This window comes from Muscardinus avellanarius, assembly GCF_963383645.1.
Source record: "Muscardinus avellanarius genome assembly, chromosome: 4".
In the NCBI taxonomy this organism is placed as follows: domain Eukaryota; kingdom Metazoa; phylum Chordata; class Mammalia; order Rodentia; family Gliridae; genus Muscardinus; species Muscardinus avellanarius.
Genome location: NC_137789.1, coordinates 45,475,470 through 45,619,648, shown reverse-complemented (window position 1 = coordinate 45,619,648; position 144,179 = coordinate 45,475,470). Strand labels below are relative to the sequence as shown.

The window sequence follows — 144,179 nt, the reverse complement described above, 5'->3', positions numbered from 1 at the left end:
GTATTTTGGATTTTTGTTTTGTGTTTTGTTTTTGGAGAGTGCAGACAGGGTCTCTGGGCTGAGGAGGAAAATCAGGCAGAAATAAATCAAACCTGACAGCAAAACCAGTTGGTCAAGACTAAGAAATCAAGGATGATTAAAGTGGGGTCTCAAGCGCATCTGTGTAAGCAGAAATACAAATGTCACAAGTAGCAGCAGCAACACATGCACCTCAGAGGTTTATGGATGTCTCCCATGATAATGGTAGCTGACATTTACAGAGCATTGGTTAAGGGCCAGGCACTGCGCTGAGGGGTTCATAGGTGTTCGTTCACTTAATCCTCCCCACAACTCTATAGGGTTAACACTGTTCTAATTCCCACCTCATAGGTGCAAAATCAGAGGCTTAGAGTGATTTGCCTAAAGTCACGTAGCTGGTGGGTGTTAGGGATAAAATTTAGATCCTGGTAGTCTGGCTATAGAGGTAGGAACTATGCTGAGGGTAGGGATAAACCCTACCCTTACATTAACTACTACGTTTTTCTAAAAAACAGGCAATTGCAAACTGAGGTAAGAAGGTTGCAGAGGAGAACTTCAGGTTATAACTAAGATACTTGAACTATACTGCAGGGTTAGGTAAGACTTTCCCATTATTGGAAACTGAACCAAGACCCAGATACCAGGTTATTCAGAGAAAAAGATGGAAGGAGATGAGTCAGGAAAACCAGAGATAGAGGGATTCACAGGTGCAGAAGTCCCGTGGCAGAAGAGAGGATGCTGGGTTTGAGGAAAAATAACCTAGCAAGGGCTGGCTGCTTTGGGGGAGAGTATAAAGTAGTGACCAAACCATTTGGAGGGTTATGGAGATGGACTGAAACTTGGAAATTGCCTTGCATCTGGGATCCTATCAGCTTCTAGCCCTGTGCTTGCCCATGGACTGGCACACATTCGTTTTGTTCTTCCTCTTCCAGACCCTCCTTCTTCCCTTCTGCTGCATCTTTGGCTCTGTGGCACAACCAGAGTGAGCAGCAATGCCCACGTTGCGCCAAGAACTAGGTGCTATGGCCCCTGTTCCTCTGTAGTCATTATAAAAGGCCTCTCTCCCACTACCTCCAGGCCTAGAGGGACCGCCATAATGGAGAGGCAGACAGCTGACGTGCATTTGGCCAAGGCCAGTGGCACATTGTGTCGCAGGCTTGTTGGCTTTCCCTACCCTGGGCTCTCAAAAGCAATTCAAATAAGAGATAAACCAGGTGCCAGGGCCCATTGATCTGCGTCTGTTAGAATGGAGGTGGATGTCAGCTGTGTCCCCATTTGGCAGTACCCTTCTGCACTCTGCCAGAGAGGCGCTGGAGAATTCCTGCTACGTGGTGATGGAAAGCTGGCCCTCTGGCTCGCTCTCACTTTGTTTATTTGGGTCTCTGCACCGTGGCAAGGCCTCCATCCACCACAGACTTGCCAAGCTCCATCTGTCCAGCTTTGGAATTTCAACTTGCTTCTCAGTTCTATAAGGTTATTCGTTTAATAATCAGAGGGCAGTTAGTTATTCAGGAGTGTTCTGGAGTGAGCATCACAGGGATTAGTCTTTGACCCTCAGAAAGAAAGGCGACAAATAATCAGAATGTTATAAATCCAACTTAGGAACCGCGGCAAAAAGAAGAGGAGGTTGGTAGCATTTTTGGCCAGACCTACTAGAAGCCCCTCCAAACTGACTGGATGTTTACTTGGATTACAGCAGAGCTTTCCTTACCTGTGTTGAATCTCAAGCACTGAAAAATACTGAATAGAACTTACTGATCACGCGACATGGCCCTCCCTGCTGTACTTTCTGGGGTCCCAGAAGAGGAGCATGCCATTCCTGCCCTGGAGGGGCTTCCGACGGGATGGGAATGTTGGCCATCACTTACTTTGTGGTACTTTGTGGGTACCTCCAAAGCCTAGTGCAAATCTGTACAAGGCATGATGGGAGCAGAGCAGACATGTATTTCTGAGAGGTCAGAAAAAGCCTTCTGGGGCCAGCTGGTCTTCACATGCCTATTTGAAAGGGCCTTGCCCAAGTTTCCCACTAGGAAGATAATTTGTTTGCAAAGCTTCATGGTTTCAGGTCCCCTTACAGCTGTCACCTTCCTGTGTGCCCTTTCCAAAGAAAGTCTTCTGGTTGAGGTCCTAGCTTAGTAGGAATAGCTGTTATTGCTTGAGTTCTTACCAGGAGCCAATCACTGTCCTGAGTAAATGCCATCTCTTGCTGTCTGAGAACAACACCACAAAACAACCATTATTCATACCCTACTTTATAGATGAGTTATCTCAAACTTGGATGGATTAGTGATTCATCCAAAATCCCACAGAGCCAGGGCCAGGGTAATAAAATAGGCAGTCTGGTTGTGGAAGTGTTATTCTAAACCAAGGATCAGCAAACTATGGCCCACAGGCAAATCTGGCCCACTGTTTGTTTTTGTAAATAAAGTTTTATTGGCACATAGATTTTCCCATTTTTTTTTTTTTGCTCTTGTCTATGGCAGCTGTCATGCTACAAAAACAGCTAAGCAGTTGTGATATGGCCTACAAAGCTTACAATATTTAGCCTTTTCTGAAAAGTTTACCAGCCTCTGCTTTTGATCATGACACTAAATAGCCTCCCTTCCAATAAAATCAGAGGCTCCCAGAGGGCATGGGCGACCTCATTCATTCCTGCCACCCCTTCAGCCTCTAATCGGGAAGGTTCCAGAGTTGGTAGTTACACTTCAATAGACCTCAAAATACTTACTCAGTTAAATGGGCTTAATCTATGTTTAAACAACCCTAAAACTCCTTCTAAAAATGTAAAAATCCAAGCCAAAATCATGTTTGCAGCAACCTTCATTAAGCCAGACAAACCCAAGAGGTCAAGATTGATGGTTCTAACAGTTAACAAGGACAGCTCTAAATTAAAGTGCATGCAACAGCTGTAGCATCTCTCTTTAAAAAGTGTTATTTCTGAGAGCCGCTCTGCAGTAAGCTGTCTGGTGGGGGGAGGGGACTCAATCTATCTTCCTCTGCTTTGGAAACTGGAAAGCCCCACATAAGCAAAACCTCAAGGAGACAAGAATAAATAAGAAAAGTCTACACGAAGTCCCTGGCGTCTTGCAGGCAGCCTTGGATGGAGAAAGCAAAGGATGAGGGATGAGGCGGTTCCCTTCCCCTCCCCGCCCTTCCTGGCAGCAGGGGGTGGGGTGTTGTGTGGCCTTCCGACCAGCTCTCATCCAGGAAGGCACCTCAGAACCAAGTAAGAGCACACCTGCAGCCCCACCCAGACTTTCCCAATTGAGTTTGCCCAATAGGGGGCCACACAGGCTTCAGAATCACGGGAGGAAGAACACACACTGGTATGGGAGATGAGTCAATTTCCTGTGACTTCCTGGCTGCACTACCTGGCCCAGAGCAACCGAGAGCATCAGTGAATGGTCTGAGCATCGTGGGATGAACACACGTGCTAATCCCGATCTGCCTTTACTAGCTCCAGTGTCTGTGCAAGTCATTTATAAATTTGGCTAAGAACTCTTTGAAGGCAGGTGCTGGGTCTTCTTCATCCTCGCATTCCAGTAACTAGGAAACAATAGGTGCTCAGTATTGAATGAATGAATGAATCTCTCTGAACCTTAGAAAATGAATGTCAAGCCCAAGCATTTAGCAAGTGCTCCGTGGGTATGAATAAAGATGACACCGAGATCAATGTTGGTGAAGTAAAATTGGCTTTTTTGTGCCTCAGTTTCCAGTAAAATGTGATCATAATTGCTCCACAGATCATACATTTATAAGAAATTAAGGATAGAATGAATTGTACAAAAGCATGCCCCCTCACAGAGGATCTTACCTGTCTTTCTTACAGTATTTGTTACGCAGCATCATAATTACCTGATTCCAGTTGTTCTACCACTCAGTAGAGTAGCTGGAAAACAGCAAGTGCTCAATAAATGTACGCCAGGTTAATACTCTGCAATACATAGAGAGTAGCATAAAGAAAATGACGCTATACAAACAGGACTTTCCATTTCGAACATCGCGAACATTCAAGTAATGCTACAAAGAGTCTTTTTAAGCAGAAAGCCAGCAATTTGAAAATTATGTATTTTATGCCAATGAATACATTTATGAATATTCCCCTGCCCTTGCCGATTTCTGGGGGGTTTCCCATCTAGAGAGTCAGCATTTCAGATCAGTGTGCCTTCCAGATTTGAGTTTATTTCTTTTCTGCAGTAGAAAATAATTTTTTTTCCTTTTGCCCAGGATGTTTACATTTTTCATGTCTGTTGAAACATTTTATCTATGTCACTACATTTGTAAACTTGCTTGATTTTGCAAATTTCATCAGTGTGCTGATTTTCCAGGTCACAACAAAAAGATGTTTCCCTCCCTGGACAGCTAGCTACTAAGCACCTCGGGGCAGGTGAGACATTGTCACCCAGTGCCTTCTGTTACCTCCAACTAGTCCTCAAACCTGCACCACATTTTTAGATGAGCCAGTTTGAGGTGCTAACATCTCAAGGATCTTTATGGAATTAAAGATGCAACTAATTTAATTTGCTGTATGTATAGATTTTGCTGGGTGTAGCTCAGTAGTAGAGCACTTACCTGCCAAGTGTGAGGTCCTGGGCTCCATCCCTAGCACAGCAAAAGAAAACAATTATAAATTTTACCAAAAAAAAAAAAAAAACACAGATTAAGGAACTCTCAGCTACTAAAATGTGGACAGCATGAGGAATAAAATGCATACCCTGCCTAGTAAGAAATGAGGACAGGGCACAGGTATTGATTAGCAGAGCCAGGGGCCATCGAGGCCACACTTCTTGCCTTGTTGTTGGCAGATGGTGGCAATTGATCCAGACTAAAATTCTTAATCTTCTTTTTCCTGTGTGACTTCACACAGGAAAACTTCTCTGCAGCATCGGGCAAGCACACACAGCTGTGCCTCCCCTGTATTTCAGTCCTTCCCACCCAGCCGGAAGCACTTCCCAGGGCAAGAGAGATGGAATAGCCATTTGATTGGGAGAACCTGAAAGACACTTAATTTGTAAGTTAACCATTGGCCAAATAGCATCCACTCGTTACCAGATGATAGTAATGAGTTACTCAGAACCCATCTTGCACTTGGTTGTAGCACATTAATGTGTGATAACCAGAGGAATCTTCAAGAAAAGTTGAGATCATTGATATAACAGATAGGCACTGCTATGGGCTGGATATTTGTGTGGAAATTCTCACCCCCAAAGTGATGGTGATTAGGAGGTGGGGCCTTTGGGGGTGATTAGGGCACATCAGCCTGGAGCCCACCTGAATGAGATTAATGCCTTTATCAAAGGGGCTCCAGAGAGCTCTTTTCTCTGCTTCTGCCAAGGAAGGCACAGCAAGAAGGCGCGTGTAGGAGCCACTCCAGGAGCCCTCCCGCACACTGGGTCTACTGGTGCCTTTCGTCTCGGACCTCCCCATCTCCAGAACTGTAAGAGACAATTTTCTGTTGTTTATAAGCTATCGATTTATGGCATTTTGTTATAGCTGTCCAGACAGACTCAGACAGGCATATGGGGTGTTTAGCCTGAGGCTGGAGAGTGACTATTCACTTCCCCTAGTAAATTTAACTGTTTTGTCCCAGTATAGCTTAAATTAACAATCTTAAGAATCTATTTGCTGTGCGTGTTGTTATACAATCCAACCCCCTAGCTGATTTAGTTGGCACACGTGTTGTTGGGCCCTTAGGATCGTTATAACAAGCGAAAGAGTCACAAATTTAACATGCTGTATACCATGGGTTTATGGGGGGCATAATTCTAAAATCCAGCTATTGCTGTGTAACAGACCAACCCAAGTCTAATGGATTCAACAAAACCTTTCATTTCTTCTCAAACATTTGTAATGGGTTGAGAGGTACTTCTGGGTTGGGCTTGCCTGGTAGGAGTTGGTGGTCTAAGGTCACGTTGCCTGGGTGTCTTGGGATTTAAGCTGGCAAAGGAGCCTGTTGAAGATAAAGTTGGACTTCAGAGGCAATGAAAACAGATTTTACTCAATAGCTACTGCAGTCAGAAAAAGAGCTGAGCTCCATTCCAATGTGCAGAGGGGAGACTGGACAGTTTAAAGAGAATGACAGCTGGGCACACGCAGCATCAGAGAAGTGAAAAAGTACGAAAAGCCTGTGAGAGAGGTGGTCAGTGTCCATGGAACTGGGCCACGTGGGCCCGCTAGCTGGGCATATCAGGGTCAGGCTTCTGCCTCCCACAGAGACCGGGAGGCAAGGGCCGTGTCCTTCCTGATGGTCACTTTCAAAGAAATAGCCTTCAGGTCCTGGGGAAAGACACTCTGGGTTGTAGGAGATGCATGCTGAGATCTCAAAGAGACACAGGAAGGATTCATAATTATAAGTGATATTGTTGTTTTGTTTTGTTTTGGTGGTACTGGGGTTCCTGGAAGCCCTTCTACCTCCGGGCTACACTCCCAGACCTATTTTATATTTTTGAAACAGGGTCTCTTACGCCAGCGCGGCTGGCTTCGAACCTGCGTGATCCTCCTGTCTCCGCCTCCCAAGCGCAGGGATTACAAGCGTGCGCCACCACGCCCAGCTTGTTTTTGTTTTTAATAACTAAGAAAGTAAGGTCAAAGACCTGTCTTCAGGCATTGGCTGGAACACTGCAAATTCTTCTGGTAGCCTTGGTTTTGTCCAGAGAAGAACTCCAGGGGGTAGTGGGGACTGTTAGAAGCCAGGCTAGAGTTCAGTCAAGTCTCTCCCTGCCGAGATTTGTATAGAAATGCTCCTGTTGGGAGTTTTTGCAGTTCTCGGGCCTCTCTGCCTCCACCGCCTGCAGGAGCATATTTTTAAGGCTCTGCTTGGTTTTCGTGTACTGATATTTAATTGGCCAAAGAAAGTAAGATGACCTAGCCCAGATTCAGGGGTCAGAAAAACAAACTCCTTCATAGGATGAGAGGAGCAGCAGAGGACTGTGAAGACAGATGGGAGGAGGAATCAGTACAACTGTCTTTGCAAACAGTCTGACTTTTCATGTAAGGATATTCTCCAATCAAAAGAGTAAAAATAAAATTTAATCCTATGGCCATCTCCACTTAAAGCTTAGTTTATTCTTATCTGTTGAAGACTCCACTTAAGTAGATGGAATCTCCGTGGAATAAAAATGCCGAATCTCCACTCTTCCTAATTCATTAAGATGGTGCCTGGGGGTAGGGATGTGGCAGAGAGGAGTCTGGCCTGGCTGCAGTGGATGGTTGGTCCACTTGTGTCTTAAATTGGCTGTAGTGAGGTACTGGTGGGGCCTTTGTCCTATCCCTGGATGCTGAGCCATGAGCTGGCTGCAGTTATATCAGCAGGTGAAGGGGCTCCTCCTTCCATCCATCAGCCCAGATGGGGAATACCTTTTGTCTTATTCAAGTGTGTGCAAAGACCTCCTCTGTTCAACACCTTCTTCTTATTCAAGAGTGTTTACAGCCAGGCATGGTGGCACATGCTTGTAATCCCTGCACTTGGGAGGCAGAGACAGGAGGATCGCGAAGGTTCGAAGCCAGCCTCTCTGGCTTAAGAGACCCTGTTTCCAGATAAAAATATAAAAATAGATCTGGGAGTATAACTCGGAGGTAGAAGGGTTTCCAGGAACACTAGTACCACCCCCCCCCAAAAAAAAGAGTGTTTACAGCTTCCTCTGGTCTCCTGGGTGTTCCTTGGTGAGCTAGTGACATCCTGCCCTCCCAGCCCTTGCAGTGGGAGCCTGTGGCTAGACACACCTAGTCTTGGTTGGCCTCCTTGCTAGGATCCAGTGGCACTTGCTGGCAGCCTCCCTTACCTTCTGCAGCACTAGAGACCTCTTTGAGAGCACCCCGTGAGGCCCAGCCAGGGCCTTCTTGTGGGTCTGCTCATTGGTATTCTCTGAACAGATAACTCTACTATAATGTCCATACGTTCAGATAGTTCCAGATCATAAATAATAGTCATCCATTAAATATTACTGTGTTACTTTCAGGTTATGCTGTGATTCCTTAGACTGTTCAGACCCCAGCAGGAAGGGTTTTTCCAGAGTTCCATAAACACAAGTATTCCCTGCTTTGAGAGCTCATCTCAATGTATCCTGTACCCTAACCTGTAGCTCAGAAAAAGGGAATCAAAAACACATGGTTCTCTTCTTTCCAGTCTTCTTCCTGCAAATCCTAAGTCTGGGAAAAGGTAAGGCTTCCTCTATATTGCATTCTCCTCACTCTCTAATTCCATCTAAATCTTAATGGTGGGAAGGACATTTTCATCTGTCCTATAGAGAGGCATATCAAAGTGCTTGTAAGATTACTATGTTGGTGCATAATTGTACTTGCATTTCAGAAGTTGACTGTTACCTTTGGAGCAAATACTAATCTCCATCGCTTCTCAGAGACAAGTGAGGGCTAGCAGGATTGATGGTCTGAGGTCCAGGGATAGCAGCATCAGCATCACCCAGAGTCTAGAAATGCACATGCTCAGGCCCCACCTCGGACCTTACAAGTGGGGCCCAGGAATCTGTTTTAACAATTCCCCTAGGATATTGTGTTGCTCATTAAAGTTTGAGAGCACTGGACTTGGGGCTTATACTCTACGTAAACACACATTTTAAAGCTTTCATGATTTCCCATGGGAGACCCTGGATCATTTGCGATGAGGTCAGTATAGTTAGTAATCTGTCCCCATAATAAATGTACCATTTCCCAATAATTGGTCCCAAGCATCTAATGCAATAAACCCAGGATCTTCCTCTCTCTTCTGTGTCATGATCCTCCTCAGGACAAAAGCAGGAGTAGAAAGAAGACGTCAGAGGTAAGACAGTGGATTTGTGATTCAGAGATTATGCTTCATGATGACTCATTCGTGAACCTACCATTTCTTTCTTTTCCTTTCTGAGATAAGGTCTTGCTGTGTTGCCCAGGCTGTCTGGAAGAGGCTTAAGTGACCCTCCTGCCTCTGCCCCCTGATACCTGTTTATCTCATATCTCATATAAGCAAAAGCACATATTGAAAAGGGACACACGGTTACGGGGTAATGAAGCCTTACTCAGAGTGCTGAGAGCACTGGTGTGGGAAGGCCTGAAGCTGAGCAGAAAGCAGCTAAGCCAGCACAGGGGCCTGAATCTTCCTCCAGTCTTTAGCAGGAAGTACAGCTCCAAGCTAATTCTATATTCAGGTGCCGCAGTGCGGCTTTGAATGGCTAGAGGGCAGCAGAGGGTCAGGTGTCTATGCAAGGAGGAGGAGGAGGAGGAGGAGAGGGGGAGGGGGGGAGGAAGAGGAAGAGAGGGGAAGGAGGGGGGGAGGAGGAGGAGGGGGAGGGGAGGGGGAGGAGGAGGAGGACGTCACTCAGGAGGGCTTGCAGCCAAGAGGGACAGGCCAAGGTCAGAAGAGGTGGCAGCGACAGAGACAAGTGTGACACAGTTGAAACACAAGCAAGAGTCAAGGACCGTTGCTGAAGTATTGCTGAACTTGGGCAATGTTAGGGTCAAAGCAAGAAAGCTGGAGCCAAGGATGAAGTTTAGAAATGGAAGAAAGGATGAGTCCCACCAGCCAAAGTGAAGGCCCGGCCAGGGGCAGCAGGTACCTCCCGTTCCTGCCCTGGTCGAGGCTCAGGTGTCTGGAGAGTGTAGCTCTGAGAACACGCCCAGCCCCTCACACAGCATCATTACAAGCTTGCGTTTGTATTCTCTTCGAAAATAGGTTCTGCTCCCACTGCAGACTCATCTGTTTCCCTACAAGATGTCCAGAGACTTAGATACAAAGCTGTTTAGCAGATCTGAAGTGGGGGCTGCTCCATGCTGCCTCAGAGGCCAGGCTGAGGGCTGGGTGCCAACCCAGGCCAAGGTTGACTTGTCTTTGGGGTCAAGGTCAGGGAAAACTGTGGCTCTGTTTTAGAGGTCCTCTCCAGAAATGTGCAGACTGGAGCAACAGGGAGATGGAAACCCCCTGCCCGCCTGTGGGAGAGAGGAGGGGCCCGCAAGCTTCATCCCCGGGTGTTGTACTGCTGCGCCACAGGGCTGCTGTTGTCTGCTCAGGGCGGCCTGGGGCAGCACTGCCATGATGTCTCATTCAAGGACAGATGATAATCCTTGTGCCAAAGGTGTCAATAGCTCTATAAAATTCCTGCTGTTTCCTCTCCTCCTCCCCTTGGAATATTGCGATGAGCGAAAGACCGTTGTCTTACACATTAAAATATAGAAGGCAAAGCAAGAAAGGTACAGCCTCTAAGTATCATGGCCAGGAAATCTCCTTGCCGATGACAAAGAGTCCTTTTAGTGGCAAGACAGTCAGTCTGCTCAAGGAGAAAGCATCCTCATTTTTCAGGCTGTGCTCCTATAACTGTCTAGAGACGCCACGTGACAGATGGGCTGGTAAACAAGGCAAAGCTCCGACTCCACATCAGATGTTCATCTCTGATCTTTGTGTAGCTTTTCAGGGACTTCTAGGCTCTATACACAGAACCTCAGAGCTACTGAGCAGTTAATGCAGTAAGAGAAAAGGCGTTGGTCTCAGGAGGAAAAGTAATCAAACCATTTTTTTTTTAATTTTGCAAAGACATAGATGGGGGTTTATTTAGAAAAGCAATAAATGCACATTTAAGGGAGAATATGGGCCTGATAAAGAGAAGAGAAATGCTTGGGGTTTCATGGCTCTTTTATCTTTAAGCTTTTGTGGGTACAGTATAATTATGCCTCGTGGTGAGAGTCAAAGTGATACGAATGTATATGCACGCATCACTTGATGTATTTTACCAAACTAATTCTTTGATGTTTCATTAGGGAAACAACTATTTTTTTTTAAGTGTTCAAATTCTTCCAATCACTTGTTTCAAAGATTGTTTCAGTGTGAAGTTCTCAGAACACATGACTCACCAAATCCACCTGTACTCATATGTAAAAATGGCTGTACTCACACTGTGTGATCTTGTGCAGCTGTTTAGAGAGATAGTCGTGTATTTGTGGATATGGAAACCCTCACTTGAATATTATTAAATTAAAAAACAAGTCACTAACTAAAAAGTTAATTTGCATTGTAAAACTCCATTTTGGAGAGAGACAGAAAAAGGTTATAAATGAGTATGTTCATTAGACATTTGGGATTGTGTGTGTTTCTTGTTTTCTTCCTTTTGTTTTTAAGTTTTGTGAAATAAGCATGTATCTTTTTTGCAAAGCTAAGAAAATAATAATTTCTTACTAGTCATAGAAGGCATCAGGGAAAAGAGCCTCTGCAGTAGAATTTTCCAGAGTCATGACACAGCCCAGGATTGCTTCACAAACCAAGGTTCAACAATTAGTGGGCATTTAGATAGGCAAAAATTATTTCTTGAATAGTAAAAATGCTTCTTGTAATTGGCAAAAGCTCCAGGACCTCTGAGAAGCATTTGAGAAAGAGAGATCCTGTGTTGAGAGGACTCAGACATGAAGTGTTCATTCTAAGAAATGTCAACAAGGTGACACAGGAGGACGCCTGGCAGCCACCGCGTGGGCCTGCTTCCTGTCACCGTCCAGAGCCAACAGCCACTGGGCCCTGGATCTGTCCTTAGAAAGTACATTCATCTTCTTGGTCTGTCTCTGCTTCAGCTTCACCGTGGCAGCTCCATCTCATTGTGTTTGCTTTTTCTACAAACCCAGTGCAGCAGATGAGAGGAAGGAGTGGGACAGGAGAGTGTGCAAACAGGACAGGCGCTAAACGGGTCACCTGAGAGTCCACCAGGCTGGGCCAAGCTCCTCTCCTCAGTATGTCCCTGGGTTCACCCTGGGTGGCTTTTGCCTCTCATTCTATATTTAAGTCCATAAAGGTGAAAATTTAAAAATTTTAATTAATTTTAAAAACTTGTCAAGTGCTGAATGGAAATGCCTAGTACTCGCCTGGATATGATAGGAATACTTGCCTTAGAGGGATGTGAGGATTAAATATTTGGTATAAAGCATTTAGCACAGTGCCCAATATGTAAAGTCAATATAAATGCTAGCTGCTGGTAACTTATAATTTTTCTTCTTTTTTTTTGTAGTACTGGGGTTCCTGGAAGCCCTTCCACCTCCGGGCTACACTCCCAGACCTATTTTTTTTATATTTTTTATTTGGAAACAGGATCTCTTAAGTCAGCGCGGCTGGCTTCGAACCTGTGCGATCCTCCTGTCTCCGCCTCCCAAGTGCGCCACCACGCCCGGCTTCTTTTTAATATAATATAAACTTGCCTATATTCTAATTCCTGGTTATTTTGAGTAGTTAAAAAGTTAGTCTGAATAATTCTTGTGCTATGGAGAGCAAGAGGAAGAGCTCTCAATCATCAAATAATGCTTAATTTTATTTGTGTAGAATCTTTTTTTTTTTTTTTTTTTGAGTGGTACTGGGGTTCCTGGAAGCCCTTCTACCTCCGGGCTACACTCCCAGACCTATTTTTATATCTTTTATTTGGAAACAGGGTCTCTTAAGCCAGCGCGGCTGACTTCGAACCTGCGCGATCCTCCTGTCTCGGCCTCCCAAGCGCGGGGATTACAAGCGTGCGCCACCATGCCCGGCCTTGTAGATTCTTTTTTGTTTTCTCACTTATTGCTATTGTTGATTTCACTACTTAATAGTTCCAAAGAAAATCCAGTGTAAGGCTGTGCTTACCCTGCCTGAGCACCATCATTGTGACGAGGGTGGTAAAGAACCCAGGACCACTCAGGTCACAAGATGCCTGGACCACGAGAATAAAGAAGGAAGAGGGATATTTTCCCCAAGCGACCTTGGCAGACAAAAAACATATGCATCACTTGAAGTGGGTTGTCACTTCTGGTAATTGTTCATCTCTTTTTTAATAGCCTCGAGGAATTGGGATAGTCCTTGCAATGCTGCCTTGCTCTGCTGATCTTGAAATGGGTCTTTTGTGTGCTGGGAAGCCACAAAGTTCAATCTAGATGTTTTTATCCCTGGAAGTTTCCACTAGCATCTGCATTCCTATTAAGATGCAGTTGTTGCATCCAACTGGATATTGGATGGGGTTATCCCAGAGAAGTTCGTTCCAGAAAAAGATGATGATCTACTTTCTTCTGACTGCTGAATGGTATATTAGAATGAAACTTCTAAAGGCAACCAGGAGAGGCTATACAAAAGAGATGAGCAATTATCAGCAGTGGCAACCTGCTCTGAGTGATGCATATGTGTTTTGTTTTGCTTTTTGTTTTGTTGACTGCCAAGGTCTCTTGGAAGAAACATCCCTCCTTCATCTCTCTGCTCCAGTTATCATGGGACCTGAGTGGTCCAGGTACACTGATGGTGCTCAAGCAAGGTAAACCAGAGCCTCACGCTGGATTTTTTCTGGAACTATTAAGAATCACTCTTGCCAGGCCTGGTGATTCACACTTGTAATCCCAGCATCCAGGAGGCTGAGACTGGAGGATCGCAGTTTGTGGACAGCCTCAGCTATTTAGGCCCTCCACAACTTAATGACACCCTGTTTCAAAATAGAGAATAAAAATAGGACTGGGGATATAGCTTGGCGGTAGAATGCCCCTCGGTTCTATCCCCGGTACCGCAAAAAAAACAAAACAAACAAAAAAAAACACTTCTTTCATTTTAATTGTTAACTATGAGGATTACATAAACCAAGATCTGCTAATGCCTGTCTTTACAAGGTGTGGTGAGGAACATTTTCCTAATAATAAAGTGAAAATGGAACTAAGAAATGAAAAGACAGTTACCCAAGAGCTCCTCATGAGCTCCGGAACCTATCCCTGCCAGCAGTAGGCTGCGTCCTGCTCTTGCAGTTATAGGAACTGATAAAAGTCTGAGTTGGTCTCTGTCACTTGACAACCAAAAGAGACGCAGGTACTGCAGTTCATGGAGCGGTATTTTATCAGCTTCCATCTTTGCACTAGGCACAGTGCTATGTGCTATCCCGAGAGATTTTCACTCTTTGAGGCAAATGAAACCAGGTCTTCACAAGTAGTGAATGGCTCCTGAGGGTCGGTAGAATCCAGAAACCTCATTTGTCCTAATATTGAATGTTCCACATATCTTGAAATCTCAAAGATGTTCTTCTCATCAGCACCATCAAATTATTTAGCTTATCCAAGAGAGACTATCACACCCACAGCACACCACAGAGGGCTTTCCAGAGCTCTTAGCTGACCGTGTGTCATCTCCTTGTATGTGGGGTTCTCCACAAAGCCATCTCTAGTAATTTTCTATGGTTACTGCGACAAATTATCATAAACTGGGTGACTTAAGTCAGTAAAAGTGTAATCTCTTACAGTTCTGGAGACTAAAAGTCTAAATCGAGGTGGCAGCAGGACCAATGTTCTGAAGGCTCTTAGGAAGCATCCTCCTTTGCCTCTGCCTCTCCTGAGCTGCTGGTGGCTCCTAGGACTCCTCAGAGCTGCTTCACTTGCAGCTATGTGGCCCTGTTCACTGCATCTTCACAAGCCCTCTTTCTCCCGTATGTATCTTTGTCTTCACATGGCCCTGTATCAGGGCACTGCCCTGGGATACAAGGCCCGCCTCAGTCCAGGGTGACCTTCTCTTAACTTGGCTAATCACAGCTGCAAAGGCTGACTCCAGTAGTCTCCATTTATCCACAGTGAATGTGTTCCAAGACCCCTGGTGGGTGCCTGGAATCTTGGACTGGTTGAGCTGGGCCTTAAAAGAATGAAAGAAATATAATAGGCAAAGAGAAAGTGAAGACAAGTAAAACAGTACCAAGAGCAAACAAGACCAGGGAAACAGGAAGGAATATAGTGTGGTAGAGGAGAGGCCCTGCTGCGGGGAGTTGTTCTATCCTGCTGTTCTCCTTGGCCCCCAGCTGGGAACATGAAGAATGTGTCCTTTTAAACATAGGCATCTGAGCCACATGGTCTTATAAAAAATAACACATTCTATACTTTGGAATGTTCTAATGTGGAAACCAATAACCAAGAATGGACTATGAAAAACAGTATCTTTGCTATTTTTAAAAGCGACCACCCTCTCTGAGTAAAAAAAAAAAAAAAAAAAAACCTAACACCCAGACTTATGATCTAAGGACTAAAGGCAAATGAAAACCATATCAGATTAATTTTTTTATAATATTAGCCCCGTTGCACTTTTAGTGGTGCTAAAAATAACTCCACCGAAAAAGGACATTGAAGTATATAAGCACATGGTTTCATTTCCTGGAAAAAGTTAGCAAATAAAGATTGCCTTGAAGGGTGGTGATGAGGACAGAGAGCTGCAGCTATAGAATAACATCTGAGAATGTGTGCCAGGTCCTCCCCTCCCCCAATATAGCCATCAGAGCAGGAGGCCCCCGGGGATGAGGGGAGGACAGCTGTGAGCAGTGTAGATCCCAGGGAAAGTTCTGTATATTTTTTTTTTAAAACATATTTTTATGGGTGCATTGAAGTCTCAATAATAATGTAGTTTGGAGTGATAAGGATGTACACACATAGCATTTGGTGACTTCGCCCCAGCTCCCTCCCTAATGCCTCCCCTTCCCTGTACATGATATTGAGATTGGCATTCATAATTTCATATATGTACATCATGTTAATGGAAGGGTTTTCTTAATTAATTCTCCCTCCACACCCACCACCCTCCCTGAGGCCCCCTCTACCATGCCATTAGAGTTTCTCCTCCTTTATCCAAGGTCCTTCTTGTATCCCAGTTACTCCCTAGTTTCCACGTATAGGAGAAAACACAAGACCTTTCAGTTTCTGTGAGTGGCTAATCTCAGTTAACTCAGTGTTCTCCAGGTCCGTCCATTTTCCTGCAAATGATGTTGTTTTGTTCTTCTTTATTGCTGAATAGAATTCCATTGTGTGTATATCCCATAACTTTGTAATCCATTCATCTGTTAATGGATACCTAGGTTGGTTCCATGATTTGGCTATTGTGAATTTGAAGGAGGTTTTTGGTCCCCCTTCCTTAAAATTCTTGCCCCACAGTTCTTCTTGATACAAGAATTGCCTCCTTTGGGGAATATCCTGTGATCACATTATTTGAGTCTTAAGGTAGCTGGAGTCAGCATAGATAGAATTTGATGAGAAGGATAAAATAGAACGATGATACTACTACACACCACTGTTAAGCACTCACTGTCTTGTTTCCTTTATCCCTCACATCACCCTGATGGAGCACTGGCAGAGGAAACTCCTGGGTGCCTGCCCAGCATCCATTTTACCATTCTTCTATTAAAAGAAAACTTTCGACCAATAAATCTGAACAAAGTTTTTGGGCAGAGAATGACTCAGCACCCAGAACCAGAGGAGACGGGGAGAACTCTACCCAGCATCACAAGCAAGGAGCCTTTATAGGCTGAACGCAGGAGCACAGCAGAGCACCCAATTGGTTATAGCTAGGTGTTTGCCTTCTTTGGCCATGGTCTGACCAGTTGGCTGTTAGCGATTGCCCGAAGTTTAGCTGTTTGTTATAAAATGGATTCCTAAATTAGGTTGTGGTGTGTGCATGTCCTAAGTTAGGTTGTGTTTGGTTATGTAGGAACTCCAGGTATGGAGTTAATTCACACCAATAGCCTCCTGCTTATGTAATTTAACACTTCTGACTGAATCCTCCAGAGGCATTTAACCTCCAAGCTACACCCCCTGCCCAATTTTTTATTCTTTATTTTGAAACAGGGTCTCACTGAGTTGCGAAGGCTGTCCTCACTAAGTAGCTGAGGCTGTCCGTGAACCGCGATCCTCCGGTCTCAGCCTCCCAAATGCTGGGATTACAAGCTTGCGCCACCACGCCCAGCTTGAATCCTAGTTTTCTTCTTTCCCAGAATAGCTATAGCCAAGCCAAATGCATCCATGCCTCAAGCGTGGGCTCCATTCACCTGGGGGGTAATCCTGTCACCTTCCCCATGGCTGGTTTGGGAATGAGCATGTGCAACTCTCATTTGGGAAGTACAGTGAGAGGAGACTGCTCCTGGGGAATGTCCCAGAGATGTTTCCTTAATCTCTGATGCCTGGAATGGCTGCAGCCACGTGGCTAATCACTTAGAGCTAGACAGAGTGTGAGAGCCAGAGGGAAGAACTTCCTCCAGGGAATCACCAAGTCAGCAGCCTTGAACCTTAAGCTCTAGATGTTCTGTGACATAAGATAACCAGGGTTCTTACTGCTCGAGCCAGCGTGGGTTGAATTGTTATCTTACTTGCAGCCCAAAGCATCCTAACTGCTATGATTTCTCCCACCTGGAAATCAAGAGTTGGAGAAGCTGGAGTTTCAGGCAGCTCAGTAAGCTGTTCAAAACTTCCACCATGGGAGTGAGAGGAGAGATCAGAGCAAGGTCTCTCTGACTCTAATGCAACCCCTCACCTGCTAATGATGTGAGGATGGACCATCATCTCAGGGAGGAGAGCAAGGGACCACTGATCCAGACATTCATGTCTTCCGTCTAGGCTGCCTTGCTCAAAAACCCACAGCGAGCAAGTGGCAGAAGAGACCTTGATTCTGAGAGGGTCAGTTCAGCTTCTGTAGCAGGCACACGCTCCACGCCCCTGACCAACCCACAGTGAGAGTAACATGAGCAGGATGTCATGGTGGTCCTGGCCATCAGCTCTGCATACCTATTATGGTAGTGCTTGGGGGTCAGGTTGACCAGAGGCCTGGTCTTCCATGAGCTTCCAGGCTAAAGGAAGACACATGTTATAGAAGAAACTTCTAGTTGAAATCCAAAATTCATTTTCTCCTTCTTCTAAAGTGATAGAATTTTTAACTGGTTACACGATTTACAAGCTAAACTTTGTACTTTCCAGAATCCTTTGTACCCATAGTAACCCTATAGCAGAGTTCTAGAGAATTGATGTAAGAGAAAGTGATCTGTGTGACATATTATGCAATGTTGCTGGGTGCTGTGGTGCACACCTATAATTCCAGCAACTCAAGAGGCTGAGGCAGGAGGATCCCAAGTTTGAGGCCAGCCTGAGCAAGTTAATAAGCACTGTCTCAAAGGGGGGGTGCAGTTCTATAGTGAAATGCCCTCGGGTTCAATTCCTGGTGTGCAGGGAGGTGGAATGTCTCTACCCTTCCCCCTTCCTTTCCTTCCGGTTGCTTGGAATGCAGCATGATAGCAGGAGCTTGAGGTATCATCTGGAGCCATTAGGTGGGGACAGCAGAGCACTAAGACAGACAGAACCTGGGTCCTGATGATTATGGAGCTGCCCTCGCAGCCCTGGACCACATCCCCGGACTGTCACCTGAGAGTGCAGTCAACTTTTCATTTATATCACTCTTACTTAGGCCTTTTTGTTAAAGTCAACTTTACATCCCAAGGAATGTAAATAACTGTAAATCAAGGCATAGTAACCAGATAACTCCATCTGTGCAATGGTAGGGCCTAGGAAAAGCAACCCCACTTATTCCCGGGAGCCCCGGCAGGTGCTTCACGAGTGCCTTCAGCCAGGTCAGTAGGATGCAGTGGGGGGCGCATTTGCTTCGGTCATCCTTTTCTGCTCTCTGTCATCTATGCTACCTTCAAAGTGACAAGCTTCTCCCCAGTCTCTGCCGATCACAAGAAGCTTCCGGTCTTGTGGTCCCAGATATGATGGAAGAACATTTCCCACGTGAAGATTATTATCTAACCTGGGCACAGGTCTCACATCGACACACACAATTGCAGAGGGGAGGGAGTCACGTGTCATTGGGAAGAATCGGGGCTGGGGCGCTGGGGCTCCTGGAGGAAGCACTTTTTCCATGAGAGGAAGAATTTCAGGAAGGGGAAGGAGGGGCAAAAGCACCAAAGGCTACTCCACTGCTGGAGGGAAAACCAGGGAAAGGATATTGACTCTGACAAATAGGAGATCACAGGCCACTAAGGAGAGGGGCCTCTGGAAGGCAGCAGCTCTGAGATGTGGCGACAGTCGGTGTCGCTGCAGGAAGTAACAGAAGAAGAAAGTTATGAAAAGCAACTGGCTGTATGAAGAGAGCTGGGGTCTGTGACATTGAGGAAAAGGGGGCACAGGAAGGGGAGAGATGCAGATGCTGAAAGGACTAGGAGTGGCAGAATTGAGGAGGAAAAAGGTGATGGAGCCCAGGGTAGGAATAACCTTTAGTTGAAGGAGGGAGGCCTCTGGGAAGGAAGGAGTTCACTCTCCAAAGATATTACAGATCACAAGACCGCCCTGAAGGTCCCATTTCTAAAAACAGCAGAGTGGAAATCTGTGCTTGATCATTGTTAAAAAGAAAAAAATGCAACCTCTAAAAGTATTTCCATGGAAGTTCATCTAAAGAATAAATCTTTCTGACTGCAGGAAACATCTTTGAGAAAACGGGAACTCGGTGAAAAGTTTTCAACAGGGTTGGCAGCAATACAAGTAAAGATGCATAAAATCCTGCTTGGCGAAAGAGGAAATCAATAGTGGGATTAGTGTTAAGTGTATTTGGGGTAATGGAAAAAGATGTTCCAAGAACACATATTCGTAGAATGGGCTTATCTGTAAGGCAGAAAGACGGCCACCAAATCTCTAGTTATGAAAGGGAAAAAATAAGAGGATCAGACCACCTTAGATTATTCTAGGAAGATCTGGGAGAGGGCTGTTGTGGCACTACCCCTCACGGTGCGTCATAGCTCCTGCCAGGGTGAGAACTCCTGCTCCTCTGCTGAGCCTGACTATAGCTCTGTTTACACTGGCTCTGTATCTGGCATATGCTGGCTCTTTCTCCCCAGTTAGCTCATAGGAAGAACCTATTATTGCATTCTCCTGGTGTGTTATTATCCCACTAAATTTGTTCAAAACAGAAAATAAAGTTCAGTGCTTTAATCTGTGCCATTGACCTCCAGGAGACTCCTGGAATTGTTCCTAAGGTGATGACAGATAGCAATAATGAGCGTCTCTTACGACCTATCCCTACTATGTGCTAGGCACGGCCTCATTCAGTCCTGACAAGCACCTCTATGGGACCACTGCCCCACACCAGCCTTCAGAATTGCTCCCACCCTTTCCTCCATTTCTTTACTTTAAGATGCAATGCTGCTGTTGATGATGATGAGGAAGGCTCCATCAGGGAGTTGTACAATTATGATGTGAATGCATCTATGGCGATTAAAATGGTATTCTGTATTCAGTAAGTGCTCAATAAATGTTTATTCCCATTATTATTAGCAAGAGGCCATTGTTATCTTCATTTTACACATGAGGAAATTGCATGTCTGAATGACTCCCCTCACGTTGATACAGCCAGCTAGACAGTGGTGGCTCAGGGTGATAATAGAGCCTTTTTTTATGCAAGAAATAAGAACAATGAGCTGACAGGCTGTGCACTTCAGGATAGGAAGGCCAGGCCCCGTGGAGGTGTGGGCTCCGGCCCCTTGGCACCCCTTTCCAGGTGCAGGGAGTGACTGACTATGTCTCACTCCTGTTTAATGACATGTTCTGCTATGTTTTTCTGGTCCCTCCTAGGTGTAAGCTGTCTTGTGAGGTTCTGTGAGCATCCTTAAGCCATTTATGGGCAAAAATCTTCATTCGAAAACCTTAATCACAAATATTGGCTCAACAGGGAGTTTTCTCAGAGCTTTAGTTTATCATGTGGAAAGAAACATGGGTCATGAGATTTGCAAAATAAATCACAAAGATTCTCTCATATGAAACGCTGTCCCAGGCTTCTGTTGGAAAAACACGGACTATGCCTAATTTACTTTTTCTGATCGTCTTAGGAGTTGGCTCCAACTCACCATGTGTGTCTCTAAAACATCTCAAGACTTTTTATATGCATGAGAAAACTAGTGTTTAACAAAATTCCACTGTGCTACTCAGAGATTCACAGCCTTGATTTAAACACTCTGAGATGGGAGGACTTTCCATGTTGGCACGCTGTCTTGACAGTGGCCAAAAGACGTGCTGAAGTTTCAGCTTTGCTCGGTCGCTCAGCTCCAGTTTCACCAGAGAGCTGGTTATTGTTATCATCTTCATTCTGTGTTGATTTTGATGTCAAGACTCTGGTTCACTGACGCAAAGGGGTGGCACGGAGAAAAGCTAAGTTGATGTTTTATTTTTTTTTCCTTGGTGGGTTTTCTGTTCTGGGGGCATATAAATATGTTATAGTCTTCTATCGAGATTATATATGGTTGCAAGTAAATGAAAATTCAACTTGAAAGTGTTTAAAGAAATAGTTTTTTTTCCAATAACACCAACAGCAAATCTGGAGGGTGGCTGGCATTGATTCAACAGCTCAGTGCCATGACCACTCACCCATGTTCTCATTTGCAAGATGGCTACTGAACACTTGACCTCTCTTCCCTCTTTTGGTATTAGGAGCTAAACCCAGGAGCATTCACCCTCAAAGTTATACTCCCAGTCCCATTTTATTTAGTTATTTAGTTATTTTGGTGGTACTGGGGTTCCTGGAAGCCCTTCTACCTCCGGGTTACACTCCCAGACCTATTTTATACTTTTTTATCTTTGGAAACAGAGTCTCTTAAGCCAGTGCGGCTGGCTTCGAACCTGCACGAGCCTCCTGTCTCCGCCTCCCAAGCACAGGGATTACAAGTGTGCGCCACCACACCCGGCCTCCATTTTATTTATTTTTTGAAACAAGATCTTGCTAAGTTGATGAAGGTCTCACTAAGTTGATGAGGCTGTCCTGAATGTGGGATCCTCCTGTCTCAGCCTCCAAAGTACTGAGATTACAGGCAGGCACCAGCCATTTGTCCTCTTTTATGAAGGTATTTTCCCCACCCTTTATAGACATCTGCTTATACTTTTATCAGAGTGGTGGTGAATGGCTACCCTTATCTAGCCATAAGGGAGGCTAAAACTAAAAGTAAGAAAGGATAAAAGAAATTGGGAATAGGTATTGGGTAGGCTAACTTACAGTGTTCTTTACTTATTAATCTTTTTTTTTTTTGCGGGTCTGGGGATGGAACCCAGGGGAATTCAACCTCCTGCCCTATTTTGTTTTTTTATTCTTTATTTTGAAACCGTACTTATTCACTTATTCATCTTGAAGGCTATGTTTATATAATTCCCTAACTGTTGACTCAAGTGTTTTGTTGTTGTTGTTGTTTTGTTTTGCTTTTTGGAGGGAGGGGTACTTGGGATTGAACCCAGGGATGTTTTGCCTCTGAGCCGCACCCCCCAGTCCTTTTTTTTAAATTTTGAAACAGAGTCTAAGTTGCTGAGGCTGGCCTCAAACCTACAACCCTCTTGTCTCAGCTTCCTCAGTACTAGGATTACAGGCGTACATCACCATGCCCAGCTCTGACTCAAGTTTTTTAGTCAAGACTGAAAAACAGATGTTTGGAGATTTTTTTGGCAATGTAGTCATCAACTATAATTGTTTTTTTTTTTAATCATTCCATAGGTGGTTTGTCTTTATTTGGATGGACTAATGATGCTCAAATTTTCTATGATTGGGTTCACTAAAATGATTTGATAAAAGTCACAACCAAACAATGGTTTTCAATGGCATTTAGTGGCTCAGTGCTCAGTTGGGTGCATATGAATCAACTAACTATTCCTGAGTTAATTTTGATCATTTGAGTCTTTCAAGGGATTTGTCTATTTATCTAATTTAAATTTATTGTCATAAAGTTACCATGATATTCTCTTATCATTTTAATGTCTAAAGATCTTTAATAATGTCTTTTCATTTGCTTCTGATAGTGTTACTTAGTGTCCCCTTTTCCTCTTTCTCAATTTCTCTCTTGATCAGTCTAGCTAAAAGTTTTGGCCTTTACAAAGAACTAGCTATTACAATAATTGGGTTTTATGTATTGTTTTTCCATTCTCTAACTTGTTACTTTCTTCTCTTTACTATTTCCTTCCTTCCACTTATTTTGCACTTAACTTACTGGTTTTTGTTGTTTGTTTGTTAAGGTTAAAGCTGAGATCACTTATTTTTTTAGGCCCTTGTCTTTTCAGTAAGCATGTATAGTAATAAAATCCCCTTAAAACAGCCTAATTTATATTCCATTTCTATTTTCTCATTCTGTAGGCTCTCTCTTCAGACTTTTGATGGTTTCCTTTGCTGTGCAAAAGGTTTTCAATTTGATGCCATCTCATTTATTGATTATCAGTTTTATTTCATGAGCTTTGGAAAGGGAGGTCTTATTGAAAAATTTTCTGTCAAGGCCTATATGTTAGATAGTTATTCATATACCTTCTTCTGGTAATTACAAAGTTCTAGTCTAATTTCTAGATCTTTGATCCATCTTGAGCTGACTCTTGTACAGGATGAAAGATCAAAGTCTAGCTTTAGTCTTCTCTATAGAGATATCCAGTTTTCCCAGCACCACTAGTTTAAAAAGCTGTCTTTTCTCCAGCGTGTTTTTGGCTCCTTTGTTGAAAATCAGCTGGCCATACTTTGGAAGATTTGTTTCTATACCTTCTGTTCCATTGGTCTGTGTGTCTATTTTTGTGCCAATACCATGTTGTTTTTATTTCTATACCTCTGTAGTATAATTTTAAATCGGGCATTGTGATGCCTTTAGCATAGTTCTTATTACAACTGCTTTGGCTATTCTGGGTCTTTTGTTTTTCCATATGAATTTTAGGATTGTTTTTTCTAGCTCTATGAAGAATTACATTGGTATTTTATAGATACCATATATTTGGGTATTACATTTTAAGCAATTCTGACAATATTTTAATTGTACTGTTGAGACTATTTTAATGATCAATGTACTTGGGTTTAAATCTATCATCTGATTAAATGTTTTCTATTTGTCCATCTACACTTTGTTTTTTCCTCTTTCCTTCTTTGGGTTGAGTACAGTCATGTGCTGCTTCATAACAAGGATGCTTTCTGAGAAGTGTATGATTAGGCAATTTCATCATTGCATGAGCACCAGAGAGTATATTTACATGAATGCAGATGGCATGAGCCAATTACTCCAACCTCTCTGCACTACACCCAGCCCTTTTTATTTTGAAACAGAGTCTCCTAAGTTGCTGAGGGTCTTGCTAAGTTTCTAAGGCTGACTTGAAAACCTTTGATCTTTCTATCTTAGCCTCCCAAGTACTGACATTACTGATATAAGCCACCATGCCCGACTTGGTGTAATTTCTTGATGTAAGCAAAAACTACAATATATTATGGAATGCATGTAGCTGTTGCCAATGTAGCATGGTTCTGTTTTATAGTAGACATTTTTAGATGTAGGAGGAATATATTCTAAAATAATTAAAAATTATAATACAGTAAAGATATGTCAGTAACATAGCCATTTAATCAATTACGCACTATGCTTGACTATATGCACGGTTTTTATACAACTAGCAGTGCAGTAGATTTATTTACATCAGAATCACCACCAAAACATAAGTAATGTGTTGTAGTATGACCTTACAGTGGTTACCATGTCAAGTTTAAGGTTTAGAATATGTATTGGTTTTTTATTGGTACACTGTAGTCATACATCTTAATGGGGTACAAGATGGTAGAGGAAAACATGTACACATCACTCATTTAGCCCTTCCCCAATTCCCACTCCAGTTCTCCTCCCTTCCCTCCTCCTTATGTTTGGTTTAGTTAGGATATGCATTTTCAACTTATAGCCTATCTTCAAATTAGATGATACTACTTTGTGCATAATGTAGATCCTCTTACCAGTATACTTTCACTTCTTGGTATTCTCTCATACTATTTTGTCATACATTTTATTGCTATAGTTAAGGCTTGTAATCCCCACGCTTGGGAGGCAGAGACAGGAGGATCGCGCTGGTTCAAAACCAGCTTCGCTGGCTTAAGAAACCCTGTTTCCAAATAAAAAATATAAAATAGGTCTGGGAGTGTAGCCCGGAGGTAGAAGGGTTTCCAGGAAGCCCAGTACCACACACACACACACACACACACACACACACACACACACACACAAAAAAACCCTACAAAATACATTATTTTATGTCAAAAAGCCAATTATGTTTTAGGAAAAAATTTTCACTCTCTAATATTTATTTAATGTTTATTATATCTAGCATTTGTCATTATTTTTGTCACATTAGTCTTCTGTGTAGAAACAGAACCAATCACATACAGAAATATAGGTTGACTGATAGATTTATAGAAAGATTTATTATGATGGATAGGGTCTTATGATTAGAGGCTGAAAAGTCCTGTGACTTATATCTGGAAGCTGGATGTCATGGAAAACTGGTGGTACCTCAGTCCAAACCCAAGATCTGTGATCCAAAGGAGGCACTGGTAGAAGTCCAAGTCTGGCTGGGCGTGGTGGCGCATGCTTGTAATCCCCACGCTTGGGAGGCAGAGACAGGAGGATGGCGCAGGTTCGAAGCCAGCCTCGCTGGCTTAAGAGACCCTGTTTCCAAATAAAAATATTAGAGAAATAGGTCTGGGAGTGTAGCCCGGAGGTAGAAGGGCTTCCAGGAACCCCAGTACCACCAAAAAAATAAAAAGAAGTCCAAGTCTGAAGGCCCAAGTAGTTAGTAGGATCATTGATGTCTGAGGGCAAGAGAAGATGGAAGGTCTAGCTCAAGCAAATTCATGCTTCTCTGCCTTTTTGCCTGCCTCCCTTCCTCTCTCTCTCTCTCTCTCTCTCGTGTTACTGGGAAAGGAACCTAGGGTCTTCTACCTCCAGGCTACATCCCCAAGGCTATTTCATATTTTTCTTGGAAACAGAGTCTCACTAAGTTGCTAGAGCCTCGCTAAGTTGTTGAGGCTGGCTGTGAACCTGTGATCCTCCTGTCCTAGCCTCCCGAGTACTGGGATTACAAGTATGTGCCACTATGCCCGGCCTTTTTGTTGCATTTATACCCTCAATGAGTTGGGTTATACCTACCTTCATTGGCAATGTCAATAGTCTGTACTGAGTCAACAGAGTGATTGATTGATTGATTGGTTGGTTTTTGCAGTATTAGGGATGGAACCTAGGGGCATTCTATCTCCAAGCTATACCCCCAGCCCTATTTTTTATTATTTATTTTGAACAGGGTCTCACTACGTTTCAGAGGGCCTCACTAAGTAGCTGAGGCTGGCTGCAAACCCGAGATCCTCCTGTCTTATACTCCAAGAGTATGCTACCATACCTGGCTGAGTCATCAGATTTAAATGCTAATATCATCCAGAAACAGCCTCAGATAATTAACTAGACATAATTTTTTTGATCAGAGATTTCAGCATTCCCTTGCCCAGTCAAATTGACACATAAAATTAACACATGTATGTAAATCCAATTTCTAGCCAGTATTTTTCCTCCCTTCCCCAATCTTAGCATCCTGATAGAGCAGGTCCACCAATGATAGATTCCCTTGGCATTTGTTTGTCCAAAAAAGTTTTATTTTATCTTCATTTTTGAAGGCACTTTTGATGGATCGAGAATTCTAGATTTATAGGTTTTATTTCAACATTAATAAAAAGTCATTCTATTGCCCTCTGGCCAGTATAGTTTCTGATGCAAAGTCTGTGTCTATGTTTCTCTATACTTGATGTACAAGCCCCTCTGGCTGCTTTTAGGATTTAGTTTTGTCACTGAATTTGTAGGATTTTTATTATAGTATGCCTTGATATACTTGGGGTAAGGGGAGTCAAACAAATTTAAATATCTATTAATTAGAAAATTAACAACCACTATTTGTCCAAACACTTGTTCTCTCTCTTACCTCTTTTTCAAGGACTCCATCACATATTAGAGTGTTTGAGATTGTCCCATGGGTCATTGTGGCTCTGTTCATTTAAAAAATAAAGACTACTTTTTCAGAAGAGTTTTACATTCATAGCAAAACTGAGCAGAAAAAAAAAGTTACCATGTCCCTCCAGCCCCACTCATACAGTCTCCCCCACTATCAACATCCTGTATCATAATGGTTCCTTTATTACAATTGATGAACCTACATTGATTCATCTCCCTAAATCCACAGTTGAGGGTTCATTCTTGATATTACACATTCTATGGATTTTGACAAGTGGTTACAGCATGTATTCATCACTATAGTATCATGCATAATAGTCTCACTGTCCTAAAAACTCTGTCTGCTTTTCTGTTCTTTCTGCCTCTGTCACTCTTAGCCCCTCATCATTTTATTGTTATCATAGTTCTGCCCTTTCCAATAAGTGGGAGTTATACAGTATTCTAAGATTAAAATCTTTCACTGAGAACTATGAATTTAAAGTTCTTCATGTCTTTTCATGGTTTTGTAGCTTTTTTTGGCTCTGAGTATTATTCCATTATCTGGAGGAAGAGATGTCTGTCATCTATTCACTGAGAACATCTTGGTTGCTTTCAAATTTGGGCAATTATGAATAAAGATGCTATATACATCTTTATATATAGATGTTTGTGGATGTAATTTTTAGCTCATTTGGTTAAATACGTTTTTAGCTCTTTGGTTTTATCACACGGCCATACTATCTTCTACAATAGCTGTATCAGATTTTTACTCTCACCAGCAATGAATGTGAATTCCTGTTGTTCCACATCCTCACCAGCATCCAGTGTTGGTGTTTTGGATTTGAACTGTTCTGATAGGTGTATACTGGTATCTTGTTGTCCTAACTGGCCACAACCTAATGACATATGATAGTGAGCATCTTTTCATGTACTCATTTGCTATCTGTACGTCTGTGAGTTATCTGTTCAGATCTTTTGTCCATTTTAAATAGGGTTGTTTGCTTTTATTGTTACATTTTCAAAGTTCCTTGTATATTTTAATTACACTCTTTGTAATTTTTTACAAATATTTTTCACAAATATATTCTCCCAACTCGTGGTTTGGCTTCTCTCGTACATGAACTGCATAATTTTAAAATACTTTTTTCTCTGCGCTTCAGTTTGGATGATTCTATTGCTGTCTTCAAGTTTATAGTACTTTTTATTATTGGCTAATTGTCTATTAATACCACTCGGTGAACTTTACATTTTTATATATTGTGTTTCTCATTTACAATTTATATTAGATTCTTATTTATATAGTCTATTGCTCTCCTTGCTATGTTTTTTCCTTTAACTACTTGATTATAGTTATGATAGCTATTTAACATCCTTGCCCACTAGTTTTTCTGAGTCTGATATTTTCAGGTCTGTTCCTATCAACTCTTCATGCAACAAATTTTTCTCCTTAGCAATTTATAATTAGATGTTGGGCACTGTGAATGTTACCTTGTTAATTGTAGACCTTTAAAGAATGTTGGGCTTTATTTTGCAAATGGTCATATGCTAATTGACCTAATTCCCTTGACACTGGTTTTTAAGCTTTTCTGGGGCAGGTCTACAGTATTGATAACTACAAGAATAACATTTAATTCACTAAATGTAGTAGGTGGTCAAAAAGAACTCTTTATTGGTCAGAGTTCAAAATTCTCCCCTCCCCATATGAATTCTGGGAATTTTTTAGTTTACAACTCTGGTCATTCTGTACCAGTACAAGTGTATTCCACATTTCATACACATGCTACATAAGTATTTAGCCAAGACTCAAGAGGACTCTATATACATTTTTTCTTTTCCCCCTAGAACCACTTCTGGGTATCTACCCAAAAGAATGGAAACCAAAATACCAAACTAATGCATGCATATCCATGTTCATAGCCCCACAATTCACAATTGCCAAACTATGGAACCAACCAAAATGTCCATCAACAGATGAATAGATTACAAAACTATGGGATATGCACACAATGGAATTTTACTTAATCATAAAGGAGAATAAAATTATATCATTTGCAGGGAAATGGATGGAACTAGAGAACATTATACTATGTGAGATTAGTCTGTCACAAAAAGTAAAAAATCAGATACTCTCCCTAATATGTGGAAGCTAGGGAGAAAAAGAGTCATAGGAAGAACTCTAGATGAAGAAGGAAAAACTATATATGAGCAAATTAGATGCCCTAACTGAGGCAAATCGGAGGGGGAAAGAGGGAAATTCCCTTAACGTACATGATGTACATTCACAAACAGAGCAAAGTCAGTCACTAAGCCAAACACGAGAAGGAGGGAACTGGGGAAGTGTTAAATGAATGATGTGTGTATGTATGCCTCTACCACCTTGTACCCCATTAAGATGTATGACTACAATGTGCCAATAAATAAATAAATAAATAAATAAATAAATAAATAAATATTAAAAAAATCACACTTTGAAGAATATTTGGTTTTGACTATTGGCCACCTATTTTGTTTCTTTAGTCAAATTAGATCCAAATTTTCTAAACAGACCTTGAAGTACAGTTATGAATTAGGAGCCCAAAGAGTAAGTCTGAGAAGTGAGTCTGAGAAGACACCCATCTTCTCAGCCCAGACATTTAGGTGAAGATGTCTGCTGTGCCCTTCTGTTAGTCCATAGGGCCACACTCAATGCTGTCAGGTGAGGAAATGGCCACACTGTGCTCTCCAAAACCATCAGGGCAATACTTAAGATAAAGGAGAGAAATCCATGTTGACTAATGCATGTCCCCAACATAGTAAATGATTGCAAGAATGAACTTGGATACTCATGCCTATTGGCAAGCCTCGGGTCCTTCCTGGCTCTTGACCAAAAATGTCAAGCTTTTACTTTGTTTTGTTTGCCAATGTGAGCCTTTCCTTAGCATAATTGATGACATGGCAGCTGGCATCTTCCAGAACAAGCAAATAGAAGAGAGCAAGAGAGGGAAGCCCAAGACAGAGGCTATAATGTTTTCGCTTACTAACATAAACAATGACATCCTATCACTTCTACTAGATTCTGTTGACTAGGATTACATCACTGAATCCAGACTATGCTCATGACAGGACACTGTAAAAGAGCACAGATGCCAGGAGTTGGGAGCAATTGTAGAGGCTTCCTTCTGAATTAATCTCATAGGCAAATTGCTGGTAATGCAGTCACTTCACACCTATCAGTTCTGTAGTCAAGCCCCCTTGCTGCAGTGTACCTCATAACCACTAATTCCTTCTTAAAATTTTTTTATTGGCTACCACTTCAGTCTACACATTTTTGTCTTACTCTTTTGGACATTGTTTCTTTTCTTTTTCTTTTTTTTACATTATCTTTTTTTTAAAAATTTATTTTTGCATTATATTCATACATCATATTGAGGTAAAAAACTTGTGTGTGGACATACATGTACACATCACCTATTTAGTCCCTACCCAGTTACCACCCCATTTCCTCCCCATCTCTGCTTCCAATGCTTGGCTTAGTGGTTGAATTTGATATGTTTAAGTAGTTTTGTTTTTTAGAGAATTTCCTTCTTTCTCCCTCCCGTCCCCTCATTTAGGTTGTCTGTTTGCTCTTCTATAGGATTTCCTTTTTCATCTAGAGTTCCTCCTATGACCCATTTCTCCTTAGCTTTCACATATTAAGGAAAGCATCCAATTTCTTATTTTTTGTGACTGACTAATCTCGCTTAACATAATGTCCTCCAGTTCCATCCATTTCCCTGAAAATGATGTAATTGAGTTTTTTTAATGGCTGAATAAAATTCCATTGTGTTCATATCCCACAGTTTTGTAATCCATTCCTCTGTTGATGGACTTCTTGGCTGGTTCCATAGTTTGGCTATGTTGAATTGTGCAGCTATGAACATAGATACACATGCATTAGTTTGGTAGTTTGGTTTCCTTTCTTTTGGGTAGATACCCAGAAGTGGTATTGCTGGATCAAATGGTAGACTTGTTCCCATTTTTCTGAGGATTCTCCACACTGTTTTCCAAAGTGGTTGCACTAATTTGCAGTTCCACCAACAATGTTTTAGAGTTCCCACTTCTCCACATCCTCGCCAGCATCTGTTGTTGTTTGTGTTTTGAATGATTGCCATTCTAGTTGGAGTTAGGTGAAATCTCAGGGTAGTTTTGATTTGCATCTCTCTGATTTCCAAGGATGTTGTACATTTGTTCATGAATTTATTGGCCATTTGAATTTCTTCTTTCATGAAGTGTCTATTTAGTTCGCTTGTCCATTTTTTTTATTGGATTGTTTTTCTAGTGTTGAGTTTCTTGAGTTCTCTGTATATTCTAGATAATTGTCCTCTATCAGAGGGCTAGGTGGCAAAAATCTCCCATTCTGTTGGCTCTCAGTTGAGGTTCTTGATAGTTTCCTTTGCTGACCAGAAGCTCTTCAGTTTCATGCAATCCCATGTATTGATTTACCTTTTAATTTGTTGTGCCTTTGGGGTATTGTTGATAAAGAGTTTATCTGGGTCTATGTGTTGCAGTGTTGGACCTATGCTCTCTTCAAGGAGCTACAAGGTCTCTGGTTTAATTTCCAAGTCTTTGATCCATCTTGAATTGACTCTTGTGCAGGGTGAGAAAGTGGGATTAATTTCCAATTTTCTGCATATGGTTAACCAGTTTTGCCAACACCATTTATTGAAGAGGCTATCTTTTTCCAGTGTATGTTTTTGGCCCCTTTGTCAAAAATCAATTGGCTGAAAGTGTGTGGACTTGTTTCTGGGTCTTTTATTCTGCTCCATTGGTCTATGTATCTTTCTTTCTTTCTTTCTTTTTTTTTTTTTTTTTTTTTTTTTTTTTTTTTTTTTTTTTGCCAGTACCATGCTGGTTTTATTACAGTGGCTTTGTAGTATAGATTAAAGTCAGGTATTTTGATGCCTCCAGCCTGGTTTTTGTTGCTGAGAACTACCTTGGCTATTCTTGGCTTTTTGTTATTCCAAATAAATTTAAGGACTGATTTTTCTACGTCTGTGAGAAATGATCTTGGTAGTTTAATGGGCGTTGCGTTAAATCTGTAGATCACTTTTGGAAGGATGGCCATTTTAATGATATTTATTCTGGCAATCCATGAACATGGAAGATCTTTCCATCTTCTAAGATCTTCAATTTCTTTTTTCAATGTTTTGAAATTTTCTTGTAGAGATCTTTTACTTCCTTGGTTAAATTTATTCCTAAGTATTTTATTTTTTTGTTGGAGATCCTGAGTGGAAGTGTTTTCTGAATTTCATTTTTAGTGGATTTATGGTTGGTGTACAGGAAAGCTTCTGATTTTTTAAGATTGATTTTGTATCCAGACAATTTGTTGAATTTGTTGATCAGTTCTATAAGCCTTTTGGTTGAGTTTGTTGGGTTTTCTAAATAGAGTATCATGTCATCTGCAAATAGTGAAAGTTTGAGTTCTTCTTTTCCTATTTGTACTCTTTTGATTTCCTTTTTTTTGCCTTATTGTTCTGGCTAGAATCTTTAGTACTATATTGAAGAGAAGTGGTGATAATGGACATCCTTGTCTCGTTCCTGTTTTAGGGGGGAATTCTTGAAGATTTTCCCCATTTAATATGATGTTGGCGGTGGGCTTATTGTAGATTGCCTTTATGATGTTGAGATATGTTCCTTCTATTCCAATTCTGTGCAGTGTTTTTTATCATAAATGGATGTTGGATTTTATCAAATGCTTTTTCAGCATCTATTGAAATGATCATGTGATTTTTGTCTTTGATTCTGTTTATATGATGAATTACATGGATTGATTTTCATATGTTGAACCAGCCTTGCATCCCTGGGATGAACCCTACCTGGTCATGGTGTATGATTTTCTTGATGTGGTTTTGAATGTGTGTTGCTAGTATTTTGTTTAATAGTTTTGCATCCAAGTTCATCAGAGATATAGGCCTGTAGTTTTCCTTCCTTGAACTATCTTTATTCTGTTTGGGTATTAGTGTGATGTTGGCTTCATAGAATATATTTGGGAGAGTCCCACTTTTTTCTATTTCATGAAATAGTTTTAGGAATATTGGGTTAGCTCTTCTATAAAGGTTTTATAGAATTCACTTGGAAAACCATCTGGTCCTGGGTTTTTCTTTGATGTTAAGCTCTTTATTGCTGTTTCAATCTTTTTTATTTTTATTGGTTGGTTTAAGTGTTCTTTATCTTCTTGACTCAGTTTAGGAAGGTTGTATTTATCTAGAAAGTTGTCAATTTCCTCCAGATTTTCCATTTAGTTGGAGTATAGTTTTTCAAAATAGTTTCTGATAATCCTCTGGATTTCTACACTGTCAGTAGTAATATCTCCTTTTTCATCTCTTATCTTCATAATTTGGGTTAATTCTCTCTTTTTTTAGTTAGATTGGCTTGTGGTTTATCTATCTTGTTAATTTTTTCAATAAACCAGCTTTTGGGTTTGTTGATTTTCTGCATTGTTTTTTTATTCTCTACTTCACTAATTTCTGCTCTTATTTTAATAATTTTCTGTCTTCTACTGGCTTTGGGGTTAGATTGTTCCTGTTTTTCAAGGGTTTTGAGGTGTGTCATTAGGTTATTTATTTGAAGATTTTCTGTTTATCTTATGTGAGCACTCAGTGCTATAAATTTCCTCTTAATACTGCCTTCAAATTGTCCCAGAGGTTTTGATATGTTGTATATGTATTTTCATTTGTTTCTAGAAATTTCTTTATTTCACCTCTTACATCTTCTATGACACAATCTTCATTAAGAAGTGTGGTGTTCAGTCTCCACGTGTTTATGTTGTTTCTCTGGGTCTTCTTATAGTTGATTTCTAGTTCTATTATGGTCTGAAATGACATAGGGAAGTATGTAACATTTTTTGAATTTGCTAGTGCTCCTTTTGTGTCCCAGAATGTGATTTATTTTGGAGAAGGTTCTGTGAGCAGCTGAGAAAAATGTAAACTCCACTGTAGTTGGATGAAATATTCTATATGTGTCCAACAGGTCCATTTGATTAATGGTGTTCTTTAGTTCTGAGGCATCTTTACTGACCTTTTGTCTGGAAGATTGGTCTAATGTTGTGAGAGGTGTGTTGAAGTCTCCCAGTATTATTATATTGGGATTTATGTGTGACTTCATGTCACAAAGAGTATGTTTTATGATTGTAGCTGAACCTATGTTAGGGGCATAGATGTTGATTATTGTTATTTCCTCTTGCTGTATTATTCCTTTTACCAGTAAAATATGACTGTATTTGTCTCTTCTAATAAGTTTGGGTTTGAAGTCTAACTTGTCTGATATCATAGTTGCTACTCTTGCTTGCCTTTGAGTTCTGTTAGCATGGATTACCTTGCTCCAGCCCTTTACCTTGAGTTTGTTCCTATCTTTACTTATAAGGTGTGTTTCTTGTAAGCAGCAGATGGATGGATTCTGGTTTTTAATTCATTTTACCACTTTATGTCTTTTTATTGGGTAATTGAGGCCATTTATATTCAGCGTGATTGTTGAGAGATAATTTTTTGTTGTTGTTGTGGTACTGGGGTTCCTGGAAGCCCTTCTACCTCTGGCTACACTCCCATGGGCTACACTCCCAGACCTATTTTTATACTTTTTTATGTGGAAACAGGGTCTCTTAAGCCAGCGCGGCTGGCTTCAAACCTGTGCAATCCTCCTGTTTCTGCCTCCCAAGCGCAGGGATTACAAGTGTGTACCACCACGCCCGGCGAAAGATAATTTTTAATTCCTAACATGTTAAGATTTTCTGTTTGAAATACTGTTTATTCTTCTTTGCTTACATGTCTGCTGGATTGAGGATCTTGTTTCTCTGGTTCTGGTGTGTATTACCCATTTCTTCTTTGTAGTTAATCTCTGAGTATTTTCTCTAGCTCTGGCTTTGAAGACATAAATTCCTTCAGTTTCTGTTTGTCATGGAAGCTTCTTATTTCCCCATCTAATTTGATAGTTTTGCTGGGTAGGAAATTTTTGGCTGGAACTTGTTTTCTTTCAGAGTTTGGAATCTGTTACTCCAAGCCCTTCTGGCTTTCATGACTTGGTTTGGGAAGTCTGGAGTAATTCTAATAGGTTTGCCTCTGAATGTCACTTGGCCTTTTGTTTTTGTTGCCTTTAATATTCTCTGCTTGGCTTCTACATTGGTCATTTTGACAATTATGTAGCATGGTGAACCTTTTCTCTGATCCTGTCTAAAGGGAGTTTTATAAGTTTCCTGGACCTGTGTATCAACCTCTTGCTCTATGTTTGATTTATTTTCTGCTGTTACTTCTTTGAAGAGATTATTGATCCCTTTGGTTTCACCTTCTTTTCCCTCCTCTATTCTGATTATTCTTAGGTTAGCTCTCTTAAAATGGGCCCATATTTCTTCAATGTCAAATTCCTGCTGTTTGTTTTTTTTCTAAGTTATAAATTATGCATTCATTTTTGGAGTGATCATCTTCTAGGAGCGAGATTCTATTCTCCATGTGGTCTAATCGATTGTTTATAGTTTGAATTGATGCCTTTACTTCAATGATTACATCCTTTATTCCTTTTAGGCATTCTCTAAATGCTTTTTGAAGGTCCTGTATTATTTCTACAGTTATATTCCTGATTTGATCTTCTGGAGATCTCTGAATTTCTGTGTTATCAGGTTCTGATATTGTGGGGTTGTGAGTGCACATTGCTCCATTATTGTTCCTCTTTCCCATGATTTTAGAAGTTTGTGCCTTCTCTGGGTTCTTCCCCGGGTCACCGTGACTTCACCTAGGGTGTTCTGGATCTCAAGTTTGTGGTAATCTCAGCTGCCACTACTCCTTTACTGGGTTGTAACCCAAAGTCTCAGACCCAGGGAGTTAATTGAGGCTGCATGAGACCATAGGGGTGCCGGGCTGGGCATTTTCCCATGGGAAGCTGCGACTAGGGTGTGGTATCCTTGCCACCACTACTCCTTCACTGAATTGGACTGCAAAATCTCAGACCCAGGGAGATTTTCAAAGCTGCACAAGTCCCTGGGGGTGCAGTGTTGGTATTTCTCCTGTAGGGGCCACAATTTCACTTACGGTTGTTTTGTGTGCTGCTCTGGAGCTGTCTCGGGTGTGGCAAACTCTCCACCACTGCTGGCAATATGGCGCTGCTGCCATGCCCTCAGCCGAGAGGCTGGTGTATTTCTTCTCTGGCTTTGAGCTCTGCTCTGAGTTCCTGGAGGGTGTGATGAGCTTGGTCACTTGGAGCTTTAGATGCTCTTTGCGCTGAAAGTACTGCTGAATAATACCCGAATGATCCTCAGCTGCTCGCCTCAGCTCCCAGTTTACCTTTCCTCCTGGAGCCTGGTGTTGTGATCTGTTGTTTTTCATAGGGCCATTTTACCTTGACAAACTTTCAGAGTTTCCACAAAAGACTTCATTCTTCACCTTATTCTCTTCATCAGATGTCATGTATTCACATATTATTGTATGGATTAAATGAGCATTTACTGAGCATCTAACATGTATTAGGCATCCTGACATCAACCACTTTAGTTGTGAGAATCATTCAAAAGTTAAGCTCCTTTGAATCCATGTTCTAGTATTTCTGTATATTCACATTATTGGCTGTGGGCTCAGATGTACTAGAGACATTGTTTGATTCTACTCTGCTTCTACAAAATTTGGGATCACCTGCATTAACAGGTGGGGTAAGAACAGCTTTATTGTTTTCCATTTTGCTTCTGGAACATCTGATGCAGTTTTACAAGTTGGTAATGTTTGTCCTGAATTTGCTCATCTGAAAGTGATTTAAGTTGAGCAATTTAATGATTGGAACATTTCGATGCTTTTTCCAGGGCACCAAAACTCTTAATAAGGTTTATGAATTCTCTAGCGCTCTCCTGACTGTTCCCAGCTGTTGGGGAGCGCATACCCAGTCTCACTGCATCTCCACAGGCGTGGCCTCATGGAGATGTGTTTTCATACCTTTCATTTCCTTAAAATACTTTCCTGTCAATCTTAGGATCAGGCTCTGACTGTGGTAAAATGCCAGAGAGAAAGAATGGCCCAAGATGGGCAAATATTACAACAAACACTCACTAATCATTTTGTAGAAGAGTTTTTGACCTGGAGGTCTGGGAACAGCCAAAATTCCTTCCAATGACCTGATAGTGCTCTGTTAAGCTAGAAGATAGATAGGAAGAACACTGCAAAAACAAAAGTTGTAGCAGTTGTTACAATACTTTCAGATTGGTTCTTAGGGAAAACAAAGTAATAAATAGCAATTTGAATAAGTGATGAGTCTGAAAAAGGTGATCCTTAGTTAAATTCCATCCTCACTCAGAGAGCGAAGAGCACATGGGCCATTTTAATAACTTGTTGGGGGCAACTCTCGCTGACAGCGTGAACATTTCCATACACCGGCCAGAGGAGCATTCACTTGCTCTCAGAAAATGCCTGCTTGTTTGCTTTTTTCTCTCCTTTCCCTCACCCTGAGCATTTTTCCAGGCTTTTCTTTTATATTCTTGAAATGACTTTATTTTTTAAAAAAGGCTCTGAGCATTTCTAACACTAAGCTGTATTAAAGAGCTGGACAGATGTCAAAAGAAAACCATTCAGGGCAGGGTTCCAGAAAACACATACACAAATGACTTCATCCCTAGCTCTGTCGCACAGTGTTGTCCTTGGCCAAAATGTGATGATTAATTCCCTTCAACCTCTGAGATAGCTAGAAGCTTCTTAAAGTGTTGGGATTTATGTCAAAGGGTTTTGTTTAGATTATAAAAATGTTCTACTATAGCATAAAGTTATTTTTAGTCCATACTTCTTTATTCTTGTTCAGTCCTGTCTGATTTGGCCTAGGGAGAAGCTTCTCAAATTAAGTTGCAGATCAGTTGAGGCTAAAAGGAGATTTATGCTCTTTAATAGTCTTTGACAAGGAAGATACATTTGGGCTTATATGGTGTTTTAGTCAGATTTCTGTGGTGGTAACAACATACCTGAGAAAATCAGCTTAAATCAGGGAAAGGTTTATTTTGGCGCATGGTTTCAGAGGTTCCACCTATGGTCTATCAGCTCCACAGTTTGGGGCCTACAGTGAAGCGGTACCTCCTGGCAGGGAGTAGTGGGTGGTGAGACAAGACTGCTCATGTCCTGGCAATCAAGAGATAGAGAAAGAGAAAAAGGGGCCCAGGTCTCAATATTTCCTTCAAAAGCATGCCCCCAGTGACTTTTTTCTATTAATCCCCACCTTCTAAAGTTTCCATACCTCCAACAGTGCCACAAACTGGGGACTAAACTTCAACACATGGGCCTTTGGGGGACACATTCGACCCAAACTATAGTGTATGGTCAACAAACAACAACTTTGGGTTTAAGGGAATCAAGGCAATTTGCACTAAACAGAGCAAAAAACCTGAACTTCTGTAAGGTGTTGGGACTCTTCAATTTTAATCACTATTTGCCAGCAGCTATCTCATTAAAGATTCTTCTGCAGATTCTGTTGAAGAGTAGCAGTGACAATAAGTCATGGTCTCCTTCCCCCAGCGAAGCTTAATGGGGTGAGGCGGGGGTACACATGTGAACGAATAATAGCAAAAATGACTGGAGACTCCATAAAGAAAAGTCTCAATTACTAAGTAATTGCCTACTGAACATCTACCAGGACATGTGTGAAATGGTAACAAGCCTTGGCCTTCTAACTATATGGTATAGAAATCCATGAAATTCAAAATTGTTAAGCTGGACATGGTGTTGCATGTCTGTAATGCCAGTACTTGGGAGGCTGAGACAGGAGGATCCTAGGTTCAAGGCCAGCAATTTAGTAAGGCCCTCAGCAACTTAGTGAGACCCTGTCTTCAAATAAAAAATAAAATAAGGTTGGGGGTGTAGCTCAGAGGTAAAACACCTTGGGTTCAATCCCCAGTACCCCCCCCCACACACACACTACTTATAGAAGTACATAATCCAGTGAATGAATCAAATGATATGTCTGTATGGGGAAAAATTTAAAGAAATAGCTAACAGAACACAGTGTAATTGGTGAGGTCTGTCTCTACTTCTAAAAACCTTGAAGGCATTCCAAACTATAGCCATCAGAGAGCCTTTTAGGACACTTTGTCCCTGATAGAAAAGAAGTGAAAACAGTATACATAATAGCTTCTCCAAAATATCCTTGCTTCTATGCTGAGGATGTGTATGTGAGGCTGGTCCCCAAGAGAGCCTGCCAGACAACCTGTCATTGCTGTCTTAGCCCCTGTTCCAGTAAGTAGCAGGAGGGGCTCAGTAGGTAAGAGAAACTGGAGTGATTCTAGATACTGGAAATGAAGGTGTTTCTGCCCTACAAAAAACAAAAAACCTCCCGCTGATTTTCCCTTCCTAACTGAATTCTTCAGCTCTTGACAATCGCAGCACACATCCATCTCCCCGTTTTTTGGAGCCATTCAGCACTTATTTTTTTGTCAAATGTCCATCTTAACTATGTGATCTGATTCTACACTTGGCTATGGGTTCGCTCATAACTAGAGTTCCTCCTATTACAATGGGCAAAAAGTGCTCATGGCTGGGGGGAGGCCCCCGGCAGCAAGGCCTCTACCCTCATGAAGGACACAATTATACACTGTGAAAGGTCCTAGGAAGGAAACTGATAAGGTGCTATAATGGAAAATAACTGGAAGAACATCTCAGAGGAGGCAATCTTTACCCTAAGATCTAAAACCAAAGAAAAGGCCAGACACACAAATAGATAGGGAAACCATCTAGGCAAGGAAAGGTGTGGAAGGAGATGGACCTCCTGAGGTACATGGCTAATGGCTCCAGTGACTGGAGCTGGTGAGCAGTGGAGCGGAGTCAGGGGATGAGGTCTGAGAGGGAGGGACAGAGGGACGAATCAGGCGGGCCTGGGAAGGGACCCAGTGTTGTACTCCATTCAAAACCTGGGGCCCAGCACACATAGACCTTTGTTCAGAGTGAACTTTCAGCAAATACTGGGTAGCTGAAGTGACTCAGAAGTCCCCATCAGGTGCCAATACCTCCAGAGCCTCCCTGCCCATCGGTCATCCTGGGCCAGCTTCAGCCTGAGCGGAGGCTCCCAGAGGTCTCCCCCAGGCCTGTGTTTGCCAGGGCAGTTTTGATTTGCATTCCCCTGATTGCTAATGATGTCAAACATGTTTTCATAATTTTTTGGCCCTTTGTATTTCTTCTTTTGAGTAGTATCTGTTCATTTCAATAGTCTATTTCTTAACTGGTTCATTTGGTGGGGTTTGGGGTTTTTTCTTTCTGTGTGTGTGTGTGTGTGTGTGTGTGTGTGAGAGAGAGAGAGAGAGAGAGAGAGAGAGAGAGAGAGAGAGAGAGAGAGAGAGAGTTTTTTGAGTTCTTTGTATATTACCTATCTATTTATTTATCTATTTTATATATAGTCCTCTATCCAAGGACTACCTGGCAAGGACTTTCTTTCAATCTGTAGACTCTCTCTTCAGACTCTTGATTATATATCCTTTGCTACACAGAAGTTTTTACATTTGGTGGCATCCTATTTATTGATTCTCAGTTTTATTTCCTGATCTTTGGGGATCTTGTTGAGAAAGTTTCTGCCAGTGCCTATACATTGGAGAGTTGACCCTGTACCCTTGTCTAGTCATTGCAAACTTCTGGTTTAATTCCTATGTCTTTGATCCATCTTGAGCTGACTTTTGTTCAGGGTGAGAGATGGGTATGGGGGCATAGTGTGGTACTGGGAATTGAACCCAGGGCATTCTACCCCCAAGCTACACCCCCAGCCCTATTTTATTTTATTTTACTTTATTTTATTTTACATCTTGAAACAGGGTCTTACTAGGTTCTTGAGTCTTGCTACTTGCTGAGACTGTCCTTGAACCTGCAACCCTCCTGTCTCAGCCTCTCAAATACTAGGATTACAAGTGTGTGCCACCATGCATGGCTTATTTTCATGTTCTATATATAGCTGTCCAGTTTCCTAAAAATTACTTGTTGAAAGGCTGTCTTTTCTCCAGTGTATGTCTTTTACTCCTTTGTCAAAATCACCTGGCTATAAGCGTAACGCTTGTCTCTGTATCTTCTATTCTATTCCTTTGGTCTGTGTGTCTGTGTCTGGGTCAATACCATGTGGTTGTGGTTACTACAGCTCTGTAGTATAATTTGAAATTAGTATTGCGATGCCTTCATCATAGTTTTTATTGCTCAGGACTGCCTGCCTTGGCTGTCCAGAATTTTTTGTTGTTGTTGTTGTTCTTGGCCAAGCCCTGCCCCCACTCAGACTTCTCCTAGGAGATGGAGAATTCAGTGAACCAAAAAGACTTCGGTGAACACATCTTGTCACTAACTCACTTCTGAGAGGGGCCAGCAGTGTGGGTGACAGCTGTGGCACGAGAGCCATGCTGCTGGAGCTCCTTCTTCTGGATCCATTATCTACTAACTGTGCATTGTGGGGTAAATCAGTTAGCTGCCTGCGCCTCAGGTTCCCCTCCTATAAAATGGATTTTTTAGGGTTTCTGTAAGGGCTCAATGGGATGATACATGCCTGGCACATAGTAAACATTAAGCTATTAGCTATTTCTAGCTGCTGTTTTAGTATTATTAGCACTCGTATTATCAACCATGGACCCTAGGAAATGTAAAATTTCCAAATTGTACCCTTTCCCTCTCTATTGGGAGAAATCCTAGGCTCAAATGGGTGCCATTTCCCCTGTGAAGGATTCCCCTGTGAGGGATTCACCTCAGACAGAGGTGACGGTTTCCTCCTTTCTGCCATAAAGTGATTCATATGTTTCAGTGACACTGGTATTTACTAAAGCATGAGATTTAACGTGGCCTACCAGCCATCTCCCAGAACGCATACTTGTACTTACCTGGACCCAAGCAGCATTTTCTCAGCTTCTTGCCTGGACAAGTGTGGTCCTGCCAGAGGAGAAGCTGGACTGAGAGGAGGGAGGAACCGCCAGGAGGAGTTTAAACCACATGGAAGCCTTCCCCAAGGGCCAACGTTCAGCACAAACTATGCCAGGCCTTTAGCAAGTATCCAGCAGGCCATGTTTACGTGGAAATCCATGACCTCTCCTCTCATGAGCCCCAGAAAGGCTGCCTGAGACTCCACTGCACAAGGCAGAACCTCAGCCAGGGCCTTCCCCCTCTGGCCTCACAGCTGACCTGGTCACTTCAGTACCCTTTCCCTAGTTCTTTGTGTCCCATGAACCAAGGGCATCGCTGACTCTGATTATGCCTGAGTAGAACCCCAGGAAATTCTGCCTCTGAGATTTGTTCTTGGCCAGAAGCCAAAGAAACCCAGTTTTGTCTTCTGCTACCAAAATTATATTGTGTTTCCTCTCCGTCATATGCTTAACTCAAAAGAGTAACTAAAACACGCTGGGTAAAAACATGCGCTATTTTTATTCCCACCTCTCATGTGCACACCCTCCTTCTCATCCAAATGTAGCCTTCAGCTCTAGGAGTCACATCTCAGCCCAGCTGTTGCAATGGAAAAAATGAAAATCCCCAATCAGATGAAGGATTGCTCCAGTAGACTCTCCTCTCGACCTCTTGCCTTACTGTCCTCTCAGCCAGCTTGCCTGGGGTGGGCTTTGGTTTCTGTCCAAAGAAACCAATGACCATTTGGAGACATAACAAGTCGAGGCCTCAAGTACAACTTGTGCTTTAGCCATCCATTTTACTGTCCCTGGATTCCAGGACAGCCCCTTATCCTCCAGAATTACCTACTGTCTCAGGAGGCCATCCTCCTTAAGGGACCAGATGACTTATAAATGACTAACGCAGAGCAGATACTCAGAAAATCATTTCAAAATGTTGGATGGAGTTCACACCATGCTAGTATATAAAAATAGAAACATGGAAAATCAATAAAATGGGAAGTAATGGTATTATAAAACTACTTATTGTTCTTCACATGGTCAATGATACTCATTTAAATAGCCATCTCTCTGAGCCCATACACAAGAGGGTCACTTTTGAGAGCTGTGTGTAGTGAAAAGAGACATTGCTACGCATTGCTTAGCTCTGGGCTATGGAGGGGGGAATATTTGCCTCCCTATACCTGAGAAGAAAAATAAAGGCTCTTTCCCCTTGGCTTCTTGGTGAGGGGTTCCCAGATTCCAACATGGTGGCGGAATGACCCAGGCTGCTCTTCAGTTTTTTGAATTATTAGTTCATTGCAGTTGTGCAACATAGTGAAGTTCAGTGTGATATAAAGATACATGCTCATCATTCTTGGTGTATTTCCCTTCACATTCCACCCCAAACCCCTTTTCTACTATGAACATGGAGTGCATGTACTACTATAGTATTTTAACTTTAACTCCTGGCTGGATCATACAGTGGTTCTCCTCTTAGTTTTTTGAGGACCCTCCACACTTATCTCTCTAGTGACTATACTAATTTTCTATCCCAACAGTGTATAAGATTTCCTATTTCTCCACATCCTCACCAGCATTTTTGTATTTATATTCTTGATTATTGCTATTCTAATTGGAGTTACATGGAATTTCAGTGTAGTTTTGGTTTGCATCTCTCTAAATGTAGACTTTTTTCATAGATTTATTGGCCAATTGTATTTTCTTTGGGAAGTGTCTGTTCAGTTCAATTCCCCATTTTTTTGGGGGGAGTGTTAATTTTTTAGTTCTTTTTATGTGGGTATGTGGTGCTGGGGATTGAACCCAGGGACATTCTACCTACAAACTACACCCCCAGCCTGATTTTTTATTGTTTAGTTTGAAGCAGGGTCTCACTAAATTGCGGAAGGCCTCACTAAGTAGCTGAGTGGTGACACAAGCCTGGGTCCTCCTGTCTCAGCCTCCCAAGTACTGGGATTCTAAGTGTGCACCACCACACCCAGCTCTTGAGTTCTTTATATGTTGTAAATATTAATCCTTTCTCAGATGAGTAGCTGGCAAAGATTATTTTTCTCATTTTCTTTTTTTTTTATTGGTGCACTGTAACATACATCATAGTAGGATACATACTTTTGTAGACATACTTGCACACTTTTCCCAGTCAGCCCCCACCCAATCCCCACCCCATTCTCTCCCTATCCCTCCCTCCCATGCTTGGCTTAGTAGTTGACATCTAGTATTATGGCAATTTATCTAAAATTAAAAATGGTAATCTCACATAACAGTTTCATTTGTCTGATACCAAGCTTTTGATGACTTAAAGATGACATTTCAATATTTCTTTTTGCTTTCTTTCTTACCAGAGAATATTTTTTTTCTATTTTTTAGGTGAAACTATCATATATTTATATATTTATTTTTCAGAAAAAAATCTATCCTAATATGGAATATGGACTCTAGGTACCCAAAACGATCTTGAAAAAGAACAAAGCTAGAAGATATATATTTTCTGATTTCAAACCATATAAAGCTACAATAATTGAAACAGTGTAGTACTATTCTAAAGGCAGATATATAAACCATTGGAGTTAAATAAAAGCCTAGAGCTAAATTCTTCCCTATATTGTCAAGTTATTTTTGACAAGGTTTCCACGAACATTTGGTGGTGGAAATATTAATCTTTTAACTAAATATTGTTAAAAAATAATAATTACATGGAAAAGAATAAAATTGGACCCTTACCTAATCCCATATACAAATATTAACTCAAAATAGATAAAAGACCTAAATATAAATCTTAAGACTATAAACTTTTAGGAGAAAATCTGGGTCATTAAACCTCGCAACATTGAAATTGGCAGTGATTTCTTGGTTATGATTTCAATGGCACAGGCAACAGAAGCATATACAAACTCCCTAAAAAATAAAAAAAATATTGTATATCCAAAGACAATGTAAACAGAGTTAACAGTTACTAATAGAATGGGATAAAATATTTCCAAATGCTATATCTGAAGGTATATTAATATTCCAACTAGAAATCCTAAAAATTAACAACAGTAAAGGCAAACAATACCCTTTAGAGATAGGTAAAAGACTAACATAAATAATGAATCTCCACAGATAACCAATCTTAGTTGTCTGTTGGATGGAAAATCTTGTTTCTCTAGTTCTGGTGTGTGTTACCTATTTCTTCTTTGTAGTTAATCTCCTTGAGTATTTTCTCTATTGCTGGTTTTGAAGACATAAATTCCTTCAGTTTCTGTTTGTCATGGAAGCTTCTTATTTCTCCATCTAATTTGATAGAAAGTTTTGCTGGGTAGGAAATTTTTGGCTGGAAGTAGTTTTCTTTCAGAATTGGGAATATGTTACTCCAAGCCCTTCTGGCTCTCATAACTTGGTTTGGGAAGTCTGGAGTGATTCTAATTGGTTTGCCTCTGAATGTCACTTGGCCCTTTGCTTTTGTTGCCTTTAAGATTCTCTGCTTGGCTTCCACATTGGTCATTTTGATAATTATGTGGCGTGGGGATCCTCTTCTCCGATCCTGTCTAAAGGGAGTTCTATAAGTTTCCTGGACCTGTGTATCGGCCTCTTGCTCGATGTCTGGAAAATTTTCTGCTATTACTTCCTTGAAGAGATTGTTGATCCCTTTGGTTTCACTTTCTTTTCCCTCCTCTATTCCAATTATTCTTAGGTTAGCTCTCTTAAAATGGGCCCATATTTCTTCAATATCAGATTCCTGCTGTTGGATATTTTTTTCTAGATTAGAAACTATGCGTTCATTTTTGGATTGCTCATCTTCTAAGAGTGAGATTCTGTTCTCCATGTGTTCTAATCGGTTGTTTGTGCTTTGAATTGAGGCCTTTACTTTATTAATTGCATCCTTTATCTCTTTTTGGCTCTCTCTGAGTTCTTTTCGAAGCACCTCTATTATTTCTACAGTTATTTTCCTGATTTGATCTTCTAGAAATCTCTGATTTTCTGTTTTATCGGGTTCTGATGTTGTGGGGTTGTGTGCATTCATTGCTCCAGTATTATTCCTCTTTCCCATGATTTTGGATGTTTGTGCCTTCTCTGGGTTCTTCCCTTGGGTCACTATGACTTCACTTAAGGTGTTCTGGATCTCAAGTCAGTAGTATCTCAGACCCCACTACTCCTTTACTGGGTTTTATCACAGAGTCTCAGACCCAGAGAGTCGATAGAGGCTGCTTTAGACTGTGGGGGGTGCCAGGTTGCACATTCTCTTATGGTGTGATATCTCTGCCACCGCCCCTCCCCCACTGGGTCAAGTCCCAGGGAGTACAGTACTGGGATTTCTCCTCTGTGGCCCACAATTTGACTCACTGTTCTTGAGTGCGCAGATGTAGGTGTACTGGCCTCGCTGAATTTGCTGCTGCTGCCGCCGATGGCAATATGGTGCCGCTGCTACACCCTCGGCTATGGGGCTGGCGTTTTCTTCTTGGTTTTGATTTCGACTCTGAATCCCTGCAGCATGTGCTGAGCTCAGCCACTGGGAGCTTTAGACGCTCTCTGCTTGGAGAAATCCCGCCTGGCTGTTCCGCAGTGGCTCACCTCGGCTTGCTGTAGCCGTCCCGTGAATTCGCCGGTGCCGCCGGCAGTATGGCGCTGCTGCCGCGTCTGCCGCGTCCTTGGGTGTGAGGCCAGTTATCTCCTCTGTGACTCTGTTCTCAGTCCGCTTTCTCTCTGGAGCCTGGTGATTTTTTGTTTCACTGGTGATGGTGTTTTCTGGCTATGAAAGGCGCTGATTTTGTGGTAATGGAGATTTGTTGTTAGCGGGGCTCTTAAGCCCCGCTTTTCTTGGTCACCATCTTCCCGGAAGTCTCTCATTTTCTTCACACTCTCTTGTTTCCTTTGCTGTGCAGAAGCTTTTTAACTTAATGTCTAGTCATTTATTGATCCTCAGTTTTATTTCCTAGGCCTTGGGGGCTTCTTGAGAAAGTTTCTACTGGGGCCTACATGTTGTAGAGTTGGTCCAATGTTTTTTCTAGTAATTGTATAACTTCTGGTCTAATTTGTAGGTCTTCACCATCTTGAGCTGATTTTTGAGCAGAGTAAGAGATACCTATCTAGTTTCATTCTTCTACCTATGGCTAGCCAGTTTTCCCAGCACAATTTAAGAAATTACACAATTTGTCATTTCTCCAGCATATTGTCTTATGGCTCCTTTGTCAAAAATCAACTGGCTATACGTGTGCAGATTTATTTCTGTATCTCCTATTCCATTGCTCTATGTGTCTGTTTCTATGCTCATGACATGCTTTTTTAGTTACTATGTCTCAGTAGTATAGTTTGAAAGCAGGTGTTTTGATGCTTCCAGCATGGTTATTATAGCTCAGAATTGCTTTAGCTATGTTGGGTCTGTTGTTCTCCCATGTGAATTTTAGCACTGTTTTTTCTAGCTTTGTGAAAAATGTTGTTGGTATTTTTATAGGATTGCATTAAATCTGATTGCTTTGAGGAGTATGGTTTTGTTGGCGATGTTTATTCTGCTTATCCAAGAACACAGGAGGTTTTCCATCTTCAGTTTCTTTCTTCAGTGCTCTATAATCTTCATTGTAAAGGTCTTTTTCTTCCTTGCTGCTTTTAGTCCAGGGATCTCTGAGGGCAGGAAATGGATTTCTCTTAGGTAGCATCTCCTACTGTCCTTGAGTTTTATATCACAGTCTTCCAGCATCTGGGGGAAAGTGGGCACAGGACTGGTAGGAGCTAAAGGTTCCAGGGAGCTGAGGGAATTGTGGAGGGGACTGGGCAGCCGGCATTGTTCCAAAGTAGGATTCTGGTTTAGATTTCATGTTAGTCATCTCAGTCTGCCATGACAAAATACCATGGACTGGGTGATTAAAAGAATAGATGCTTCAGGTCTTCACTGGCCTCAATTCTCCTGTCTCAGAATCAAGTCCCCACCACACATACTCCAATACCATAAGAAAATTAAAAAACAACAAAAGAGAATAGATGCTTATTTCTCACAGTTCTAAAAGTTGGAAGTTTCTGGTTAACATCCTGCAGAGCCAGTTTCTGAGACGCCACTCCTTCTGACCTGCAGATAGCCTCAGCCTCCTCCTTGCCATGGCCTTCCAAATGTGAGTGTGTACAGCGAGAAGGCCAGTTCTGGCCTGTCTGTCCCTTCTTCTAAGGACATTATCCTATCATGTCAGAACCTGAACTCATGATCTCCAGCTTTCTGTCACTATAAAAGTTACCTGAGACATGAACCGTGATCCTCCTGTCTCAACCTCCCTAATGCTGGGATTATAAGCATTGCCACCATGCCTGGCTTAGTGAGATCATATAAAGGAAAATATTATTTGGGCTTACAGTTTGGGAGGTTTCAGTCTAAGGTTAATTGGCCCCATTGCGATCAAAGTTGCTCACCTATGACCAGAAAGTGAGAAAGAAAGAGACAAGAGGCCACAACCCCCTTCAGGGCACACTCCCAGGGACCTAAAGACCTCCCACCAGCTTCTCCTCCTAAAGATCCTACCACCTCCCAACAGCAGCACCCTGAGGACAAGCCTTTCACACATGGACTTCTGTGGGACCTTCAAGATCCAAACCATGCCAATTCCTAAAATCCCAAGTGTCTAAATACAGTCACATTGGAGATTACATTTTTCAATACATGAATTATTGGGTGGGGGGGATACAATTCAGTCCACAGAAAGCTCTTAAAATGATCCCACTAAGCCAGACATGGTGGCAATGCTTATAATCCCAGCATTCGGGAGGCTGAGACAGGAGGATCACGGTTCATGGACAGCCTCAGCTACTTAATGAGGCCCTCTACAACTTAGTGAGACCCTGTTTCAAAATAAAGAATAAAAAATAGGGCTGGGGTGTAGCTTGGAGATAGAATGCCCCTGGGTCAGAAGGACCCTGGGCCCCCGACCCTGGGCGGGTGGGCAGGCACCGGTGGGGTGCCCCCAGGCGACCCCCCTCTCCACCCAGAAGGACCCCGGGCCCCAGACCCTGGGCGGGTGGGCAGGTGCTGGCAGGGCACCCCTAGGCGACCCCCCTCTCCACCCAGAAGGACCCCGTGGTCTGGAGCCCCTGGGCCCCCGACCCTGGGCGAGTGGGCAGGCGCTGGTGGGGCTCTCCTAGGCGACCCCCCTCTCCACCTGGAAGGACCCTGTAAAAAAGGAAAAGAAAAAGAAAAAAGGAAAATATCAGAGAGGGGTCAAGGAGGTAGCGGATGCCAGGATACTAGAGATGCAGACAAAACTTATCCAAATGAACTGGAATTATTGGAAAAATTCCCCGCTAAGGAGGACTGCTTCTTCTCTACATTGTTAAGAATCTTGGACATCACCTGTAAGGAGAGAGACTTTAGCGGAGACCAAGGAGAAAGGCGGTGCTGAAAGCGGTCTCTGCATTGGCGGTGGAGAATTGTATTCAGGAGAAGCAGAAATTGGAGCCTACCAACCTTATTTATTTATTTTTTTTGGAGAAATTACACCAAAGGTTGAATGCTACCATCGCGCATGCTTAGGAAGATTGGACAACATTCAGAGTGAAAAGAGAGCTTGGGAAAGATTGGAAATGGTGGAGGCAGTGGCAATGGCAGTGGCCAGTACTCAGGGGAGGCAGAGATCTGATACATTACACCTGGAACTTTTGAAGTAATGACCCCAGAGGCAGAATGCTACCACCACGCACCATCGAGAACGTGGGACAAATAGTTGGGCGAAGAGGGTGCTCGGATTAGAACCTGCTGAGAGGTGAGGCCAGCGACAGACACAGCAAAGCTGGGATCGGAACCTGCCGTGAGGCAAGGCCGGTACTAGGGCCTCCGAGACCGGGATCGGAGCCTGCCGAGGTGTTAGGTCAGTGCCGGGGCCAACGGCCGGCATTGGAGCCTTCTGTGAGGCAAGGCCGTTATTGAGGCCTCCGAGGCTGGGATCAGAGCCTGCCGAGGGGTTAGGCCAGTGCTGGGGCCAGCGAGGCCGAGATCGAAGCCTGCCGCAAGGCAAGGCCAGTGCTGGAGCCTCTGAGGCCGGGATCAGAGCCTGCTGAGGGGTTAGGCCAGTGCCGGAGCCACTGGCCAGCATCAGAGCCTTCCGTGAGGCAAGGCCGCTATTGAGGCCTCTGAGGCCGGGATCAGAGCCTGCTGAGGGGTTAGGCCGGTGCCGGGGCCAGCGAGCCCGGGATCGGAGCCTGCCGTGAGGCAAGGCTGGTGCTGGGGCCTCCGAGGTCAGGATCAGAGCCTGCCAAGGGGTCAGGCCAGTGCCAGGGCCAGCGTGGCCGGGATTGGAGCCTGACGTGAGGCAAGGATGGTGCTGGGGCCTCTGAGGCCGGGATCGGAGCCTGCTGAGGTGTGAGGCTGGTGCTGGGGCCACCGGCCAGCATCGGAGCCTTCTGTGAGGCAAAGCCGCTATTGAGGCCTCTGAAGCCGGGATCGGAGCCTGCCGAGGGGTTAGGCTGGTGCTGGGGCCAGCGAGGCTGGGATTGGAGCCTGCCGCGAGGCAAGGCCGATGCTGGGGCCTCCGAGGCCGGGATCGGAGCCTGCTGAGGGGTTAGGCCGGTGCCGGGGCCACTGGCCGGCATCAGAGCCTTCTGTGAGGCAAAGCCTCTATTGAGGCCTCTGAGGTCAGGATCGGAGCCTGCTGAGGGGTTAGGCCAGTGCTGGGGCCAGTGTGGCCGGAATCGGAGCCTGCTGAGGGGTTAGGCCGGTGCCAGGGCCAGCAAGGCCAGGATTGGAGCCTGCTGTGAGGCAAGGCCGGTGCTGGGGCCTCCAAGGCCGGGATCAGAGCCTGCCAAGGGGTCAGGCTGGTGCTGGGGCCAACGGCCGGCATCAGAGCCTTCCGTGAGGCAAGGCCATTATTGAGGCCTCCGAGGCCAGGATCGGAATCTGCTGAGGGGTTAGGCCGGTGCTGGGGCCAGTGAGGCCGGGATCGGAGCCCGCTGCGAGGAAGGCCTATGCTGGGGCCTCCGAGGCCTGGATCGGAGCCTGCCGAGGGGTTAGGCTGATGCCGGGGCCATCGGCTAACATCGGAGCCTGCCGTGAGGCAAGGCCGGTGCTGGGGCCTCTGAGGCCGGGATCGGAGCCAGCTGAGGGGTTAGGCCAGTGTCGGGGCCAGTGAGGCCAGAACCAGGGCCTCCCTTGAGGCAAGGCTGCTGCTTGAGCCAGCGAGGTCTGATCAGTCCACCAGGTAGCAAGGCCACAACTGGGGCCGTCAAGAGTGGGATCGGTATTTGCAACGTGGCATTCACAGAGAAATATCGCAGAAAATTAAAACCAGATGCTTCCCCTAATCAGCAATAACTAGGAGGAAACAGGCAACAGGAAGTGGTCGAGCTATAGAAAGGGCCCTATAGTGAAGCAATTAAGGTGACCAATCAGAGGGTATGGAATAGGGGAGGATGGAGCCTCTTTAAAAAGCAGGAGGTACATAAACATATGTATCAAAGTTAATCACCAAACAAGCATGGGATCAAGGGAGGGGGAGGGAATGGGATGGGGGCTGGACGAGGGCTAATTGGATGATGTGTGCTTGTATATCCTCTCAAGTCTTATATTCCAATGTGATGTATGATTACAATGCACCAATAAAAATAAATTTAAAAAAAAAGAATGCCCCTGGGTTTCAGCCCCAGTACCAAAAAAAAGAAAAAAAAAATGGGATCCTACTCCACACCCGCCTGGCACTAACTTGGTCTTCCAGGGATTGTCTGGAATGAAGATTCTCAGCAGTGCTTGTATATTACAATCACCCGGGAAAACTTTTTTTTTTCAAATACTAAGGCTAGGACCCCATGACCAGAAACACTAACTCAATTGAAGATGAGACCCTGGAATAAGTATTTCTTAAAAACTGCTCCAGGTACCCCTGGGTATTTTAGAAAAATCATGCTTTTTTTTTTTTTTTTTTTTTTAGAATTCTGGTAGTAGACATCTGGTCATCAGCAGAACCACTATTCATGGGGCCCAGTCAGAACAAAATGGACTTTTATGAAGAGAACTGTAGGAGCAATGTGAACATATATGATGTTTGGGGAACACACAAGCATGGTCCATGTTGTGTACCTATGTCTTTATGCATTTGTATGCAGTGTGTGTGACACATGTGAATACATATAAAATCAAAGATAACAACCTTGAGAGGGTCTCATGAAGTAACTTCCAGGTTTCAGTGATTGCATCTTTTTCTCTTTGTTGCTATTATAAAATCTGTTTTAAAATATTGACATTATGGTAGGAAGCACTTGAAATGGTCAAATTCATAGAGACAGAGAGTGAGAATAATGTTACCAAAGTCTGGGGGAAAGAAAGTTATTGTTTAATGGGCTCAGAGTTTTACTGGGAAAATGGAAACATTCTAGAGATGGTTGTGCTGGTGGTGCCAGTGTCTAATGCTACTGAAGTATACACTGGAAAAAAAAATTTTAAGTTGACGTTAAGCTGGGCTTGGTGGGCACGCTTGTAATCCCAGCATTTGGGAGGCTGAGACAGGAGGATCGTGGTTCAAGGACAACCTCAGCTATTACATAGGCCCTCTGCAACTCAGTGAGACCCTGTTTCAAAATAAAGAATAAAACATAGGGCTGGGTGTGTCACTTAGAGGTAGAATACCCCCCCCTCCGGGTTCCATCCCGGGTACCTCTAAAAAACAAAGTTGCCATTATAAGATACTATATTTTTTTCTGGTAACTCCTATGCTTCTAGGTTTACCAAACTTCCATGATGCATACTGCAATGTAGCAAGAGTTTCTCCATTAGGTTCTGTAGAGGTCATCTCAGATTTTTATTTGTGGATTTTCTTTTCTTTCCTTGTTTGTACTAGGGATTCGACTCAGGGGCATTCTACTTTCAAGGCCTATCACCAGCCCTTTTTACTTTTTTTTTTTTTTTTTTTAAGTACTGGAGATTGAACCCAGGGGCTTTCTACCTCTGAGCTGCATCCCCAGCCCTATTTTTTATTCTTTATTTTTTTAACAATTTTTATTGAACATAAATAGTATACATTTAAACTATATTTGGTGCCCTCTCCCCCCCCCGCCCCCGTTTTCCCTTCCCCCCTCCCACCAATGGTTGTCTAGGTTAACCAGGTCTTATTCATAATTTTACACATGTTCAGATATAGACCCTCATTAATCAGGATCAGCCTTCCTCCTCTCCTATCTTTCCATTCAAACTTTGCTGGTATTTCCCCTCCATTATCTGGAGTCCCACTGGTATCCTTTGTGTTTCCTAGTTTGGGCATATTAGAGGAAACATATGTACCTTCTTCTTCTGTGCTTGGCTGATCTCACTTAACATAATGTTCTCCAGGGCTTTCCATCTTCTTGCAAATGATATAATTTTGTTCTTCTTTATGGCTGAATAGAATTCCATTGTGTGTATTTCCCACAGTTTTGCTATCCATTCATCTGTTGATGGTGGTCTGGGTTGGTTCCATATTTTGGCTATTACAAATTGTACTGCTATGAACATAGGTATGCATATGTTGCTGTATTTCTCTGAATTCAACCCCTTTGGAAAGATACCCAGGAGTGGTATAGCTGGATCATATGTGGTGGATCTATTCCAACCTTTCTTAGGAATCTCCACACAGATCTCCAAAGTGGTTGAACTAGTTTGCATTCCCACCAATAGTGTAAGAGAGTTCCTCTTTCCCCACATCCTCGCCAGCATTTGTTGTTGTTTGATTTCTTTATGCTTGCCACTCTTACTGGGGTTAGGTGGAATCTCAGTGTAGTTTTGATTTGCATCTCCCTGATGGCCAGTGATGAAGAACATCTTTTCATGTATCTATTGGCCCTTTGTATCTCTTCTTTTGTGAAGTGTCTATTTAGTTCATTTGCCCATTTCTTGATTGGGTTGTTTGTTTTGCTAGTGTAGAGTCTTTTGAGCTCTTTGTATATTCTTAATATTAGCTCCCTATCAGAATGGTGGCTGGTAAAGATCTTTTCCCATTCTGTCGGCTTCCTCTTTACGTTGATAGTTTCCTTTGATGAGAAGAAACTTTTTAGTTTGTTATCCCACTTGTTTATTCTTGCTTTAATTTCCTGAGCTTTGGGGGTTTTGTTGAGAAAGTTACTGCCTGTGCCAATATGTTGTAGTGTTGAACCTATGCTCTCCTCTACTAACTTCATAGTCTCAGGTCTAATTTCTAAGTCTTTGATCCATCTTGAGTTGATTCCTGTGTTTGGTGAGATATAGGGGTTTAGATTCATCTTTTTACAAATGGTTAGCCAGTTCTCCCAGCACCACTTGTTGAAAAGGCTGTCTTTTCTCCAATGTATGTGTTTGGCCCCTTTGTCAAAGATTAATTGACTAAAGATGTGTGGGTTTGTTTCTGTATCTTCTATTCTAATCCACTGGTCAGTATATCTGTTATTGTGCCAGTACCATGCTGTTTTTACTACTATTGCTCTATAGTATAATTTGAAGTCTGGGATTGTGATGCCTCCTGCATGTTTCTTATTATTAAGAATTGCTTTGGCTATTCTAGGTCTTTTCTTTCTCCATATGAAGTTCATGATTGATTTTTCTAGGTCTCTGAAGAATGTCACTGGTATTTTAATGGGAATTGCATTGAACCAATAGATCAGTTTTGGTAGAATGGCCATTTTGATATTTATTCTGCCTATCCATGAGCACGAGAGATCTTTCCATCTTCCAAGGTCTTCTTCAATTTCTTTCTTTAATGTTTTATAGTTTTTGTTGTAGAGGTCTTTCACATCTGCATGCTGTGGAAATTTACATGAGGCAGTCTCCTGATACTCTAGAGGAAAGCAGAGAAGGTTTCCCAGAGGGACCAGTGTGTAAACTAGACATCAAGAATGGACAAAGATCTGTAGGAAGGCTGTGGAAAGATGAAGAGGTTGAGATGAGGAGGATCCCAGCCCAGGGAAGAAGAGGCGCGGCAGTATGGATGAATAGTGATTTTAGACAGGATGGTTCTGTATGATCAACCTGTTATCAGGTGACACTAGCTCCCCCTGGGAGGACAACATGGCAGTGAGGCAGGAGAAACCCCAAGCTCATCTCAGCAGACCTACCTTGATTCTTTAGTAATGATGATTTCCTGAAAAGAAGCCGGACAAGCAATAATACACTTTTAAGTGACCTGTCACATCAGTCATTCTTTGGAGAAAAACACACAGGGCTGGGCATGGTGGCCCACACCTGTAGTACCAGCTGCTTGGAAGGCTGAGGAAGTAAGATCCCTTAAGCTCAGCCAGGCATGATGGTGCCCACTTGTAATCCCAGTATTTGGGAGGCTGAGATAGGAGGATCATAAGTTCATGGCCAGCCTCAGCAACTTAGTGGGGTCCTCCACAACTTAGTGAGACCCTGTTTCAAAGTAAAAAAAAAAATAGGGGGTATGGTGCCCTTGAATTCAATCCCAAATACCCCACACACACAAGCCCAGAAGTTCTGGGTCAGCCTGAGCAATATAATGAGACGCTGTCTTTTGTTGCTGTTGCTTGACTGCTTCAGCTCTCGGTAGTATAGGCACTTATAAAGCAACAACAACAAGGTTGTGGCATAATTTGTGAAGTATAGTTGCTTGTGGTGCTCTTGGATTTTCACTTCCTTTTACCTTTTAATGTGAAGTGATCCAGGAGAAAACCTGAGCCACTGTGAGGACTTCCCAAGGGCCACGTATGGAGACAGGTAAAATTCTTTGAGGCACAGTTTAATGCTGTACAAGAAAGCAATGTCGAGGCCTCAAAAACAGAGTTTGGGTATTTTACCTTTTTGCGCTTAAAAACAGTAGATCACCAAGAGGATTGTTTATGAAAAAGAAGCCCAGGTCTGCTTCCATAGCCATCATTGCACATCCCGCCGCAGTTGAGTTCTTCCCAGCTTACTCCGCAGGGCTGACATCATACTGAATGCTGCAAAACAGCTCCAGGCCTAGAGGCGCTCTCAGCTCTCTAAAGTTTCCTTATTTAAAATTTTAAAATCCCTAGTACACCCACCTAGCACCTCCACTTACAACCCTGCAAGCAGTAACTTTTTTGTTTGTAGACACCTCTTTCTGCACTAATTTTAACTGGGCGTCAATTTTGATAAACAGTAATTGGTATTTAGTCCCTTCTTTCCCCAAATGAAATAAAGCAGGCAAAGAGATCAGGGAAACAAAACCAACTGCAACCAACATTTATTCTTGATTTTTGTTGTCACCACATTCATACCTCCTTTTTTTTTTCTTCCACTCATTAAATATATAATAACTAAAACTTTATTAATGTACAAATAAAACATGCGCAGCATGTAAGCATGGTAGGTCGTGAACACCCCCAGGATCATGGAGTAGGTCTTTGTGCGTGGTGTCTTCCAGGGGGCCTGTGCCATTCCTAAGCTGGAAATCCTCCATCAGAGCGCAGCATCCGCCACATTGAGCCCAAGGTAGTTAGTTAGTAGAACAGAAGAGCTGCTGTTTCTAATGAGGGGTGGGGCTGCTCTTTTATTTTTCCTGAGACCTCATTTTGTTCTTTTGTCTGATAAATATTCTATGTTCAATGAGAGACCAGAGAAGAAGGGGACACAGGATAGAATCAAAAAAAGCATAAATGGAAGTTCTATGTTGGTCAACTGGTAAACCTCCTTGGTGAAACAAAAATGTCCAGAGTATTCTATCAGCTCATCTTTCTTGAAAGGGAAAATACAGACACTTTTGGATTGGGTTAAGTAGCTAAGGTTTTTGCAGAGGGGGAAATGTCATGGGAACATGGAAAATATCTCTAACGTCTACAGCATATGAAATATCTAAGAGTAGTAAAATATTAAAGGGCAAGAGGGAATATCTGTAAAAAAAATTATAGTGCACATGTTGGGCAAAAAGGAAAATTATGAAATTGAACAGTTGCGTCATTAAAATAGCTTCTTGATGTATAAGCTCAAACATTCCTTTTCAAATTCAGCTTCTCAGATGTTGGACTTCAGATGCCTGAGCATTTTCAACTCCATTTTTGCTTTTATCTTTCTTAATGCGTATAAACACACATGCTAAAATTATCCCTAAAAGAGAAAACACGAGGTCAAATAGATGGAATCATCAAATGTAAAATAGTATCTTCTTAGGCAAAAGTGACTCATGTAACTTCAATTTAGTTCAACAAAGTTTTGTTATCCCAGTGAAGAAGGGGTTCTTGGCACTGGCTTTCTTGGCTAAACAAGCTTATAACTTGCGTTCAGTATGTATCAAGTCCCAAGTCATAGCCTAACTAGTGACTGTCTCTGTCTCTTCTGAGTACAGAACCCAATGTCTTATACTCCTCTAAATACATAGGCATCTAATAGTTGTCCTGAATTTCCTACATACTCGAGTATTTCTTCCCTCTTCCTAAATAATAGTCCAATCTGAACATTCTGACCCAATTCTCAACAACTTTGTGCCCACCATGCTACCTAACACCTATTTTCATTGTGTCCACACATAATACACATTTTCTTTATCACCTTCCTTGTGGTTCCAGCCTATGCTGTGGAGTAGACTGCTTAAGCCCTCTGTTTTCTCCCATCTCAGGAATCCTACAAAATTACATTATATATCTTAGTACTAAATGTATACCATCAGAGTTGACTATGAAAGGGGAATTTTTAAGGAAATTAACCTAGCAGTAATTTTACAGGAGGAATCATGGAAGAAAGACTAGATGCTCAAAAACCCCATAAGAATTTTGTAATAATTCCAACCCTATTTTTTTTTTAAAAAAAAGAGTATGAAGTTATAAGGTCCTATTCATTCAATCCATATATGGCGAAATCTTTCAGAGTTGTGTACTAGTAAGAGGTCTTTGGATCACAACAGGCATTTGTCCCCAGTGAGAATAGTGGGACCCCAGGCCCTTCCTCTATTGTTTGTTTCTGGCTGTGACACACGGTCTCCCCACTGCCCCCAAAGCACCAGGACGATTGATCCTGAACGGGAAACTCTGATACTATGAGCTGAAAAAACTTTTCTCTTTATAAGGTGGTTGTCTTGGGTATTTGATACTGTAACAGAAAGCTGACTAACACAAAGCCTCTTTTATATTTTCCAAACTACTAAGGCAATGAGAAGTAGCAGGTGGTTCTGAAGCAATATGTTCTAAGCAGGAAAGTTTGATGTGGTTGACTGGTGGTCCCTGGCTAGGGTCCAGGTTGCCATTTGAGTATCAACCCTCCCAAACCATGAAGACAGGAACCCCTGATGTAGGTTATACTCACCAATGACCAGGAAGGTAGTCAGGAGTATACCAACCGCCATGCCCACGGTGGGCATTCCATCTTGGTGCCCTGCTGGCTGGAAGCAACTGTTTTCTACACATGAGCAGAATGTCACTGAAAAGCAGAACAGGATTTGCTAGGATCAGTTTTCAAGTGAACAGCCACAGAATCCCATATCAAAGATAAACATTCCCCTACGCTGCCTGTGGTGATAGATACTGTCCTGGGTTTCCTGTACAAAATACCTACCTGGTAAAGGGACCGTCGCCTCCATGGGTGGCTGACCCCCATCGTTGATGCGGATCAAAACTCTATGAACCCTCTCCTCAAAGTTCGTGTGCTTGGTGGTGAGTCTGGCATGAGTTCCTGGCAGAAAGGGGGAAAGTGGATGACATGATTTCCAGAACAACAGGAATGAAACTCACCTTTGCATTATATACTAAGGTTAAATGGGAAGTGGTTAGACGTGAATTCAGTCATCAAAATACCACCCAAATCCTTCTGCACGGATCTTCTTATCATGTAAAAGAGGGCTAAAGCATCCTTTAAGTGTTCAAGTCATGATTTCTGGGTAGAAATGAATGCAAACTGCAATTGGTCCTCAGTATCCACAGTAGTTGTATTCTAGAGTTGCCCTAAACACCAAAATAGTGAATATTAAGCCTTTCTTTTTAAGTGAAACACAGGGTAGATTCCTCTAAGCCTTCAGTCACAACAGCTTAATCAAGTGATAAAAATTCACATTCGTTTCCTGCTTCTTATTTAATACGTATTATTGACTCACTATATGCCAAGACGCTTTTCAGGTTTGGGGAAAATATTTTCAAATTTAAAATTATTTTGGCTTATGCTTCCTAGAAAAGTTATAAGGACCAGATTCTCCATCTTGCCAAATACAACTGAAAGAATATATGAAACCATGGCCTTAAAGATGTGGGATATTAGACAACAAAGGGCAGTGATCCTCAAAAGAAGACAGACAAATGCCATACGTGCTACACTTGCCCTTTGCTCACAGCTAGAGAGAATGCCAGGGCCTGAATGTGTGATGGGGGAGGGGAGAGCCCTGGTGTGGCCCTGAAGTGCGGCACTGGAGCTGGAATCAGGAGAGGTAAGCACAGAGCAGAGGACTGGGGAGAGCACACGTGCATGTGCCACGGGGATCTCCACGGTCTCGCTGAGCACTGGTTGATTGATGTACAAGAGCAAGTAGAGCAGTGTTGGGAGTTCACAAAGAGCTAGGAATAGTCCCTGCTCCCAAGAGCTGAAAACCTCAGTTTTCATGGGGTTTCAGGCAGAAGGTTTGGCCTCAGACATTCAGAAACATTAGTTATAAAATAAACATTGTCCTTATCCTACCTAACCAAACTTAACAATAATAGATGAAAGCATCAAATTATTTCCAAGCAATTTAACTTCAGAATGAAGCTCAAGAAAATTTGTGGGAATATAAAAATACTCAGCATCTAAATTTATGACTCAATGAAAGGAAAAAAAAGACATTCAAGAGAAAATTCAGTCAATTGAAACCTACTAAAACCTGATGCATATAATATAAATGGAGGACAAAAATGAGATAATAGTTATTATAGTCATATCCTACATGTTTAGGGAAATAGATGAAAGATGGAGGATGTTAAATATAGACGTGTAAGATATAAAGACAACTCAAATTATAAAGGTGAAAACTATAAAATTTGATATAAAATATGGTGGATGGAATTAATGGCAAATTGGATAAAGCAGAATAAAATGAACTTAAAGACATAGAAATAAAAACTATCAAAAATGAAATAAACACACCAAAATGTAAGCCTAGCACCAGTGAACTTTGAGAGGATGAAATAATGACTAATATTTTTCCAAGTCTTATGAACACTCTAATCCTTCAGATGCAAGAAAATCATAAAAACTCAGAAACAAGAAGGATGAACAAAACTATACACTGTGGTACAAAAGAAACGTTGTCAAGTTACTTAAAGCTTAGTGACAGAACATCTTAAAAGCATCAAGAGACCTGGGCATGATGGTGCACGCTTATAATCCCAGCTTTCAGGAGGCTAAGATGGGAGGATTGCAGTTCAAGGACAGCCTCAGATACTTAGTGAGGCCCTTTGCAACTCAGTGAGACCCTGTTTTGAATAAAGAATAAGAAAATAGGACTGGGGGTATAGCTTGGAGTTAGAATGCCCCTGGGTTCCATCCCCAGTGCTGTAAAAAAAAAAATCAAGAGAAAATTTGAGTTATTTTCAAGAGAACAAAAAATAAAAGCAATGTAAATTAGAGCACCTAAAGAAAAGTCAAAAAATTTAAAAGTAGATCAGCCATATTTCTTCTGGTCATGATAAAATTAAAATTAGAAACCAGAAAGATGAAGAAAATATTCTCCAAGATAACACATGGATCACAGAAGAAGTCTAAAGAAAAAGTATTTTGAACTAATAAAAATACACACTATATCAAATTTTGTGAAATGGAGCTATAGTAGCATCAAGAAATAAGTTCGTAGCACCAAATGTCTAACATGTTAACATAGAAAAAGGTCTCATTAACTTCTTCAGCTTTCACCTTAATAAAACAATAAGGACAATGAAACAACATAAAAAGAATAAAGGAGCAGCTGGGCGTGGTGGCACACGCTTGTAATCCCAGAGCTTGGGAGGCGGAGACAGGAGGATCGCACAGGTTCGAAGCCAGCCTTGGCCACTGAGTGAGGCTCTCAGCAACTTAGTGAGACCCTGTTTTCAAATATAAAATAGGTCTGGGAGTGTAGCCCAGAGATAGAAAAGCCCCTGGGTTCCACCCGCAGTACCACCAAAAAAAAAAAAAAAAAAAAAAAGAATAAAGGAAATAAAATCCAAGCAATAAAATACAAAACAGAAAAACAGCAAACGAAACCAAAAGTTGTTTTTTGAGAATATCAATAAAATTAAACTTCTAGCCAGATTTATCAGGGAAAAAGATCAATTTTTCAGTATTAGAATGATGTGATATCATTGGATATTTGCAGATATTAAAATACTAGTAACTCTATGCCAAGAGATTAAGCAAATCAAATTAAATACATAAATTACTTGCTAGATGCTAAATAAGTTCAACCAAGAATATAACTTGAATAGCTTCATATCTATTAAATAAATTGAATTCATCATTAAAAATTCCCACAAAACAAAACATAGTCTCAGATAGCTTCACTGGTAAAATCTCCCAAAGTTTAGGAAGAAATACAAAACAGAAAATAAAATACAAACAGAATGAAATACAAAACAGAAAAACAGCAAACAAATGAAACCAAAAGCTGTTTTTTGAGAATATCAATAAAATTAAACTTATAGCCAGATTTATCAGGGAAAAAGACCAATTTTTCAGTAGTAGAATGATGTGATATCCAGTACATCATTCTATGTTTTATATTACATCGTACACCAATTGTATATATACCCTTCCAGGTAGCTAAAGAGGTAGAGTATTTCCAAATGCAATCCAGGAGGCCAGCATCACTGATACCAAAACCAGATAAAGACATTATAAGGAAAAAAGAGCACTGCCGGGCATGGTGGCTCACGCTTCTCATACCAGCATTTGGGAGGCTGAGCCAGGAGGATCATGGTTTGAGGACAGCTTCAGCTATTTAGGCCCTTTGCAACGAAGTGAGACCCTGTTTCAAAATAAAGAATAAGAAAATAGGACTGGGGGTGTAGCTCAGAGGTAGAATGCCCCTGGATTCAATCCCTAGTACTGCAAAAAATAAAATAAAATAAAAAGTTAAAGAAAGAAAAGAAGAATGCAGAATAATATCTCCCATGAATGTAGATACAAAGAATAAATCCAACAATATATAAAAATGATAACATTTCATCACCAATTAGGGCTTTATCCAAAAAATATATGGTTGATTTCAAATTCAAAATAAACCAAGTAATTCACCAATTAACAGAACAACAGCTAAGTATAGGATAATCCCAATGGTTGCAGAAACCACACTTGAATTTTTTTTTTTTTTTTTTTTTTTTTTTTGCGAGTCTGGGGATGGAACCCAGGAGCATTCGCTCTCCGAGCTACACCCCCTGCCCTATTTTTTATTCTTTATTTTGAAACTGGGTCTCATTAAGTTGCGGAGACCCTCACTAAGTAGTAGCTGAGGCTGTCTGCGAACCGTGATCCTCCGGTCTCAGCCTCCCGAATGCTGGGATCACAAGCGTGTACCACCACGCCTGGCTCACCCTTGAAAATTTTAACATCCACTCTTGCCTTAGAAGAAAAAAGACCAGCAAATTAGAAAGACAGTAAAATCCTCAATCTAATGAAGATTATCTACTAAAAACCTATATCTTAGATCATCATACTTGGGAAAAGACGGAATGCTTTCTCCCTATGCTCAGAAAAGAGTGTTTTTGCTTTCACTACCTCTGTTCAACATTGTACTGAAGCTTTTCGCCAGAAATAAAGCAAGATAAAGAAAAGTATGTAGACTGGAAAGGAAGAAATAAAGCTGTCATTATTGAAGACAATATAACTGTCAATGTAGAAAGTCTATGGAATCAAAACATGTAATAATTAGTAAGTGAAACCAACAAGGTTGTAGAATACAAGATCACCATCCCCAAATCATCAATTATATTCCTATATCCTACAAAATGCTTAGAGAAAATTTTGCAAGAATTCTACACTGAAAACTAAAACAGTTTGCCAAGAGGAAATAAGGAAGATATAAATAAATGGAGCCACAGCCTGTGTTCATGAATTGGAAGGTTGGGGTCCCCAGAGTCTCATATGGGTTCAACACAGTGCAGTCACACTCTCAGCAGCTTCTTTTGGTAGAAACAGACAAGCTACATTCTGAAGTGTACACAGAAATGTTAAACACCTAGAAGAGATGAAACAATTTTTTTTTTTTTTTTGGTGGTACTGGGGTTCCTGGAAGCCCTTCTACCTTCGGGCTACACTCCCAGACCTACTTTTATATTTTTATTTGGAAACAGGGTCTCTTAAGCCAGAGTGGCTGGCTTCAAACCTGCGCGATCCTCCCGTCTCCGCCTCCCAAGTGCAGGGATTACAAGCGTGCGCCACCACACCCGGCGAGATGAAACCATTTTGATAAAAGACCGATGTTGGAAAAATTACCTTACCTGATTTCATGTCATATAGATCTGCAATAATCTAGACCAGTCTAGTATCAGTATGAGAGAGATCATGATACAGAAAAGTTCAAAAATGGATCCCTACATATATAGTGAATATACGTATATTTTCAAGTAAACATATGTACATATATGGTTTGATTTATATGTATGTTATATAATTATATATATTGCCAAAGTTGCCAAGACAGTTCGATGTAAAAAGGGTAACGTTTTAAGTAAATGGTATGATAATAATTACATAGCCATAGTGAAAGTGAGCCCTGATCTTTACCAGATATCTTATATAAAATTAACTTGAAAGGATTAGAGTTAAAGGTTAAAAAACAAACTATAAAATTTGGAGGAAGAAAAAAAAACAGTAAAAATTTTATTGACTTGGAGTTTGGCAAAAATTCCATAAATAAAACATCTTAAATTATACAAAAAATTAAATCAGACTTTAATAAAACTTTAAAATATGTTCTTTAAAAGACACTCTTAGCCGGGCATGGTGGTGCACTCTTGTAATCCCCGTGCTTGGGAGGTGGAGCCAGGATGATCACGCAGGTTGGAAGCCAGCCGCGTTGGCTTAAGAGACCCTGTTTCCAAATAAAAAAAATATATAAAATAGGTCTGGGAGTGTAGCCTGGAGGTAGAAGGGTTTCCAGGAACCCCAGTACCACACAAAAAAAGACACTATTATAATTTGAAAATGCAATTTTCTGAGTGAAAACAAAGATATATAAAGGTAAATTGTCCACAATTTAATGGTATAAAGCCAAACATCGTACTTGGGAGGCTGAGACAAGAGGATCACAGGTTCAAAGCCAGGCTCAGCAAATTAGCAAGACCCTGTTTCTAATTAAAAAATAAAATAGAACTGGGGGGCATAGCTTGAAGATAGAACACCTCTGGGTTCAATCTCCAGCAGCACAAAACAATTAAAAAAGCAGCCAAACAGTTCAGTTTCTAAAATGGAAACAATATCTGACCAGTGCAGATATATGGATAGCAAAGCGATACATGAAAAGACGTTTAATATGTTAGTCATTAGGAAAATCCAAGCTATAACCATAATAAGCCATGACTATACACTCACTAGCCTAAAATAAAACTGAACACAGCAAGTGATGGAGACAAGGCTAACTGAAACGCTCAGACACTGGTTGGGAGGTAGAATGTTAAGAACAATTTGGGAGGTAGTTTTGACAATTTCTTAAAAACTTTTCCATGCACCTGCTCTATGACCAGCCATTGCACTCCAAGCTATTTAACCAAGAAAAATGAAAGCGTGTGTCACTACAAAATACTTGTTCACAAATGTACGTAGCAGCTTCATTTGTAATAGCAAAAATTGAAAATAGATGACATGATCATCAGGTGAATGGATAACAGATTGTGGCGCAGTCGTAGGGTGGGATGCGCCTCTCCAGTGAAGGATAAGGGAGTCCTGATCTCTGCGCCATGAACACATCACGGAGCAATTACATGGAGCCTAAGAAGCCAAGCCAAAGAAGTGTGCCTACTATTCTATTGGGGTCATATTTGTAAATAAAAACCAGTGTATAGGGACAGAAAGCAGGTCAGCCGCTGTTGGAGGAGAGGGGGAGAGGAGATGGGGACGAGGGATTACAGAAAGGCAAAAAAAAAAAATTCTCCTAGTGGATCGTGCTACTGATTTCAGTGGCATTCCCATACAGTGATTCTTACAAAACTGTGCACATTAAATAGATATAATTTATTGTATGTCAATTATATTTCAATAAAGGGATTGTAAATTATTTTGTAAAATATGATTCTTGGCTATCATTGGAAATTTGCAAATGGCGCTCCAATGATCCAGCTATCCATCGACAATAAAGGGGATGGTGGGGGGGCAACAGGTTTTCTTCCCTCCAGACCTTGTGGCCATGTCCGTGTGTATGTGTGTGTGTGTGTGTGTGTGTGTGTGTGTGTGTGTGTGTGTGCATGCTACTAGGAATTGATAGAGAGCATCCTATCTCCAAGATACATCCTCAGCCTTATTTTAATTTGGAACCAGGGCCTTGCTAAGTTGACGCAAGTTTTGAACCTGTGATCCTCCCATCTCAGTTTCCTAAGTACTAGGATTACAGGTGAGTCACCCCAAGAACTTACGTGTGTTTCCAAAGCATAAACTTCCTTGCTGGTGCATGGGAAAAGTTCAGTGTTGAGTTCTAAGGTTAATGAAACTTAATTTCATCAACCATCAGTGTTTCTCTCAATGTACTTTAGTTTTGGTTTTTTGTGGTACTAGGAATTGAACCTAGGGACATTCTACCTCTGAGCTACAGCCCCAACCCTATTTTATTTTTTTCCGTTTGAAACAGGGCCTTGATAAGTTGCTGAGTCTGGCCTCGAACCCATGATCCTCCTGTCTCAGCCTCCCAAGTACTGAGATTACAGGTGTGCAGCGCTGTGCCTGACTCAATGTGCTTTTGACAACTCACCATTGATTTTGGAAATCTCCCAGTCCTTTTCAAAGCTTGTGCTGCCAAGGGCAAAAGTAAATTGGTGGCCCCGAAATGGCTTCTGATCATCATCAGTGGCCTCGAAAACGAGGCTTCCAAGTGTGGTGAGAGGGTGGCAGAAAAACAAGCCTGTGTACTCCTTGGCCAGCCGCGGGGGGTTGTCATTCACATCTGTGAGCGTCAGGTGAAAACTGGACCTGGAGCTCAGGGAGGACCCACCTAGAGAATTGAATAATTAAAACATGGCATCAGTAGACATGCTCATGCGCCTCTTCCAAGAAAGTTGTACAAGATAACTGTGTACAACTGTGCATCTCTTTCTTAAATTAATACTCAAACATTAGACCTACTGAGATAGTAGAAGAAAAGCTTTTAGAAACAAAGACTTGGCTTTATTACTGGTTCAAAAGTCTTAATGAGAGCCGGGTGTGGCGGCGCACGCTTGTAATCCAGCATTCGGTAGGCTGAGACAGGACGATCGCGGTTCATGAACAGCCTCGGCTACTTAGTGAGGACCTTTAAAACTCAGTGAGACCCGGTTTCAAAATAAAAAATAGGGCTGGGGGTGTAGCTCCGGAGGTAGAATGCCCCTGGGTTCCATCCCCAGTACCACAAAAATAAATAAATAAAAGGACTTAGTGATAATATAAAGATCTGTGCCTAAAATATTACGCATATTACTTCAAAACAACCATGACATACATTTGCAAATGAGAAGACCAAGGCTCAGAGAAGTTCTATGGCGTAATCAAAGTCCCACTAATGGGTGGCAGAGAGCCTCCAGTCCAGGAGATCTAGCTAACACCCCCATCCTCAGTTACTCCTGCCCACCACCTTAGGCATCCTAGTCTTGTGTTGAGCTGGAAAATACACGTGGTTTTGTGAGGACCCCACATCTCAGTGAATGTTCTAGAAAGTAATGAAAGGCCGCACCAACGTCATCATGATGTGGTGGTGAAACTCTTGTACTCTGCTGCATAATCGGTTGGGGACTGTGTGCTCCTGAGCAAGTTATTTCTCAGTGCCTTGGTTTCCTTGTTCACAAAATACAGTGAATAATGGGCTGTGCCTCTGCGTGTTATGTGAGGAGCGAGTTATTACACTAAGTGTGACATAAACATGAACTCAATTTTCCCTGACATCAAACACAGATCGTTTCCACAATGCCTGGCTCTGCTTCAGTTCCAGTAAGCCCTGTTTTCTTGCTCCTGCTTTGATTCCAGTAAACCCTGTTTTCTTCCTTCTCAACTGTCTTCTACACCCCCGACTGCTCAAAACCAAAAGAGAAGAATCCACTAGTGTTCAAGTCTTTTTTTTTGTCTATTTACTTTGTTTCGGTGCCAACCACTGAAAATGGAAAAAAAAAAAAAAAATGGAACAGGGCTTGGAACCGAGGTCTTGGTTTGCAAAACTTTGAAAATGTGAGAACCCCTTGGGACGCATGCAAAATGAAGCGTTTGATCCCCGTGGTAGTGGGAGGGTGTGTGCAGGAGGACAACTTCACCAGGAACTTCTTGCTGTTTAACTGGGAGCTTTTCAATCGAGAGTTAACTGTGTACAACGTGAGAGCGGAATGAGCTTAACTTGAGGCAGCGATGAGCCAGGCTGACCTCCTTGGGAGGGCCTGTCCCAACACACCCAGTCCAAAGTGCACCCAGTTCTGCGTCTCTGCCTGCTTTCGTTTAACTCAAGGACAGCAAGTTTGTCTTCCTTCCTCCCTCCTTTCCTTCCTTCCTTCCTTCCATACTGGAGAATGAGCCCATAGTCATTCTACCTCCAAGCTACACCCCCAGCCCTCTCTTTTTTTTGTTTGTCTGGTTGGTTGGTTTTGACAGGTTCTTCCTTAATTGCTGAGACTGGCCTCAAACCTACAGCTCTTCCGAGTACTGGGATTATACGTGTGCACCACCATGCCCTGAAATTTTGGTCTTCTTAATCATGTGTGCATGTTACTGGAGACTGAAACCAAGGACATCTTACCTCTGACCTATACCCTAGCTCTTTTTATTTTTTGTTTTGAAACAGGGTCTCACTGTGTTGCCGAGGCTCTCCTTAAACCTGTGACCCTCCTGTCTCAGGCTCCCAAGTACTGGGATGGCAGGCATATACCATCACTGGCTATTTTTCTTAATCTTTTCACCAATAGGGACTATTCTAATGATTTCTTTTGCCGTGCCCTATTCCTGCCTCTAATTTCAGGCTTGGCACACGCCTGTAATCCCAGTACTTGAGAGACTGAAACAGGAGGATTGCAGCTTCGCAACCAGCCTCAGCTACTTAGTGAGGCCCTCTGCAACTTAGTGAGATCCTGTTTCTAAATAAAGAAGAAAAAATAGGACTGGGGGTGTAGCTCGGAGATAGAATGCCCCTGGGTTCAATCCCCAAACTGGGGGGGGGGATATTTTTTTGTTTAACAACTGTATTTGTTTAGTAGTAACTTGTTCAGTTCTCTGTTTTTGTTAGCCATGCAGATATATTTACTAGCTTATAGAGTATCAGATCAGCATAAAATCAACACAATTCCTATGGCAAGTTGGAAAAATTCACGTAAATGCATAGAAACTCCATGTTTTAACTATCAGCCGTATACTGTTCCTATTAGTTTATATCAATTTGAAAAATTCCCTGGAATTCCATGTTCAGAACCAGTGGATGATGTATTACCACAACTAAATTAAATGGGATGCAAAGATTATTCAGAGATGGTTGAAATACCCTGGGTTTATCTATATAATGGTCTTTCCTTTCAAAAGTTCACCCACTTCACCAAAACCAGGACACTGAGGTCCCCCTAAACCCTACCAAGCTAGAATCTCCAAAGGCAAACTCCTAGGATCTTCATTTCATTTCATCTCTCTTTCCTTTATTTACTTACTTACTTACTTATTTCTCCAGTTCTGAGGATTGAATCTAATGCCTCACATCTACTGAGCAAGCTCTCCAGGTAATCCTCACCCATACTGAAATGGAGAACAATCCACAACGCATTTTCCGCCTCAGAAAGGATGAAACCTGAGGAGCTACAATTTAAGGCTCAAGGAAGCAAGGGGTGGCCCAGGTCAACAGGCCACTGGCTGGACCTTGCTCCTAGGAGCAACCCTCAACTGCTTTGAAGGAGGGAGGTGGTGTGGGTGGGAACACTGAACCCTCCTGGAAGAGGCCGTAGTCCCTACCTAAACCAGAATGAGGAGCATCCCTGCAGCCTGGCCGCTGTTCAAGGTCAGCCCTGCCTTGAGGAAGAGGGGTCAGCTGGTTCTCCTCTGCAGCAGAGCAGGAAGGGTGAGCTCTCCTGGGCACCGTGTGCCCTTCTCCCACCACTGGAAGGTCACTCCAGTCTGGTGGCGCCACCTCATCAAGCTTCTCCCCAAGAATCCCCTGTGTCCCCCACCTTTGCTCACCTTCTTCAGTGGCCACCACTTGTACCCGGTACACCTTTTCTGTTTCTCTGTCCAGCCGAGCCGCACTAAAGATCTCGCCAGTGGCTGAGTTGATTGTAAGCCAATGTCTCGTGTCGCCCAGGAGTGAATAACTTCATAAGACGAAAAGAGCAGAAGAAAGCCTGCATTACTTTGCATGGAAAAGGAGTTATCACCATGCTATTATATTAGCATTATCATAGATCTATTATTTAGAAGATATTAAAGGATCTTTTCCCATATTATTGATTTCTCTTTGCATGTCATGTCTTCTGAAGGAGAATTCAGCCATCCTTTCAACATGGTCTTTGTGCTTGCTTTATGAGGAAAGTCACAAACTCTGGAAGAGTTTAACCTTCCAGGTAATCAAAAATTTAAATTAAAGCAAACCTGGAAGCACATTTTAATACCTTTCAGCAAACCACCCCCTCTGATGAAACATGGACACCCGGTGGTGGAAACACGAGGGGAAATGGGTGGAGAGTAACAGATTGCTGGTGGCACCCGAATCCCTCATTCAACAAATATCAGTCGAGTGCTTCATGCTGGGTAGTGGGCCAAGGAAAGGGTTTCCAGAAAGGACTCTTGCACCAGTGGAGGGGAAAGTCACATAAACAGATAACTTCAGTAAAACGTGATAAATAAGATGGAAGAGAAGTTTATGGGAATCTGAGTTTTTTCTAAGTAAGAAGACATTAGTATAGGCAAGAGGGTGCCTTGTACAGAGAGGGCATATGAGCTATGCGGACAACAAGGAGAGGATGGGGTGAGGGGGAGTCACAGGCCTCAGCAGTGTCGGGGAGACACAGGGAAGCAGACATAGCAGAAGATGAGACCACCGAGATTTGCAAAGCCAGATCACGGGAAATGGACAGCTGCCCAGTGGGGTAAGTGGGAAGGGAGCCTGGTCTTGTTTTCAATGGAATTCATTGATAGGGTGTGAAAGATCTTTGTGCGAGGTGAGACTTGAACCACAGGAAGCCCATGGACGCAGCCCCTTGGAAACTATACATTGTGGCCATAACGATGCCCAACTCTTAAGATGAAATACTCCCACTCCTGGAGATTGTACCTCAATTTAAAAATAACTTAATGAACGGGGTGTGGTGGTGCACGCTTGTAATCCCAGCATTCGGGAGGCTGAGACAGGAAGGACTGCAGTTCGCTGACAGCCTCAGCTACTCAGTGAGGCCTTTTGCAACTCAGTGAGACCCTGTTTCAAAATAAAGACTAAAATAATAGGGATGGGGATGTAACTTGGAGGTAGAATGCCCCTGGGTTCCATCCCCAGTACTGCAAAAAATAATAATAATAATAATAATAATAATAATAATAATAATAATAAAAATGAAAGTTAAAGAATTACATGTACATAAATACTCAAAATATTTTCTAAAAAAATACTGGAAACAACAACCTATATGTCCAGGAATAAAAAAAAATGATTGACTTAATAATGCTTAGTTAATTTTTCTACTCTATGGGTATGCAGAAATGCATAGCTATGCATCTATATATCATAAAAAAAACTCATTTTCACTGTACTTTTTTTGTTGTTGTTGGATCAGAACCTGCTGCTGTCACCCACTGGTCCCAGATGCAAGCCTGGGACAGGGCCACAGACAGTGGTGGCTCTGTGAGACACCAGCCCAGAACCAGTGCAGCTTCTCCACCCACCCCAATCCCCTGGCCTGTGGCTGCCACCTGCCCAGGGCTGCTCTCCTGTACCTGACTTTCAGACCTTCGGGGTCCCAGGCAGTCACGTTGCCCACTTTAGTGCCTGTTTCCACGTCCTCACTGACTTCAGCTTCGAACACAGGCTGGGAAAATACTGGGGCTTCATTCACGTCCGTCACAATAAGCTCGAGCGAGGCTAAAGAACTTTCATTGTACGTGATACCAGCCACCAGAGGCTCAGGATTTTCTGCTTTAAATACAATGGTAGAAATGGGTGCTGTTTCAAAATCCAGAGGCTGCGGAGGGGGAAAAGAAGGAAAGTTAATTTGGGGGTGATTAGTTCCCTCAAAAGATTTATTCCTTATGCACCTTTAAATTTTCTTACACAGAAGCCGGGCATGGTGGCACATGCTTGTAATCTCAGCATTTAGGAGGCTAAGACAGGAAGGAGGATGGTGGTTCTTGGACAGCCTCAGCTACTTACTGAGGTCCTCTGCAACTTAGTGAGACCCTGTTTCAAAATACAGAATAAAAAATAGGGTTGGGGGTGTAGCTCGGAGGTAGAATGCCCCTGGGTTCCATCCCCAGTACTGCAAAAAAATTTTAAAAATTCTTATACGGAGCAGCAGTTCTTAATCTAGAGTCACTCCCTAATCCCTGCCCAAGTGGACCAGCTCCGTGTCATCTGCAATCCCAGAGCACCTAACCCAGGATTGCAAGGGTGTGGTTAGTTTAGGTCCCCTCGTTGCCCATCAGCTGTGTGAGAAGAACTGTGTAATATTCACCTTCGATGCTCATCTCTTCCCCGACTCACAGCACCTCCCTCTAGAAACCCCTCTCCCCATGTACGCGCAGACACACAGCATCACAGCCGAGCACCTAGTCCACACATGCAAGGGGAAGATTAGCTTGCAGAAGAGAGGGTTCTGTAAACCATGGTCATCTGGGATAGAATATAAGAAGCAGTGACATTTATTCAGATACATGGTTATAAAATCTTATAAGCCAGCCAGGACGGGAAAGGAGAGGCTGTTCATAGAGATAAGCACCCACTGTTGGAGAAATGTGATGGCCCCTGATGACCTCTGATCACTACACACGGTCTGGCAGGGACCTCACCTGGGCAGGAGTCCAGGATCTTCTGGACATCCACTCTCCAACTCAGGGTGAAGACAGTGGTGTACCCTGAATACCAGGGACCTAGAAGAAAGGCAGCAGCCTCCAGGAAGTCAAGACGGGAAGACAGAAATAGAGGGGACTTCAACTTCGTCCATCAGGCTATGATGTGGGCCAGGGATGCAGCGCTCTGCTCCTTTCTGGTCCAGCCAAGCCTGGGATCAATCAGGCAGCAGAGCCATTTTGCATTCAGACGGAGGAGGCCCATCCATCCTCACTACCACACAGCCCCAAGTCTCCTGCCTGGCCTGTTCATCCCATCACTGTGGCCCCAGAGGCAAAGGGTAAAGAAAGGAGACAGCATGTCCACAAATGACAGGCAGCCTATTACCAGAATGGAAGGTGCCAGGCTGAGAGGAGGCGGACGGCAGAGAGAGCTCTGTGTATGCCAAGCCCAGGAGCTGGGGCTTCATCCGTAACTGACAAAGTCAGATCGGTGTTTTAGAAAGATAGCTTTGGGCTGGGTGCAGCGGTGCACACCTGTCATCCCAGTACTTGGGAGGCTGACAGGAGGATTGCAGGTTAGAAGACAGTCTCAGCAATGTAACAAGACTCTGAGCAACCCAGCAAGACCCTGTTGAGAATGGGGTTGGGAATTTGGGAAGGGATAATTGGGTGATGTTTGCATGTATGCCTCTACCATCTTGTACTCCATTAAGATGTATGACTACAATGCACCAATAAAAATTAAATACAGAAAAAAGTTAAAAAGTAAATAAATAAAAACAAAAAATATCTAAAATGGCTGGGGAAAGGGTGTAGCTGGGGAAAGAAAGTAGAATGCCCCTGAGTTCAACCTCCAGTACCATAAAAAAATAAAAATAGAAAGAAAAATAGCTCTAGAAACAATTGCCTAGAAGCTGGATATGGGGTGCTCCAGACCAAGTGAGGGCAACCATTCAGGAGATGGCATCAGTGCCCCTTAAATACATGTTAAATGGAGGGACAAATGGCAAGGGACCAGCTGGCCACTGGACACTCTGCTTAACTTTCACATCTGAACACCCACCAAATATTCCAGGGAAAAAATTAGAAATGAAAGGTACTAAATTAGCACCTGATACTCAGCCAAGCTGAACCAGGACCAAGCAAGCCTCATCAAACCACACGCCTGCCCTTTCATGATCTGGGATGTGCTAGGAAGCCGAGTCAAGAGATCATCGCAGTCTCCAGGACAAAACCTGCTCCTATCGCATATCTCTTCTGCATACAACTGCCTCAAAGGCCAAACCAGTGATTTCGATTCAAACTGGAAGCAGAGGTCAAGTGCTGAGAGGGAGGGGCTGAGATGGGGCATTTAACATTTTCACCAAGGATGGGAGATGAGAGAAAGGTAGGCACATTAGTTTTCTCAATGATATTTGAACTGGTTAAAAATAGTCATGAACCAAGAATTCAAAAAGACCAGTCATACTGGAGAAGGGAAAAAATTTAAAAAGTAAAAAAAAAAAAAAAAGTAAACCAAAGCAAAACTCTGAACCTCAAGAAAGGGGGTCCTAGGAGAGTTTTGATGAGTCGAGCAGAGCTCCAAAAAAATAACCTTCCTGTTCCTGGCACTTGCTCAGCCCCAGAGTGGCCAGAGGGCCAGGGCATGGGACCTCGGTAAATGTCAAGTACAGTAGCATGTCTGTGTCTTGTTTAATCTGAAATGTCACTTGGGGGCGCTCATCAAAGTTCCTGGTTTCTAGGCTTTCCCCTGGAGAAGCTTGAGCAGGGGTCCCAGGTATACAGCATCTAACTCTTTTTATTTTTATTGGTACATTGTAGTCATCCATCTTAATGGGGTGTAAGATGGTAGAAGCATACATGAACACATCACTCAATTAGCCCTTACCCAGTTTCACCCTCCATTCTCTCCCCCTCCCTCCTTCTCATGTTTGGCTTAGTGATTGATATGTCTGTGAATGTACATCATGTACATTAGGGAATTTTACTCTTTCCCCCATCCCCCTCAGTTAGGTCACCTTATTTACTCATCTATGGTTTCTCCTTCTTCATCTCGAGTTCCTCCTATGACCTATTTTCTCCCTAGGTTCCGCATATTAGGGAGAACATCCCATTTTTTTATTTTTTGTGACTGAATAATCACCCTTAGCATAATGTTCCCCAGTACCAAATGACTCTTGAATCGGGCAAATTTGGCCTCTTTAGGAAAGAAGGGAAGGTGTACCTGTGCACAGGCAAAATTCCAGCTCTGCCCAGTGAGAATTAAGATAATGCCAGGTGTTTACTGAGTTTACTACACACCAGCCATTGTGTTGAAAGTCACATATACTCACATTTCATTCTTCAATATCCTTACTGGATGGTGGTGCTATTTCACACATACTTAAAGATTGGAGAACTGAGGCCCGAGAGTTTATATCACCCAGGTCAAGGTAACAGAGCTGGTAAGTGGCAATGCCAGTCTCATAGAAATCATTTCCTAGTAGAAGCCCAAAGCCCAGCGACCAGTTCCCGGGTGTGCCCTCGAGCAGGAGGCCTGTGGACTTGAACCCTTTTGTGTACAGTGGGGCTCGCTTTTGCTTCCCTCAGAGTCAGTGTGAGAAGCACAGGAGAGCAGATGCAGGAGACTGAGGAGTAAAAGGACTCCAGTTGTTGGGCATGAGGTCCTTGGTGAATTTTGCCTCTGATCAGCATCCTTTGATTCAGAATTCTGCCACGGGTCAAGTTGTGACTAAAAACCTAGTTTAGGGCTGAGGCTATCACTCCGTGGTAGGTTTGCCTAGCATGTGTGCTAGTGGTTCCTTGACAGCTTAATAGGAGGGGACATAGAAGTAAAATGAAGCCATACTTAAACTACATGTGGCATCTGTAATTAATTTAAAACACTTCAGCAAAAATAGTATGAACATGGGCATTTGTCATAGTAGATCCATACTCCAGAGGCGGCCACACTGGCCAGCACAGCCTAGGATTGTTAAAAAGCAAAGTTGTCTGACAAAAAGATTTTCTTGGTAGTATGAGTGCTGTTTGGTGTAAAGTACAGCATATCTCTTGGTCTTTTTCAACAGGAGTCAAGCCTCTGACTGGCTCGGCAGCCTGTTCCCATCAAGGATCCTGTATTTTTTGTGTGTGTGGTACTGGGGTTCCTGGAAGCCGTTATACGCCCGGGCTACACTTCCAGACCTATTTTATATTTTTTAAATTTGGAAACAGGGTCTCGTAAGCCAGCAAGGCTGGCTCCGAACCAGCATGATCCTCCTGTCTCCGCCTCCCAAGCACGGGGATTACAAGAGTGCACCACCACGCCCGGCTGAGGGATCCTGTATTGTTAAGGATGGTCAAATGAATCCTCACGTTTGAGTGCCATCATTACAGGCTCCAAGGAACAGAAAGCTAGAACTTCAGGGGCCACAGCACAGGTTGAGTAATTACTCATGCGATGGCTAATGATTGTATATGTGACAGCTTTCAGTTATTCATTCAGCTAAGCAATACTTTTTTGAGCCTCCACTATGTACCAGGCAACATTCTAGACTCTAGCAAAGCAACCACATGCAAGAAGAGGATGTGCCAAGGAGTTTGGTCAGAGGCCTGCGTTATTGTAACATACACCGGTGCCAAGGCTGTGGGGAAGAGACCTGTGGTTTGCACCTACCACCAGTCACTGAGATTATCAATATTTCCCCTGAAAATAACCACACCACACCACCAATGGAAAAATTAGCTTAGGTTGGTTCACAATAAGCCACCATTAAAAATAAGTTGGGAAGTGGGAGTTTCATAGTGGGATGGACTGGTGCCTATCTATCTTCTCTTAGAGCCCTGGAGAGCTCTGGTCCTGGGGAGGATGGGAGACAGCTGCCCCTGCCCTCTAGAAGAAGATCCCACCGGCCAGCATGCTGCCAGGCCGCTCCCAGCCCGACACCACCCTCCCGCTTATCCTTTCCTTCTGAGGTTCTTTCTCTCCATAAAGACAGCCATGAACAGTGGAGGGAGTTATAATGACGTCTTTTCCAAGTTCCACTCATACTGGATGCTATGCCTTGAGTTGATTCACACACAGACCTTCCCACCAAGACCCAGCTAGGCCCTGTCTCAGGCGTGGGATGTATGCCAACAACAGGATCGTAATTCTGAGACATAGCGCAGGGCTTGTTTCAGCACCGGGCCTTTGTTTTCTTGGCCTCTGCCCATTTTCTGTGAAGTTACTCTATTTTGTCTTCTTTTTCAGCCTCTACTTTCAGCTTTCCTTATTCTGGCTCAAAATTGTCCTCCAAAACCTTCCTTTGTAGCCCACAGCCCTGTAATCCTTCAGCAGCTAACACCCCTACAGATGCTTTTTCACTGTGCTCGGGTCCTTTTTCAACTGGAAGGCTCCACTCTCTCCCCAAAGGTGGTATTTTTATTTTATTTTATATTGAGCGGCATTGAATGCTACTTCCAGATGAGGGAGCCCTGCATGCAGACTAACGCAGGAGGACAGGACTGACAGTGTGCTTGGAGTCCACCGCCATTCCTGAGAGGTCTCTGCTACTGTGTCACCTCTGCTTATGGGCCTCCCAAAATCACATGTAAATTAATCTATCCTAAGGACAAATTTGTCAAAGGGGCACCTTACCTCTTTAATCTTGACATATCCCGCGTTGGTTTGGGGATCCGTGTCCACCTCCAGTCTTCCTTCACTGTCTCCCTCTATAATTCGATACAGGATTTTAGAACTCCCAGTAAATGGCTCATCCGCGTCGGTGGCTTGGATGGTTAAGATGGTGGTCCCGACAGCTATGTCTTCAGGGACAGTCAGGCTTCCATACTGAGGAGGAAACATTGTCATCAAGCACAGCTGCCGAGGAATAAACGTCCCTGGCTTCAGGGTGGACACAAACCAAAGCCGGGCGTGGTGGCGCACACTTGTAATCCCAGCATTCAGGAGGCTGAGACTGGAGGATCGCGGTTCGCGGACAGCCTCAGCTACTTAGTGAGGCCTTCTGCAACTTAGTGAGGCCCGATTTCAAAATAAAGAATAAAAAATAGGGCAGGGGGTGTAGTTCAGAGGTCAAATGCCCCTGGGATCCATCCCCAGACCCGCAAAAAAAAAAAAAAAAAAAAAAAGAATGGACACAAACCATAGTTTGCATCAATATTTAGCAAGCTTTCCCCCCATTGATTAATATGTTGCATTTGACTTTACCATCAGTCATACTCATGGTCCAATATCCATGGTACAGATAACACAACATCACAGAGACTTACTGGTAAGAGTCTAAGACAGATTCCCCTTCTGATAGATAATATGTTTAATAACTATACTATCATTGTAGAAATAATGATATAAATAAATGGCTGCACTGTATTGAGTACCTACGATGTTGCAGGCACTTTACATACATTATTGTAAGTAATTCTTAAATCAGCCATGGAATAAGGGTTAGCAAATCGAACCCCTTGCAGTCCAAGAGCTAAGTAGGAGTTCTGAACTTGCCGTTTGTTAACTGAGTGACTTGAAGCAAGCTACCATCTTTCCTTAAGTGTCTGTTTGATCATATGTTTGATGGAGATATTATAGAGCCTACTTCATGTTTGCTGTGGGGATTAAGAGAGATCATAATGGGCATAAAGTCCCTGAAAGCCTGGTAGTCAGTGCTCAGTGAAGTAAGCAAGCAGACACCCTACTGAGTAGCTATATTACCATCTCCATTTGACAGAGGGGCAATGAATTAGAGAGGTTAAACCTAGCCTAGCCAGGATCACACAGCCAGTGAGTCACAGAATCAAAAAACCCATGTCTGTCCAACTCCAAAGCCTGTGTTATTACTCACTGGCCTGAAGCATTTCCCAGGACCCAAAAAATCTCCCAAATCATCTCTCCCAGCCTCATGATATTAAAGATGGTAACTGGAAGGGCTCAGGAGAGGACCACGGTGATGAAGAAAGCAGGCTCTCTTGCCATAACCAGATCTGCATTTCTAAACCGAGATTTCCATAGCAGGATTCTGAACTTTCATCTGAAAAGCACTTGCTTGTTGAAATGCAGAGAAATCACAATACTAAGGAAGGATAAAATGCCCAAGAGAACAGAGGCTTGGAAGAAATGGTTTCTTTATTTCATGCTTGTTTAACCTCAGTGTCTGTTATATGAGATAGGTTCTGTCACACCTCTTACCGTTCTAAACCCTATCATCAATCAGTCCCCTTCTTTGTCACAACCTTGTCCTTATTTTGATTTATGAACATCATCAGAGAGCTCTGGGCTTCCTCGACTGACTTCAAACAAAACATAACAATCTAGTCCCCATGGGCTTCTCTAACTTTTAAAACAAATACACATCCCTTTAAGGAAAAGCATGAAAAGCCATCACCATGTCCAGAGCCTATATCAACAAGAAAATGGTAATTTGCATTTTTCTTGCTGTTCTAAATTGGTCTTTTCTTCTCTACCCCCAATCCTCCCAATTCTTAGAGATGTCTTGAGCATATTTTTCTTCATCTTAAGCCAGAAACTCACGTTTTTTTTTCCTCTTATCCAACCATGACAAAATGGGTTAAAGTAGTCAATATTCCAAATACTAAATTTTTTTACTCAAAATTCTTGATTGAGACAATAAATGGTTACTATTGTTACTATTATAACATGCACAAAATCTATAATAAACTACAAGCAGCCACTGGACTCCTTTCAATTGAACAAGACTCTGGTTGTAGCTTTTAAGCAGCTGTTGGAATAAATGAGCCATTGGCAGGAGTCTATAAACACACATTCCCAGGTGCTATAGCAATGCATGTCACTCTTCTCTGAAGATTTCCACTAAGGATGGTGTCTGGGTTTATTATTTGTCCATTGACTGAGGCTATCTGTCTTGTGTGACATTCTTCTTAACCACTTGAACCATTGTCTGTGTTTTTATCCCAGAAGTAAGAATTAAATAATAGGAACAAAACAAAGAAAAAATAAAGGGTGACAGCTACTCACATCTGACTTCTCAAAGATGGGAATCTGGTCATTGATATCAATTACATTGATTTGCACAAAACAGAGGGTCTTGAAATCTGAAAAACAAAGTCATGTCACAGAAATTTTCACCATAAATCATGCATTAAAAATCAGAAATCTGTAAGAAAAAAATTGGCAACAGCCATCACAATTCTGTGACCAACATGCAATTTACGTGGAGAGAGGGTTCTCTGTGCCCCACCTGCACCCACGAGCAGCTGGCCCAGGGGAGACTGAAGAAAGTCTGGAGTGTTTGTCCTGGGCTTCTCCTTTCCTCCCTGCACACCCTAGGGAAGGTTTGCTCCTTTTGTATAAATCAGCCTCCCTTTTCTGACTAGTGAAATGTATATAGTCTTCAAAGTCCAGTCCAAAACTATTCTTCTAGAAACCATTCCCTGAGAGTCCCAGGGGCTGTTTTTCCTCCCCCAACACACCTGCCTTACACCAGCTCTGCTCTCTACGGTGGGGAGGTTCTAGGGCACCTGTTCCCTCTCCTTCATGTAGGGGAAGAAGTCGGTACAGTTAACCTCCTCCAGAGGATGCTAAGGCGGATGGCAGGCCCTGGGGAAATGGCACAGGGCTGGATCTGATGATTCAAAGCCCTGGTCAGAGATAGCAGGTGGATCCTAGATCAAAAACAAGCACAGAGTGCAGGTGGGGAGCGTGCCAGAGCAAGAAGCAGAATGGCGGGTTCTGGGTGGGGGTGGGTTGCCATCATTCCAACCACAGCATGCTCTATCATGGGGCGGTTGCCCCTTGGTGCCCTGAGACCCTATTTGAATTCTGGCTCTGCACTCCTCAGAGGTGTGAGAATCTGTGCCACTCGATGTCTCTGTGCCTCAGTCAGCTCATCTACACACCGTGGAAAATTCCAGAGCCGAGGTTCTCATCATAATGCAAATTGTTAGTGGCCCCTCTGTGTTGGGCACTGTCTGAAGTGTCTAACCTGCATTTCTCATGTCATCTTCACAATAACTTAACGACATATGCACTGTTATCATTCATTCCCGTTTATTTTTTTTAATAAAATGAGAAAGCCAGGAGATGGAGAAGTTAGGAAACCCACCCAAGGACACGCTGCTAATGAGTGCTGGGGCCAGGATTCAAATCCACGTGCTCCTTCTGTTTTTGTTTAGTTGGTTTTCTGGCACTGGGTATTGAGCCCAGGAGAATTCAACCACTGAGCTATATCACTAGCCCTATTTTATTTTTATTTTGAAACAGGGTCTCACTAGCTTGCTGAAAGAGTCACTGCTTCCTGAGGCTGTGTTCGAACCTGTGACCCTTCTTGTCTCAGCTGCCCAAGTATGGGATTACAGACAGGTGCCACCACTTGAAAACAGGCTACAGGTTGCTGAGGCTGGCCTCAAACCTGCTATTCCCTTGTCTCAGCCCAACTACAGGGATTACAGGTGTGTGCCACTGTGGCCGGCTTTCACAAGCTCCTTTGCCCTCTCCCTCCAGTGTCTGCTCTTCACTGTGCCTGTCACCCATTACAGGGTGTTTTGCCTCTAAAGAACAACTGGGTTCTCCCAATAGGAGGCCCCACAGGAGACGGGATGATGGGCAGAAGGAAAGAGGCTGGTCTACCTCCCTCTTCTCCCACCCCTTTGGGCTTCAGGGCAGTAAGCCTACCCTGCTCACACCTCCTGTTGGTTCCCCTAACCCTGCCTATGACCTTCACAAATAAGCCTTTCTTAACTCTTTTGGGTTACCCCTTTTGAGAAGGCAACCCATTTCCTCCTGGGATCCTGATGAATAGACACAGGTAGACTAACTCTAGGACTTCTCTTCAATGCCCTGAATACAGTGCAATCTAAAGCAATGTAATCTAACAATAATCCAGTTGTAAATAAACAGATATCGATTAAAATTAGAGCCAGTACCCAAAAAATTTGTAGAAAAGAATGGGGCACTCCCAGTTCCTGAACTTGCTGGCTCACTGCTTTGCAAAACCCTTGTTTGGGGCAGCAATGGGTCTACAGCTCAGGGACCCTCCCCAATTATATGTAAAACTCTGCTCATTATAGCCTCGTCTCTTAATTTTCTGAAGTGCATAACTGAATGTTTGATTCCACCAATGCACATGTATTAATATGCATTTCTAATCTGGCCCACGTTTTCTCTAAATGTACTCATGCACATAAATCATTTGTTATCCGATTTCTGCCTTATGCTTTTACAACTTCAAACTACTTAAAGTCCTGTGAAGTCTTTGCACGTGGGATTCTCACTCATCCAGAAGTGACTTGTCAGATTTATCCTTCAAAACCAAGCTCAGTGACACCTCCTCCCGAAAGTCTTACCTGCTCTCTCCCTCCACTGAGGCTTTGGTGTGGCTACCTTGTATATGTTTCTTGCAATTTGTTGGTTCACATGGCTATCTCTTCTACCAGAACAAGCCGCCCTTGAGGACAGACACCGGGTGTCTCCAATACCTTTTCTGATGCCTCAAAGTAGCTGCTCAGCAACTGTTTGCTGAAGAATGGATGGCTGATAGTGTGGATGTGTCACTTCGGCCTTGACAGGGGCGATTTATTATACTCACATCTGTTGTACCTCTTAACAAACTGCTATGCAAACAATGGCCTCTCAATACTTGCTAAATTACTTGGTTTCCAACGTTCTCCACTAAGACCTGCTAAACTCTAGTGCTCTCAGCATATAGCATCCATGGAAAAGAAAGAAATGTGCAGCTTAGCATGAACGTCTCTTTTCTTCTCACAGGCTCACATAGCTTATGTTGCACACAAGCGTAACCATAGCATATAGCATAACAACCATGGAATTATTTGGTAACCTAAATTCAGTGCTAGTTAATGCAAAGGACTCTTAACCTGCTAAAAGTCTGAATGTTAACAGATATGAGAGTCTCTCTCCCCGTGTGTGTGTGTGTGTGTGTGTGTGTGTGTGTGTGTGTGTACTTTTATGTGTCTGTGCCCATTTTTCTAAGAATGTGTGCATTTATTTGAGAATGCATAGTTTTCATCAGATTCTCAAATAGTCTTGAAACTCAAAAGAGTTTAGGAACCCCTTGTTTTTAAGGTGTTCAAAGAGTAGGGAAGAATGTCTTATGATATGGTTAGAAGATAGAACTTCCCCAAGGATGCATTTCTCTCCTTTTATATGCAGGTCCCTTTGAGTCTGGAAGCAAGAATGGGGAAATTCAACCTGAATGAGATAATGCATGCCTGTAATCTCAGTACTTGGGATGCTGAGACAGGAGGATTGCAAGTTCAAGGTCATCCTGGGAAACTTAGTAAGACCCTATCTCAAAATTAAAAAATAAAGATTTGGGGTATAGCTCAGTGGTAGAGCAACCCTGGGTTCAATCCCTATTCCCATCAAATTTTTTTTTTCAGAAATGCAATGAATTTCCTGTTTGCGATCATGATGGTCATGAGAATGTATATCATGGACCTTTAACAAATGAAACTTTTTGCATGTATGTGCTGGGATTTGAACCCAGAAGTACTTTATCTCTGAGCTTCACCCCAACGCTATTTGATTTGTTATTTTGAAAGTTACCACTCACTGACCTCCAACCTGTGATCCTCCTTTCTCAGCCTCTAAAGTATTGAGATTGCAGGTGTGTGCCATCAATCACTGGGATATTAATTGACGACGGCCCCACTGTTGTGCTATGAAATCCAACACTATCTTTGCAACAAAGCTGCCCTCACAGGCTTCCCCAGCCAGTTACAGACCCATTCTCAGAGATAAAGTTCTTTGGACACCTAGGCAGCCATACAAAACTCTCCTTAGAACACTCTCAGGATCGGGCTCCTAATGCAGTTTTATGACTCTCCCCGACGTCTTAGTCTCCCTTCCCATTGTTTCTAAAAGGCATCCCCTCTGAGATGCTCATTTCAGCTCCTCTAGGCATCTGCTTCTTAGGGCACCAAGAACAACTAACTCAACAGTGCTACCTGACCTGCAGCTCTGGTCTTTATGAAAAGGGCTGCTTCCTGAAATCTCAGAACTTGGGAGGGCGAGACAGGAGGATAGCAAAACCCTGTTTCAAAATAAAAAATAAAATAGGACTGGGCTTGTAGCTCAGAGGTAGAATGCCCCTACTCAAACCCCTGTATAAGAAGAAGGAAGGAAGGAAGGAAGGAAGGAAGGAAGGATAGAAGGAAGGATAGAAGGAAGGAAGGATGGAAAGAAGGGAGGGAAACAGCCACCTCTGTGTTGTGCATATTTCCCAAAAGAAGCAAGGAATTTTTAAATGGCATCATGGTGTGATATGTCCAGACACTGGAGCATCCTAACAAGTCATAACTGAAAGAAAAACAAATATTTGTGCTCAGGACAGCAGGTGTGATACTAACCTTTGTCGGACACCTCTACTGTTAAGTTGTACTGAGGACTGTCTTGCTTCTTCAAGGACTGCCGGGCTAACTGGAACTTCCCCTCATATTCTTCAATCAGAAAGAGTCCATCTGTGGGAATTTGGGGGTCTTGATGCACAATCTGGTACTTTAAGACACTGTTGACAGTGTTTTTCTCATCCATGTCATAGGCAGTAAAGATCCCAATACTGCTACCTGCAGGGAAGGAAAGAAGGGAATCCGTTCACACAAGCTCTCTGTGTAAAAGTGATTTCACTGGATAAGAAGGTTCCTAGAAAACACTCTAAATAATTTTGGGTAGCAGACAGAGGCTTTTAGACTTACTTAGGTTCCTAAGCCTTCCCACAGTATCGTCTGTTGACTACTGTACTGCATTTGATATCCACACCTGGGCTGGATGCATTACTCAGCACAACTTTATTTTCCCATGGTTCTGGAAGCTAGAAGTCTGTGGTCAGCGAATTGACAAGATTGGCTTCTTCTGATTCCTCGCTCCCTGGCTTGTGAGCAGCTGCTTTCTCCTCCCTATGCCTTCATATCATCTACCCTCCATCCAATTTTCCTCTTATTTTAAGGACACCAGTCACATTGGATGAGGGCCCACCACAAGGATCTCAGTTTACCTTAATCCCCTCTTTATTTCTATTTCCAGATACAACCACATTCTGAAGTACTAGCGATTAGAACTTTGCCATATGAATTAGGGGGCCACAACTCAGCCCAAAGTGCCCCCCAAAAAACACATGTACTCAAAACCTCAGCATGGGACCTTATTTGGAAATAGAGTCTTTGCAGATGTGGTGAGATAAAAATGTTGAGATTAAGGACACTGAGATATGGGCACCGAGGAGGAGGTGTTGTGAAGCCAGAGGTCAGACATGGAGTCTTCCACCCGCCAAAGAATACCAGCAGCCACGGAAGCCAGAAGAGGCCAAGGACTCTCCCCTAGAGACTCAGGCACCCTGCTTTAAGACTCCTGGCCTCCAAAGTGGAGAGAGAGAGAACATATTTCTGCTATTTAAAGCCACCACGTGTGTGGAGATTGTGGCAGCCCTGGGACACAAGTACACAAGGTAAATGTCTAACCAAACAAGGAGAGACCAACACTGGGTTGCTTCTAAGAAACTTTATAGATCAACTGCAAAGGCTGATTCTACTCTAAAGATAACACGGGACAAAGGACAGGCATGCACCCTGCACCCCTCTGCTACAGTTCACAGTCCTACATACTTTATTTCTGTGCATGTCTCGTTCCAGGGATCCCCAGAAGTCAGTAGCTATGACCCCAAGTTCTATCAGTGCTGGGGAGTTACTGATAGGTTCCAGAACATCTCACTCTGCCAAATGGGAATTGTGGTTTTCTTTCTATGCAGCCAGAATCCCATCCAAGGGCTAACTCTTGAATCCATCCCCTTGTGAAGTTTGGTCATTGTCCTCTGCCATATCAGGTTGTATCCATTGACTTACACAGAAACCTCTAGGAGGGGGAGTGGGAAGTACCTATAAATGTCAACAACAGAGATGGACATATGCAGATGTGTCCCAGGGGCTGGGTTCAGGGCCATCATGAGCAGTAGGACAGAAAGGAATATATATCTAGTAATAGTGGCAGCTGCTTACTTCTGGATCCATCATAGCCAGTAACCTTTGCGGCATGCAGATGTCCTTGTAAGGAAAGTATCTATGTGGTGGGGTGAAAGGGTGCCCTGCTAAGCAATGTGATCCTTTGGGGTCTCAGCAGCCCTGCTTCAGAGGTTTCCTCTCGGCAAGCGATTATAACGCTGAGCATACTCTATCACCACACAGGAAATGACTGGAAACTGCCAGCTGTCAGGGGCACCATGGAGACCACTGGCTTTAGGGGACACCCCTTGGTGGGAACCAGGAGTGAAAGGGTGACTTTCTGAGTGACTGAGGCCAGGAGCAAGGGGCGGCCCAGGCTGACTCAGGAATATATACAGAGCATCTTTTGAGGGAATCCAGGAATGCTTTAGAGAAGTGAGGACTTCACGAGAGGCTGAATTCGCTGTGGGAATACACAGGACTTGGTCACGAGTGGGATTCTAGAATTAATGTTGCTAAAACTTAGGGACAGAAGTCCCACAAAATACAAGCTAGTACAAGACACCAAGAAATAGAATGCAAATATAAGGGGAATAAGTTAGTATTTTACTTATTAATATTTCCGTGTGTGTGTGTGTGTGTGTGTGTGTGTGTGTGTGTGTGTGGGTGTGTGCGCGCGCGCGCGCACTCACACACATGTGTGGTGCTGGGGATTAAACCTAGGGGATTCTGCCTCTGAGCTACACCTCCAGCACTACTTTTTTATTTTTTATTTTGAGACAGGATCTCACTAAGTTGTGGAGGTCCTAAGTAGCTGAGTCTGGCTGCGAACCTGTGATCCTCTTGTCTCAGCCTCCCAAGTACTAGAATTACAGGAATGTGCCACCACACAGGCTCCATCTCTGCATATCTTGACAGCTCAGATAGACAGTAAGCCCCAAAAGGCAGGGGAAGTGTCTCATACTTCTTTTAGGCTACATTTAGAAAATATTCTCAGTTGACTTATAAGAATCCCTTGTTCTTTAAAGACCTGGTGATAGCCAGGCATGGTGGCGCATGTTTGTAATCCCAACATTCTGGAGGCTGAGACCAGAGGATCGTCATTAACAGAAAGCCTCAGCTACTTAGTGAGGTCCTCCGCAACTTAGTGAGACCCTGTTTCAAAATAAAGAATAAAAAATAGGGCAGGGGATGCAGCTCGGAGGTCGAATGCCCCTGGGTTCCATCCCCAGACACACACACACACACACACACACACACACACACACACACAAATATATATATATATTCCAGTGACATATTTTTGAGAAATAAATTCTCACTTAAAAAAACAAACAAACAGCATACTGAGCCCTTGAACAATTTATTTTACGAATGATAACTTCATCTATCTTAGAAAACTAATACTTCTAAAATGGGGTAGGTAGCCCCAAAATGGCTCCCAATACTCCATCCTGATTCTATGCTTCTTTATGGCCCCCTCCTTTCGAGTATGGGCTGTGCCCAATGGCTTGATCCTGATGAGCAGAACATGGCTCAAGCGATAGGATGTCACTTCCATGATTGGCTATAGAAAGGCCATCCATGTTATAGCTCCTCATTTCTCTCTGCATCTCTCTCTGAATCATAAGCACCTAGCTGAACTGCACCCCGATTCCTGGTCCACAGATATAGAAATAGTGCAATAACAAGCATCTGTTATTTTAAGCTGCTAAGTTTGGGGACATTTTGTTATGCAGCAGGGGATAACAAATGCATCACAGATCCAGAGCAATGCAAAGAGACTTGAGGTTTATCTATTTGAAGATGTTTCACTTTCGCTCAGCATCAAAGACCATGCCTGACTTCCAAAAAGGATGATACCACAAGTGTTTGTGGACTATTGTTATGCCTTCCATTATTACACAATTGTCATTGTGACAAAATTCTTATCTATAATTTATTGAAATCTGCCAAGCCATCACTTAACTCTTCCTGTTGAATTTCCACTGGTAATTGGCTGGGGCAAGAATTGGAGTGTGTAAACAGATCTGACAAGTGGCTTTTAAAGGACACCTGGCAGAAAGGAAAGAAAGAATGAGCAGCAAGCGAGGAAGCCACTCGCGGAGCGCCAGGACAGCAGCCCCGGGCCACAGGGCATCTCGAGAGGGCTGGAGAGATGAAAGGGAAGCGACCAGGACGTCCACAGGCACATGACTGGAGCAAGGCCTTAGAAATGACAGTCAGAAGAGGTGGTGAAGCTGGTAAGCCCCTGGAACTCACACAGTACAACACTTAAAACATTCCAAGAAATGCCAGCTTGCACAGTCCACAGGCTCAACACAGTGTGGAAAGGGACCAGGGAAGTCAGGAGACTCCCAGAAATCATTATGTTCATTTAGTAGTTGTTCTCATACAAAACCTAAAGCTGTCCTGAGATACAGTCAAAGAGAAAAGTGTAGAGAGTTCAGATCAGAAGGATGAAAATAGATAGGACTTCAGTCCCTCTGCCAGCCTCCTGGATTATCATCAGCTTCCTGGAGAGGACGGTGCAAGTGTCAGTTCCAACTACAATTGGTACTGTCTACTTCTTTCAGGGTAGCTGACTGTAGATGTAAAGGCTTAAGTTATGAGAAAATTTTGCAAATGAGATATTCCTCTGTGTGTATACAGGATGCCAGTGTGTAAGTTACAGCACTAGTGATCAGTGTGATGGTAGTAATAAGAATAGGTAGTAATAATAATTAGGGGTGGGGTGGTTATAAAAGCACCAACTTTAGAATAAAATCCAGAAACTGTTGTCCCTGGACTCTCACAGTACATTCACCCTCTATGCTGCTCAGGCTTAGAGGACCAACTGCCAATTAGGTCTACCTGCCCCCAACAGAGAGGAGAAAAGACAGGACCAGAGAGAACACAGGAAGGACAGCTGCACAGCACTGAACAGCTCTCAATTCTTACCCAATCCCTCGTTCTCCTGGACCTCGAATATAGTCACTGGAGATGGACATGCCGGCGGATTATCATTAACATCTTTAACATTCACACGAATTTCCACTGGTAACGCAAGAATCTTATCATTTTCATCCTTTGCAACTGCGTAAAAAACATACTAGAACAGGAAGGTCAGAGTTAAAACTCCTTTACTGTCCCCTTTAAAAAGGCAGAGAAAATGGCTGTTTTATTTCTTTCATTTACTATCACTTATTTTTAATTGAAATGGGTCAGACTTGTGAAGAAATTAGCATGTCTTTGAGCGCCAATAATAAGAGGGATCTAGAATACAGATCTTTTTTTTTTAAGTAAAATCGATTTGGCTGTCAAGAGTAAGTAGACATAGGATTTTATTGTGTCGCCTATGAAACTCTCCCCATTTTACTCACTGAGTCCTTTTGTTCCCGGTCCAAAGGCTGAGTTACATAAATGTCTCCTTCGTGGTCTATTGAAAATGGGAATACTGGAAGATTCTCTCTGTCAAGCAAGAAGTATTTTGCACCAGCTTCATTCCACCGCACCTGCAGGGCCCAAAGTCAATTATGAGCAGAGAAACATGTGGGCTAAGAGAAATGGAAAAGGAAATAAACAGTTTTCTAGTTCTCATTTTGAAGTTTCTGACAATTTTGTTTGTATATCAGTAGTTTCTTGCAGCAACTGAATTATATTTTTATGTGCAACCTAAAATAAGACTGTATGAAAATAAAAGTTGTGCTGCTCAGAAAAAAACAAGACAGGGAATTTTTTTCTTCTTTAAAATAATTCTTTGCGAGCCCCTTCAAAGAGTCTGTGGGTTGTTTTCTTTTTGAAACCTGATTGTGAAGGTTTCATATTCATGAAACATTGATTTCCTTTCTCCCCCCACCCGCAGTACTAGGAACTGAACCAGGGGCATTCTCATTCTATCACTGAGCTACGTCCCCGGTCCTTTTTGTCTTTAATTTTGAAACCAAGTCTCACTAAGTTGACAAAGCTGGCCTTGAGCTTACGATCCTCTTGCCTCCGCCTCCCAAGTACTGGGCTTACAGGTATGTGCCGTTGTGCCCACCATGAAACACCAATTTAAGAAACAAAATGCACTTCATAGCTAGCATTATCTGGGAACTAAGCTGTGAGGTATGACCAGCTTCTAAAGCTCACCACTGGAGATGCCTAAAAGCAGCAGGGGACACTCTAAACTCTTCTCCATGCAAATAGTTAAGTAAGACAAATGATATACAGCTAAGTCGCATTCCTCCCCTAAATATTTAGTCTTAAAGACTTCAGGGATAAGAGTAACTGCCAACTCTTAGAGTTTGCAAGCAATCTAATAAGAAAAATAAACTCCATATTAAGACCAGTCTACTTGCTATATAGATAGAGCTTAGCTTCTCTGATATTCTGCTACTCCTAACAATAGCATTTATTGATGGCTTACCGCATTCCATGTACAATGTAAAATCCTTTTTATGTATAATCCCATTTATTCTTAAGTCTTATGAAATAGAGACTACTGTTATTCCCATTTTATAGGGGAAACTAGTATATGAAAAAGGGACTTGCCCAAGGTCTTTAGTTTTATGTGAAAAATTTAAGTAACTCTATTCTCTCAGACCAGTTTAGAAAGTTATAGCCGGGCATGGTGGTGCACAGTTATAATCCCAGCATTTGGGAGGCTGAGACAGGAGGATCGCGGTTTAAGGCCAGCCTCAGCTACTACTTAGGCCCTTTGCAACTCAGTGAGACCCTGTTTCAAAATAAAGAAAAAATAGGGCTGGGGGTGTAGCACAGAGGTAGAATGCCCCTGGGTTCTATCCCCAGTACGGCAAAAAAAAAAAAAAAGTTATCAAGGAAACAAATTTATGTCTTGCCAGTTATTTAAGCACCACACACTATTCGTGCCAAAGACTCTGTGGTTCCCCTTTTGTCCTAAGCTGTGGCCTGCATTCTTTTTCCTTGAGCTGTGCCCCTTTACTATCTTCCTTTCCTTCCTTCTTTTTTCTTTCCCTCCTATCCTTCCTTCCTTCCTTCCTGTGTGTTAGTTACTGGGGACTGAACCCAGGAGCACTTTACCTCTGATACCTCCAAGCTATACACCAGCCCTTTTTTGTAGAAACACAGTCTCTTTATGTTACTGAGGCTAGTCTTGAACCTACGATCCTCCTGTCTTAGTCTCCTAAGTACTAGGATTATAGGTTGCACCACCATGCCCAACTTCTTTTTTCTTCGTAGATTGAGCTCAGGGGTGTTCTACCTCTAAGCCACATTCCCAGCCTTATTTTATTTTTTATTTTGAAACAGGATCTCACTAAGTTGCTGGGGGCCTTGCAAAGTTGCTAAGCTTGGGTTTGAATTTGAGCTCCTCCTAGCTCAGCCTCCCCAGTCCTCAACTCTACTCTCTACTCTTCTTCATGGGTTTCAGGATAACCAAAGCACTTTCTTTGGACCTGGAAACTGGGTGTGAGGCTCCAGAATTTTTTTTTTTTTGACCTCCAAGAGCAACCAAGTACCTGAGTTCTTTTTAGCATTTATGAATCTTTATGGGGATCATCTAAATAATGAATAGGAAGACTCTAATCCAGGCCCCACATCTAAAATTCTCATGGTCACAAGTGCTGGCATGCTTTCTTATCTGGCAAAGCAGAATTTCTCCTTTTCTTGAAGATAATATTAGTTAATTCAACGTTCAAAAAATAAAAGTTCCTTTAGGTTAGATAATAGACATTATCTATGGGATAATGTCTACTATCCCATAATAGACATTCCAGGGCCATTAACAACAGCCTTCTTTAAAACAATTCTTGGGAAACTACAGACAGATACGTCTTCATAATATTAATACCTTTTCATTCACTTTCACCAGTACTATCTTCACCATAACCCGTAGAGGTGTTGTTATCCCCATTTTACTGATGAAAAGCTGGGGATCAGAATAGTAAAATGACTTCTTCATTAACAGTCACTAAACTGAAGGAGGAAGAACTGGGTTCCAGTCATCTGTACCACCAACCCACAGCTTTCATGCCAAGAATCTCCTGGGCTTCTAGAGACAATCAAATGTTGGTGGAGTCCAGAACAGACTTCCTAGAGCTAAGGTAGGAGGGCCCCAGGGTGACAGCGGCTACCACGAGGTGGGAAGGGGGCTCATTTGAATGGAAGGGAGAGGCACCTCGGGAGCTGGAATAGGAGTCTCCAAGGCGAAAGTTTGCCTACTGTGACTCTGACCCTTGGCCAGTCCTGTTGCTGTCTCTCAGCCTCTCTAATAGGATAAGTTTTTTTAGATCAGTAACTTTCCCACAAGATTAAAAAGTGGATTTCTAAAAACATTTGCACACCAAAATTCAAACCATGTACATGTACGTGCTGTGTGCACCACATGCACCCCTCAAGGCAGCCACATCCTACATTGCTGATGGAAACCAACACCCCGGCATCTACTTTTAAGATGAGAATTTGTGACATGCTTTCTACAAGTTCAAATGTATATCTGACTCTGTCCATGATGATAAAACTCCAGAGACCTTGGACAAGAGACTATTTAATTTGCTTTATAATTACGCCATTATACACCCAGTAAACGTACCAGTGAAGACCATGGGAGGGGGTCTCTACAAAGCGAGGCTATTTATGCAGTGGCTCCAGGAGTCACGTGGGCACTACCTGAGTGATTTTGATGGGATGAGTATCCGTTGAGTTTTCTACAACCTCCACAGGATCCGGGGCCTTCCAAATATTCTCCTTCACCAAAATATCCACAGATGCAGTATCACTGAAGGAATTCTCATTCTGGCCTCCCATGTCCTTCACGGAGACCACCAGATTGTAGGAAGGGTTCTTAGTGGGATCCAATTCCTGAGATCCTGTGGGAAGAGGAGATTGGAACCGAGCTTGTGTGAAGGTGGCGGACCTCAGCGCCTTACCTGGATGCGGTCTCTCCAGGGCATCCCTTGACTTACCGGCTAAGGTGAGTGATATTTCCCCTGTTTTGTTGTTGATCTGAAAGTACATGACATCGTTGACCTTGGGAAGCTGGATGACAATTTGATAAAAAAGCTGCCCATTGGGAGTGGAGGGATCATCCAGGTCCGTAGCATTGACATACATGAAGGGTTTTCCTGTTTAATAAATGTTCCCAGAAAAGAAAAAAAGAAAAAAAAGACTGTAACCAAAGTAACCATAGCTGCCTTCTAAGAAGCAGATAGAATGGAGGAAGATACCATGATGCATCTCGATGGGGAAAGGAATTTTTATTCTGATCCCTTCCTCTAAGACAGTATTTCTCAAAGTATGGTCCAGGGAATTCTGGGGGGGGGGGTCCTTGAGTATATTTCAAGGGGCATATGGAGCTAAAATTCATGCATGTTTGTACAAGATCCATTAGAGGTACAAAGTAACTGAATGGATGATAGTGTAAAGGAGTACAAAATTCATCACTATATGCTTTCAGATTCTTCAGTGCTACTAATCTTGAAAACACCATCATTTGAAACCAGGTGTGGTGGCACACACTTGTAATCCCAGCATTTGAGAAGCTGAGACAAGAAGATCGAGGCTTTCTGCCAGCCTCAGCTACTTAGTGAGGCCCTCTGCTACTCAGTGAGACCCTATTTCAATATAAAGAATAAAAAATAGGGCTGGCAAGCCGGGCATGGTGGTGCACGATTGTAACCCCCGCGCTTGGAAGGCAGAGACAGGAGGATTGCGCAGATATGAAGCCAGCTCCGCTGGCTTAAGAGACCCTGTTTCCAAATAAAATATAAAAAATGGGTCTGGGAGTGCAGCCCAGAGGTAGAAGGGCTTCCAGGAACCACAGTAACACACACACACACACACACACACACACACACACACACACACACACACAAAATAGGGCTGGGGGTGTAGCTTGGAGGTACAATGTCCCTGGGTTCTATCCCCAATAACACACACACACACACACACACACACACACACACACACTTTATAAGTTTGAGTATTATATCAAAGAATATCCAAAATTATCTAAAAATGATATTAAAATATTCCTTTCCCAACTTCATATCTGTTTAAAACTTTTCACAGACTACTTCAACCAGAATAGCAGGTGGCAATGGAATGAATGTAGAGACAGACATGAGAATTTAGTTGCTTTCTAGCAATCCCACCACTAAAGAAATCTGCAAAGATTCCAAGAATGTCACTCTTTTCACTGAGTTGTTTTTTTTGGGGGGGGGGTTGTTTTTTTTTGTTTTGTTTTGTTTTGTTCTGGTGGTACTGGGGTTCCTGGAAACCCTTCTACCTCCGGGCTACACTCCCAGACCTATTTTTTATCTTTTTATTTGTAAACAGGGTCTCTTAAGCCAGCGAGGCTGGCTTTGAACCTGCTCGATCCTTCTGTCTCCACCTCCCAAGTGCGGGGATCACAGGCATGCGCCACCAGGACCACCAGCTTTAGTGATCTTTTAAATTATTTAATAGCTGGGCGTGGTGGCACATGCTTGTAATCCAGAGGCTGAGACAGGAGGATCCCATGGGTTCGAAGCCAGCCTCAGCTGGTTTAAGAGACCCTGTTTCCAAATAATATATAAAATAGGTCTGGGAGTATAGCCCGGAGGTAGAAGGCCCCTGGGTTCCATCCCCAGTACCACCAAAAAAATTTTTAATAAACATTTTAAATGCCTAATACGATAGATGTTGGTAGATATAACCAGTGATGGACTGGAATCAGCATATGAGATTTTGAATTTTAAAAAAATTTGAGTCAAACTAGGTAGACTGGCATATGCTAGTCATCCCACTACTTAGGAGGCTGATACAGAAGAATTGCAGGTTAGAGGCTAGCCTGGGCAACTTAGAGAGTCTCAATCTCCGTCTGTGACACACACACACACACACACACACACACACACACACACCTTTGTTTGTGAGTCAATTATTAACCCCTTTGTAGCTTGAAACAGGCCTCAATGAGTTATAGCCTAGAAATTGACAATGCCACACATCAGGGCTTCTCCTCACCCAGGAAACAGCTGCGGAACACTGACCAGAGCACCACACTGGCTCTAACCAAACACATACAAGTGTTCATTGAAACCCTCAAAATGTTTAAAAGACTAAGAGTCTTGAGACCCAAAAGCCTAAGAACTACTTTTCTAGAATATTCCATTGATGAAGAGAAAAAAGGTAAGGGCTGGAGGAGTCACACAGGGCATAATCTATGAGCGAGCCTTTGGTACGCAGCCTCGGGGACAAAGGACTCGACTGGGGACTGCTCCACAGAATGAAGCGGAAGGAATTTCACTTGCAAACTATGCATTGTGGGTATTGAAGATGAGAAAAGGAGCAGATTCACATAAAGGGAAACGTGTTGTTGAGCTGACGGATATGGTCAAGAGTCCTTCTGAGAACATGGAATTCTAATACTCATTTTGTTTCATGCCCTGTGTTGATGAGAAGCTCCTTCACAGATGCCCGCAGCACACACGGATCTCAGGGAAGGGCCTTTGTGGAAATGAAGGTAGGAGGTCAACACAGCAGAGAGAAGGATGAGCCATAGCTTGGACATGCATGCGAGAGAAAAGTCTGGGGAACCAGCAGGGAGCGTGATGATAGAAGGTCCTGCAAGATTATGGGAGAGGGAGCTCACTTTTCCAGAATGTTCTAGGGTATTCTAGATCTCTAGGGTTTTAAATTTCCCCACAGAAGAGCAGTTTTTTTTTATTGTTGTTGTTTTGTTTGTTTTGTCCCACACAGGTCATTGGGCAATAACTGAAGACATTTTTATTATCACAACTTAGGGAGTTGGTGTTACCAGTATAAAAGCAAGAGCTGCTGTTGAACATCCTACAACGCACAGGACAACTCCCAATTAAAAACAATGACCAGGCCGCGTGTGGCGGCACACACCTGTAAGCCCAGTACTTGGGCAGCTGAGATAGGAGGATCACAGGTTTGAGGCCAGCCCCAGCTACTTAGTGAGATACTGTTTAAAAAGAAAGAATAAAGTAGAGCTGGGAGTAGCTTGGAAGTAGAATGCTTCTGTGTTCAACTTCTAGTACCAAAATATATATATATATATATAAAATCAGGCTCAAGATGTCAGTAGCACCGAGGATGATAGAATACTGAGAAAACAAAACAACTCCCAGAAGATCGGCGTGAAATTTAAATGGCACCGTGTTTGACGTGAGATCACCCCAGCTCTCAGCTTCTGCCTGCATTCCACGCCCTTCCATCTTTCCACAAACCCCTCGCAGCTCCTGCCTGTTACCTGGGCGAGAGTTCTGCCTTACGGAGCCTTCATACTTGGACTGGAGGAACGTGGGCCGATTGTCGTTGATGTCCTTCACTTCTATGGTGATGGGGACCGGGCCCTCCACAGTCGCTCCCTGAGCATCCAGAGCCGCAATCTGATGTTGACGGAAAGGAAACCACCTTGGTAAGACTGGACTTCACAGCAAATGCCCAAGAGTCACTTGAATCAGAGCTCCAAGAACCAACGGCCTGGTGACTACTAGAGAGAAAGAACCCGCAAAAGCCCAAAGAGGAAGCTGCTGAAAGAAAGGCCCATCCCATTGAACCTGCTAACCACAGCAGTAGCTCTGTGGCAGGGGGTGTGTGAGACACTGGAAATGCTTCTGTTTAAATGGCGAATTGAGAACACTGTGTCCGCGGAGGCCACGGCAGTGCCATGACCTCTTCTAGAGCCGCCGTGCTGGTCAGCCTGCACGGCCGGCTGCTGGGGGTGCCAGACAGCAAGCTGTTGGCATGCTCTTTTTCACTAAAGCTCTCTGTCCCAGGTATTCAGATACCAACCATGAAAAGCACAGGGGAAAGAGGAGCAGCCAGGCTCTGACCATTGGCTCCTTCTGCTTTTGCCAAGGCTAATGGAGCTCCATCCTGCTCTGATGCTCCATTTGTCGTGGGTCCAGAACCCAGACGGTAGTCACAGGCAGATAGCAACGGAGCATCAGGGGAACACTGGCCTTCTTTGAACAAGGAGGCTATACGAGGGCCTTGGCACTGTAAATTGGGTTACTCTGGTCACAAAGCCCAAGGAAGGGGGTTCCTTGGCCATGCCTCTCTATAGTTGGTTTACAAAACAAATGGTCAGATGAGGCTCACAAAGCATGCCGTCAGCCTGAGGAGAGCCGTAAGGGGATGCGAGGGGGATCCAGGAAGGCTTCCGGGATGAAGGATGCTGTGGAGGTTGGAGGCAGGCCCCTTCATCTGGTTTCAGTTCACCTGTAGATTGTGGGTAGCTCTCGTTTCTCTGTCCAGGGCTTTAACGTAATACAGAAGTCCATCTGGTTGTATCTTAAATATGTCATCTGTTTCTCCGGTTAGTTCAAAAGTCACAGCAGGAGGGTCGGCCTTAAACTGGGGGGGGGAAAAAAACAAAATCCAGATCAGAGAATGAGAGAAAACGTTGTGGAATTACGGATTCCAGATGAAGTTATCATTTGTTACAATCACTAAATAAGAAATCCTCAGCCCTAAACATTCTAATTTTTTGTTTGTGCATTAATCATGCAACATTAAAATACATTTTACTCAAAAAACAAATGCCACTACTACTTTAAGTTGTAGCTGGGGTTAAAGGACATTTTTTTTGGAATATCTAAAAGCTATGTTATTGCTAGCAACTAAGAAACATTGAAAGAGGTAGCGATATTGCTAGAATTTTAAAAAAGTGTTATTTAGTACTTCCAAAAATTGTAACAAAGGTTAAGAGACATGTTAATATAAAGGAAAATCTATAAGTGGATTTAACTTAATACTGTGCTTCACGGTAATTTCTTAACTACCATTTCAGAAGTAAAAAATATCAATCACTACTCTTGGGAGAGCTATCATGGGAGAGAGGACGCAAAAACAGAAAAACTACATAAAACTGAGAGGACAAAATTTTTCAGCTTCATTAATAATTTTAAGTATATTTTATTAATAAATCTTAAAATAATGCCAGCATTAGTAAGGATTTAGAGAAACATTATTGATGGAAAAGTAATTCATATAATCTTCTTGGAAGCAATATAAATCATAAAATCTGACAGCCTTTGATAGTAGACATTATTATACAGCTTGTAATCCCCGCGCTTGGGAGGCTGATCGCGCAGGTTCGAAGCCAGCCGCGCGCGCTGACTTAGGAGACCCTGTTTCCAAATTTTAAAAAATTGTAAAAATAGGTCTGGGAGTGTAGCCCAGAAGTAGAAGGGCTTCCAGGAACCCCAGTACCACAAAAAAAAAAAAAGAAAAAGAAGAAGAAGAAGTGTTGTAAACATTATTATACAGAATTTGTTGTTGTTGTTTCTTTGTTTGGTTTTGGTGCTGGAGATTGAACCCAGAGGCATCCCACCTGAGTTATACTCTCAGTTCTTTTTTTAATTGTTTTTGTTTTGAAACAGTGTCTCACTAAATTACTAAAGCTGGCCTTCGACCTGTGACCCTCCTTTCTCAGCCTCCAGGTACTTAAATTACAGAAGTATGCCACCATATCTGGCTTAATGAAATTTTTTAAATAGTAAACTACATGCTTATACATAAGAAGCATCATTCATGATACTGGTAAAAGGAAAAAAGGATAACAAATTAAATATAGCATATGAACTGGATAGGCGATTCATCATTAAAAGGTTCATTATGAAGAGAGAAAAGAAACAATGATATGATGTAAAATAACATAACGTGCGGGTAAATCAGGTTAGGATTTAACAGTAACAAAAACATGGATGTCAGGGGGCAAGAAATGAAATTTTTTACAATTTCAAGAACATTTGATGTGCTGAGTAATAATTTGAGTAAAGAGCTTTGTGTGTGTACTTGTGTGTGTGTGTGTGTGTGTGTGTGTGTGTGTGTGTGTGTGTGTACTAGGGATTAAACCCAGAGGTGTTCTACCTCTGAGCTGCACCCCCAGCCTTGATTTTTATTCTTTCTTTTGAAATAGGGTCTCACTAAGCTGCAGAGGGCCTCACTCCGAAGCTGAGGCTGGCCCCGAACCTGCCATCCTCCTGTCTCAGCCTCCCAAGTACTGAGATCACAAGCGTGCGCCACCACGCCCCGCATTGTGTATACTTTTTTGTTGATATTATAATGTTTTCACAATACATAAAAGTGTTGCCATTTGTGTTTTAAGAAAAAGATCCAGGCATTTAGTGGGAGAGATGGAATAAAGACCTGCACAAAACTGCTCCTTGATGGAAGCAAAGGAACACTGGCAAAAATTATAATGTCAGCTTTTTCAGAGCATCAGGAACCAACCAAACGCTCATAAAATCCAAGGCATGTTTATTTTTAAGAAATTATTAAGCCAGGTACAGTGATTGAGGTAGGAGGATCACAAGTTTGAAGTCAACCTGGGCGACTAGTGAGACCTTGTCTTAAAATCTATAAAGAGCGCCGGGCATGGTGGCGCACGCTTGTAATCCCCGCGCTTGGGAGGCGGAGACAGGAGGATCGCGCAGGTTCAAAACCAGCCGCGCGCGCTGGCTTAAGGAGACCCTGTTTCCAAATAAAAATGTAAAAATGGGTCTGGGAGTGTAGCCCGGAGGTAGAAGGGCTTCCAGGAACCCCAGTACCCCCCCACACACACACACAAATATATAAAGAGTTGGGCATGTTGGAGCATGCTTGTAATTCCAACATTTGGGAGGCTGAGACAGGAGTATCACGGTTTGAGGACAGCCTCAGTTACTACTTAGTAAGGCCCTTTGTACCTCAGTGAGACCCTGTTTCAAAAATAAAGAATAAAATATAGGGCTGGGAGTGTGGCTCTGAGGTAGAATGCTCCTGGGTTTCAATCCCAGTACTGCAAAAAAAAAAAAAAAAAAAAATCTCTAAAGAATCTGGGCACCACAGCCCACTGTGATCCCAGTACTTGGGAAGCTGAGACAGGAGGATCACAGGTTCACAGCTAGCCTCAGCAAATTAACAAGACCCTGTTTCAAATTTAAAAATAATAATAATATTTTTTTAAATGGCTAGTGGTATGGCTCAAAGGTAGGATGCCCCTGGGTTCCATCTCCAGGAACCCCCACCCCCCCAAAAAAAAGGGAGTTTTAAAGGGTGGGCTGAGAATGCAGCTCCATGGAAGAACAGTCTTGGGTTCAACTCTCAGTACTGCAAAAGAAAAAGAAAAACCCTACTGAACACCAGTAAGAACCAAGCTCTGCACTTTTGACTTGCCTAATCCCATAGTGCTTTTCTAAAATCTGGAGAAGCAGAAGGGGCTTGGAGCTTCCCAAAAGCCAATTCGCAAAGCACTACCATGATCTCGCCTGTCTGCCGTTTCCCTGGAAACGCCTGTTCACAGGGCAGGTCTTTAAGTGACCTGACTCAGAGCTCTTGCTCTACAATTTGCCCCAGGGCATTTGATGAAAAGAATCATCAGCAATTATTTAACATCGCAGTGACCTGAGGCAGTGATAGCAATGGAAGAAAATAAGAAATTGAGTAAAAAAAAAAAATGTTTTTTCTAAAGGAAAGGCTGGAGCCGGGCATGGTGGCAAACACGCTTGTAATCCCTGCATTTGGAAGGCTGAGACAGGGGGATCACGGTTTGCAGCCAGCTTCAGCTACTTACCCAGGCCCTTTGCAACTCAGTGAGACCCTGTTTCAAAATAAAAAATAAAAATATTGGGCTGTAGGTGTAGCTCGGAGGTAGAATGCCCCTGGGTTCCATCCCCAGTATCGCAAAAAAATAAATAAATAAATAAATAAATAAATAAATAAATAAATAAATAAATAACTCAGGAATTAGATAGCCATAGAGGATTGAAAATAACATATATTATGAGGAATCTGAAAAAAAAAAACACATTCATGAGCAAAGCTATAACATATCCAAGAAATGCATGAGAGAGCCCTCACCCCTCACCTCTGGGTGACTTTGAGGTGCTGTACAAGCAGGAAGTGAGGAGTAAGGCAGAGTTGTAAACCACCTGCCTGCTGTTGAAGGCGTGCCCAGCATGCACACCATGCTCCTTGCTAAAGGTTAGAATTATTGGCTCAAGTACTTAAGGTAATCTCTGTCTAGTCATTAGCTTAAAGCTAAGCTACCTGAGCAGACCTCAGTGGCTGCACATGGCAAAGCATGCAGATGTGACAGAATTCATTTATGAACGTCACTAGTCACACAGCAACAACAGTAAGCTCTGGGAAAAGGGAGAAATATTATTTCTAGGGCTACCACATTCAATTATTTAAAATGTCTAATATTCCAAAAAAAATTTGAGACATAAGTGAATCAAGTCCCATACACAAGGGTTTTAAAAAATCAATCTATAGAAATTTTTCCGAATTAAGCCTAGATGTTGGACTTATTAAAGATGTATTGTGGACCACCATGCCTGAGCTTACCAAGACAAAAGCATTCCCCAAATAAGTTATTAGATGTAAGAGTGCGGGTCCACTCTTTCACCTATACCAATACATTCTGGCTCTGTAGTCTATCTAGTAGTTAAAGGCATTTTTCACATCCTGGAGAATAGTATTCTAATTTCTAGGGTGTTACTCCCAGATGTTGTCAGAAATTAACCTTTAATAACCATTCTCTCACATCATAAGATCAATTTCTTCTGAGAAGTGGAGAATCCAGTAAGATCATAAAAGATCATGGGTACATATCCACAACTACAGTTTCTTTGCTATCAAATGAGTCCCTTGGTTAGAGGAGATGTTGTATCATGTATCATGGTAGGAATAAGTCATCCTTTTATTTTGTTCCAAAATATTGGTACTAGAGCTGGGGGTGTAGCACAGTTACAGAGTGCTTGGCTCGCATGTGTGAAGCTGTGGGTTTGATTCCCAACACCACCAAAAAAGGAAAAAAATAATTAAGTCCAAATGTTGGAAGAGAAGGACAGTTTAAACAGGGAATACAAAAAAAAAAAGGTGTGTGTGTGTGTGTGTGTGTGTGTGTGTGTGTTACTGGAGACTTTAAATCATTCCTTTTGAACTAAATCATCTCTAAAGCTAAAAGAAACCATCTCTAAAGAATTAATGGAAAGTATGAAAAGAAAACAATGTCTCACCATATAGTGCATATTAATAGACACAAAATTTTACTTATTTTTAAATAGAAGTTCTAGATTGACAAGTGCATTAATTAAAATTAAGATTTTGTTTGAATGGGCTTGAAAGCAGATTAGAGCTAGCTGAAGAACATTCAACTTTAAAATAGATTATTGATAATATCTACCCTGAAGTACAGAAAGAAAAACAAGAATAAAAATGAATAGCGCCTCCGAGACCAGTGGAACACCATCAGGCAAACTTACATGCATTCGACACCTAGGAGAAAAGGAAAGTAAAGGGGACAAAAGATTATTTAAGGACAGAATGACCGAAGCTCTCCAAATTTGAAGAAAACACCAGTCTACACATCTAATAATTTTAAGGAACTCCAAACAGGATGAACTCAAAAAGACCCAATTCCGAGTCAGTCATGGTGGCGCACTCTTGTAATCCCAGCATTCGGGAGGCTGAGACAAGAGGATCGCAAGTTCGCGAACAGCCTCAGCTACTTAGTGAGGCCCTCCACAACTTAGTGAAACCCTGTTTCCAAAATAAAGAATAAAAAATAGGGCTGAGGTCAAGTGTGGTGGCGCATACCTGTAATCCCAGCGCTTGGGAGGCTGAGACAGGAGGATTGCACAGGTTTGAAGCCAGCCTCAGCTACTTAGTGAGGCTCTTAGCAACTTAGTGAGACCCTGTTTCCAAATAAAGTATAAAATAGGTCTGGGAGTATAGCCCAGAGGTAGAAAGCCCCTCAGTTTTACCCCCAGTACCACAAAAATAAATAAGTAAATAAATAAATAAAAGGGCTGGGAATAAATAAATAAATACAGGGCTGGGGATATAGCTCAGAGGCAGAATGCCCCTGGGTTCAATCCCTGGCACTGTAAAAAAAAAAAAAAAAAAAAAAAAAAAAAAAAAAAAACAATTCTGGACACACAAACATTTGAAAAACAAAAAGGTAATCTTTAAGCAGAAGAAAAGAATCTTAAAAGTATACAGAAGCTCCTCAAAGTTAATGGCTGATTTCTCATTAAGGCCAGTAGACAGTTTAAAGAATCCATTCCAAGTGATTAAGGAAAAAAAGCTTTCAAGTAAGAGTTGAAAATCCAACAAAGCTATCCTTCAAAATGAAGATGGAATGAAGCTGTACTATTATAAAAGAGAACAAGCTTTAAGACAAAATTATTACAGACAACAGAACGACATTTAATAATACCGCAGGGTCAATATACCAGAAGTTCCTAACTACAAACATACACGTGCCTAACAGTTACACCAAAAGACATGAAAGATTGACAGTTGACACGAACATAAACGATTCAACGCTAGTCGTCAGAAAGTGTAAGACTTCATTTTAATAGTGTATAGGACAGACAGGGAACAACCAAGGAAACAGAAGACCTGAACAATGCCATACGCCAACTAGAAGCCAACAGATACCTACAGAATACTCCACGCGACAAACACTAATTACACATTCTCCAGGGTAGCTCTTATGCTAGGCCATAAACAAATCTCAAAATATTTAAAAAGACAAGTTATACAAAGTATGTTCCCTTACACAATGAAATAAAATTTGAAACCAATAATGAAGTAAAATTCATAGATATGTGGAAACAAAGTACTCAGATACCAACAGGTCAAAGAAGAAATTCAAATGGAAATTAGAAAACACTTGGAGATGAGCAAAAACGAAAAAAAGAAGAATGAGAAAAGACTGGCATCCTAAACCTTACGGAATGTAGATAAAGAAATCTAAGCTATAAATGCTTATATTTAAAAAGAAAAAAAAGTTTTGTACCCTAAGAAAGTTTCAAAAGAATAATAGTCGGCCGTGGTGGCGCACGCTTGTGATCCCAGCATTCGGGAGGCTGAGACCAGAGGACCACGGTTCACAGACAACCTCAGCTACTTAGTGAGGCCCTCCGCAACTCAGTGAGACCCTGTTTCAAAATAAAGAATAAAAAATAGGGCAGGGGGTATAGTATAGCTCGGAGGTCAAATGCTCCTGGGTTCCATCCCCAGATCTGCAAAATATATATATATATAAATAAATAAATAAATACATACATACATAAGAAAGAGTAAACTAACCAGATAGCAAGCAGAAGAAAATAATAAGAATTACCGTGAAAATTAATGAAACAGAAAATACAAAAGCAAACAAGAAAAATCAACAAAGCCCCAAAAGTTGATTCTTTTAGAAGATTAACAAAATTGACAAATTTCAGCTTTCCTGACCCAGAGAAAATAAAATATGATTAAAATAACTAAAACTGGGAATAGAAGAGTACTCCTCAGTCCAGCATTAAAGAAATAGGCATTTGAGAAGATATTATGGGCAATTATTTCCCTAAAAATTATACAATCTAAGTGAAATCACAAATTCCTAAACAAACAAAAAACAATAAAACTGACTTATTGCATTATGTTAACTGAGATCAGCCAAGCACTGAAAGAGAAGGGACATATGTTTTCTCTAATATGCCCAAACTAGGGAGTATTAGGGATACCAGAAGGACTCCAAATAACAGAGGGGAAACCTCAGCAAAGCTGAAATGGAGGGGCAGGAGAGGAAGAAGGCTGAGGTTGATTAATGGAGGAGCTACATCTGAATACGTGTAAAAGTATGAATGTAGCATGGTCAACCTGCATACTCGTTGGGAGGGGGGAAGGAGAAATGGGGTGTGAGAGAGGACACCAAGCACAGTGTGAATATATGCCATTTTCAATATGATCCACATTAAAAATAAACAAAAAACTGACTTATTAATTTTTTTCAGTACTGGGGATGGTACCCAGGGGCATTCTACCTCTGAGCGACACCCAGCCCTATTTTATTCTTTATTTTGAAACAGTGTCTCACTGAGTTGAAAAGAGCCTCACTAGGTAGCTGAGGTTGTCCATGAACTACCACCTTCCTGTCTCAGCCTCCCAAATGCTGGGATTATAAGTGTGTGCCACCACGCCTGGTTTATCAATAATTTTAAAAAACAAATAGAAAAGAAATTGATTTAGCAATTTAAAAAAATTCACAAAGAAAAGCCCAGGTCTGGGAAGCTTCACTCGTGAATTATATCTAACAAATAACAAAGAACACTACAACTTCACTGTCTGATTTTAAAATTTATGGCAACACTACAGTTCAAGACATTGTGGTATTTAAGACAGTCAAATGGATCAATAGAATCAAGGAGAGTTCATTAATTATCTTTTATATTTGTGGTCAACTGGCTTCTTAGGAGAGTGGTAAAACAACTCAGTGGAAAAATAATGTTGTCAACAAATGGTGCTGGAACAATGGGTTATCCTTAGGCAGCAGAATGAAATTGGGCCTGTACCTCATACCATATACAAAAACTAAGTCAAAATGCATCAAAGATCAAATGTAAGAAATAATAGTATAAAACACAGAAGAATATATAGGCATAAACCTCCAAGACCCTGGGTGAGACAATGGCTTCTTTCGGTATGACATCAAAAGAACAAATAACAAAGGAGAAAATAAATGGAACTTTATCAAAATATTTTTTTTAATGTTGTTTCAAGCTGGGCTTGGTGGCGCACACTTGTAATCCCACCATTTGGGAGGCTGAGACAGGAGAATCGTGGTTTATGAACAGCCTCAGCTACTTAGTGAGGCCCTTTACAACTCAGTGAGACCCTGTTTCAATATAAAGAATAAAATAGGGCTGGGGGTGTTGCTTGGAGTTAGAATGCCCCTGGGTACCATCCCCAGTACTGAATAAAAACATAGGGTTGGGGGTGTAGCTCAGAGGTAGAATGCCCCTGGGTTCGACCCCCAGTACTGCAAAAAAAAAAGAAGAAGAAGAAGAAGAAGAAGAAGAAGAAGAAGAAGAAGAAGAAGAAGAAGAAGAAGAAGAAGAAGAAGAAGAAGAAGAAGAAGAAGAAGTTAAAAATTAATCTCTAGAAATAAATAAACAATAAAAAAAAATCAGGCTGGAGTTGTAGCTTGGAGGTAAAATGCCCCTGGGTTTCATTCCCAGTACCGAAAAAAAAAAAAAAAGTGACATATTCTTGCAGTAGAATATTATTTTGCCATCCAAAGAAATAACATTCTTATACATGATAAAATTCAGATAAGCACTGAAATCATTATAATATATAAAAGAAGCACTGAAATAATTACACTATACAAAAGGCCACATGTGGTAAGATTCCATCTACATGAAAGGTTTAGAACAGGCAAATCTGTAAGGACCAAAAGTCATTCAGTGGTTGCCAGGGGCTTAGGGAAGGAAGAAATTGGGAGAGAATGCTAAATACCCAAGATTTCTCATGAGGCTGATGAAAATCTTCTGAATTAGAGAGTAGTGATAGTTGCACATTTTTGTGATTATATATATATGAAAAACCACTCACTGACTTGTACATTTTGAAGGAGTTAATTATTGCAGTATATAAGCTATATGTCATTAAATGTATTTTAAAAGAGACCCATCTTAGATTTACATCATACAGTCTTGTGACCTGGGATCCTAGGATAGTACAGAGCTAGTGTTAGTTGCAAATAAAACAAGTCTATGGCCAGTTACTTTCTTTTTATTTTGAAGAATGAGTTAATAGTCTAAGGACTGACCTTGTAGGGTGGCGAGTTTTATATGTGCCTCCCTAACTCCAGGTGTTTGACTAGAACTCAGGAAACTAATGTGGTCACAGCTCTGCCATGAACTTAAGCCTCCGTTTTTCCACCTGCAAAATAAGCTTTTGATACCAGAAGTCTCTAAGTCTTTTTTAGTACAAATATCATATGATTCTAGCATAGAAATCCTTCTCACCATCTACATACAACCCTCCTACCCTAGCTTTGCAACCCCACCCCAACACACACACACACACACAAATGACGTGTGCATGTATTTATGTATCACTTTCAATCTCACTATGATATATAATTACAATGTGTTGTTAATAAAAGTGTAATTTTAAAAAAGAAACATTAAGCCATGATACCTTGGCCATCATTTCTCCAGGAAGAGATAAGCTCTGTAGCATGGCTAAGGGAAAATAAACAGAAGTGGAGAAGCCCAAGGAATCGTGCCTACTGGCTGGTATCCTCCAGCACTCTGGAATGACTACCAAAGTCTGGAGTTCTAGATGCCTATAAGTCAGCTGGAGGTTGCAACTCTGTGAGTCCTGTGTTAGTTAATGGACCTATTTTATTCTCAGGTCTCCTCATGCAGAGGTCACAGATTCTCTGGACCATAAAAATGTTTAGATGATTTAGCTATGCTGATATGTATAAACCAGGGAGTTTTACATAAAAATAAAAACTTATGGCTTTTCTAGAAAAACTGTACAACTGATAAAATCCAGTACATCACTATTTACATTTTGACTTGTGAAAATTGTCCAGAGCCATGTTGAGCCTGTCTGTCCCCTGGGTGCACTCTTAGGTAGTCACGTCGAGCCTGTCTGTCCCCTGGGTGCACTCCCAGTTTGCAGCAGTCCCCAGTCCTCCTTATTGTCCCCTGTGCTGAGAGCCAGTATCAGAAACTTTGCAATTTCACATTTGTCTAGTTGGGTTTTCTTTTCTCACATCTGTTTTCTTGCTGTTTTTTTTTTTTCACGTCTCCAAATATCTTCATTTATCACTCGGCTGATCACAACGGGCAGTTGGAATAACACCGGACAGATGGACTTTCACGTCCCATTGGAGCACTTGATTAGCGCCAGGAAGATTCTCCAGTCTATCTCCAGTCCTGTCTCCTAGACATTTCTACCTCTAGCTTCCCCTCCCTCCCTCCCTCCCTCTCCCCCGTCCCCCCTCTCTTTCGCGCTCGCTCGTGCTCGCGCGCTCTCTCTCTCTCTCTCTCTCTCTCTCTCTCTCTCTCTCTCTCTCTCTCTCTCTCTCTCTCACACACACACACACACACACACACACACACACACACACACACACCACTGACTACCCAGTCTAAAAAGCCAGGACCTCAGAGTCATGCTAACATCTCTGTACTTTCACCCTGTCGCATATCCCATCAGGGATGACTTCACACCATTCCCACCTGCTGCCTTCTTTCCAATTTCCCTATCTCACTCCATTTCAGCCACTATAACACACTATCCTAAACCAAATAATTTATAAATAACAGAAATGTATTGCTCACAGTGCTGGGAGGCTGGGAAGTCCAGGATCAGGACAGCAGCAAATCTGCACCAAGGACCAGGTGAGGGCTGCTCCTCGCAGACCTGCCCTCACGACATCATCGCTTCCTAAGGCCCCACATCACATGACTGCATGGGGGTCTGATTTCAGCATAAGTATCTGAGGGGGCATGAGCATTCAGGCCATGGCACTCGTCACTTACTTGATCCGTCGTCACTTACTTGAACCAGCCCCATCACTAACCACTGGGCTCTTGCAAACAGTCACCTAAGACCCTCCCCACCTCCACGCTCACCCCCTTCAACCACGTTCACGGTGATCACAGAGTAAACTTGTTCAAGCCCAAATCTATTTATTCTGTGTCAAAACCTTCCAACGGCACCTGTCAGCCCAACCTCAGCAGTGTGCAGCCTCCCAGGTGCCCACCTCCTACCCTCAACCTGCCTGCCTGGCACCTGTCAGTTCCCTGCTAAATCCCCATGCCTCCACGCTTTCCCTCTGTGTCTGCCTCCCTCTTGTGACCACCTGCTCATCTTTCAATTCTCTGCTCAAGGGTTGATGAAACTTTGTCTGCTCACCCATCACCATTCATCCTTATTCAAAATAGGTCTTTCTTAGATTTTGAGTGTTTTTGTCACATGTAAAAATGATGAAACTGTGACCTGGTACATATGTTAATTAGTTTTATTTAACCATTTCAGGAGATTTTTTTTTTCCAAAAACCTTGTTGTACAGCCGGGCATGGTGGTGCACGCTTGTAATCCCCACGCTTGGGAGGCGGAGAGAGGAGGATGGCGCAGGCTCGAAGCCAGCCTCGCTGGCTCAAGAGACCCTGTCTCCAAATAAAAATATAAAATAGGTCTGGGAGTGTAGCCCGGAGGTAGAAGGGTTTCATCCCCAGTACCAGCAAAAAAGAAAGAAAAAGAAAGAAAGAAAGAAAGAAAGAAGAAAGGAAGAAAGAAAGAAAGAAACTTGCTGTAAATAATTTTTTAATATATACAACTTTTGTTTATTTAAAAAATAAAGCTAGCCGGGCGTGGTGGTGCATGCTTGTAATCCCTGTGCTTGGGAGGCGGAGACAAGAGGATTAAGCAGGTTCGAAGCCTGCCATGCTGGCTTAAGAGACCCTGTTTCCAAATATAAAAAAGTATAAAAGAGGTCTGGGAGTATAGTCCAGAGGTAGAAGGGCTTCCAGGAACCTCAGTACCACCAAAAATAAAATAAAATAAAATAAATAAAAAATAAAGCTAGACATGGTGATGCACACCTGTAATCCCAGTGAATTTAGGAGGATAATTCAAAAGAACTGTGTGCCCAAGGCCAGCCTCAGCAACTTAATAAAACCCTGTTTCAAAAAATAAAAAATATAAAAAGGGCAGGGGGTAGTGCTCGGTGCCATTTTTAACTATTAATAGCCCCTCATTCCACCCACAAGTCGCTCCTCAGACTAATGCTTTTAACATCTTTAGCTAACTAAATAAGATGAGCACCTCCTGGCAGGCCTTGCCTGACCCATAGGTGAGGCCCAGGCCCAGACTCAGAGGCAGCAGCACAGAAAACATCAGCTTTTGATCACAGAGAACCCGACTGTCCACTGCCTGATGGCCAGAAGACTGGCACCCTCTCCAGAGACCCATGCCCTGTCCACTCCAGGGAAGAGGCAGAGCCTGCAGATCCCACGCTCCCTGCAGGAGGGACAGCAGCACTGGCCCAAGGAAGCCCCAAGGAGGAGGTCACAGCTACTGCTCTTTTTTTTTTTCTTTCTTTTTTTTTTTTTTTTTTTTTTTTTTTTTTTTTTTTTTTGGTGGTACTAGGGATAGAACCCAGGGGCATTCTATCTCCAAAATACACCCCCAGCCCTATTTTTTATTCTTTATTTTGAAAGAAGGTCTCATTGAGTTTCAAAGGGGCTCACTAAGTAGCTGAGGCTGTCTGCGAACCACAATCCCCGTCTCAGCCTCCCAAAGGTTGGGATTACAAGCGTGCGCCACCATACCTGGCTTACTGGTCTCTTTCTAACTTAGCTTCTGAAGTTATTCTTGATGATGAGAATTGTCCTGCCTCTATTTAATTTCCTGCTGTACAGTAGAAAAGAAAGTAAAAGTCCACTGAGAAACCATAGATAGAAATCAAGGTGACAGTAACTAAAGGAAGCTTCTTACCTGGAATACGATTTGACTTGGTTCTTGACCTTCAAAAATAGAAAATGTCATGGGCTTCAGGGGTCCACTAAATTTCCCCTCTTGGCCATACCCACTTGCCTGTTAACAAAAAAGGAGAGAAAATTATCATCAATTATATCTATTATGAATGTATGTCTGTCGCTTGCTGGTTTTGTTTCATAGTGCTGGGGATGGAACTCAGGGGCATTCTACCTCTGAGCTACACCTCCAGCCCTTAATGTATTCTTTTATTTTGAAATAGAACTTTCATAATTTAGTGAGACCCTAAGGAGACTGGCTATGAACTTGTCATCCCTTTCTCTCCCCTGCTGATATTATTGTGGCTTCTAGTAGAATATAAGAAACTCGGGATTCTATCACAGCTAAAAACAATGTGAAATCTGGTCAAAACAGACAGAAAGGGCTGTAACGCTTATTAAGGGGCCCCGTGGCAGAGCAGATTACCGTGAGTTTTCCATCGCTTTTCCTACTTAACATCCGAGCAATGGCCCAACGGGAAAAAATAATAGTACCCTGTGTTGCAAATGGGGCTTAGAGAAATCAAGCCCAGAGTAAAACATGTCTGAGGACAGCATGCACGCTTGTATATGACTGAGCAAAATCTCAGGTCTCCTGCTACGCCCCTCTGCCTTCTAAATGCTACAGGGCTTTACACCAGCTTCTCAAAACATCTCCCTCCACTCCTGCTTTCTTATGAGGACATTCATGGCAAATTCGCAGCAATCTAGAACTCATAGTCACCTCAAGCAATTTAAGGTAGAGGGGCCGAGAATATGCAGATGTGTTTGGTACAATGCTTGCTGGGCACATAGTTACATGATAAATTTTAGTCCAATTTGAATCTGCATTTGAACTGAAACTTGAAGAAAACCTTCAAAACGTTGATGTTTGATTAGCATTTTATATTATTCATTCCAAAAATTAAGATGACAACACGTTTAGTTTGAGCTGCAGGCTCACAATAGTTCTAAAGTCCAAAGACCTTAAATCTTAAATCCAAGCAGCATCTACAGTCACTCCAATCCAGGCTGGACAGCAGCAGGAGCTGCTGGGACAATAAGATTTCGTATTTGTTAAGTTAGGACATACGGAGCTCTGTCCTAAGTATGTTAATTCTGGCAACAACCCTACCAGAGTAAATTACTACTCTCAACCCCATTTTAGAGGTGACGAGTCTAAGATGCAGAGAAATGATTAGCCCAGTTCAGGGTTGGAAGCAGGATTCAAACCTAGAACTCTGGCACCTGCCTTCTCAGCCATTGTACACCACGGCCCACCAGAGGGTGCAAAAGCGGGTGAGACGATCTGAAGAGAAAACCAGCTACAATCAGTGTGTGCACAGGGGTGTGGCTCCCGCCTGAAGAATGGGGAGCACTCAGCCGCAGCCCTGCCATCACTGTCATCCCTCGCCATGACAGGAGCCCTGCAGGGAGTGGAGCAGGGGCATGGAGGAAGGGTCAGCCCACCACAGCCCCGGCAGGGTGTCCTCTGGGACCAGGGCCTTTGTGTCCCATCCTGAAGGCTGGCCTCTCCTCCTTCCTATGTGGTTCTTTGGGTCTTCCATTTGTAGTGGAAATCAGGGGTGTTCTTTTAGAATCAGAAGCATGTCTGACAAGTTGATGGTTTGGGGAACTAGACAAGTAAAATAGGTAGGGGGGGTGAGATAATTTGTTTTCCACTTCTGCAGGGACACCAGGTGCACTCTTGCTGTCCATGGAAAATGCTTCCCACTGGGAGTGACCCGCAACGATCGGCACATGAGTGATAGGGGAAAGGTCCTACTCTATATCCTCTGCTTGTTGACCTTGACTAAGTTGATACTGGTTGTCTGATAAAAGGTAATAACAGAGGAATGCAGCGGGCTTTGAAATTTGAGCTTCTCTCCCTCACAGTCCTGACAGATGCTTGGACTGGCTATACCCCGGGCACTGCCAACCCCGCTCTTTACTGCATCCCACCCACAAGCTGGGGAGCCGAGTGGCCTCTTTCCCTGGCTCACTTGCAGCTAGAATGGCAGCCAAGTTACCAATTTCTGGTTCATGAAACAAGAGGGAAAATCTGTGAGAGAATGGAGAGTCAAACTTTTTTTTTTTCCAAAAGGATATATATGGCTGGCATTGCCCTTCCCTGAGGCTCGCGCTGAAACAACGGACCCTGAGTCTGCAGCTGGGGTGGCTACCAGGAACCATGACGACACAAACCAGCTCAACTCGTGGAAGCCCAAGTCTCTGATCACATCATGGAACCGCTACCCCTGCCCTGAATTCACCACTTCAGGCACCTCTGCACTACGCCCCCGGCCCTATCAAATATTTATTCTGTAACAGGGTCTCACTAAATAACTATGCACTGGCCTCAAACCTGCAATCCTCCTGTCTCAGCCTCCCAAGCACTGGATTTCAGGCATACCCCACTGTGCTCAGCTCAGGCTTCTTTTCATCTGAGAAAAATAAATCCCTCTTTAAGAGACTCCGAAGGCAACTTTCCTGGTTTCCCTGTTACTTGTAGCTGGACACATTCTGAACTGACATAGAGCTTTACAGACTCCAGCCATCTCCTCCTTCCTAAATCGGTCTCCTCTGTGGACTGTTCCTTCTGTTCATTGCCTTTCCACATCTTGTCCAGCTCCATTAGCTCCTCTGGAAGGTGGGGCCCAGGAGCTGGGAACAGGGTGCCACTGTGGTTGGTCCAGAAAAGGACAGGACTTTCTGTGGCACCACGGCTCAGCAGAAACCACCTCTGTCTGCTTTGCTCCCAGCCTTTTAGTTGCCCACACAGTGAAAGTACCTTAGCCAGCAAACCCCAAGAACGAGGCTCTGGTTCCCTTTGAGGATGAGCCACTCACCTATGGGAAAGGAGGGCCCAGACACAGTTTCAGGGTTCAAAGTTGCATCCTTGTATCAGGGCAACAAATCTCTCTTCCTGCCCATTAATATGACTATTGGGGCTATAAAGATTTCAAAATGCGTGTGCATACTATGAGTCATTAAAGCCACACCGCCAGAACTGGGAGGCACAGTGCAGTGGGGACTGGTGAAAGGACAGCTTTTGTCCAGGAAAAAAATGCAGTCCCCTTCTCAGACAAGAAACAAATGAGCCCAACATTTGCAAAGCACTGTGGTGGGAGCTTCTCTCTCTACAGTCTCACCGTTGCTTCCTAATACAAGTCCATACTCCTGTGTTTCATCAATCCCACTCCGTTTCTGGCACTGTGCTACAAAGGGCTTGCTGCAAAGATGACTAAGCCTGGTCCCTTCTTCCTGGAGGCCAGGGTCCATCTGACTGTAGACACGAAATATGTAAAATGCTATAGGGATAGTAATAGCTAATATTTATTGAATGCTTGGACTGGGCTCTTCACTGACCTGAGAGCTTTGTTAATGCATCGTCTCATTTAATTGCAATGACATCCCAGAGCTATTATTAGGCCCATTTCAGAGGGCAGGAAACTGAGGCTCAAATATTATATAACTCACTTAAGTTTCTATCACTGGTGGGTGGCAACAAGAAGTCTGAACCCTGGTCTGACTTCACCACCCTAAGATAATGTCGAAGATAGGATGAAAGAGCTCAAATAGGGATGTCTGGCCCAGCCCTGATAACAATCCTGGGGCGGGCTTTGAGTGCCCGGGCTGTGAGAACGGACATTGCTCATAAGGTCTGCTGTTTCCCCCACCAGGAGGAAGGCTCTGGTCCTGTTACACATCTGACTCTATATGCTATTTCAACCTGTACAAATTTGAAACTTAGCGAGGTCCTTCAACAACTTAGTAAGACCCTGTTTCAAAATTTAAAAATAATAAAATAGGGCTGGGAGTGTGGCTCAAAGAAAGATAGAATGCCTCTGGGCTCAGCCTCCAGAACAAAAAGAAAAATCTTTTGTTTTAACTGTATGGGCTCTAGGGGTGCTGCTGGGATTTGGAGTCTGGTATGTTATTTGGGGATCTCAGAACAAAGAAAGCAAGACTTGAAGTGGGAGGATCTAGTAGCTTCCTCCTAACGTGTTCCCTTGATCTTGCTTCATGGTACAACAGATTTGACGGCAACCTTTGTAAAATTCAAGAATCTCAGAAGGAAAACAAGGATGGCACCCACTATCCACCCGCGGTCAAAGGCCAGGATTGTAGTTCCCACCAGGCTCCAAGCTCTAGACGCCGAATGGTCAATAGGGTTAACTCCACAGATGGCTGAAGACAAGTGAACCAGAGCACTCCAAAAAACTCAAAAGAAAAATGCAGAAAACAGTTGAAAATAGAGAAAATGGATGTCTTGTGTTTCAATGGTGAGTTTTCATGGCCAAAGTAAAAGAAACAAGATTAAGTGATACTCATATGTGTATCAGTATAATCTCTTTTTTTTTTTTCAAGTCTGGGGATGGAACCCAGGGGCATTTGACCTCTGAGCTATACCCCCTGCCCAATTTTTTATTCTTTATTTTGAAACAGGGTCTCACTAAGTTGCGGAGGGCCTCACACAGTAGCTGAGGCTGTCCACAAACCTGTGCAATCCTCCGGTCTCAGCCTCCCGAATGCTGGGATTACAAGCGGGCACCACCACGCCCGGCTTGTATCACTATAATTTCTATCCAGATTCCCTAAGCTGTACATCTGTATGTGAAGAAATACTTGTTTTAAACTCGCCCATGTACTGGTATTGGCTATTAAGAGCTGAGGAGAAAGCGTTTCCTCTGGTTGAAAGACAGATGGGTTTGTAACCACTTTATTGAAAACGCCACATCAGAACACAACGTCCCTTCTATACAATTAGATTTTAATAGGACATTTTTTAAGTGATGATAACAATTCTCCTCTGACATGAGGTAGAGGGATGGAGGAAAATATTCCAATAGGCAATTAGGAAAGAATACCCTCTTACCAAATAAAGTGTAAGAAGACACAGGAAGTGAAGGGCTGGAGTCATCTCACTGGACTTTACTCAAATTCCTGTGAATAAACCACAGAAAAAAAAAAGTTATCAGTTTCCAGTCTGTTAAAACCATGTCTTTCCAGCCAGAAGGAATCACTGGATGATATCCAGTTATAAATCTCGTGAAATGGGATCCCCACAGGGCAGCTCTTCCCTGAGAGACCAGCCTGGGCTTCCAGAGGCTTCTGATTCCCATCCATAGCAACGTACAAGCCAGCATCCCAAAGGAGTTCTCTGAAATTTCATTTTTTAATTGTTTTACTTTATCTACTTTTTCCTGATGGTTATACTTTTATTGGTGCACTGTAGTCTCACATCATAATGTAGGTCAGAGTAATAGGGACAAACACAGATCTCGGTGAGCTTCCCCCGTCCTCCAGCTCCCTCCCCACGCCCTCCCTTCCCCATACATGATATTGACAGAGCATGAGTGATTTATATATGTATATAACATCAATAGAAGTATTTCCTTCATTAATTCTTCCCCTTCCCCTCCATCCCTCAGCTGGGGTTCTCCTCCGTTATCCAAAGTCCCTGTGGTAATCCGGGTCCTCCCTAGCTTCCACATATAAGAGAAAATATATGACCCTTCACTTTCTGTGACTGGCTAATCTCAGTCAACAGAATATTCTCCAGGTCCATCTAGTTTCCTGCAAAATACATGGTTTTGTTCTTCTTTATTGTTGAGTAGAATTCTCTTGCATGTATATCAGATAATTTTGTAATCCATGCATCTGTTGATGGATGCCTAGATTTGTTCTGTGATTGGCTATTGTGAATTATGCTGCTATAAACATGGATATGTACATATTATTATAATATTCTTATTTCAGTCCCTTTGGAAAAATAGCGGGGAGTGGTATAGCTGGGTCATATGGTGGATTCATTTTCAGCTTTCTAAAGAATCTCCACACTGATTTTCATAGTAGCTGTACTAATTTGTAATTCCACCAACAGTATAGAAGAATTCCTATTTCCCCACATTCTCACCAGCATTTCTTGCTATTTTTATTCTTGATGACTGCCATTCTAATTGGAATTAAATGCAATCTTAGTGTAATATTGATTTGCATCTCCCTGATTGCTCATGGTATTGAACATTTTTCATATATTTATTGGCCACTTCTATTAATTTTGTAAAGCATCTATTAAGTTCAGTTGCCCATGTATTGATTAGGTTATTTCTTTTTTAGTGTCAAGTCTTTTAATTTCTTTATATATTCTAGATATGAGTTATCTGTCAAAGGAATAGCTGGCAAAGGTCCTCTCTCATTCTGTGGGCTCTTTTTTTAGACTCTTGATGGTTTCCTTTGCTGAGCAGATACTTAATTAAATGATATACCATTTATTGATTGTTTTAATTTGCTGCACTTTGGGGATCTTATTGAAGAACTTTCTATGAGTGCCTATATGTTGGAATGTTACAGGTCCTATGCCCTCCTCTAGTAATTTCAAAGTCTCCGGTCTAATTTCCAAGTTTTTGATATATCTTGATTCACTCTATTACAACTTTCTTTACTTAAGGATCTTAAATTAAGCTGAGCAAGGAGCATACACCTATAATCCAGTGCTTGGAAGACTGAGACAAGATGACCTCAGGTTCAAGGATAGCTCCAGCAATTTAGCAAGACCCTGTTTCAAAATTTTTAAAAAAGTAAAAATAAAATTCTACCTCTGTAGTTCACTTGGGTTCAATTCCCAGTACCAAAAAAGGCAAAAGTAAACAAAAAAAGAAGGAAAGAGTCTTAAATGTGTCATTTCCACTTTGGGGTTGTTGTCACTATCCTTGTTGTTGCTTTGGTTTTTTAAGTAGCTGTCACTCTTAGCCGGGCGTGGTGGCATACACTTGTAATCTCAGAATTTGGAAGGCTGAGACTGGAGGACCTTGGTTCATGGACAGCCTCAGGTACTTAGTGAGGCCCTCCGCAACTCAGTGAGACCCTGTTTCAAAATAAAGAATGAAAAATAGGCCAGGGGGTATAGCTCAGAGGTTGAATGCCTTTGGGTTCCATTCCCATTACCGCAAAAACAAAAAAGAGACCAAGTAAGAATCCACACTGCTCACACTGTCTTCTGCCCAATATTATTTTTCCTTTCTTCCTTGAGGCTTCACATTTCATAGAAATTCTAACCTGCACCCTGGGACATGCCATGGCTGACTGATTTTAAGATGGGCGATCAATTTTCCATATGGCCTATAAAGCAGTGGAACTGTTTGTCATGATATTTGACTGCCAAAAACCAAACTTTCAAAAAGCAAGGAAATAAAAATGTATTTATTTTGCTAAAATTCTAGCCATTTCATTTTCTTTAGGGATTATGAAGTGTCTTAAGTTCTTTTAAACATCTTGTTCTTTTAAACTTCTGCAACATTCAACATAAATAGCACTAATATTCGGCATGGAAAATGGCTGTTGAACTTTTAACCACTCTAAAAATTTAGACCCTGAAATTTAAGAAAGTGAAAGTACTATCCCATTTTAGCCTCACAAATGCCCTAGGGGATAAAAAAAAATAAATGTGTATTTATTAGTACCACTTATGTGGTAGATTTGTTCAGAACCCTTTAAAAACAGCCCAACAGCTGGTTATGGTGGCCCATGCCTGTAATCCCAGTACTTGGGAGGCTAAGAAAGGAGGATTGCAAGTTCAAAGCCAGCCTCAACAACTTAGTGAGGCCCTGTTCCAAATAAAATAAAATAAAATGGGGTTGGGTAACTTAGAGACAGCATGCCTCTGGGTTCAATCCCTAATACCAAACAAACAACACAGCTTCCCAGAGAGACCTAGAGCCAGTCTGAGCCACCACCCAGCTCAGCCTTGGCCATAAGTATACAGCTTCATTGCTCTGTGGCTCAGCTTCCTCAAAAGATCCACAATTGCTCCAGTAGCACATGCATGTTCTCATGATTTTCTCAGACATATGAGTTAGGGATTGTTATTCTCGTTTTATAGGTGGGGAAATTGAGATTCCAAGTTAAGCAACTTGCCTAACGACGCATAGCTAAGAAGTGGCATTATTAGGCTTCGAACCAGATCCATTGGTTCCAAAGTCTCTAACTTCTTTCAACTCTTTCTACTATATCCTCTGTAGTGTGATAGCTACTAGATATAGGTTGGGAATAGACAGAGAAGTAGACAGATATTAGATGGATAGAGATATCATATGCATACTCTATAAATTAAGCAACGTCTTCCAGGATTCCATAGCCCCCCCCCCCAGTACTGGGGATAGAACCCAGGGGCATTCTACCTCTAAGCAACACCCCCAGCCCTATTTTTATTCTTTATTTTGCAACAGGATCTCACTGAGTTGCAAAGAGCCCCACTAAGTAGCTGAGGCTGTCCATGAACCTCAGTCCTCCTGCCTCAGCCTCCCAAATGCTGGGATTAGAAGCGTGAGCCAGTACACCCGGCTTTCCATAAAAATTTTAAAGAAAAGGTGGCATTAAAATCCTCTAGACTCTTAGATTTATAAATTCTTTGGGTGTTTGAAAGTTAGTTTTACTACAATTAATTTGGTTGGTATGTCCAAATATCATTTTAGAATTAACTCATTATAGTTAGACACAAGACTTTTTTTTTTTTTTTTTTTTTTGCTGCTGTAGACTCTTTGGTTTGGAAACAAATTACAAGTAATCACGAATTTTAGCATCTTACAAGATGAAATACAGCAGGCCTTATAGAGCCTCAAATTTTGAGTCCTCATATTCAACCAACCACAGATAAGAAATATTTAGGGGGAGAAGTGCAACTGTACTGAACACAGACACTTTTTTTTTATCATTATTCCCTAAAGAATCCAACATAAAAACTACTTACATCATGTTTGCACTGTATTAGGCATCTGAGTAATCTAGAGATGACTTAGAGTATGCGGGAGGAATTGTGCAAGTTATATGCAAATACTCCACTTGGGTTCCTGGAACCAATCCTCATGGGTGCCTAAGGATGACTGAATATATAAGTGAAAAAGTTGGTATTAAGTCTAACTGTATTTTTACCTTAGCAAAATGCACATAATCAGCTATCAATGGATATTTACTTAATAGAAGTAAAAATACAGACAATACGATGCAGTCAGGGATCCTTCTTCTCAAACTCCCCAGGACTCCAGATCTTACTTGCTGCTCCCAACTCTTGCAGCCTTATCTACCACTCCCACCCACACCCAGCACAGTCCTCCAGCCCAGTGCACTTTGCCCAGCCTGCTGGATCCAGGTTTGCACACCACTGCTCTCTGCACCTGGCACAAAGAAAATGAACAACGGCTATTTGCTTAATTAAGTCAGATTGAGACTGTTCTTCCCATCTCTGCCTCTCCTCATATCTTTCCACCTAGGTCCCACATGTGTTCATTAAAAAAAGTTGAATAAATCTTTTATGTGCCAAATACGGTGCTGAGGTTTGGAGTTGGGACCTTCCTTCAAGGACCTAAATCCTACCTCTAAATTGACCTTCATTACCAGCCAGAAGCCCCTTTCTCTAAAAATCCCCCTACCAACCTTTTATTTTTTTTATCATTTATTTACATGTTAGAGTTACCACCTAAACTAGAAAATAAAATCCTTCAGGCCAGAAGCCTTTTTTTTTTCTTTTTTTGCAGGTCTGGGGGTGGAACCCAGGGGCTTTCAACCTCCGATCTACACTCCTGCCCTATTTTTTATTCTTTTTTTTTTTTTTTTTTTTGCTGATCTCATTTTATTTTATTTTTTTATTCTTTTTTTTATTGGTGCACTGTATTCATACATCATAGTAGGATACAAACTTTTGTAGACATACATGCACACATCGCCCAGTCAGCCCCCACCCGATCCCCACCCCATTCCCTCCCCATCCCTCCTTCCCATGCTTGGCTTAGTGGTTGACATCTAGTATTATAGCAATTTATCCAAAATTAAAAATGATAATCTCACATAACAGTTTCATTTGTCTGATACCAAGCTTTTGATGACTTAAAGATAACATTTCAATATTTCTTTTTGCTTTCTTTCTTACCAGAGAATATTTTTTTTCTATTTTTTTAGGTAAAACTATCATATATTTATATATTTATTTTTCAGAAAAAAATCTATCCTAATATGGAATATGGATTCTAGATACCCAAAACGATCTTGAAAAAGAACAAAGCTAGAAGATATATATTTTCTGATTTCAAACCATATAAAGCTACAATAATTGAAACAGTGTAGTACTGTTCTAAAGGCAGATATATAAACCATTGGAGTTAAATAAAAGCCTAGAGCTAAATTCTTCCCTATATTATCAAGTTATTTTTGACAAGGTTTCCACGAACATTTGGTGGTGGAAATAATAATCTTTTAACTAAATATTTTTGAAAAATAATAATTACATGGAAAAGAATAAAATTGGACCCTTACCTAATTCCATATACAAGTATTAACTCAAAATAGATAAAAGACCTAAATATAAATCTTAAGACTATAAACTTTTAGAAGAAAATCTGGGTCATAAAACCTCACAACATTGAAATTGGCAGTGATTTCTTGGATATGATTTCAATGGCACAGGCAACAGAAGAGTATACAAACTCCCTAAAAAATAAAAAAAAATTGTATATCCAAAGACAATGTAAACAGAGTTAAAAGTTACTAATAGAATTGGATAAAATGTTTCCAAATGCTATATCTGAAGGTATATTAATATTCCAACTAGAAATCCTAAAAATTAACAACAATAAAGGCAAACAATACCCTTTAGAGATAGGTAAAAGACTAACATAAATAATGAATCTCCACAGATAACCAATCTTAGTTGTCTGTTGGATGGAAAATCTTGTTTCTCTGGTTCTGGTGTGTGTTACCTATTTCTTCTTTGTAGTTAATCTCTTTGAGTATTTTCTCTAGCGCTGGTTTTGAAGACATAAATTCCTTCACTTTCTGTTTGTCATGGAAGCTTCTTATTTTTCCATCTAATTTGATAGAAAGTTTTGCTGGGTAGGAAATTTTTGGCTGGAAGTTGTTTTCTTTCAGAGTTTGGAATATGTTACTCCAAGCCCTTCTGGCTCTCATTACTTGGTTTGGGAAGTCTGGAGTGATTCTAATTGGTTTGCCTCTGAATGTCACTTGGCCCTTTGTTTTTGTTGCCTTTAAGATTCTCTGCTTGGCTTCCACATTGGTCATTTTGACAATTATGTGGCGTGGGGATCCTCTTCTCCGATCCTGTCTAAAGGGAGTTCTATAAGTTTCCTGGATCTGTGTATCAACCTCTTGCTCTATGTCTGGAAAATTTTCTGCTATTACTTCCTTGAAGAGATTGTTGATCCCTTTGGTATCACTTTCTTTTCCCTCCTCTATTCCAATTATTCTTAGGTTAGCTCTCTTTTTTTTTTAATTTATTTTTTTATTGGTGCAATGTATTCATACATTATAGTGGTATAAAGAAAATACTTTTGTAGACATACATGCGCATATTGCCCAGTTAGCCCCTACCCGATCCCCACCCCATTCCCTCCCCATCCCTCCTTCCCATGCTTGGCTTAGTGGTTGACATCTAGTATTATAGCAATTTATACAATATTAACATTGATAATCTCACATAACAGTTTCATTTGTCTGGTACCAAACTCTTGATGCCTTAAAGATAACATTTCAATATTTCTTTTTGCTTTCTTTCTTACCAGAGAATATTTTTTTCTTTCTTTTTTTTTTTAGGTAAAACTATTATACATTTATTTATTTATTTTTCAGAAAAAATCTATCCTGATATGGAATATGGACTCTAGATACCCAAAACAATCTCAAAGAAGAACAAAGCTAGAAGATGTATATTTTCTGATTTCAAACCATATAAAGCTACAATAATTGAAACAGTGTAGTACTGCTCTAAAGGCAGATATATAAACCATTGGAGCTAAATAAAAGCCTAGAGATAAATTCTTCCATACATTGTCTAGTTATTTTTGACAAGGTTTCCATGAATTTTTGGTGGAGGAAATACTAGTCTTTTAACTAAATATTGTTGAAAAATAATAATTACATGGAAAAGAATAAAATTGGACCCTTACTTAACACATATACAAATATTAACTCAAAATAGATAAAAGACCTAAATATAAATCTTAATACTATGACCCAGATTTTCTTCTAAAAGGTTAGCTCTCTTAAAATGGGCCCATATTTCTTCAATATCAGATTCCTGCTGTCGGATATTTTTTCCTAGATTAGAAACTATGCGTTCATTTTTGGAATGATCATCTTCTAAGAGCGAGATTCTGTTCTCCATGTGGTCTAATCAGTTGTTTGTGCTTTGAATTGAGGCCTTTACTTCATTAATTGCATCCTTTATCTCTTTTTGGCTCTCTCTGAGTTCTTTTCAAAGCACCTCTATTATTTCTACAGTTATTTTCCTGATTTGATCTTCTAGAAATCTCTGATTTTCTGTTTTATTGGGTTCTGATGTTGTGGGGTTGTGGGCATTCATTGCTCCAGTGTTATTCCTCTTTCCCATGATTTCGGAAGTTTGTGCCTTCTCTGGGTTCTTCCCTTGGGTCACTATGACTTCACTTAAGGTGCTCTGGATCTCGAGTCTGTATTATCTCAGACCCCACTACTCCTTTACTGGGTTGTATCACAGAGTCTCCAACCCAGGGAGTCGATAGAGGCTGCTTTAAACTATGGGGGGGTGCCAGGTTGCACGTTCTCCTATGGTGTGATATCTCTGCCACCGCCACTCTCCCACTGGGTCAAGTTCCAGGGAGTACAGTACTGGGATTTCTCCTCTGTGGCCTGCAATTTGACTCACTGTTCTTGAGTTCGCAGATGTAGCTGTACTGGACTCGAATTCGCTGCTGCTGCCGCCGGTGGCAATCCTATTTTTTATTCTTTATTTTGAAACAGGGTTTAAGTTGCAGAGGGCCTCACTAAGTAGCTGAGGTTGTTTGTGAACCACGATCTTCCGGTCTCAGCTGGGATTACAAGCATGTGCCATCACACCCGGCCAGAAGCCTTATTTTAAGGTTGTTTTTATTTTCTTCTTTTCTTCTTTTTTTTTTTCTTTTTTTTTTAACCTCTCAAAGCTCTTCATGCTGTATTTTGCACATATTAAGCCCTCAACAGGTGTTTATTAAATCCTAAAATATTCATCATTGTCTAAAATGGATATTGTATTAATTTCTCATCATCTATAAGAGCTTTAGTAATATGCATAACACTTTAAAGGGAACTTATTTGAGATTCAAAGCACTGCTTGGATGCAAAATACAATAATACATTTTTACTCTTGATGGAAAGGGTTGTTTCTCTTTTAATTACATTAGCAGATTTTTGCTTAGTAATACTTGAAAAATGATTGCAATACATCATACATCATCTTTCCTTGACCTGATGTTTTTAGCATTTTTCTTTTTTTTTTTTCAAAGAAATACAAGTTGAATGTAAAACAGCAAAGTTAAATACCTTATTTTAGTTAGATATTCAGACAGGCAATTGTCTGTGATGTTTTCATAGAAACACACTTATCCTTTATTCTGTCATTTACACTTAGTCTTCCCCCTTACAAGAAGGTCTCCAATGGTAATAGAATCAATTGCCTTCCACTTTCACACACAAGGTGCCATGATTTGAGGACAAATCTCCCACGCCATGGACTCTGGGGTGAGACTGATTGGTTGGGGTCCTGGTTTCTCCACTGCCTCAGGGCCCCATTTACTCTTCTGTGATGCAGGGATGATAAGAATCGCATCTGTTCTTGAGAATTATAGGATCTAATGAGTTAATATTTGCCAAAGCATCTGTCAACTAATGATTCACTCTGCAATAAGTCTGCTTAGTCAGAATTTTACACATCATCCCCAGGACATCTCCCTTCACAATGCCCACTTTCCTGCAGCCCACTATTGAGAATATTCGAGAAACAACCTTCCCAGCCACGTCCTCACAGCCCCAGGAAGTGGCAGAGCAAAGCCTCTGCCCAATGACTCATTAAGTGATGTTAATGCTAGGATTATGTCCAAAGAGGACTTTGTTCTCTTAAGTCTTGCTTTTACTTCCTCTTTGCAAGCACATGATCCACTCATGAATATTGGACCCTGGCTCATAGTGGAGCTGATGGGAAACCATCATTTAAAACTAAAATTACCTAAAATCCTCTAAGCCATCCATATAGAATTGGTCTCCTGGCTAATGCTTCTTCGGAAGGATTTGAGCAGATCTTCAAATAATTGAGGGGCATTTTATATGAACTACTGAAATGGTTGACCCAACCATCTGCTTGGAATTTTTGCTATTTTTCAGGGTCTCCCTCAGGTACAAGGACTAAATTCAGTCAGTTACTATGGCAACTATCACAGAGACCAACCATACCCTTAGCAACACAAGTCAAAGGCTGTCAGCTCTTCTCAAAATGAGGAGTTTTGAAAAGAAGATCTCAGTCCCCAAAATGTGGCTGCCCCTCATCTAATGACATGGCCACCACCGTTTGCATATACCATGGACGGGGCCTTGGCTTATAAACGCAGGATGAGGGCTGCTGGCCTTGCCCTCTAGGGGAGGTGCATCACTGAATTCACTGCAGTTTAGAAAAACATAGAGCCCCTCCCCCACATCCCAACACAGCGTCCAGCCGGGATCTTAACACAAAGGCAGCTCACGTCCACTGCAGAAGATTTGCCAGACACAGCACTGAGACTTTGACAGGAATTATCTTCCTGGTTTCTCAGAAGAACCTCATGAGGTGGATACTATTACAATCTACCTCTTAAAGAAGAAAAATATTTAAAAGGTGAAGGTCAAAGAAGTAATAGTCTTGCCCAAGGTCATACTGTCAGGCTGGTTTCTATGCCTGTGCTCCTAACCATATATTCTACTCCCAAAGCACAGTGTCCTGATAAGAACCAGGTATTCCACACCCATTATATCTTTCCAAAAATTTGAAAAGGGTTGTTTTTTCTGTATGGCTGCCCTTCCTGTTAATATGCTGATATGACTCACCCCCACAGACACCAGGCCTGGAAGCTTGGAGTCCTGTTGTGAACGGACCTCTGCGTCATGCTCACCTGCTCGCTCCTCACTCCCCCGGGTGCTTCACCTCAGGAGTCTCCCTTATGTTTGTGTGTAGTACTGGGAATTGAACCCAGGGACATTCTACCTCCAAGCTACACTCTCAGACCCATTGTATTTCTTATTTGGAAATGGTCTCCCTAGGTTGATGAGAGTCTCACTACTTACTGAGGGTGTCCTCGAACCTGTGATCCTCTTGTCGCTCCCTTTTTTTTTTTTTAATTAAGGCAAATGTCACATGTTGAATTGTATACATTTCTCCCAAATTCGTTTGTTAGAGTCCAACTCCCAGAATGTGACCTTATTTTGGAGACTTTATAGAGGTAATAAAGTTAAAATGGGGTTATTACGGTGGGCCCTGTTCCCATATTACTGGTCCTTATACAAGAGAAAAATTTGGAGACAGACTCACAAATATGGAAAGCGCATCAGAGAAACATGAAGACAACCACCTACAAGCCAACAAAAGAAGTGGAAAGAGATGTTTCTTCCACAGCCCTCAGAAGGATCCAGCCCTACAGACACTTGGACTTTTAGCTCCAGAACTATGAAACAATATGTTTCTGTCACTTAGCCACTCATCTGATGGTATTTTGTTATAGCAGCCCTAGCGAACTCATACACCAAACAACTCCAGTTTTCAGAGTAAGACTCTGCCACCCACAGGTGTGGCCTCAAAGGGCGCTTCCCGCTTCTATTAAACACATAGTGCCCATGGCATTCTGGGGTGGGGGACACTTGAAACTTGACTTATTCTCCTGCCCATACCAATGCTTCTAAGAGACTTAGAGACATCTTTAGACTCTCTTGTCATTTCCCCATGTATCTGAGTAAGGACAGGGAATTTCTAGATCCCAGATCTCCAAACCCATAAGTAATTCAATACACAAACACCAATTTTCTCCCCCCTCTACACACACCCATTCCTTGCAAAATGTTAAGTGCTAGGTAAGTTTTAATCAGAGTCAATCTCTTATCCTTTTTGTTTGGGCTTTGTGAAGAGGAGGAGGGGAGAGAAGGAAGAGGGAGAGGGAAAGAATGAAGAGAAACAACCAAGGACTTGGAATTAAAATAATTCACCTCACAGTAAGGTTGAGCCACGCATCCCCAAAGAACAAAGAAGGTACAGGAAGAGAGGATTACAAAATTTGTTTTCAAATATCACAGGGTGGTGTGGGCAGGGAAGGATGTGACTGGAATTCATACCACCACCAGGACTGAGCAGCACCAAACATCCTGTGTGTCATTTATTTGACGTCTGCATTGTATATTGCTAAGAGCAGCATAACTTATAAGGCAAGGCCAGATATGAATAAAGACCAGATTAAAAGCTGGCTCACACCATCGCTCTTCAAGCTATGTTCAATCAACCGTGCCCATCTTTTTTGTCCTGACTCACTAATCACTGGCACCAATTACATCACTTAAGGGTTAGAAAACCACAGGAGGAGCTGACCAATTTGCACTTTTGATAAATTAGAACCCAATTAAAGTAGCTCTTAATAAGCTAGACCATAAAATAAGCAGGCAGGAAACCTTACACTTCAGGCTGATTCTTAGACCTGAGGAGGGGGTTTTAGAGTTGAGAGGAAAGGAGGAAAAAAGGGAGGGAGGAATGGATGGGTAATCCACCCCTACCCCACTCTACCCCCACTCCCACTCACACATACATAAATGGAAGCACCTTTTTCTTTCACTAAGTTTTATAACAGATATATCAGTGTTTCCAAATCTGAAAATATGGATTTACACATATGTAAAATTGGGGGTGATTATTTATTTGTTCTCTTAATAGGTTCATCAATAGAGTAGATGGCTTCCCTGAAGAACTTAAAATGGGATAAACTTTTATAATCAATGACAATACAAACTCTTACCATAACTGCGTGTGTGTGTGTGTGTGTGTGTGTGTGTGTGTGTGTGTGTGTTACTGGAGATTGCACCCAGGGGCATTTTTATCTCTAAGCTACACTCCCAGCCCTCTTTTTTATTTTTTATTTGGAAACAGGGTGTCATTAAGTTGATGAATCTGGCCTTGAATCTGCAACCCTATCTCAGCCTTCCAAGTTCTGGGATTACAGGCATGCGCCACCACACCCAGCAATTATTCTTTCAAAGAAAAGAACAATGCGTTCTAAGGAATATTTTGAGAAATATGGTCATGCTCCTTCCTGGTTGGCCTTCATTCTACCCAGTACTTCCCCAAATTGACCAACGTATGGTCACTGGAGAGAAGAGACCTCTTCTTAGAGTCTCACAGTGCCAGCCCTGAAGGTGGCTCCCATCAATGGAGGGAAAGGAGCAGCAGAGGGAGATCCTGCCAGGCCGCCTCGCTTGAAGACAGACAGCAAGGACTTCAGCACTCAATTACTGAATTCCACACCCTGAGCAGGTTTTCACCTGGGAAACCCAGGATGAAGGCGGGGATGGAGGGTGAACAGCACTTTCTTTCCTCCACATCTAGCAGACAGGACTTTCTTTCCTCCATATCTGGCCTAAAGAAGAGGAGGGAAATCCCTATTTCTCATAAAAGGTGAATTATAAAGTGTATGGATAAGCACTTTGCAAAATAATAAGGTCACAGATTGTGGCCTAAGAAACTCAGTAGGAGGTAAGCCTAAATTAGATTCCATCCCATAGGGTATAAACATTGAAGGATTTTTTAAAAATTAAACAACACTTGCTGTAATACTAGTTGGTTTACAAGGTGACCCTGAGGCAAGAGCTGAAATGGCAAAAATATACAGTGGTGCTCGCACCAGCGGGTGAATGCTCTGATGCTTGTAATTAAATCATAACAGGTAGGCAGGAGAGTAAAGAGAATTGAATGTAATTCTACCTCATAAAGGGTGTCATGCCACTTTGAAATCACATCATTGATTAGTTTTATAATTGAAATTATTTTACAAAAACAGCTTGCATTTATCCAAAATTTACAAACACTTTTCTAATATTAAGCACTTTGGACAACACATATCATTTAAAAAAACACAATAATCCTATCATGTGAGTTCTGTTACCCTACAGGACAGGAAACTGAGGCTGAGGAAGGGGTATCAACCTGAATACAGAGACCAAACACAGAATCACAGGGCTAGACAGCCTCTCCACGAGGAAAATGGGTTCTATTATGTTTGTTCATTTATTTGTTTGTTTGCTGTACTAGGGATTAAACCCAGAGGCATTCTACCTCTGAGCTATACCCCCAGCTCTTTTTATTTTTTGTTTGTTTTTTGGTTTGGGGGTTTTTTTTTGGTGGTACTGGGGTTCCTGGAAACCCTTCTACCTCCAGGCTACACTCCCAGTACCTATTTTTATAGTTTTGTGGGGTTTTTTGTTTTTTTTTTGTTGTTGTTTTTTTTGAAACAGGGTCTCTTAAGCCAGTGTGGCTGGCTTCAAACCTACACGATACTCCTGTCTCCACCTCTCAAGCACAGGGATTACAAGCCTGCACCACCACGCCCAGCTCTATTTTTTATTTTTATATTTTATTTCTTTTCCTTTTTTTTTTTTTTTTTTTTGCGGTACTGGGGATGGAGCCCAGTGGCATTCTACCTCCAAGCTATACCCCCAACCCTATTTTTTATTTTTTATTTTGAAGCAGGGTCTCACTGAGTTCCAAAGGGCCTCACTAAGTAGTAGCTGAGGCTGTTCACAAACTTTGATCCTCTTATCTCAGCCTCTTAAATGCTGGGATTACAAGCATGTGCCACCATGCCTTGAGATATATATAATCTTATTATATATTATATATATAATATATATAATCTTATTATATATTATATATAATCTTATTATATATTATATATATAATCTTAAAACGGGGCTTTTATTTTTTATTATTTTAAAATGAGGTTGCCAAGAGACCCACTAAATTGCCAAGGCTTGCCTCAAACCCATGATCCTCCTGTCTCAGCCTCCCAAGTACTGGGTTGCAGGCATGCACCATCATACCCAAAAGCTAAACATTCTTTAAGAACACAAATCCATCATTTTGGTTTTTGTTTCTTTTTTTACCCTTGCTCAAGAACTACAAGTCCTGATGTTTTAAAATATAATAAATGATCAACTAAAATATCATGAATGAGAGAATTCAAAATGGCAGGCTTATAGACTATCTTGGCAAATGTTTTTTGAAATGGATATATATATATACATATATATGTATATGTATATATGTATACATATATATATACGTATATATACATATATACATCAAATATAGCTCAGTCTGTTACATATGACTTAAGTGGGGGAAAAAATCAGCTCTAGTGTAATTATAATTGATACCTCAGCCACTGGATGAATATGTATATTTGTTGTACCTAAGTAAATATTCCTGTTATTCTCACAAATAATGAATAGATAAGTAGATAGCCCCCTACAAAATTCAGTACATCTTTCCTTGTTTTAATAATCAACCAGTAAGCCACAGAACAACTAGCCCTATTCTAAATCAACACCTGAGATTTCCAAAATGCAGTCTTAGGCTAAAAAATAAATCCACAGATTTCCACCTACCTGAGTTGGAACCTATACCACTTATTCGTGGCCTTCAGAGAAAGGAACATGAGGATACCCAGCTTCCTTGTCAGGGTCACCTCTCCTGACGTGAGAAAAGTGAGGGAGGCATGCTCTCCTTTCCAGAAACTCTGACAATGGACCAGGAGTTTAAATTCCCACCAGACTATATTTTGCCTTTTATAAGAGAAGGAGGATGGTGCCAGAAATGTAGCCTTCACCTTGAGCAACAATGACCTTTTCAGGGCCCATCTTGGTGAGTTTCGAAGGATGCCACACACCCACCACAATCTGAAGCTCTGCATAGGAACTGTTAGAGGGCTTTGGGCTACTGAGTTTTAAACTCTATCTATCAAAACCCAATCATTCCACCATTCTCTTTTCATGGTAGATCCCACCTCATTCACATAGCATTAGTTGTCCCCTTGCCCAGGGGAAGATGATTAGGGCATTAAAGTGTGGTTTTATTTTCTTTTCCTACGGAATGAACAGTAACTTTTCAGTTCGACCTGAGTCACCTACTTGAACTTTCTCATGGGAAAGAGAGCTGACATTCTGCAAATGTCTACCGTATGCCAAGCATGTTACTAAGCTCCTCATAAACGTATCTAACTTACTCCTCAGAATTACCCAGTTAGTCAGGTTATCTCTATTCTATAGATGAAAAAAAAAAATTAAGGTGCCCACAGCCTGGGGATGATGAAATTGGCCTGACTCATCCAACCAGGCCCAAGGGCTCATAAACTACATGTCCCATAATCCACCCAAAGCCTCACACAGGAAGAGACACATCTGGCTTCCTGGTAAGAGCCCAATGTCATCCATTTTCCTTGTCATCTAACATGCACTTTCTTCTTCTTTCAACGCCTCAAGTGCTACCTACGTTTTGAAAGAAAAATAAAGACAAGAAAATGCCGGAGATACATTGTCCTCCCAATCTCCTGCTTGACATCCCTGACCACAAAGGGCATCTGTTCCTGTAAAGTGACCCATAATAAAGAAAAAAGAAGACAGGCAAAATCTGGATGTTTGAAGACTCCAATAAGTGACATATGACTTAACATCTCAAGATGATCACTCACTAGTCGATGAGCCAAACGAGTGCCCAGAGCTGACCAACGTGCCACCAGCCTTCCTTGCCCCATGAAGGACTGGCTCTCTGCCTTTCATTCTACTTCTAATACTTTCTGGCACACCCTTATCCTAGTACTTTCTTAGCCTCCCCAGCCTCTCCCCTCCTTGAGCACCTTCTTTTCTCCTCTCTACCTCCCTCTGAGCTGTGTCCCAGACAGTTCCAAGAATTCCAAATCAAATCTCATCTCTGAGAAGTGGACAGAAGGCTCAGTCTTTAAAGATCACATCCAAGCAATGCCATATTCTTTAGAAAACAAAATGAGATTCTAACACGAATTTCTAGAATATAAGAGTTCCAGATCATTGTTAAGTCCAAGTATTTATAGGTTAATTACAAAGAATGGGTGTAATACTTGTGTAAACATCAGAGAACCCAATCTTTCCTCTAATTCCACTACTAAACTTAGTTTGACTGAAGCCACTTCAGCAAATGAATTTCTAAAATACACACCAACGTAACACACACACACACACACACACACACACACACACACACACGAAAGCAGTCATGCCCGGCAAACAAAACTTGTCACACCAGAAATAAATGTCCTTGCCCAGCAATCTACATCACCTCCTTCAAGGAATACATGTGTCCAAGAACTAACTTCTTAAGTACCCTACATCTAACTTGTCATTCTCAAATGAAATATGTTATTGAAATAGTTAAGACACATCGACCCTTACCTTCCTGTCTGTAAAAAAGGTGGTTAAAAGTTATTCTCTTCCATCCGATGGTGGAGAGGCTTGCTGTGACCAAGAGATCTTCTAGGGAACACTGCCTCTGCCCTGCACAGTCTCCCCAGCCTCTCCCCTCCCTTAAGTCAAACATTAACCATGAACATGTTGTATTGATCTTCAGGAGCCAGTGGGTATCATAAAAGGTATCATATGTTCATTCCAGGGAAGAAATGAGTCTGTGCCAAAGGAAGTTTCATTTGCATCTAAGACATCTCAAAATAGGTGGCTGTGTTTTTTTTAATATAGATGAATAAACTAGGAGACAAGAAGTTAAGAGTAGGAAAGCTTTGCGTGTATTCAACCATCTCCAGACTGTGAACTCTATGACATTCAAGACAGTTTTGTTAAAATTCTGCACCCCCACCCCAATACTTATTGGGTCTGCAGTGGAGAGTCGACATCTATTGGTGTAGATTCCATGTCAAAGACAGGGCAGAGCACAGGGCGCCAAGCCTAAGTGATGATGTATCTCACCGATAACTGGACAAAGAGAAGGTGTGAAGGAAGACACACTGGCTGCCCTGCTCCTGCAATCCCAGGGTCCCCTCCAAAGCCTGCATGAAATAACCTGTAGTGAACTTTCCTCACTACAAAAACCAGGGCTTTTTTTCTTCCTTCCGATTCAGAGAATGGACTTACCTAAAAGCGAGTTTGTTATTTTTCCCAAAATGAGGCTTGCAATTAGCCAATGAGAGCCAGTACCCTGGACCTCTTAAGTCAAGGCCGCTTTGAGGCTGACGCCTGATTCCCACACATCCATCCCACTGAGAGGCCTCATTGAAGATGAGCGTCAGGGTCGCATTGGGGTCAGTATACCACACTTTGCCCTGTTTCTGTGGCCCTCTGATGTTTGTGGGCTCTCCCGAGCTGGGGTTGTGTTGTCTGTTTGTCTAGGTGTGCAGAGAAAGTACAAGGGCGCAGCCACTCTGGATGGGCGCAGCCACTCTGGATGGGCGCCTCCTTCCCAGGTGTCAGGAGAAGCCGTCATAATTTCCCTGGGGACCCTGGAAGTGAAACCATCTCATGGCATGCGTGCGTGTGGGTGGTCAGCAGCCTCGGGGAGCAGCGAGCCCAGGAAGGGGACTTCCTCCTTTGTTTTGCAACCAACATCACTCTGGGTAGGCAAATGAGAGTAGCCAGGCCATGCAACTCTCAAATTCTGACCTCCACTGGCTCTTGCGAGCTGAATAAAATGACCTCAAGCAACAGAATCCAGTAGCTTTTGCTTGCTGGGTGTTGTGTGCCCTGGAGTCAGTGAGGACGTCTCATTGCATGGCATTGCTCTGAAAGAAGCTTTCTAATAATTTATTTAAAAGGTTCTTTTTTTTTTTCTTTTTTTTTCAGCCAGGTGTGGTGGCACACACCTGTAGTCCCAGTACTTGGGAGGCTGAGACAGAAGGATCACAGGTTCAAGGCCAGTCTCAGCAACTTAATGAGACAAAAAAAAAAAAAGAGGAGAAAAACTTTATGTGTATTCAACTCTCTCCAGAGCATAAACTATATGACATTCAAGACAGTTTTGTTAAAAATTTTTTTTTCTTAGACTACTACTTTAGTAGTCTTTTTTTTTTTCAAGATAAAAAATAAAATGAGGCTAGGGGTGTAGCTCAGAGGTAGGATGTCTCTGGCTTCAATTCCCAGTACTATACCAAAAACAAGTGATTTTTAATTTTAAGTCTACAGTCTTTTAAAAAGAAAATGTCTAGATGAATCATTTTTAGATGTTATTGTTTCTCAGCAACATTATAGTACTATGTTCATGGCATATTGGTAGATCAGTCAAAAGTATGTTTTCTCAGTTAATCTTTATAATGTATCAATGAAGTAGATTCCCACTGATAGCGAGAAAACAAAATCAGGACTCCATCTCTGCTCTGATGTGAAGCTCAGCCAATTCACAACTACAAATCTGCTAGATTTGTCTTCCCCCAGCAACGATAAATGAGAATGATAAAAGTCCTCCTGGAAGAAATCCTCTGTGGGAGCCCTCAGTGGTTGGGAGCCGGCCCCAGAGCTTGCCTGGGCTTCCCTGGGTGTTTTTATGCTACTTTTAGCCTTAGCCTCCAACTCCAAGAATTGGGTTAACAAAACTCTGAAAAGGCCACCACCAGCCATCAGAGAAATCACCAGCGGTTGCATTTGGAATATCTTCCCCTGCACCTTCTGGGAAGACAGGGTCACATGGATCTGAGGGCTATTTATAGACTCTCACATTGCTTATGCATTCTTCCAGATTAAATCCTAAGAAGGACCACACCCGTGCCAGCGTGAGTACCACTGTACTTCAGGAATCTGCAGAACTGAGAAGTTGGTAGTTCAAGTATAGTGCTGACTCACTAATAAGAATAGTAAAAGATATTAAAAAAAAAATAGCTGGGCCTGGTGGCACTCACTTGTAATCCCAGCATTTGGGAGACTGAGACAGGAGGATTGCGGTTCAAGGACAGCCTCAGCTACTACTTAGTAAGGCGCTTTGGAACTAAGTGAGACCCTGTTTCAAAATAAAGAATAAAAAATAGGACTGGGGGTGTAGCTCAGAGATAGAATGCCCCTGGATCCCATCCCCAGTACCACAAAATAATAAAAATTAAAAAATAAAAATAGAATTGATAAAGATTAATGGTTTCCTTTTTCAGAGAAAAGAAGAGCATATTTTTATAATAGAAACACATAAACAATTAAAAGGACCTGATTAATAAGTGTTTCTTAATTTTATATTTATCTATTCTTTTGGGTACTGGAGGTTAAACCCTGGGGCATTCTACCTCTGAACTATACTTTTTATTTTATTATTATTATTATTTTTCTGAAAAAGCAAAGGGCAGCGAACAGACCAGGGTGCGTGCTTGCCTTCCCTGGAGTCGCTGGAAAGCCAGCAGAGACCCCGGCCTGAGCCCCCAAGGCTGCATTTAAAGCCAGCCTCTTCCAACAGGATCCCATTGCAAGATTCTTGATACTGCTGGTGCCCAGGATCATGCAATTCTCCTTGCAGGGTTCTGGGCATTGTAGGATGTGCACCCACCCTGCCCATCCTATGAAGAATGTAGGTTCTTCACAAATTTTTCCACACGGGGGGAAAGGGCACAGAATCCATATTCCAGGACCCTTCTGTGAGCCCACAGGGTAAGCGCGCACCTTTGGCCTCCCTCCTTCTGCCCAAATCAACCCGGAAGCAACTCCTGCATGGCTCCAGAGCCTCACGACACGGGTTCATTCCTAGGAGAAACCTCCCCCTGAATAACAGGGCTGGGCAGGGCACCTGCTCTGTGGTTCCCAGTTCCTTGCATGGACCACTTCTAGAAAGGAGGCCAGTATGAGATTCTGTCCTGGTTCATCCCAAAGCACCCAAAGCCTGCATGCCGCCAGGTACTCCACACACTATCTTTAGAGCAAAAACCCAATGCCGCCTCACCACAGCTCTAGGAAATGTCAGGCTATAAACCATTCTTGTGTTCACTGGCTTCTGAACACCGAGCGTAGAAATAGCCACTTGCTCTCTGCCCACCATTGCAGGTGCGGCCCCACCCGTGACGCTGGCAGGTCCCGCACCTGCAAGGCAGCTTTATTTTATTTTATTTTTTTAAACAGGGTTTTACCAAGTTGCTGAGGGTCTCACTAAATTGCTGAGGCTAGCTTCAAATCTGCCATCCCCCTTCCTCGGTCTCCCAATTACTAAGAGTACAGGCATGCACTACCACGCCCAGCTGGGCAAATGCTTTTGATTAACAGCTTTTTGAGGGTAAAAATATTTCATAACTTTTTTCTATAATAAAATTTCAGCTATTTCTTCAACCATTTCCCTAGAAAATAAATAAGTGTTGTGTAGCATATGGATAAGGTCACTTAGGAAGGAATTAAGTCTTGACAGCTTCCCAGACAAAAATTTAATGAAAACTCAAAATTCAAAGTATGCTACATTTCTATTATTTTTGCCCCTTAAAATTCAAAATAAATGGAATGTATGTGTGCCAATGTTTTCCATTTTTCATCCACTTTCATTTTAATATTATCCTTAATTGTGTGTTACATATGTATCTTGAGAACATTGTGTCATGAGTCTATCAACACACAAGCCTCACCTAACTAAAGTGTATGATAATATTTTTAGATTATTTACTCTCTTTCCTGCTCTTCTCAACTTAATGATGGCAAAAAATAACTTTGCCATCCATTGGTTCTTACTAAATACATCTCAGAATGAACTCTCCTCAGCTATTTAATTCAGTAATTCTAAGCAGTTAGGATTACCTACTGGCTCGGTCAGGCTGATGGAGACCCAGACAAGCAGAGAGAGCTTTACAATATACAACGCCGGGAGTGGTGGCGCACGCTTGTAATCCCCGCGCTTGGGAGGCGGAGACAGGAGGATCGCGCAGGTTCGAAGCCAGCCGCGCTGGAGTAAGAGACCCTGTTTCAAAAATATAAAATAGGTCTGGGAGCGTAGCCCGGAGGTAGAAGGGCTTCCAGGAACCCCAGTACCACCAAAAAAAAAAAAAACCAACAACAGTATACAGACAACATACTACAGCTTTTGAGTCACATTTATTTAGCAGAATGAACTGAAACTTTCTGCTAGTTGGTATTTTCAACTGAAGCATATCTTCCCAATTATTTCCCCTGGATTTTGTTGTCGCTGTTGTTGTTCTTGGCTTGGTTTGGGGTGATTTTCTAAACCAGATCACTTGAAACAATCACTAAAGGATTTAAAACTTAGATAGTAAAATGAGTCACTGGGTTCAAGTAAGAAACATTTAACCATAAAAACGTGCTGTTTCAAAAATATTGTGCTCTGCCTTACATTCAACAAAGACAGTTTGAAACTAGTAAAACCTTTGTTCTCCACTATCTCTCCACTATCTCTTCTGACAGTATTGGACCCATTTTACATCTATTAATTCCAGAAATATTATAAGTCCATCAAAAGATGGTTGCTCCAAGCACCTGCCCAGGAATAGGCCCTTCACCTGGCTCCTGTTACCTAGACTGCGAATTTGGTGGGGAAAATCTATGAATAGAATGGGCAGCAAATAGTCACATCACCATCTGTACATCAGACAGGTGCCTTTCAGGTTCTCCAAACGTGGAGGGTTGACTAACCCTGGGCCGTACAACATGAGATCCTCACTCAGTAACTCCAGAATCCCATAAAATCAACAGGGTTTTTTTGTGGGGGGGTTGTTTGTTTTGTTTTGGTTTTGGCACTAAGGATTGGACCCAGTACCTGAGATACGTTTGAGCTACACCCCCAGCCCTATTTTTGCATTTTGAAACAAGGTCTCACTACATTGCTAAGGCTGAACCTTGAGCCTGCGATCCTCCTGTCTTGGCCTCCCAAGTGCTGAGACCACAGTTTGAAATGAATCAACAGTTTGAAACAATCTGGATTTTTTTTTTTTTTTTTTTTGCAGGTTTGGGGATGGAACCCAGGGGCATTTGACCTCCAAGCTACATCCCCTGCCCTATTTTTTTTATTATTTTTGAAACAGGGTCTCACTAAGTTGCAGAGGGCCTCACTAAGTAGCTGAGGCTGTCCGCAAACCGCGATCCTCCTGTCTCAGCCTCCCGAATGCTGGGATTACAAGCGTGCGGCACCACGCCCGGCTCACTCTGGATTTCTGAGGCAGAACAATGTGGACCTTTCCATGAGAAACACTAGTTTAGAAATTGTGCACTTTATCTGCCAGTCAATACTCTTTAGCCAGGCCTGTACTAAATTAATTGCTTCCCACTCTGTAGGATCCATTTCTGACAGAAACATCTCTAACACTGATGCGGTTGGGCTGATATTGAAGGCGTCCACTGACAGACGCAGACGGCGGTATCTTCCCACAGACACTTTTTTCTCACAGTCAGCTGAACTTTTTTAACTTTTTTTGGGTTTTCTTTAAATTCCAAGGAATGATGATAATCTTGCTGGTTGTCTGTGACACAGCTCTGTGTCTCCTGTCAGATTTCACTAAATGAGCCTTCGCTCACACCTAGCTCCCTGCAGGGCGTCCAGCTTTGTTATAATCCCCAGACCCGTACTCACCAACCACCTTCTGTGATGATGGAGGGACACTTTGCAGCACGCACCTTACCAACCCTTCATGGAGTTCGACACCATCAATAGCTCTTCCTGAATTACCCTTTATCCCCAATACTCTGTCCTGGTGCTCCTCTCCAGCCGCAGTCCCTAGCAGACCCATATGTGGGCTCCTTGCACTCCTCAGATCCCATCCCAGATTCTCTTACTGTCACCCGTTCTGGGAGACGGCATCCACTCCCATCCATATGCCGCACACTCCAGTCTCTCCAGAGCCCAGATCTCTCCTCTGGTCACGGTTCTCATCTTCTATATCCAACTATCCATTACACAATTTCATGCCTGCATCCCAGATGCACAACACACTCTGTATGTCCAGTGTCAGCCTCACTGGTGGGATTCCTCCAAAGCCTGACCTTCCTGGAACACCTCCCCTCATGAGGCTGGCAGTCACCACAGCTTAGCCAGTGCTGTGGCTGATTAGCTACTCCTGTCCTGCATACAATTAGACTGGCAGGCAGGTGCCTGGGTTTCACCTCCTTGAGTCCCCTGGAAGGACTCTGAGATGGGAACACTAAGCGCTTCATAAATATTTGTTTCCCTCCTTCCTCTAGGGGCATCTCACTAGACAACATAATTTAGAATGTTTCCCCTAAGAAGGGTTTTCCCGGGAAAGAACTGTCTTTTCAACAAATGGTGAAATGGATATCCACATGCAAAAGGAGACATTGAACCCCTAACTCACAGCCATTCTGAAAAATTAACTAGACTAGATATATATACACATATATACATATACACATACATACATACATATATACATACATACATACATATATGAACCAGAGCTAAAAACTCCTAGAGGAAAACAAGGGTAAATCTTTCTGATCTTGGATTTGGAAATGATTAGATAGAAGTTAGAGGTAACCGCCGGGCATGGTGGCGCACACTTAGAATCCCCTCGCTTGGGAGGCGGAGACAGGAGGATCACGCAGGTTCGAAGCCAGCTATGCTGGCTTAAGAGACCCTGTTTAAAAAATAGGTCTGGGAGTGTAGCCCAGAGGTAGAAGGGTTTCCAGGAACCACAGTACCACCAAAAAAAAAAAAAAAAAAAAAGTTAGAGGTAACAACAAAAACACAACAATGAAAAAAATAGTTTAACTGGACTTCATTAATGACTTTTGTTATTCAAGGAACACTATTAGCTGGGCGTGGTGGTGGCGCACGCTTGCAATCCCCGTACTTGGGAGGCGGAGACAGGAGGTTCGCACAGGTTCAAAGCCAGACGCACTGGCTTAAGAGACCCCGTTTCCAAATAAAAAGTATAAAATAGGTCTGGGAGTGTAGCCCAGAGGTAGAAGGGTTTCCAGGAACCCCGGTACCACACACACAAAAAAAAGAACACTATTAATAAATGGAGACAGAGCTGGTTGCAGTGGTGCACGCCTGTCATCAGTTCTTGTGAGGTTGAGACAGGATTACAGGTTCGAGGACAGCCTCAGCAACTCAGGTGAGGCCGCCTGTGGGCTTTCTACAATGGAGTATTGTTTTGCTTTCTACCATGCAGCATATGATGACAAAGAACTGTGAATTAATCTCAGCACACACATCAGAACCCTAGATACCCAAGATAGTGTGAACCTCTTCAGGGCAGTCAGTCCTCATACTTAGTTACCCAAAGAATGAACAATTTGGCCTCTGTAAAATATTTTACAAGCTATTGCCTAACTTTAGTAAGGCTAATTTTTCTTCTTTGAGGCAAAATGTAAATCCTGGAGACATCTGAAAAGGACTTGGTGCAAAGTCTGATGGGTAAGATGGATGATCAAGCTGTATACCTAATGCTTTAGGCCCTAAAGGAAATTTTAAAAATAGATTTTTTTATGGAATTCAATCATTCAAAAGTGCTTTGAACAATGCAATGACATTCCCCTGGTGGCAACTCAGAAGGCCAAAATCACTCAGATGTACAGAACAAGTTCTATGGCTTGTCAGACCCAATGTCATTATTTAGAGGTAGCTCTTATCATTCTACGTCTCCCAAGTGTAGCTATGATAAAGATATGTAAAAAAAAATAATTATTATTTTGTGGTGGTACATGCCTTTTAGCCCAGTACAGGAGGCTGGGACAGAAGGATCACAGAATCAAGGCCAGCCTCAGCAACTTAGTGAGACTCTGTTTAAAATAAAATAAAATAAAATAAAATAAATAGAGCCGGGGGAGTCATTCACAGGTAGAATGCCTCTGGGTTCAATTCCCAGTACCACAAGAAATATATTTTGCAAGTCTGCCCAAAAGCCTTTGTCTCTGTGAAAAACAAATACTAAAGTTGATTATTTAAAAGAAGGAAGAAGAGAGAGATAAGACAACTCATAGAAGGAATAAAATATTTGTAAATTACGTATCTGAGAAAGGAATTGAGTATGTAAACAAATCTTACAAGTCAGTAATAAAAAAAAGCATCAAAAGGTGGGCATGGTGGTACACACCTGTAATCTCTGTACTTGGGAGGCCGAGACAGGAGGATCACAGGTTCAAGGATAGCCTCAGCAAGTAGTGAGACTCTCATCAACCTAGCAAGACCCTGTTTCCAAATAAGAAATTTTTAAAAATTGGGTTGGAGAGCTAGCTCAAAGGAAGAATGCCTCTGAGTTCAATCCCAAGTACTAAACACCAAGAACCCATCAGAAAATGGGCAACAGATATGAAGAGACAATTTTATAAAAAGATCTACAAATGTCCAACAAGCACATGAAAAGGTGCTCGACATCATTAAGTATACATGAAATACAAATCAAAACACAACTGATGCCACTTCATGTCCTCCAAAACAATCATAATAAAGATAAGTGTCTGCGAGAATGCGGAGAAGTCAGAATTCTCAGGTACATCCGGTGGAAATGCAAAGTTATGCAACCACTCTGGAAAACTGCGAATTTCCTCAAAAACTTAAACACAGATTTACCGTATGACTCAGCAATTTCACTCCTGGGTATATGCCCAAGAGAAAAGAAAAACGTGTATACGAATATTCACAGCAATATGGTTCATCATAGCCTAAAAGTAGACACAACCCAGATGTCCATCAACTGATGAACGGACAAAGAAAATATGGTATATGCATACAATAGAGTATTATTCAGCTGTGAAAAACAATGGCGTACTGAAAAAGTATCCAGCATAAGCAAGTCCTCAGAGACCGAAAATAGATTCAGTGGTTGCCTAGGATTCAGGGCTGAGGAGGAGTAGGGAATGAGAGCTAGAGGATATGGGCTTTCTTTGGGGAATGGTAACATCTTTCAAAATTCACTGTGATGGTCATTAAACAACTCTGAGAATATGCTAAAAACTATTGAATTGTATACTTGAAGCAGGTAGACTGTGCAGTGTGTGCATATGTAGTATGTGTCCATAAAGCTGTTAGAAAAGAAGTGCCATCAGTGACCAGTCTCACCTTGACATAAATACACAAGACACGGGCTAAACACTGTCAGTCACTCAGCCCAGGGACTTCAGACCCTTTGTGTTCTATTGACAGAGATGTTTGGGGGTTATCATTTTATTTTTTCCTTTAAAGTTATTAGTTTTTACTAGTTTTACTTATTTTATCTCTTTCACATTCTGGTGTGTGTGTGTGTGTGTGTGTGTGTGTGTGTGTGTGTGTGTGTTGTGTGTGTGTGTGTGTTTAATGTGAATAAGAACGTTTCAAAACAGGGAGGTTATCTTTGCTCCAAGACAGAAACCAAGGAGAAAACAACACTGACCGCAGTGGCCCCCCTGCATTCTTTCTAAGCTCCAGTGGCTCAGCCCCAGATTAACCCCTCCCTCACGCCACTGCCTGCCCAAAGGGAGGGCTAATTTTTTTTCCTCTAGTAACTCAGAGAAAGAAAGGCCGAATTTTCCTCCCTTTTGTTTTTCCCACTCAGAGTAACATTAAGCCGTGACCCAGGAATGACCCAGGAGAGTTTCTGGAAAAGCCCTGTGTTAAAGCTGGAATATTCCCATTGCTATATGGGAAACAGGAACTCAAATCTCACAACTGAATCCACTTACCCCTCCTGCAGGAAGCAAGTCCTCAGCAGCCCACCAGCCAGAGGGACGTAGAGAGGAAAGGGTTTGCTCTGATCCCTGTAACCTACTTGGGAGACCCCTGGCAGGGGAAAGCACTGGAGCCCCAGTCAGCACCACACCCTCCTGTTCTGAACCCCATTCGACTGGCCTGTTTCTCAGGCTGGGCAACAGAGGGACGTTTTTGACTCCCAGATCTTTCCCATTCTGTGAGCTAGCCATAAGAAACAAAGGCAATTCTCATGGAACTAGTATTATATGCAACCAGATTAACAAAGCAAATGAGTCCATATCTTTTTTAAGTTACTATGTTAAAAAAAAAAAAAAAAGCCAGCCGGGGCGTGGTGGTGGTGCACACTTGTAATCCCAGGACTTGGGAGGCTGAGACAGGAGGATTGCAGGTTTGCAGCCAGCCTCAGCTACTTAGTGAGGCCCTCTGTAACCTGTGAGACCCCATTTCAAAATAAAGAATAAAAAACAGGGCTGGGGGTGTAGCACAGAGGTAGAATGCCGCTGAGTCCGATTCCCAGCACCAAAAAAAAAAAAAAACCAAGGGTACTTAACACCAGACTTGACTAAAAGCTAGCCAAACTTCGGGGACACTCTCCTGTCCCCTGAAGGGTGTTCTGAGTACAGTACAGATAATAAACTTTTAGCCAAGGGCACCTCAACCACAGTTGCATGGAATCACCGGGATTCTGATTGGGAAGGGGGTTGGTGAACTTACTGACAATGTTTGTCTGTTAATTCCCCTTGTTTCCGACATTCAGCTGAAGTTGAGAACTACCAGCTTACTACCCTCTACCAGGCACTTCTATAATTGCTGTGCATATCATCTAATCTTCACAACAAAGCTGGGGGACAGCTGTCCTTATTACTTTGCAAAAGAAGAAACTGAGAAACAAAGAAGATGAAAACACCGTGGATAAGCTTTGATTCCAGGTCCGGTTTTCTAAGCATTTAACTGCTACCCTCTGTGGACCCCACTAACAGCACATCCCTGCCGTGTGCTACATACCTGGGAGGAGCGGCAAGCCCACCGGGTGGCCCAAGTCCACTAAGCAATGCATCAGCTCACAGATGCACAGCCAAAATATGGAAGCTCCTACCCCGCTAACTCTCTGGCCTCGCTCTCGTCAGAGTGGCCCATCATTGGGAATCCTGCCCAGCTGAGAAGGCTGCTTAGAGGCCTCCCGCTAACTGAAGGCGCCGGCCACTTTACCCTGGATGCTTCCCTCCCCAGCTGACACCCCTTTTGTGTCCCCCCCCACCCCCACCCCGCCGCCCTGGTCAAAGAGCAAGAGCATCACCTGGTGGGCTCTACCCACTGCTCCCTCTCAGCTGGTGGGAGGCTTTCTCTCTGCCGCTCACAAGGGAGAGATGAGCTTCCATGGGTTCAGCTCAGCTCAGCTCTGCTCTGACAGGCCAGGCCTGCCCAGCCACGCTTACTCAGCTACATGGAACTCCAGGAGGCCTCAGCACCAGCGGCAATTGAACTAGTTCCCTTGAATTAGCTCCCCTCACCAGGCTTCCTAAAACATGCCCTCCCCTCACTTTTGAAGGTCCCGTCCAGCGTCGGGGTCAGATGTGCTTCCAAGACAACGTGGCTGACACGCGGGCCTCCATTCTGGAAGGACCTTGGACTTTAACAAATTAATTTCCCAATATCTTTGGCGTCTGGGATCCTTTTCTTACTTGTTCATGAAGCAAAGGAGTGTCGGGAGAAGTACCAGGGACTCAGACTCAAGGAGCTCAGGTGCAGGGCACGTTTCCTGAGCGGTGTAAGCAGCGGCAGCTCCTTCCTCCCTGTCTCCCTCTGGCTTCCTCATGAATTACTCTACTGTTCTCTAAATTGCAATGTTTAAGACTACAGACGTTGGAGACTGGAAAATTGGGATCTGAATCCCAGTTCCAACGCTGTTATTCGTCCTCTGTCACCAACATGGATTTAGAAATCTTAGGCCCTTGATATCACACTCCTCCTCTGTTTGAGCTCAGAATTTCCTTTATCCTTTATTCACTTTTTGTTTTTTGGGGTTAGTGGGGATGGAACCCAGGGGTATTCTACCTCTGAGCTATACCTCAGTCCTATTTTATGTATTTTTTTATTTTGGAACAGGGTCTCACTAAGTTTCTGAGGCTGGCTTTGAATCAGCGATCCTCCTGTCTCAGCCTCCCAAGTACTGGGATTACAGGTGTGTACCACCATGCCCAACTTGTGCTCAGAGTTTTGTGAGGTAATCAAGGAAAAAGCAACGGTGGATTAGGATCTTTGTTAGGAAGCTCAGAATCCTGTTTGTCTCACAGTGGTACCAAGTTACTTAAGTATGTGTCGGAAATGAAAACATTTCTCACAAGTTACTTTTTCCAAAGAGCCCTTCTGCTCCTCCCCCGTCCCAAGACTGTTTTCCCATTTGTGTTCCCAACATGCTCAGACCAAAAACTGACAGCAGTTAGCCAAAAAACTTGGAGGCTGATCGCCATATCACATGGCTGAAAACCTGCTACCCTCACATAACAAGCCAAATAAAAAGGAAACCACCAAAAACCAAGTTCAAATCTTTGTATAAGTTTTACTTTTTTGGCCATTTTGCCGGAGCCTGCGACCGAGTGGGAGTGGACGGGGGCAGCCGTTGTTGTCGACTCTCTCCTTCTCCCGCGGTCCAGTCAGCGGGGTGTAGGCCGTCGGCCCTCGAGCCGGACTTGTGCGTTAGCTAGTTCTGGGGAGCGCCTGGCCGACATGAGTGATGTAGAGGAGAACAACTTCGAGGGCAGAAGCCTCACTAAGTAGCTGAGCCTAGCCAACCATGAACCTGTGAGCTTCCTGTTTGAGAAGCTTAGGCTGAGACTCTTTGATCCTCCTGTCTCTCTCCCAAGTACCCGGATTATAAACATATGCTACCCCATAACCCAAGGTTAATGTTCGTGAAGAAATTGAAGAGTTTTTTCCAAGAATGTGGAAGATAAATCAAGATAAAAGAAGGCTAATGAAAAGAGTCTCGCTCTCAGTCAAAATCTCCAACGGGAACTCCTGCTCGTGTAAAATCGGAGAGCAGGTCAGGATCTCGTAGTCCATCACGGGTTTCCAAACACTCTGAATCCCATTCTCGATCAAGATCAAAATCCAGGTCGAGGTCAAGAAGGCATTCTCATAGACGCTACACTCGATCCAGATCTCACTCTCACAGGAGACGATCTCGAAGTAGGTCATACACTCCAGACTACTGGCGGCGAAGGAGCCGAAGCCACTCTCCAATGTCTAATCGGAGGAGACATACAGGCAGCAGGGCAAATCCAGATCCCAACACTTGTCTTGGAGTGTTTGGCCTCAGTTTATATACAACAGAAAGAGATCTTCGTGAAGTATTTTCTCGATACGGGCCATTGAGTGGTGTCAACGTGGTTTATGATCAGCGAACTGGGCGATCACGGGGATTTGCTTTTGTTTATTTTGAAAGAATAGATGATTCAAAGGAGGCTATGGAGAGGGCAAATGGAATGGAGCTGGATGGTAGAAGAATTCGTGTTGATTATTCTATTACGAAGAGGACTCACACACCTACACCAGGAATCTACATGGGCAGACCAACTCATAGTGGTGGCGGAGGTGGAGGTGGTGGTGGCAGCAGACGTCGAGATTCTTACTATGATAGAGGATATGATCGTGGGTATGACAGATATGAAGACTATGATTACCGATACAGAAGAAGATCACCATCTCCTTATTACAGTCGATACAGATCACGATCAAGATCTCGATCCTACAGCCCAAGACGCTATTGATAACAGAATGGTTGCAGCTAAAAACCTCTTTCTCTTTGTGGATTTTCCCAAGATTTTAATCTTTGCTCCTCAAAGAAATCCTTTTGTTTATTTAGCTTCTATACTTTGCCAATTGTGTTGCTGTTTTTTACCTTTTTCATTATACTCTTGTCATTTTGAGTAGTTAAAACATCTTGAGTAAAATAGGAACACCCAGTGTTATGCTTTGTAAATGATTTTCCTTTGCCGTTCCAGATGATTAACTTTTAGCTAATTATCAAGGAAAGAAATGATCTTTTTAAAGCTTTTGTGTCCGATATTGTATTAGAGATCTGCATTTCTGAGGAACTCTTTTTTTAACTTCCTTTGAAGAAGGTAGTAACATGAAGTAGTTCAGTCATGTCACAATTGTCTGGAATGAAATGGAACAGTCAGATAGTTGAATGTAGAAAGTTTAAAGCTGTAGAAGAAACATTTGGATATTTCTTTTGAAGAATATAATT

At 42.3% G+C, this 144,179-nt stretch overlaps 2 protein-coding genes across 9 annotated transcripts; one reads left to right on the top strand and one right to left on the bottom strand.

Moving 5' to 3' along the window:
* Window positions 1-56,198: 56,198 nt before the first annotated feature.
* Window positions 56,199-113,383, bottom strand: CDH17 (cadherin 17; the record flags this gene model as incomplete). 6 transcript variants are annotated; one of them, XM_080693508.1, is made up of 17 exons in its annotated part: window positions 113,357-113,383; window positions 108,461-108,559; window positions 95,396-95,530; window positions 94,422-94,560; window positions 91,129-91,287; window positions 90,833-91,032; window positions 87,583-87,714; window positions 87,161-87,311; window positions 82,637-82,852; window positions 78,285-78,361; window positions 75,936-76,127; window positions 70,247-70,491; window positions 68,501-68,631; window positions 65,082-65,321; window positions 57,740-57,856; window positions 57,491-57,604; window positions 56,199-56,299 (listed from the first exon to the last, which is right to left on the bottom strand). In XM_080693508.1, the coding sequence occupies exons 2-17, from the start codon at window positions 108,509-108,511 to the stop codon at window positions 56,199-56,201; spliced, it is 2,400 nt and encodes a 799-aa protein (XP_080549634.1). In that variant the 5' UTR covers window positions 108,512-108,559; window positions 113,357-113,383. The 6 variants fall into 6 exon arrangements, with proteins under 6 accessions (XP_080549634.1, XP_080549635.1, XP_080549639.1 ...); XM_080693509.1 differs by lacking the exon at window positions 57,491-57,604; XM_080693513.1 differs by lacking the exon at window positions 65,082-65,321.
* Window positions 113,384-142,654: 29,271 nt separating this feature from the next.
* LOC308262076 (transformer-2 protein homolog alpha) lies at window positions 142,655-143,697 on the top strand (the record flags this gene model as incomplete). Of its 3 annotated transcripts, XM_080694438.1 has the most annotated exons (3): window positions 142,655-142,693; window positions 142,912-143,202; window positions 143,392-143,697. In XM_080694438.1, the coding sequence occupies 3 exons, from the start codon at window positions 142,655-142,657 to the stop codon at window positions 143,695-143,697; spliced, it is 636 nt and encodes a 211-aa protein (XP_080550564.1). The 3 variants fall into 3 exon arrangements, with proteins under 3 accessions (XP_080550564.1, XP_080550563.1, XP_080550562.1); XM_080694437.1 differs by having other exon boundaries at window positions 142,655-142,690; window positions 142,912-143,697; XM_080694436.1 differs by having other exon boundaries at window positions 142,912-143,697.
* Window positions 143,698-144,179: the final 482 nt, after the last annotated feature.